Source organism: Peromyscus californicus, unplaced genomic scaffold, assembly GCF_007827085.1.
Source record: "Peromyscus californicus insignis strain IS unplaced genomic scaffold, ASM782708v3 Scaffold_22__1_contigs__length_63687245, whole genome shotgun sequence".
Taxonomy (NCBI): domain Eukaryota; kingdom Metazoa; phylum Chordata; class Mammalia; order Rodentia; family Cricetidae; genus Peromyscus; species Peromyscus californicus.
Window position 1 is genome coordinate 52914951 of NW_026294525.1, and position 144179 is coordinate 53059129.

Below are 144179 nucleotides of genomic sequence, written 5' to 3' on the forward strand. Positions count from 1 at the left end.
GTTAATCCTACTGATTCATGAGCATGGGAGATCTTTTTATCTTCTAATATCTTCTAAGACCAATAACACAATGGACAGCAGATGCTGGCAAGGATGTGAAATAAGGGGAACCTTCATTGATTGCTGGTGGGAGTGCAAACTTGTACTGCCACTTTAGAAATTAGTGTGGTGTTTCCTCAGAAGGTTGGGAATCAATATACCTCAAAGTCCAGCTATACCACACTTGGGAATATACCCAAAGGACACTCCATCCTACTACAAAGACACTTGCTCAATTATGTTTATAGTGTTTATTCATAATTGTCAGAAATGTAAACAACCTAGATGTCCCTCAACTGAAGAATGAATAAAGAAAATATGGTAAATTTACACAATGGAGTATTATTCAGCCTTTTAAAAAGACATCATGAAATTTACAGGCAAATGGATGTAACTAGAAAATACCTTCCTGAGTGAGGTAACTCACACCCAGAAAGATAAATATGGTATGTATTCACTTATATGTGTATATTATCCCTTAAGTAAATGATCACCAATGTATAGTCTGTAGACCCAGAGAGATTAGGTATAGAGGAAGGATCTAAGGTAGATACAGGGATCTTCCTCCAAGGGAAACATAGAAGAGATGTTATGGGTTGGTTGGGGGCATTTGGAGACTCAAACAAGACAATCAGGTGGGGAGTAGAAGGGGAGATATGGTAGAAGGGAGGGATAGTTGGAATGGAGGTGCATTTGAGGGACAATATGGAAACCTAGTGTAGTGGAAACATCCTAAACTATATGAAGGCAATTCTAATGAGGTCTCCTGATAATGAAGGATATACAATCTCAATTGATCATCCTTATTACCAAGCAAGGCATCTGATAGCAGGGCTGGGTTGAGCTCAATTGAGTTGTTGGCCAAGGGGTCACATGAAAATACTCAAACAACCCAGCTGTTACTGAAAAAGAAAATGAGTTACTGTCTACAAACTGAGAGCTGAGTCCCATTGCCAAGGTCCCCACCCACTCAACTCATTAAACATGGAGACATTCTACTGGTGCCTACATAGAGCCTTCACTCCTATGTTCTAGTGTCTTTGTTGTGGGAAAGTACTCTGCAGGCTAACACAAGAGAAGATAAACACCAATCCCACAAATCCTTTGACAATATGTCCTGCCTGCAAGATATACCAGTGCAATGGTAGCACAGAAGTTGTGGGAGCAGCCAACCCAATGTCTGATTTGACGTCAATCCCCCTCCATAAGATAGAACCCACATCTGACACTACCTGGACAACTAAGAACCAGAGACTAGGTAGCCAAGATCTCTAGGGTAAAACCAAACATCATTGGTCTTAAAAAATAGTATCAATAAACATACTTTTAATGATATTCTGCTATACTCATAGATCAGTGCCCTATTCAGTTATCATCAGACATGTTCCCTCTAGCAAAAGATGGAACAGATGCATAGAACCACAGCCAAAAATTACACAGAGTCTTGGGAACACATAGCGCTAAATGGGAAATACATAAAAACCTTCCTCTCAGAGCTCAGGGAACCCAACAGGAAAGGTGGCAGAAAAAGTGTAAGAGCCAGAGGAGATAGCGGACACCAGGAGAACAAGGTCCACTGAATCAATTAAGGAAGGAACATATGAACTCATAGAGCCTTGAGCCTGAATCAGTGTTCACCAGGTCCTCTGTGTATATATTATAGCTTTTGGTTTAGTATTTTGATAGGACTCCTGAGTGTGAGAACAAATGAATCTTTGATTCTTGTGCCTGTACTTAGGATTCTTTTCCTTCTGTGGGTTGCCTCATTTCATTTCAATACGGTGGTTTTTTTATTTATCTTATTATATTTCATTTTGTCATGTTTGTATTTTTATCTCTTAGAAACCTGTTCTTTTCTAATGAGAGACAGAAAGTGTGTAGATCAGAGGAGATGGGAGGTGGGGAGGAACTGGGAGAAGTAGTAGGAAGGAAAACTACAATTAGAATACATTATAAGATAATATACACATTGTAAAAGAATCTATTTTCAATAAGAAAAACAGAGAGAGATAGCCATTGGTTGTTACCATAAACTATCTTGACCCATCTTGCCTGTATGAATGATTCAGCACTAGGCAAGCCTATCAAAGTCTTTTTTTCCAACAGCCTACCTATCAGCCTCTATGAATGTCAACCAGAAAGTAGTTTCCACATCAATTTAAGTTTGCTTCATCTATGTCCAGAACCAAAGTTCATGGTGTCATCAAAAGTAGGGGCTTATCATTGAGTTACTGTGGGCAACCAAGAACAACGGCAAGAGCTGGCACAACTCTGTGTGCCTCTGGGAACTTCATGACCAATAACTTTTAGAGAGGAAACCAGTGTCTGTCTCTGGATAAAGCATTGCTCACTCACATGGGGTATCTATTTTTAAAATCCTTTAAAAAAATTGTATCATTAGTTGGCTTACAACTACTGTGTTTTCATAAGACTTTGTCATACATCTCAGGTTTGGGTTACCCTTCTCACTACTCTCTCCTTTTGCCCATGTCCCTGTATGTGTACCCAGAGAAATAAATTATTTTAAAATATTTCTCTTGAATCATTAAAAGTAGTTAAGCAAAAGAATTATGAAATAGAAACTAAAGATTATGAAAATCATGAACTATCTATTGATTAGAATTACAATTCAAAGAACATTCTAGGTTATGCTGCCCACAATGGAAAGGAAGAGTCAGTCAATCAACTGATACAGAAGAAAAATGCCTTTCTTATTTTCAAATAAAATCTGTCTTTAATTTTAAATTTTTATATGTAAATGCAAATCTTAATTGCTAATAATTACTCTTCAATAAATCTATCAAGCCTGAAAAAAAAACTGTCTGATAAAATCAAAGCTAACACCAAAGAAATAAGACTGTTCTAAAATTTTCACAATTTATCACCCACAATATATAGGTTGCAAATTAATTAATTTTTAATGTAAATTCAGAAGTAATAAAGAAAATGAAAGATATTTAAGAAAAATAAATAATTCAACAAGAATTTATTCAGATATGAATACAACCTTGACCTAGCAAATTAAGTAAATTAGTAAAACAAGGAAAGAACTTTTCACAGTTCCCTCAATTAGATGAAACCAGGAGTATGTGCAGTGATGTGGGTGTATGTGTTAGAACTACTGAGAAAAATGGGAAGTTTAATAAGCAAAAGTAACAAAAAAGAAGTAATCAAGAAAAAACTGAAGCTGGGTGGAGACAACTGTGGAAAGAGACAAATTTGAAAACAGATCAATGAATTTCTTCAGGCTAAAGAGAATTAATGACAGAGAGATATTCATTAACTGACATCATCTTAGTCATGTTTTCATGGTGAATATTGGAGAAATCCCACATGTTTCTTTCATAGGTGGAAATACACAGTGATTATGAAGTCATCCTGAGCATTCATCTCATGATAAAGCAAACTTATGTTGAAAACTAGGTGCCCCAGACCTATTAAAAGTGACAATGACTCAGGAGAGGACAGGGATGAGGACAGAAAGACAGATGTAAAGGGACAGTAACCACATAGCAGATATGATAACAAATTAATTCTAGGATCAATTAAAAACTATCATAACTCACCCAATATTAAAGAGATTTTTAAAGGATTTATTAGTACTAAAAGTTGAAATCATGATAAATATTAATAATATAAAATAGAATTCTGTAATATATAAAATAATTGAACATAATGACTGCTAAGACTTATACTAAGGATGAAAGGCTGGTTTACAACTGGAAAATATACAGTGCTATATGTTGTATCAAACACTAACATTTTCTAATCCCATGTAACTTAAAATTATGAGGACGAAGTTTCTTTATTTTTTTTATATTTTAATACAGAATCTTGCTTTGCAGCCTAGCATAGTCTTTCATTCCTTATACAACACAGGAGTCCATGGCTGTACATTGCTTGTATAACAGTCACAGACTATAATATCTATTGAGAAAATCCTTTTAAATTCCAATATCCTCTCATAACTTATAATCTATCAAGAGGATTAAGAATACTAAGGACTATCCTCAACCAAATATAAACAATAATACTAAGTGAAATACAAAACAAACAAATAAAAAATCAGAATGCTTAACAATCAACACTATGAGGGTAAAAGAATGATTTACACCTGAGTTTTATGCAGAACACAAAGACTTTTGCCATCTTGTCAAAAGTAGTCAACAGAAATTTCTAGCTAGTGCAGGAAAATAAGAAAAAGAAATAATGGACAAATAAATTAAATTGCCCCATGTACAGATAATTACCTATGTAGAAAAATCTCAAAGCATCTACAAAATACCTCCTTATAAAGGTAATTAGTGTTACACAGAGGTTAGGGATTGTATAAGGGAATAGAGGGAGAGGTGGGTTTCCCTGGGAAGGGGAAATAGAATAGGTATTGATGGATAGACAACAGGGATTACAGAACAGGAGGACAAAATGGGGAATGGTAGGAAAGAGGGGAATAAGGGAGGAGATACAGAGGACAGAAAAATCTAAGGGCCATTTGATAGGTCATATGGAAACCTAATACTATAGAAGTTCCCATCAAATTCTTCCCTCCTCAGGACTCAGCAAATCCTGCATAAGAGGAGACAGAGAGAATGAAAGATCCAGAGGGTGTGAGGACACAGAGAAACAAGGCCTTCAACAAAATACATACGAACCCAGAACCAAGGCACATATGAACTCACAAAGACATTGAAAGCATGCCCAGGGCCTCTATGATTCTGCAGCAGATTGGGTCCCACCTCTGAGAGGAAAATCAGACACAAACCCCCAAGCCTAACCCAGAAGCTATCTCCAATCAATAAGCACCTACAAATGAAAAATTAGTTCTATCCAATGAATTCTCACTGGGGATACAAACCACTCTTAAAGGTAAGGCCCCACGACCACCAGTAGATAAATGGCCAACACAAAATGAACTCAGTGGAATCTATGGAGGTTCTTTGTCTCATAACGCTTTGTCAGGGCTTTTTTTTTTCATTTAATTTACAGGTCCTTTGCATGTATATTATGGCTCCCAGTTTTGTGTGTTTATTAGATTCTTCTGCGTACAAACGTGTGTCTCTGCTTCTACATATGTTTTTAATGCTTTTCTTTGGCTCTTTTTCTTCTCTGTTTTGTCCTATTCCAGTTGTTTGCTTTTGTTTTATTTTATTTTTTTACTGTTCTTTAGATATCTATTTGTTTTCTAACCATAAAGATAGAATGAATATATATTCAGATGTTGAAAGAGGTAGAGAAAACCTCAGAGGAGTTGGGGAAGGAGAAACCATAATAAGAATACATTGTATGAAAAAAATCTACTTTCGATGAAAAAAAAATAGAGGATAATTAAATAAATAAGACTTTATCCAAATTTTAAAAGTGATTATTATAACATAACCAAAGACAAATTGTAAAAGTAATTCAGAGTAGGGGAGATGGCTCAGTAACAGTATGTTCTCTGCAAACACAAGGACTTGTTTGAATCTCTAGAACCCAAGTAACAAGAGCTGTGCATGCCTCTGTTCCCAGGATTGAATGGCAGAGATTAGAGACTCCAAGAGTTCCCTAGCTAGCCACCCTAGACAAAATAGCAAGCTTCTGGCACAGTGAGATACTCTGTCTCATGACAATAGAGCAGACAACAGTTGAGGGAGACATCTAATATACTGCTCTGCCTCCTTATGTGTGTATCTGCAGTCTCGTGTGCAAGCAACATTTTCTCTCTCTCTCTCTCTCTCTCTCTCTCTCTCTCTCACACACACACACACACACACACACACACACACACACACACACACACACCATGAACACATATAGAAATAAATAGTTATTAAATAAAAACCTATTTCATTTTTAATATTAGCAATAAGCTTATAAACACAAAACTTCAAAGTACAATACAATCAAAAACAATTAAGTGAAAGGAGTAGATATAAATTGAACAAGCCATGTCAAAGCATTGTCTACTGAGAACTCAATAACTATTGTTGATAGAGATTCTGACCTATCAAATAATATGAGATTCATATTCACTGTTAGGTCCAAAGCTGGTCACAAAAATGTTAGTGCTGGTGACAATGTCCTAAACAAAAGGACTCAGACTGGGTAAGAAGAGGATTGTTATTGGGTAAACAGAAGCCTAAATTCAGCATTCCTCAAATAATCTTGTAAGGTAGTTTTCTGTTTACCTAAAACAAACAAAAAACAAAAAACCCACTACCTCCCTAACCCAACACAGTGGTCAACTGCCATGGCCAAGTATCTAGTTCCTGGTTAATCCACACAGCCTTCGTCAGCACGAAGACACCCACCCTTCTGAGTACCGTATAAAATGGCTCTCTCTCCAAGTGGCTGCAGTCCAGCAGTTTGTCCTCCTAGAAAATGGTCATTTCCCCCCACAGAGCGGTCCAGTCTGATGCTTCCACTGCACCCTCCCTTACATTGACCAACTCTCTTCTACATTCAACTCACTACGTCTGACAACTAAAAATGGTCATTTCTCCCACAGAGCGGTCCAGTCTGATGCTTCCACTGCACCCTCCCTTACATTGACCAACTCTCTTCTACATTCAACTCACTACGTCTGACAATTAAAAATAAATGATAATTTCAGTAAACTCACATTGCATTTTAGTTATTCAACTAGAGGAGAAAATGAACCCAATATACATGGTTGCAGTAACCTTGCAGACACAGAGGAGATAGTAGTACAGGATGCAGGACACCAAGTAGAATTGTGAGCATCAGAAAAGATGTTTAAGAGAACATAACTCCAAGGAGGTTATGAAAACAATTAAGAAAGCAAAGCAAGCCATGTGATGGTGGCACACGACTTCAATCCCAGGACTCGGGAGGCAGAGCCAAGCAGATCTCTGCGAGTTCGAAGCCAGCCTGGTCTACAGAGCGAGATGCAGCACAGGCACCAAAACTACACAGAGCAACCCTGCCTCGAAAAAAAACAGAAACAAAAAAAAAGGAAAGCAAGAAAAAATACAGAAGACCAACTTGAAATTTAAGTCTGTTTTGTTTCTTTAGTTTGTTTGTTTTTGTTTTTGTTTTTTTTAAACCTGACCAGGATCTTTTTTTTTTTTTCAGATTAAATGTAAGATATGGAGATTAAAATGGAAAACCTTATCATCAGTTGTGGGTATATTAATGTTATGTTCAAGAAACCATGATGAAAATGAATTATCAATTTCTTTTAGCAGGAGAGGCCATTGTTCATGATAGAAAGATGACTGTCAAGAATGTAGAAGATGAGCTTGTTTCCAGTGGCTATTTTGATGGCATTTGGAAGAGAAAATGTATGTTGTCTGGGAGCTCTTCAATAGTTATGCCTCGACTGTGCACTCAAATGCCACTAAGCACGGGTCGGCAGACACCACTCTGAAGGGATTCCTCTACACAGGAAGTCAATACACATACCATAAAATTCACCATCTCACTGTAATGCTGCAAAATGCCCTGGATAGCTCCGGCCTCTGAAAAGAGTGGCTTCTGGAAATATATATTTCAGTCCACCCTTATATATTCTGCTGAGGTGAGTAGTGGATAACAATGGTGCCCTATCCATACCAGACCATAGAAAGCCTCACCAGAAAGAAAACTGCAACACCTTTCTAAGTTTATAGCTCATGATAAGCATCAGTGGACACAGCAGTGTTTCCTTTGAGGACTACACACCAAACTTACTGGCTTCTCTGAAATTTGAGTAATTGAAATTTCATCTGTCCTCCTGTTACCCATCTCCCCAGGAACTGCCTCTTGCCCCTTGGGGCAGCCACATGATAAAGCAGCATGGAGCTGACTGTCAGGAAACTCTCTCAGAAGAGCATCCTCATGAAAGCAGTACAGTGTTTCAGCCATGCAGGTCTTCTCTAGATTCTCACAGACTAGTCTTTTTTTTTTTTTTTTTTGAGGCTCATATCTCTTTAGCTGTCATTAGATTATTTAATATTGAATACATGTATATTGTTTAGTGAAGAAAGTTGAGGATGCCAGCTTTATTGCTGATATTTGAAACTAACATCTTTCATTTTCAAAGTTCAGGGAAATCATGTATGTAAGTCAGATTCAAAGGGATTGGACAATAATTTCTTGGGTAACTCAGAATGGGTCTATACCACTGCATCAGCTGGATACTGGGCACAAACAGAGGTGAGAACACCTGGCATCTGGTGATGAATTAGTCAAAAGCCTTGGTAAAGGGTGACTGATTTAAATCAAAACTCATTTGAATAGTTAGTCAACAATGAACAGATAATTTTAAAGGCAGTTAAATTTAACCCCTAAAGCCATAATTTTCAATTAGCAAGTCTTATTTGGAGGAAAGCAAATTATTCCACATGAGTCATTATCTTTATTTTAGTAAGACCTCCCCCCTCAAATCCAATCAAGTCTTCAAGTCTTTAAAAATTACTGCATAAAATATAAAATTGGAGAAGGATTAAACTTTGTGGGTTTTCACTACTATTTTCAATGATAAGCATTTCCTTTATTATATTTAAATTGGTTTTCATTTCTTTAAGGGATTGTTAGCATGCTGAGAGCCCAATCATGAAATCATAAACATCCATGGTGACATTTACTAGATGTTCATGCTGCAAACACTATAAAATTTTCCTGATTCACTCTTGGAAGGAAAGGAAATTACCACAAATTCAGAATAAGCTGATCTAATAACTATTTTAGAAGGGAATACAACAAAAATGTTACTTCTTATGGTACATATTGTGATGATTTAGTATACTGCATCTTTTTTAAAAAATTACTGAAATAAAGTAAATATTCAAACATTATCTATTCATTTAGGGGTCTACCAATATAACTTATAAAGACAAAAGCAAACATAACTAAGACAAAAGACTACAATCAAATATTTAGAAAACTTCATGTAATTTTCAATTCCAAAATAATGTGTAGAATATAAGTTTGTAAAAGTTTCAAGGCCAACACAAAATTGCTTTCTGTCTAAGTTTTTATTTAGACCATGCTGAAATTTTAATTTCATGTACTCTTTTTTTGTTTGTTTGCTTTTTGAGACAGGATTTCTACATGTTGTTTTGATGCCTGTCCTGGATCTTGATCTGTAGACCAGGCTGGCCTCAAACTCATAGAGATCTGCTTGGCTCTGCCTACCGAGTGGTGGGATTAAAGGCATCTGCCACCGCTGCCTGACTTATGTATTTTTAATACTCTCATTAGTTAGGATACACATTGCACAGGAATTGTGTACAACTGACTCAAGAAGTACTTTCACAACTGGCAAATAATACATCTTTTAACTGATCACTGTAAAATCTAGCCTCTGTTCCACAATACTCTCTGCATCTTGAATGTGTTTGAAAAATCTTAGAAAAAAATAAAATTATGGGAAATACATAAACTCAAACAAAATGGAAATAACCCACAAACTTGACTGACTTTATAAACAATGGGTCAACATTTTCAAGGGAAAGATTCCCATAGTTAGCAATATGAATAAAATCAAGAAAAACTTTTTGGCTGATACAAGGAATTGTTTTTTAGTAGCTAATAAATGAAGAATGAATGTGGTAGGGAAATGCTATAAAAACACCGTGTTTGATTTAAAGAGACAAGTCAGTTTTAGCTTTTAGTTTTTAATTCTAAAACTGAAAGTCCATGACAAAACATAGTACTAAAACCAATATTATAGTAGAGTAAATCTTGATATTTAGTAAGAATAGGTCACTGGAATTTTAAACATCCAAAATTTCTATAATAAAGGAGAGGTAAAGATAGTTTTCATGAAGTAGAAGACATAATAGGGATGTCTGGTATGTGTTTATGGAAATAAATACAATGAACTAAGGGAAAATCCTACTGGATGGTGGGGGCATCTCAAATTAATCTGAGACAATGATATAATAGTGAGAAAGGACAACATATACCATATTCCTTGCTTATTTTTTCCATTAGAAAGAAAGGTTCACATATTTTTGCACCAAATTATTAATGCAATAATTTTTATCTTGACAGTTTTCAAAATTAATGTGCTGTACTACCATTTATGCCAACAGAAATTGTCCAATAACTGAGAATTATATAAATTCAGTATGATTAACTATTAGTTTCATTTGGATTAATAGAGTATCTGATCTATTGAGATTTTACTATTGAAATACAATTTGTTGAGATGCAAAGTTGAAAGTCTGCTTTATTCTTTCCTTAAAATATGGAAACGACATACCAATAAGACATTCTTGTTTATGAGCCTAGAGAGGTGGCTTTCTGGACCACTTCTGTGCTTCTGTTAACGTTCCACATTTTTCCTTTCTAGCCATTTACCAGAAGGTTTGGAAAATTCTACCTGTATAGCATAGATGAAAATAATTTTTAGAAGAAAATCTAGTATATATTTATCTCATTTCTAATACACACATATATTTTATATATACATATATACATATGGAAAGAGAGAGAGAGAGAGAGAGAGAGAGAGAGAGAGAGAGAGAGAGATTGATTCATTCTATAAGTTTTGTTACCCTAGAGAACCCTGACTAAAATGTCAAGTGAACAAATGATTTTGGTGGAATGAGGAATGTTCTAGAAATCATCACAGAACACTACCACAGGGTCTCCAAGTCTTGCAATGCTTTTCTCTTCATTTTACAAATGAATAAAATAAATGACTCTGAACTCCTAATCTTTACAATCTACAGAGAGGTTAGGGATAAATATCAATACTAAAACATGAACTGTCTTTCACTTCCAGTTCTCTTCCCTTTCCTCCTTTAAATGACTGAAATTAAATTATGATAATCACATTATTTTATAACATACTTTTCCAGAATTTTCACTGAATGGAATTAAAGAAAAATAGCCTGAGAGTTATTTGATTCAATTGTGTTGTTGTTTTTGATTTTTTGAGGTAGCTAATTAAATCACACTTTTCAAAATATTTTTATTTGTAGAATCATAGTGCTATCTAAGGCTTAAAGAAGTTTCTTGTGTAGTGATTTCAAAAGTAGTTAGTGAGTACCACTTTCCACAAACCCTTTAAGGTAGGGACCTCAACTAACATCAGTAATTCCATCCATCCCTGCTCAGAGTCCTTGCTTGCATCAACCCCTAGCCTAGGAACCTAGACTACTTCCTACCTCCACTTCACCCATACCAACCAGTTCACTTTGCCTCTACTCCACTCCCCTACCCTATACACTGGGTTCATTCTGAGCCTCAGCATTCACTAAGACCATCTACTCCTTCAAGAGACTTGCTTTACTCTATCTCCAAGCAGGCAACCTAGACACCTCCACAACTTCTTTCCAATGACTGACACAACTGCTATTCATACTAGTTCACATGTATGTCCTTCAACCTGATTCAGCCCCAGAGTCTATGAGATCCTCTGCTCCACACATCTTTCTCAGTCCCACATCTAGTGCCTAACCCTAGGCTGGACAGACCCACAAAGTGCCCCTAATGCCAAGGCTTAGACCACAACACATATATTGTAAACACCCATCCATACCATATTCAACCTTTAGGCTCAACTTGGCCAGTATATCCTATGACCTGTCCAAGCCTTCTCTGTCCATATAAGACACAGAACTAACAAAAAAACATCATATACCCTGCTCTCATTTATTAATACAAATGATAAGAAAGATTAATACAGTATCCTCCCCCCACCAAAATATGACACCAGTCCTATAGAAATATTTTCCTATGAGAATTACCTAGATGAACTCCAAAATACAGAATTTAAAAGAACAATAAAAAAACTTCATGAGGAAATTCAAGGAGATTAAAGAAGACACAAAGAGCCACTCAATGAAAATAAAAATAAAAAATGCCTTAGTGATATAAAAGATTACACAAAAATAAGACTGAAGGGAATGACAAAGACACTCCAGGATTTGAAAATGGAATTCAATAAAGATATAGAAATATTTAAAAGAACACAAGCTGAAATGAACATGGAACTGCAAAACTCAATAACTCTACTAGGAAATTCTAGGGAAAGCCTTATAAGCAGAATTCACCAAATAGAAAATAGAATATTAGGACTAGAAGTTAAAGTTAACTAAACTAAACTTTAGTTTAACTAAAGTTAAAGTTGTCTGACTTAGACAACATAAGTAAACAAATATGGAAAAGTTTCAAAACATGTATGGATATTCATGAACTGTGGGACACCATGACTGACCAAATCTTATAATTATAGAAAAAGATGAGAAAAAAATCAAAAAAAAAAAAAATGGAAGAGACCATATTTGCAATAAGATCATTGAATTAGAATTCCTCAAACCAAAGAAAGACATACCTGTACAGATATAAGAAGAACACAAAACACCAGATTGCAAGTCCAGAAAAGAAAACCACCATGGCAAATCATAGTTAAAATATTAAATACACAAAACAAAGGATATCAAAAGCTTTGAGAGAAAATGCACATGTCAGACAGACATGTAAAACCCATCTGAATAATTGCTGATTTCTCAGTAAAAATGTGAAAAGTCTGAAGATCCTTGAGAAATGTACTCTAAAAGACTGTGACTACCAACATAAAATGATTGGCCACAGCTGAAGGGGAAAAAAAACTTCCCAAGATTAAAAAAAGCTAAAAGAACTCATCTCCAGCAGACATACACTAAACAAAATATAGAAAACAGTGCATCAGACTGAAGAGATTAATCTTCAGAGCCAAGAAACCGTAGAAAGGAAACAAATGAAGCTGTAATTAACAGACACAAATGCTGTGGGATGTTCTGTATGTTAAATGTGTTGCTCTGATTGGTTAATAAATAAAATACTGATTCGCCAGTAGCTAAGCAGGAAGTATAGGTGGGACAAGCAGAGAAGAGAATTGTGGGAACAGGAAGGCTGAAGGGGAGACGCTGCCAGCTGCGCCATGAGAAGATGTTAAGATACCAGTAAGCCACAAGCCACATGGCAACTTACAGATTCATAGAAATGGGTTAATTTAAGATATAAGAACAGTTAACAAGAAGCCTGCCACGGCCATACAGTTTATAAGTAATATAAGTCTCTGTGTGTTTACTTGGTTGGGTCTGAGTGACTGTGGGACTGGTGGGTGGGAGAGATTTGCCCTGACCATGGGCCAGGCAGGAAAACTCTAGCTACACACAAAGTATGTATGAAAACACAAACAGCAACATAGCCAAGAAAACAATTTTAATCAATACACTCTTTCCAATAACATCTTCAAATATTTATGGCCTCAATACTGGACAGAGGAAACTGAATGGATAAAAAAAAAAATCTATCTGTTGTATACAAGAAACTCATCATAGCTTTGAAGTTAGGAAACACTTTAAAGTGAAAGGATGGGGGAAAAGTAAACAAATCAAATATGACCAGGAAGCAAGCAAATATTGTGATCCAAATAACTGGCAAAATGGGCTTCAAACTAAAACCAATCAGAAGAGATAAAAGAGTCTTCTAATTAAAATTAATTAGTTAACCAAAAAGACATTACAATCTTAAACATAAATGCACCAAATTCTGGTACATCTAAATTCATAAAAGAATACTACTAGATTTAAAGCTACAGATTAACACCAACTTTTTAATAGTAGACAATGATGATATTTTAAAAAATTTATTTATTTATTATGTATACATGCCAGAATAGGGCACCAAACCTCATTATAGATAGTTGTGAGCCACCATGTGGTTGTTGCGAATTGAACTCAGGACCTCTGGAATAGCAGCCAGTGCGCTTAACCTCTGAGCCATCTCTCCAACCTAATAGTAGATGATTTTAATACTCCAATAGACAAACATCTGGTCAAAATTAAAGATAGAAATATTAAAATTAAGTGAAATCTTATAATAAATGAATGTAAGAGTTATCTGTAGGATATTCTTAACAAATTCAGAACACTTGAAATAACTCCACGTGTCTTCTATTACTATAAAGTAAACAAATCTCTAGTAAGTAGAAAAACTAATGGATATTAAACAGTTCATTACTGAATGATGAATGGGTCAAAGATGAAATAAAATATTCTTGAAACCAAGTGAAAATGAAAACAACACAACAGAACCTCTGGGATATATTAAAACCAGTTTTACAAAGGACCTTTTTATTCCTAAGTGCCTACATTAAAAATACAGAAAGACAACAAAAACAAATCAAGAACTTGGAAAAACAAGGACAAATTGAACTCAAATCCAGCAGATGGCAAAAAATGAAAATCAGAGCAAAAATTAATGAAGTAGAAAAAAAGAAAATAAATTAAGGAGTCTAAGAAAGAGTTTTTTTGAGGATATAAACAAAATTGACATACCTGCTATCCAGCTCATCAAAGAAAGAGAGCACCAAGAAGACAGAATCAGAAGTGAGCACAGAGTAACTACTGCAGACACCAATGAAGTTGCTAACATTGTAAAGGAATAATTAAAAACTGGTACACCATTAAGTTGAAAAATGAAAAAAAAAGAAAAAGCAGTGACTTTCTAGGTTTAGCCCAACCACCAAAGTTATACCAGAAGAGACCAACAACCTAAACAGACCCATGACAAATAAGACTGACGGCAGTAAAAAGCCTCTTAACTGAAAAAACTCCCATGCTTAGATGGCTTCAGAGCAGAATTCTTCTAGGCTTTCAAAGAAGATCTACAGCCAATCCTTCTTAAACTATTTTTAAAATTAGAAAACGAAGGAACACTTTAAACTCCTTTTATAAAGCCCACATTACTATAATACCAAAGCCAGGAAACAACACATAACAATAACAACAGCAAAAGAAAACTTGAGGCCAACATCCCTGCTGGATATATATTCCAAAATACTCAATAGAATGCTTATAAACTGAATATATGTTGCTTGAATTCTAAAGACCCCCTTGAGGGAGCGGGTGAGAAGGCATGACATCAACAACACAGACATCAGGAGTCCATTTAAAGCAAATAATGAACTCATTTATTCAATAACAGGGAAGACCTTATATACCCTCCTCCCAGCACCCAGTCTATGTGGTCATTCTTCATTGGCTGGACACTATCAAGAACTCTGACATCACATCGAATGTTGCTAGGTCCTCAGACAGACTTGGCATGATCAGGAACTCTGACATCTACTAGGAACTCTGACAGTTACTGTTGCTAGGCCCTCAGGCAGATTCCAGGTTGGCTCTTAAGGAGTATGTTATGTGCATGCCTTGGCTTCTGGCCTGAGCCAATTTCCTTGACCCTATGGACCTGTCCTACTACATATCCACCCTTTTATTTTATTACATGGGCACTCAGCAGAAGTCAGAGTTCTTTGCTCTGGCCTTATTGACCCCAGCCTTGGGGGGCTGGGCTCAACAACTGGATTGTGCCTGTATTAGGTTGGCTTACTAAAAAAGCTCTGACCTGTCTTTGACTATCAGTCCTAGAAGAGCATCCATCCCAGGGGATTCACCCCAGGTTGGGGAGTGTCAGACAGTAGCCTTTTGAATTTCAGGAAGCCAGGCATGCATAACCTCCTGTGGAGGGCTATGAGTTGGCTAAGAGCCATTAACACCTATAGAGTCACCTTAGTGGCCGCTTGTTGTTGCTGGCTATGCTGTAGGAAAAACTTAAGAAGGAGAAAGATCAAAAGCACCACACTGCCAATCAAACCATAAGTGAAATTCAGGAGGGATCAAACAGCCTCTTTATATCATGCCAAATCTTTTCAAAAAATAGAATCAAAGACCATAACCTGTGCTCTTCTCTGATTTAATTGGAAAATTTCATATGTTAGCTGTAATGGATAATATAGAAACTTAGCTGACCATTGGCCCTTAATATATTTAGCTAGCTCCCAGCCTGCTAAACTAATGTTCCTCATCTCAAAAGGCATCATACAAAATCAGGAAAAGCAAGGCTCCACAAGTCTTCAGCCTTTAGAGGGTCAATGAGAGCAAGAAAGGGGAGTATATACATCACCCATCCTGGGTGATTTTCTCCTTAGTGCAAGGCTGATCTATGGCCAAGTGCACATCTCTTGCTGGGATCCATATTGGCACAGTGGCACTCAGAGGAAAAACACAAGCATACCCTCTCCCATGGGTTAGCAGGGGGCTGGTGCTGCCATTGGAGGGAGATAGGATCTCTCCCTCTCACCAGGGCAGAGGCATGTTCCTTGGCAAAGACACCCAGTGCTTGTAGGCTGAACTGAGCCCCTTGTCATCAAAACTGAGAAAACTCATATGGAAAAGGACCTCTGTTAAGGCCAGATGAGGATCTCTCCTAGCCTCTGGCAAGGTAATTCTCATCAATAGCTCCCTAAGAGCTCTATTGATCCTCTCAACAATGGCTTGTCCCTGTGAATTGTAGGGGATGCCAGTGGTATAGAATATCTTCTAGGACCCCAGAAAGTCATTAAATTGTTAAGAGGTATGAGCAGGGCCATTGTCAGTCTTAAGTGCCCAAGGTAACCCCATAACTATCATGGCTGACTTAAGGGCTTTGATAACATTGATGGCCTTCTCCTCAAAATGGGCGAGGGCATAAACAAAGGAGGAACAGGTATCTATTATCACATGAACATATTTAAGATTACCAAAGGGAGAATGATGTGTGCCATCCATCTGCCAGATGGCGTTAGGCAACAAGCCCTGGGATTTAACCCCTGCACGTTAAAGTAGTCCTAAGGGGGCAAGGGGAGCACAAGTGGCACATGCCCAGGATAAACGTTTACACTGGGAAACCAGTAATTCTGGAAGAGGTCTATGCAAATTCTGTGGAGACAGATGGAACTGCTGGTGAAGAACCCTGTCTTGCTCTAGGAGATCCACACTGGATGTTAATATGATGGTGTCTGTGACCTAATTATCTTGAGCCAATATTCCAGGTAATTTGGAAGGAGATCTAATATGTGACAGGTACCAGGGCTCAGTCCTCTGAGTCAGGATATCTTATATGAGCAACATGGTGCTGGCAATGGGGGTCAGTGAGTCTTTGACTCAAGAAAAGGCCAGCACATATACAAACTGCCTGTACAACATATTGGCTGTCAGAAAAAAAATATTAACAGGCTCAACCTGGCACTGTACTAGAACTTTGAGGAGGGCCAATAATTCACCCAATTAAACAGAACCAGGTTTAGGGATAACATGGGTAACATCTTTGGAGCCAGGATGCTGGATAAGAACACTATATCTGTTTTTATTGGAATCTGAAAAGGCCAGAATGGTGTGAGGGATGGGAGTGGAAGAGGGGACTACATGGGGCTGTATCTGTTTTAGAAGTGTGGGGAGTTCTGCTAAGATCTGATTTTTTTTTTTGGTAAATGATTGTCAATAGTTCCTGTGAATTCTGCAACCATTTCCTGGAATGAGACAGACTTTGCTCAGAGGGACAGAGTATTCTTTAAAGAAAGGGGAAGACAAGCTTATCTGGCTCTTGTCCATATCTTCTCCATGCTAGCATCTGTGCCTGAAGGCCAACTTGGAAGGACTGGTCAAACTGAGAGGTGACCTTGTTCAGGTGAGAATGTATTTGATGTACCCATAGAAGGCACCCAGATTGCCATAACACTCCTCAGAATCCCTTGGGTGTCCAGAGGACCATTGTCAATAAAAGTCTTTGAGGATCAGGGAATTGCAGCCTGGAGGTGGCTAGAATGACCAAAACCTTTTGTAGCAACTCTTTAGCTTCTTGGGTAAGCCTAATCTTAGTGGAATGACAGGTGAGGCCCTCCAACAATGAAAATAGGTGTCTCATCTCTTGGTCAGGGATGGGTAAGAAAGGTTTAAGCCAATTAATTGTGCCACACAATTATTGCAATTCTGATAGTGAGTACAATTCCTTCATTTCCAAATTAAAGGGAAGGAGGCAGACCTGCTTAGCAATGGGAAATCCTAAAAAGGCAAAGGGGGGTACCATTTGGACATTATCTGAAGCCACCATCAGATATAACAATGCAAGATCTTCTAATACTTCCTTGGCAGTCTTTTGCAGAAAGGCTGCATCTGGGTGTGCCAAGAGGAGATCACCCATATAATGGATCAAAGGAACATCCCTGGGGACATTGACCAAAGCTAGAGAAACATATAACTGGCAAATCGTGGGGCTATTCTTCATTCCTTGGAGCAAACAGTCCACTGATATCTCTTAGCTGGTTTATGCATATTAAGTTCCCACACAGTAAAGGCAAAATGATCTCGATCCTGTGGTGCCAGGGGAATTTGAAAAAGCAATCCTTAATATCTAAAACTAATATATAATAAGATGGAGGAATTGTGATAGGGTGGGGGAGGCCTGGCTGTGTAGACCCCATTTTTCCATTAGATCATTAACTACACAAAGATCCTTCAGGAGGTGGTAGCATCCCGATTTCTTGGGGATAACAATACGGGGGTATTATGTTTACTTGTGGATGATTCAATGTGCCCCACCTTTAACTGTTCTGTAAATAATTCCTTTAGGATTGACAGCTTGGGTTCAATTATAGGCCACTGTTCCACCCATACTTCTTGATCTGAGAACCATGTCAATGGAATGGGGCTAGGAGGCTTGATGGTGGTAGATCTCATGGGGACAATAGCCCTTAGAATTGGGGGTGCAGATCTTGTGCAGGATCACAGACCACAAGACCCACCTTTTCATGGACCTTGATGTCATCAAAAGGCTCTGTCATCTGTAGTTAGGACAATATCCATATCCTCCAAAATATCTCTGCCACACAGGTTCCTAGGTACATTGGAAATGATAGGATGAATGGCTCCCTGATTGCCATCAAGATCTTTCCAATGGACCAGATGAGTGGTCATCTTAGAATCTTGTTGGCCTCCCACACCACTGATGGAGGGGGCTGGGTTTAAACTTCCAATGAGGGAAGTGAAGCACCTCAGTCTTGGTTAAAATGATAGCAACCACACCTGTGTCAACCAAACCTTTGACAGCTTGCCCATCAAGATAGGTAGTTAGCATTGGGGAGTGTGGAAAAATAGGCATTGTCCAATAGATTTTTGGACTACCAGAGCCTCCTTTTATTAGTGGGGCTGAGGAGTGCCTCACCTGGAGTTTAAAGGGGCTAGTGTTTCAGCAAGCTGTGACTTGCAATTCTTTTCCTAATGAAATTCTTTATTTCATCTGGGGCATTGGGTCCTTGGTTTTTTCTGGGGACAGTCACACCACAAATGGCCTGGTTTGCCACATCCCCAGCAAGTTCTATCTACCTGGGGACCCTTGGGGGTGTCATTAGCATGCTGCCTGTCAGTGAGGAGAGCGTCCAGGGAGGCAGTAAGAGCGGCAATGGGGTCATTGTTGGGGTCAAGATCTCTGGTGGCCTGCATTCATTTGTGTATGTCCTCATTCCTCGGGGCTGCAATCCCATTATGGGTTTGGGCATTGAGCCCCTCCCAAGTCAGTTGTTTAATCAGCATATCTCTAGTGGAGCACACATCCACTCTGCACTCTACTGCCTCATTGACATGGGCCAGGAAGTCAGTGAAGAGCTCCCTGGGCTATTGGGTAAGATTGTAAAAGTAAGCCAAGGTTTCCTGGGGAGTATAGGCTCTGAGGACCTTGAGGACCAGGTCTGAGACCTGTTGAAAATAGGCATTCAAGCCAAACTATGCCTGGTTCACAGGATGAACATATTCCCCATGCCCTGTGAGCATATCATAGGTCACCTGGACATTAAGTAAGATGTTCATCCAGGCCTGGGATTCTGCCTGATCCTCATAGGCTGATTTCCAGCTAAGATAGACTGTAGGCTCCAACACAGCGTTAAGCAAATGGTACCAATAAAAATAAGTTTGTAACTGCATGGAACATTGAGCAAGAACTTGCTGAAAGTAGGGGGAATCTGGGCCTGACTCATTGGCTGCCTTCCTGATGATGGAAAGATCAGCTATGGGGGTGGAAATTCAGGCTGGTCTTCAGTGTTTGGGCCCATATTGACTGGGAAGGCTTTTATGGGCCTACAGACTGAGAGCGGTGCAGGCTGTGAGGGTTGTAAGACACCTGGCACCATGGAAGAGTAGCCACCTCCTGAGGCTGGCTGGTATTGGTGTAGATTGCCCCAAGAATACTGCAGCGGGGTGGTATCTGCCAGCAGTGGTGGTGGAGCAGAGTGGGTAGCAGCACATGACTTAATGACAGCTGCCTCCTCTTTGACATATTTGGCAGGATCCAGACTGACAGCTATATTCTCCTTGACAGATTTTGGGGGGCCCAAACTGACAGTTATGTTCTCCTTGACAGATTTCCGAGGGCCCAAACTGGCATATATCTTGGGACCTAAACTGACAGATTTCCCAGGACCCAAACTAACAGTTATGTTCTCCTTGACAGATCTTGTGGGACCTAAACTGACAGATGTCTCGGGACCCAAACTGTCTGTCTCCTCATCATTGGATGTCATAGCGATATCTGACAGGGAACTGGTGGGGGTGATAAATAGATTACCCATCTTTTTAATGGGATGAAAATTTGTATCAGACCCTTATGTCCTGTGCTTAGTGGGGGACTTCTGTGTTTTTTTAGGCCACAACTGTATGCCTACAAGGTATCTCTGGATGAGGGATGGAAATTGGGAGCCAAGCCTTGGTTCCACCTCCTGGAGGGTCAATTCTTATGTGGAGGTGCTAGGCAAACCAAACCAAACACACAAAATATGCCTTCCTACTGGGATGGGCAGACAAACATGACAGACAACACAAAAGAAGAAAAGAAGTGGGGGTCCCAATGCTTACCTGCCAAAGGGACCAAAAGAACACAACATTGAGGGGCCTTCTCACTGAAACACACCATCTTGGGGTTGCTGTTGAGCACCGCAAGTGAAGGGAGGGAGATGATCAGAACCTGTGCTGAGAGAAATAAAGTAACAGAAGCCCCACTTTGGGTGCCAGGTGTTGCTTGAATTCTAATGGCTCCCTCAGGGGATGGGGTGAGAAGGTGTAGCATCAACAACACAGACACTGGGAGTCTGTTGAAAGAAAATAACAAATTCATTTATTCAATAACAGGGAAGGCCTTATGTACCCTCCTCCCAGCACCCAGTCTATGTGGTTGTTGCTCATTGGCTGGGCGCAATCAGGAACTTTGACAGTGACTGTTGCTAGGTCCTCTCCTCCCAGCATCCAGTCTATGCGGTTGTTGCTCATTGGCTGGGCACAATCAGGATCTCTGACAGTGACTGTTGCTAGGTCCTCAGACAGACTTGGCATGATTAGAAACTTTGACAGTGACTGTTATTATGTCCTCAGGCAGACACTGAACAATCAGGAACTCTGATATCTACTAGGAACTCTGAAAGTTCTTGTTGCTAGGCCCTAAGGCAGACTCCAGGTTGACTCTTAAGGAATACATTATGTGCATGCCTTGGCTATTGGTCTAAGCCAATTTCCTTGACTCTATTGGCCTGTCCTCCTACAAATATGCATACATGTCAAGAATGTTATCCATGCATCTTCACACACAGGTCATGGGATATAATAAGTTATACAAATACACTTAAATACAAAAATCACAGGGTTGTCTCAATAGATGTAGAAAAGGCCTTTCACAAACTATAACATGGCTTCATGATAAAGGTCCTAAAGAATAGAACAGAAAGGAGCACACCTGAACATAAAAAAGTCCACCTATGACAAATGCACAGGCAACACAAACCTTAGTGGGCAAAAGCCTGAAACAACCCCATTAAAATCTCACATAAGTCCACAAGGATGACCCCTGGCAATAGCGGAGAGGATGCCTGGACTGGCCTTGTCCTGTAGTTGGATGGGTGAGTGTCCTAATTGTCACCAGAGAGCATTCATCCAGTAACTAATAGAAGTAGATGAAGAAATTCATATCCAAGCAGTGGGCAGAGCTCCGGGAATCCTGTTTAGGAGAGGGAGGAGGGGTTGTACAAGTAAGGAGGGGGTCACTGTTATGATGGGGGAACTCACAGAGACGCTAACCTGAGCTCCCAGGAGCTTACTGACTCTGTACTGACAGCTAGGGAGCCTTCAAGGCACCAACAAAGGCCCTCTGCATGTGTGTGACAGTTGTGTTGCTTGGTCTGTTTGTGGGGCTCCTAGCAGTGGATCAGGACCAGTCCCTGGTGCTTGAGTTGGCTTTGGGGAACCCAGTTCCCATGCTGGGTTCCCTCAGCTAACCTTGAAGCTGGGGAAGGAGTTTGTTCCTGCTTCAATGTGTGACATGCTTTGTTGATTCCCATGGGAGGCCTGCCCCTGTCTGAATGGAGACAGGGGAGGATTGAATAGCTGGTCGGTAGAAGGGAAATGGGGCAGGGGGAGAAAACAGGAGGGGAAGAGGGAGGGGAAACTGTGGTTGGCATGTAAAATTAATGAAAAAAAAAATTAAAACAAATCTTAAATAAGATAAAGTTGTCAACTAACCCTATTCTTTCTCAATATAGTGCTCAAAGCACTAACTAGACCAATAAAGCAGTAGTTGAAATTTAAAGAGAAACCAAGAGAAAAAGAAATTAAATTATCTTTATTAACATATGGTATTATATCATATAAAATAAATTCCAAAAATTCCACCAGAAAATTTCTACAAATGATCAGCAAGTTCAGCAAAGTGGCAGAACAACATCCATTTGAAAAATTCAATAGCTTTTATATACACCATCAAAAAAAATTCTGAGAAAGAGATACCATAGACATGCCATACTTATATTCAATACAATCCCAATCAAAATCCCCATATCATTCTTCACAGTAGAAAAAAACAGATCTTTTCAAAAATTCAGATAGAACCACAAAAGACCCTGAATACCTAAAGTCATAAAGAGTAAACAAACAAATCACAACAACAACAACAAAATGCTGGATTGGTATTTAAATTTCAAGATTTGTTACAGAACTATACTAATGAAAGCAGTTTTTACTGGAGCAAAAGCAGACATGTAGATGAGTGAAACAAAAATGAAATACCTAAACATGGGACCATGTAAACAGATATAACCATGTCATATTTGACTAAATTGCCAAAATATACACTAGAGAAACACAGTATCTTCCACAAGTTGTGTAGGGAAACATCAATCTGCACATGTGGAAGAATGAAATCAGAACTATATTTATCACATTATACATAAATTCAGAAGTAAATATGACACCTAAAATGCTGAAAATACTAGAAGAAAACATAGGCAACACTTCATGAGATATAGGTATAGGAAAGGACTTTCTGAATAGGACTATCTTTGCCCAGTAATGAAGGCCAACAATTAACCAATAGAACCTCATTAAATCAAAAAGATTCTGAATAACTAAAGAAGCAATCAACTGGGTGAAGAGGAACCCCACAGACTGCTTGAGAATCTTTGCCAGCTGTACACTGACAACTTCAAAGCTTAATATCCAGAATGTATAAAGATTTCAAAAGAATAAACAATCAGAAAAACAAAAAGGCCCATTTAAAATTGGGCTATATATCTGAGGTTACCAAAGAAAATAGTAACAAGGGCTAAGAAACATTTCAAATAATGTTCATGTCCTTACTAATTATGGAAATGCAGGTCAAAACAACCTTGAAATTTCTCCTTACTCTAGTCAGAATTGTTAAGTCCAATAAAATGATGCTAGACTGGTGGTAGAGAAAGGGAAATGCTTACTCATTGTTGGTGAAATCTGAAACTTGTCCAACCACTATGGAAATCAGTGGGAGAAACCTGAGAAAAATAAATCTAACACATGACACAGTTATATGTCCACTCCTTAGCATCTGCCTAAAGAACTCGGCATCCTATTCTACAGATATATGCTTTGCTGTGATTAATTCCACTTCATTAACAGTTGCTGGGAAGTGAAAATAACCCAAATGTCCTTTAACTGATGAATGGAAAATGAAAATATGGAATAAATACAGTGTGGAATACTATCCAGCTACAATGAAAAATGGAACCATGAGATTTTTCAGGCAAATGGATGGAACTGGAAAATATTCTACTGACTGAAGAAATATCATGGTAGAGGGGACACAGAAATATGTAAGAGTCAAGGGAACAGAAAATCTAGGCAAGCTTCACCCATGATATTTCAGCAATATGACTGCCTAAACAAGACCTGAGCAAGTACAACAACATGCTAATAAGGAAGGGGGAAATCTTTCATTTCCAAAACACTATACAATTCTGACAGAAGGAGAAATAGCTATCCCAGCTATGAGCTTTCTAATTGGTTACCAAAAACTGATTGGTCAGCCCTGACATTATATACATACAAGAATCACTGGACAGACTGGGCAGAATACATACAAACATATATGTATCTATGTACTTATACAAAATGACAAAGCAAAAGAGGTCATGATTTTGAGTGGGAAAGGGAAACCATGGGAGAGTTGAGAGGGAGGAGAGAGAAAGGGGTGATCTAATTATATTTTAATTTCAAAAACGTTTAAAACATGAAAAAGTAATCTGTGAGAAAATGATAGATGTTTTATGATTCTGTATGTCATGGACTTGTTGTTTAGAAAAATATAATAAAAATCCATATTTTCCTTCCTCCCCAACCAACTGTGAGCCTTAAATAATGAAAACCTTATTAAATCCAGTAAACATTACAAAAGTGAAAAGCATTTAAAGTCAATGGAAATAAGCATAAGAACATAAAGCAAGTAGTTATTTATTAAAGATTAGGTGTTGGGAGTTGGTGACATACATCATCAAGCCTTCATCCAGTAACTGATGGAAGCAGATGCAGAGATCCACAGCCAAGCACCAGGCTGAGCTTTGGAAGTCCAGTAGAAGAGAGAGAAGAGGAATTCTAAGAGCAAGGGGCATCAGAATCATGATGGGGAAACTTACAGATACAACCAAACCAAGGCAGTAGGAATTCAAGAACTTTGGACTTACAGCTGGAGAGCCTGCATGGGACTGGACTGGGCTCTCTGCATGGGCAAGACAGTTGTGTAGCTTGGTCTGTTTGAGCCACCACTGACAGTGGGAATAGGATCTATCCCTGGTCCATGAACTGGCTTTTTGGGGCCCATTGCCTGTGGTTGGACACCTTGCACAGCCTTGATGCAGAGGGAGGGGCTTGGACCTGCCTCAGCTGAATGTGCCAGGCTTTGCTGACTCTCCATGGAGGACTTACCTTTTCAGTGGAGAGGGTGGGGGGTAGGCAGGGAGGAAAGGCTAGGGAGGGGGTGGGAGGAAGGAGGAGGGGGAATCTATGGTTGGTATGTGGAATGAATAAAAAAAATTGGTGACATAGTATCAGAGAGACTTCATCCAGCAGCTGATGGGAGCAGATGCAGAGACCCACAGCCAAATATTAGGTGAGAGAGATCTCCACCAGGTACCTTCCTTCAGAGCGTGGGTATCGCATTGAAAATGGGGAGGAAGAATTGTAGGAGACAGAAGGGTCGAGGACACCAGGAGATCATGGCCCACAAAATCATCTAAGCAGGGCTTATAGGGGCTCAGAGAGACTGAAGCAGCAATCATGGAGCCTGCGTGGGTCTACACTGGGCCCTCTGTAAAATGTAATAGTTGTTACCTTCGTGTTTTTGTGGGACTCCTCACAGTGCACGTGGGAATGCTCTGACTCTATCACTTAGTCTTCTTCCTCCAACTGGGTTCCCTTGTCCAGCCCTGATATGAAGGTTTGTGCCTAGTCTGATTGCCACTTGTTATGCTGTGTTCAGTTGAAATCCCTGGGAGACCTGCTCCTTTCTGAAGGGAAATGAGAGTGGGGGCTGGATCTGGAGGAGAGGGGATGGGGACAGGGTACAAGTGGAGGAGGGGAAACTGAGGTTGAGATATATAGTGTGAGAGAAGAATAAATTTTGAAAGTATCTAAACTGAAAAGAGTAGTTGGCGACATTGAATCTGACAATCTGACCTATGACCTCCTTCCTTCTGCCAGTTCTATGTGACACCTTCCCTCACCACACACAGACCCAATTTTGTACAGCCACCAACTCAGTCTTCCTTCTTCAGATCCTAGTCAGAGCTCTCTCTGGACAAGGAATGTCACAGTGTACTGAACATGGATGACAGGTTGTGTGAAGGTATGGTTGAGTGGTAGGAGTGAGTTGTGTGTGTTTATTTGTTTGTTTGTTTGTTTTGCTTTGCTTTGTGACTGGCTTTCAATACTACAAGAGAGGTTTCTTTAAGTGTAATGTGTAATTTACTCTTTTTCTCCTTGTTTTAGCTCATAGAACACTCACATATCAATGGAGCATATCATTTTCCCCTTCAAAGCACTAATATTATATATATATTGGGTAGAGAAAAGAAGCAAATCCAGCTCTAGGAAACAAAGCTTCACATGTCACGTAAAAAACTGAGCTTCATTTCCTGTAACGTGATGAAGATTGGCCTCGCTGGTCACAGTCAAAGCTGTGCTGTAAGCAAGCTGAAAAGAACGGAAGACTCATTGATGATACAGACTTTCCAGCTATATGTGTGAAAAAAAAAATACTTGAGAAAAAAGAAAAAAGAAACCACACAAAACAACACCAAAATCCCAATATATTCAAAGACTTTATCTAAACTATAGAGGGACCCTTTAAAACACAACAATGACAACCCGGGAGAATTTTAGAAATGAGCAAAACACCTAAACAAGCGCCACAATGGGTAAGAAGTATGGGTGGCAATTAAGCATGTAAACAGTTCGTCAACATTACATGCCATTACAGGAGAGTAGTGAGATACCACAAACACCTACTGGAAAGGCTGACATGCTTCCACGCTGGTGAGAATGTGAAGCAACAGGAACCCCGACACACTGCCTCTGGACCACAGTAGTGTAGCCAGTTCGGGAAGATAGTAGGTCACAGCTGCCACCAGAAAGAAACAAGTATTAGTCTAATTCAGATATAATGCAGGCTGTTCAAATGAATGAAAGCTTTGCAAGTCCAATTATACAATATTGAAGAAAATGCAAGGGTGTGGGAGTGACACATAGATCACTGTTTTCTGTGGTGGAAACTAGGCAAGGAAAGACAAACAGTGGTAGCAGAGAGGATTTCTAGAACACTGAAAGCATTCTGTGTCACACCACATGGTTAAATACCACATTCGTTTATTTAAACTCATAAAATGGACCATCAGGAGTAAAACCACGGCAAGACATGGCCTTTGAATAATCTCTAAGGAATAATGAACTGTTAGTTTAAGTTAATCAGTTCTAGCAACTCTCTCCTGTTTTTGCCATGCTAGGCTGAGTCTATGGGAATGCTCCATGTTTTAGCTAAAATTTTCTGTGAACCTACTACAGCTCTAAACCCCAAAGGTTATTAACTAATAATAAATAGCACTAAAATATCTCTAAACGGTAAGTCAATAGGAACAAATAAAGAGAAATTGAAACTGTGAATAAGAAATAATAAAAATTGGGCTGGAGAGATGGCTCAGAGGTTAAGAGCACTGGCTGTTCTTCCAAAGGTCCTGATTCAATTCCCAGCAACCATATGGTGGCTCACAACCATCTGTAATGAGATCTGGTGCCCTCTTCTGTTCTGCCCTGCAGACATGCAGGCAGAACACTGTATACATAAATAAATAAATCTAAAAAAAAAAGAAATAATAAAAATCTGTGACTAATACTAGCTCTCTTTCTCTTTAACAACTTCTTTAATATACATAAAATATCTAGAGTTAAAATTATGAAAATAGATCATTGGTTATGTAATATTTAATGATTTTATACCAATTGCAATTATACCAAAAGAAATAGGAAGAGAACAAAATTTTAAGGGTAAATGTTTCATATGATAGGGAAGTTGTTAGTAAAATTCTAAAGCAGTTTCTTAGGGATACATCTCAGGTATAGTGAAAAAAATATTAAATAAATACTACTCTGGAAAATATCCACTTAATGAAAAGAAAAGCATTTATGGGAAAATACAGAGAAATTCATGAGGGAAAAAGAACACAAAATATAAAATATACAAACAAAAACAAAGCCCCAACAATTAGAGCAGCAAATAGAGATTGATTAAATAATGCAATTCGAAGGCAGAAACTGTGTCACTGGGTTAAAATACATGACTCAAGTGCATGATATCTATAATAGACATATCTTGGATACAAAGAAAAATGAAGTTTTGCTTGTACACTACTTCAAATGAAAGCCAGGGCCTCATGCGTGCTGCATAAGAGTTCTACTATTCAGTTACAGCCCTAACCTCTTTAAAGATTTAAGTAGATTAAAAGTTTAAAAGGACAAATGGAAACAGAATACATCAACACAAGAGTTGTGACACTATCAGACAAAATACACTTAAATAAAAACATTATGAGAGTTAAAAGTTGTGTTTATAGTGATACAAAAGTCAAATCAGTTGGAGCACACAATGTACTACACAAGGCAAAGTGAAGAGAGGGAAAGCAGAATAGACAACAATGTTGACTCTTGGATAATTTATTTATAGTGCCTAGAACAGGTAGACATAACATCTCTGCAAAGGCTTGAGAACACCATATTGCACCCACAGTAGAATGTATCTTCACAAATACTTAATAAACATTCTCCAGAATAAGCCTTAAACTGCAAAATGAACTTAAGTATGACTATAAATATTGGGATAATATGCAGTATGCTGACCCACACTGAAATAAAAGAAGAGATAAAAGGTGCTTTGGATAAAAGGAAAGAAAATATTTAAAATTCACAAGTATGCAGAAAATAAAACAGCATGTGCTACTGCTGCCAGGGCCTTACTGAGCTGAGAGGCCTTTGCTGCTACCTGAGGCCATGATGACTTCTAGGCCCAAGCTGTAACCGAGGTCAACGTCAGGATCTCTGGTAAGGTGGCTGGTCCTGTCCCTCACAGGCTACCTCAGGAGAGCTGCTCCAGCCCTCTCTCCCCTCTACAAGAGCTGACCCCAATGGTGTGGGTACAAGAGAACTATTCCTCACTTTCGAATACACTCAAAGGGAACTGTGAAGTATAATTTATTGTTTAGGGATATTTACACCATTTAATCAATAAGACAAATTCTCATCTCCTCAGACTGGAATACCTTGTATCAGTCAGATGGAAAGCTTTGTGCCTCATACAATCTGAAAGATTAAAGTGAGCTCTCCTAGAATTCTTTTCCAAAACATTAGAATAGAGTCTCCTATAACTCAGACTAGTCTTGAAATTACCATGTACCTGAAGATGACCTTGAACTTCTGATCCTGAGTGCCAGAATTCCAGGGGTGTGCCACCACATGTGGTTTTCAGTTTGTTGTTTTTTTTTATTAACAATTGTTTTTAAAATTTATAGATTATAAAAAGGGCCAAAGACAGTGAACAGTCTTTAATTTTAAAAGCAATAATGATTGTGTGTGTTTCTTGCAGTTTTTGCTTTTTCATTTTTCATTTACTGTTAAAAATTCTGTATAGGCCATGGTGGCCTTTAATCCCAGCACTTGGGAGGTGGAGCCAGGAGGATCTCTATGAGTTCAAGGCCAGCCTGGTCTACAGAGCAAGATCCAGGACAGGCTCCAAAACAACATGGAGAAACCCTGTCTTGAAAAACAAAAAAACAAAAACAAACAAAAAAAAACCCCCGAAAATTCTGGTTTATTTGGTTTTTCCACTTCCTTGTTTGTTTTCTAAAGAGAGTGAAAAGTGGGAATTGCATGGATGGGGGTTTGAGAGGATCTTGGAAGAGATTGGTCCTGAAACTATGATCGGAAGATAATCTATGAATTTTCAATAAAAATATTGAGACATTTGAGGAAAGAAATAGGTTTTTAGAAAGCTTGCAACAGTACAGAAATATATGATTAATGAAATATCAGTATGGAAAATACGAGTAAAATATCTAAATATTTATGAGTAGAAAAGAGAAAGAAAGAATAAAGGGAGTGAAGAAATGGCTCAGTGGTTTAAAGCCCTTGCCACTCCTTCAGAGGAAGAGAATCTTGTTCCCAGCACCCTTATCAGAAAATTCACTGCTGTCTGTAACTGCAGAATGAGATTAAAATTATAGAAGGATTCACCAACACAAATGCAGTAATGGTTCAGGCAAAAATTATAAAAAGTGCTTATAAAATCTACTAGTGAGAATGTGAAAGGACTAAGAATATCAACCAGAACTGGTTATGATGCACAAGCACTTTAAAAAAAATAACAGTTCTATAGTTCTTGTAAGTGGTTTGCATATTGCAACCAGTCTTTTCAGCCTAGGTCTTACCAAAGTTATGAATCCCATGTTTACATAAAGTTGTACAAAATACATATGACAACATTCAGAGGACCATCATTTGCAATCATCAAAATGAGATAAAATAGGAATACTCCTCACCAGATGAACAGATGTGATCCATCTGTGTAGTAGAATATACTCTGTAGAAGTAGGTGGTAAAAACCATCAATGATATGAGTGAATAACAAATTATAATTAGTAAAAGAAACCTTTCAAATGTACTCTATATGCTGACCATAGCAATATAAACCTGTATTCCCAGTATTTCCGAAGCTGAGACAATATTATCATATGAAGTTCAAGGCCAACAGGAACTAGATGATGAAACTCTATCTTAACAATTATTTTAAAAGAGTGAAATAGAGAAAGAAAGCAATTATAAATAAATGTGTATATGTGTGTGTGTGTGTATGTGTGTGTGTGTGTATGTGTGTGTGTGGTGTGCATACATGAATACATACAAATAAACAATACCCAATACAAATAACACACCCACATATATGAGAAAATTTTAAACATAGACTAAATAGAGGAGAACAGATCACTGGAAACGTGGGATGGAGGAAAAGCAGATGATAAAGGGCACAGGGAACATGGCTAGGGAAGGAAATCTTAATTTTCTCTTAGTTTAGGGTCTCATGGGTATTTATTATGTTAAAATTAATCAAATTTAAGTCTTCATCTTAATTTCTTATACTTCAGTTATAACTCAAAGAAATAAAACATTTCAAAGATATGATTATGCAAAGAATATATTCACAGAAAATCAGTTCTTTAGAAAAATGATCCAAAAGGTTTTTAAAAACTGAAAGTACATTGAAAAGCATTAAATCTTAAATTTACAGATCCTTTGTAATGTATTATTAAATCTGACAATGTGTGACCTCTGAAATTGTGTAACAAGTTAATTTTTTTTTTTTTTTTGAGATAGGGTTTCTCCGTGTAGTTTTGGTGCCTTGAGTTCATAGAGATCCACCTGGCTCTGCCTCGCAAGTGTTGGGATTAAAGGTGTGCCACCACTGGGCCACAAGTTAAAATATTTCTATTAACATTTTTTTCAAGTAGAAAAAGAGCTTGATTCAAATAATTTCAATTTCTTGTTATATTTTAATTGAAATATAAAAAAGACTTCAAATTAGCAAAATGAGATTTTGAGTGGCAGAAGATGAATTAGCTTAACTTTATTAAATACCTTTCTGGTTACTGTGATGAGAAATCATGACCAGAAGCAATTTATAGGAGAAGTGTTTGTTTGGGTTTATAATTCCATAAGATGAGTGCATAATGTCAGGGAAAAAATGACAGCAAGAGACCAAAGCAGAAAGCTGTTTCATCAAATTTCCATCCAGACACAGGAAGCACAGGATTGAATAGCAACCGGGTCAACGCTGTAAATCCCAAAGCATATCCCCCGTGATACACTTGCTCTAGTAAGGCTGCACACCTTAAGGACCCATAACCTTTCAAGGAGTATCATCAGTCAAAGACCAGTGTTTAAATATATGAGTCTATGGGACACTTCATATTCAAATCACTACATTAACTCTAGATAAAGATGTGATACAATCTAGGTTTAAATTTCATCATGCATTCCTATAAAACACATCATGTAATCAAATAATAGAGTGGACATTTCATGTGTTATAATAGTATAACTTAAGCTGTGGTTTAGTTGCTAGAAAGCAAAGTGATTTTTGAAGAACAGAATATTACAACTGTGCTTGTAATTCAGCAGTAGAGCACTTGCCTGGCATGCATGAGACTTAGGCTGAATTCTCAACACCTGAGGAAAAATGAAATAGAATGAAAAATTACCTGAGACAGGGTAAGATTAAGGATTCTTGAAGAAAAAGAGTTGAATGGATGGTGTAGCAAAATTCATGGAACCAGAAAATGGTTATTACATTTGGTGTTTGGTGGCAAAATTAGGACAATTGTGTAAAATAAAATGTGCATATTGAACAAGAGAAGATTTGTGGACTGGAGTACAAAATTATTGAATAACTGGGCAATGATTAAATCCTTACCTTCAACTTTTATCATCTCTGTATGAAGCACATTTAAAATGCTCTTTCTGAGCTGGTCAGAGATGCATTCTTGCTAATAACATCCATGCTGCTAAGTCACAGAGCATGAGCACTCATCACCGTTAACCTGGGCCACCTTGCCAAGTCCCCCCTTTTACTAGTGTTCTGTTTTCAGTACCTTAACTGTCATCATAGAGCTTTTCTCCAGTCACTTATGGAAGTAGATGCAGAGATCCATAGCCAAACACCAGGCATAACTCCAGGAGTTCAGTCGAAGAGAGAGAAGAGGGATTCTATGGGAAACCTGCAGAGATGACCAAACCAAACTAGTGGGAACTCACGAAAGTTGGATCAATGGCTGTGGAGCCTGCATGGGACTGGACTAGGCCCTCTGCATGGCAAGACAGTTGTGTGGCTTGATCAGCTTAGGGGGCCCCCTGGCAGTAGGATCAGAATCCATCCCTGGTGCATGAATGGGCTTTTTGGAGCCCACTACCTATGATGGGACACCTCATGCAGCTTGAGGCAGAGGGACGGGCTTGGAGTTGCCTCTACTGGATGTGCCTCCCCATGAGAGGTCTTGCCTTCTTGTGGTAGGGTGTGGGGGGGTGTTGTGAGGGAGAGGCTGGGGGGGCAGGAGGAGGGAAGAGGGGAATCCTTGACTGGTGTGTAAAATGAATGAAAAAAAATTCTTAATAATAATAGATCAGCTTTCTGATCTTTCAGCAGTCTGAGATACTACTTTGTGTGACTTTCCACCTGTGGTTTATTTCACTTAACACAATAACTTCTGAAGCTAACCATACTATCACAGATGACTGGACTTCATGTTTTTATAACAGAAATGTGTCCCCTTTATGTGTGTGTGTGTGTGTGTGTGTGTGTGTGTGTGTGTGTGTGTGTGTGTATACATGTATGTGTGCAATCATGTTTTTATACATTTGGCCATTGACATTTAGACTAATTACATAATGATGAAATATTAGTAAGTGTTGCTTGAGTTTTCCTGCCTGGCCCACAGTCAGGGCAAATCTCTCTCACCTGCCAGTCCCACAGCCACTCAGACCCGACCAAGTAAACACAGAGACTTATACTGGTTACAAACTGTATGGCCGTGGCAGGCTTCTTGCTAACTGTTCTTACAGCTTAAATTAATCCATTTCCATTAATCTATACCTTGCCTCCTGGCTCGTGGCTCACTGGCATCTTCACATGCTGTTTCTCATCATGGCGGCTGGCCGTGTCTCTCTGACTCAGCCTTCCACTTCCCAGCTTTATTCTCTTCCTTGTCCCACCTATACTTCCTGCCTAGCCAATGGCCAATCAGTGTTTTATTTATTGACCAATCAGAGCAACACATTTGCCATACAGAACATCCCACAGCAAGTAAGTGCAACCTGGTTTTTGACACACTAACTTCCTTTCTTTATGTGCCCAGTACTGGAATTAATAGACATTACATTAGTTCTGTGAGAGGTTGGGCAAGTGGTCTCTCCTGATTAATGCCAGAAGAACTGAAATAGGAAACCAGGGGACACCAGCAGCCAAGCACTTGAGTGCATTTTGCAAGGCAAGGCTCTTTTTACTATATGCACCCCATTGATAAAAGTTACAAGTTTACAGTTCAGCATAGAAGCCTGCTGCATGAGCAGCATATTTAAGGATATATAAAGCACAACCATGTCATTTTTCTTCAGAAAAACGTGTGAGGTACAGAACGTCATTTACCCTAAATTTTCTCTAGAAGCTGAGGAGTTTCACAGGCATTGTTGTGTTTTTGCTCACATTTGTTGGCATTTCAAATTCCTTTCTTGAGAAAAATCAGCATCAATGTTCTGATTTCCATGCCACAAGTTGTTTATATCCTCACATAAGCTTAATTCAAATCCAACAATTCTACTTCCAATTTTTTGAGAAACCTCCATAATAAATATCCTGATTTACTAATTCCATTTAATTGCATGTTCTTCTCTCACAGAAAGTTGATGTATGTTCCATCAGTTTGATAGAATAATACTTAGAAACTTAATTTCTTGTAATTAAAATCCTAAATTACATGCTTATTTTAACAAAACATTGTTAATTCTCAAAAAAGAAAATAATTTGCATATTTTCCTAAAATAATGACAGTAAGTTTAAAATTTACAAAAATTTTAGTAGAATATAAAATACATCAAGTCTATGGAGCTCTGTGGATTGTAACTTTTAAGTAAACTTCAAATGATGCTGACTTTTAATATTATCAATAATGGCATTATTATAACACTACAAAAATGCTAATTATTTCAAATTAATCACACTTTAAATTTTTAATGCTACTTTGTTTCTGGGAAATAGATATATTATGGAAATGCCTTAAAAACTAGATTAATAAAATCGTCAATGTCTAATTTGGAAAATTATTGAATCTTACAACTAATTTAAAGGAAACTATTTTTAGCCTTCCTATGCTTTTAGCATAATGGTAAGCAAAACCTTACTAATTGCTGTTACATATGATATGTCTAGAAACACGCATGCTGTAAGCCATGGCCAATTACAAATCAGTGTTTGTTCAGCCATCATCACTCCAGATCACTGACCTTTCAATAATAACTATGCCCGGGTACAAACAAGAAAAATAATTAGAAAGTGAGCTTATGTTTTTAAAGATCATTTTCATCAGTGTATGAGTGATTATAAAGGTGTTGCTAAATTCTCAGACATTATTACCTCATCCATAATTTCTCTTGTAATTACTGGCTGTTGATTGTATCTAGTTAGACTAAAAAAGAGTAACTGTTGTATGTTAGTAAGTGACATGTAAATATGCCCATAGCCTGAGATATTCCTGGAGGCGATCTAGTTTGTAAATACAGCATCATTACAGTTTAACTCTCTAATGATTCCTAAGCTTCTCTAAAAAGAGTTATTTGGGTGTTGAGTATTTTTAGAATAAAGAATACTTTAGCAAAGTATATATGTGCACATGAATTCTACATTCTTTTTATAAAAATCATTTTGTCTGTGTGGTATCACATGCCTTTAATTCCAGCACTTAGCGGGTAGAAGCATATGGATCTCTGCCATTTGGAGGCCAGTCTCTTCTATCTGGAAAGATCAGCAAGGGTGACTTAGAGAGAACTTACCTCATCCTAAAAAATAATTTTAACAAGATACTTTTATTATGTGCATCTGTCTGTGTGGAGGTGTATGTGTACAGCTTAATGTACTTGCCATGTGCGAGAAGATGGTCTGGAGCTAGAGTTACATGTGGTTGCACTCCACCCAACTTTGATGCTGGGAATCTACATGTATCCTCTGTAAAGGCAATGCAACTCTTAACTGCAGAACCATCTCTGCAGTCTCAGGGTTTTATATCTTTACAGGTTGTTACAGTTACTGTTTTGACTACCCCAGTATTTCTCAAAACTCAAGTCTAAAGTACACTTAAGCTGGAAGGATTTTGGATACTAAAGGCCAATACTTATGCAATTATTTTCTTCTGTACTCAAGAGCACATTCTAGTGCATCAGGCTCTTAATATTTTTTTTATAATCATGATTTCTCTTAAAAGTTTCAGAAAAGTTTTAGCTATAAATTCCAGTTACTTTTAGACATAGCTATATAATTTGTAAGCAATTTAATTTAGCACAAGGAGCAATGACAGTCTGTGTTTCTGGGAACTTAAAATATGTTTCGTTTAGAACAACAAGGCTCTAAATCTGAGTCTGTTCAATTAGTGCTAATGTGACATAATGACAAAATTAGTCCAGAGGATGTTCAAAACTTTAGAAATAAATTACACTAAAAAAAGTTTCAGATGGAGGAATACTAATTTCTTTGCAAGGTTTTACAATAAATGCAAGCAAATGCATACTCTCTGTACCTGCCTGTAATATATATATTACACAATGTGGAATATAATCTTCATTGCTTGCAAGGAGGTTATCTTTTTTTTACAACTGACCATTGCTTTGCAAAGCATTCATAATTGAATTGAGAACACAGGCACTAAATGGCATGCATTCCAAATTTAGAAAAGTACCAACAGAAGTTTCATAAAATCTTAACAACAAGGGTCATAAGTTTATTTGTAGTGTCCAACTTTTCCGTATTAAGAAACAGATTTTTTTTAAAGTGTAGGTTATTTGTTTTTCTGACTCAACAGGCAGTGTGCAGAGTCTTATACTCTCTAAGCCATAATGTCACTGCAAATCTGCTCATATTTGTGGTGGTTTAAAATAAGAAATGTCCTCAGGAGGCTCAGGTATTTAAAAACTTAGTCCCCAGTTGAGGACAGTGCTTGGAAGGATGGTGTAGCCTTGATGGGGAAGTTATTCATTAGGTGTGGCTTTGAGAGTTCCCAGCCTCAGCTCACTTCCAGTTCACTCTCTGGTTTAGGTCTGGTCACCTGATGCCATGATTGTCCTGGCATATCAACTGTCTCTCTGGAACTATAAATCTAAATAAACTCTCCCTTCTGTATGGTGTCTTTTGTCATGGTGTCTTATCAGTGCAGCAGGAGAAATTAATTCAATATTTATCATCTTTTTCCTCATTTAAGACTCTCTTTATTCAGTTATATTATCTTTCATTTTGACCAGCAATAGCTGTCCATCTTGTCATTTTGCCCTCACGTTAGAATTATAAGTGATCAAACTTCTACATAATCCCAACGTTTTCTCTAACTGCTAGAGAAAAATTGGTGACAGAAATGTATACATTGGTTTCATGTTTTGAGTAATTCTTTCCTCTGACTTGAAGTTTTATGTAATGTAGAAAGGTCAGGGGTTTATAAGTCTCAGAAAACTAGTGAAGCTTGCAAGGATCAGAAAGTTCAAGAATCTTACAAGCCACAGTAAATTTACTAAAGTTGTAAGAATCCAGAGACCCCCTTCCTTGAATGCCTATATGTATGCAATATAGAAATGCTGGAGAGAGAAGACTGCCTCAGTAGAGCTGCCTATGAGTTGGGCAAGGAGGCCCCAGCATGCAGCTTTTGTGAGTTTTCACCCACGCTAGGGTAGGCATTTTCCAATGCTGTCTTGGAATATCTTTTCTTTGATCTGTCATTGGTTATTTTTCCAGGGCATAGAGATGTTTGTTCACACCTGCCTCAGAAAGTCTTAACATTACAGTTTTCTAGTCTACATTACAGCTTGACTCAAAACCTTGCCTTCAAATCTCTTTCTCTCTCTTCTCTCTCTCTCTCTCTCTCTCTCTCTCTCTCTCTCTCTCTCTCTCTCTCTCTCTCTCTCTCTCTCTCTCTCTCTTTCCCCTCTGTTTCTTTCTCATCTCTGTCTCTCTCCCTTCTTGCTATTTTGTTTTACCTTCATCTTCTTTCTCTTCTTATTCCACTTTCTCTTCCTTTTCTCAGAGTCTGTATCTTCCTCAAAAATCTGTCCAGTAAATCAAAATTAAAGAGACCCATCTAAATCTATGGGTAAAGGCCTGCAATTCCCCAATTTTAATGACAGATACAGAAGAAAAGGGTTCTAAGCACTTCTGGGATATATAGTGATGCCTGGTTTCAAAAGCCATTTCCTGGAATTACACATAAGAAGGGCAAATTTGGGCTCCATGCACAGAACCTGAAGCTTTCTCCCTAGTAGTATGAGAGGAACTCTCAACTTCCCCCCACTACAAAATAAATTTTAAAATTATATTGAATTTTATGACTTTTTTTTTTACATTTTGTCAAAAATGAGGATAATGTTATCATGCTAGCTCTCTTTATTTTGAAGTGAGTGGAAAAAGTTTAAAGATATATTTAGAAATAAATTTAATAAGTAGAATAAAATAATAAATAATATTGTTATAATGAAGTAGTAATCAGATATGTAATAAAGATATGTGGAAGTCAAAGGTCTGAGCTTTCTATTCTATACAGACATTTGATTCAGATCACTATTTGAGTCAGGCAAACATAGTTCAGGTGAGTTCTTGATCCTCATGAGATCTGAGGCTGTAAATGCAGCAATGTAGTCAGGGAGAAGAGAGAAGTAGGGTGGGAGTCAGTGTGCCAGCTGTAACCTCCTGGGGTCTTTGGTTTGTTAATTAGATGGAATAACTATTACAATTGTAGACTGGTTTATTTTCTGATCATAAGACTAACCAGATATTTTATAACAAAATATAACAAAATAAACATGTGAAAATGCTGAGCAAACAATTTTTAAACCTTCAAATATATAAAATAGTTGGAAAAGTATAGCAGTCTACCTATACTAACAAAGAACAAAGAACAAGATTCCAGGGAAATAAGTCAATTAAATATCAAGTGCTCTTTATCTGCAAGGCTAATGTTGATATAAATCAATTGCTGATGAAGGGACACAAATATACAAAAGGAATAAAATGCTGATGACAAGTGAGCAACAAAATATAAGCTCATATGAACCATAGAATAAAAACAGTATTTTGATACAATATTTTAGGCTCTTTGTTTTCCATAGCAATATGAACTAATAAGGAGTACAGGTAGCATTTACTAGATGACATTTTTTATTTCCCAAAATCTACCTAAAGTACCAAATTGTGATTAGTCCTCCTGTCTCAAGTTCTTCTGGGCTGGGTAGACTTGACGGCTTTCCTTCCTTATGGTCTTGAGAGTTTCATGGAATACTTGTGCAGAAGTTGGCATTTATTTATATTTACTCCATAAGTAGACTAGAGTGCTTTGGAGAGCCCACCGAGAAGCAGGGTCTTTATATCACACAGGATGGAGGGCAAAAATTATGAACCAAGTCATCACTTTACAGGAATGCCATTATTTGTCCTCATAGCATTAATTGCATTTCTCTTGGGGAGAATTACCACATACAGCACCCTTTGGAAGGAAGTCTTACTTGCTCTGCACTGCTCTGGCCTGGGAGGGGTGGCAGTTCTTCACCTCCTACGTGATGGCAAAATTTCTGAACATATCCGGGTTCTTCTGCATTTAGATCTGTCTTTTCTCCTCCATATTTGTACATATATGGACAACAGTATTTAAGTTTCAATAAATAACTAATCACTAAAGCCACACAATATCCTCCTGTCTTGATTATTGAAAAGTACTGCTTTAAACATGTATTGATATGCTGAACTGTATGGGATCATCAATTTGTTAAACAATTCAGAAATAATCTAGAAAATCAACATACTAGTATTATATATAAGGAAAAAGCACTACTCATTGCCCAGACATTTTTCAAAAGTGCTTCAAAGTTGAACAAGTCAAGAAAAAAAATTTTTCCTTAAGAGAATTTTAAGTGGAAGGATTTTTTAAGTTAGAAAGTTTGGCCATCTTTAATACACTCAGAATGAGAATATGTGGGCAGTGATGTTAGAACAAGGAAGGACAAGGGTTGTTGTGCCTAGGCAATTTTCCAGTAAAGTTGTGAGATTCGGGGCTAAGAATTTTTGTCCACACTAGTATTCTCTTGTAGGAAAAAACATAGGTTTCTATTTTTTGTTATATCAATAATGAAACTTATGGTTAGGGTTTATAAATAGTTTGCTCAGCTCATGCAGATGGTGGAAAAAAGCAGATCTGCAATAACCTTTGTTCCATCCACTAGCAGACTGCCTTCTGCAACGTAAGAGTTTCAAGAAAGATACATCATGATTGATTTTTCAAACTTTTTCCTCATCTCTCTACTGTGCCCAGCTATGAAACAAAATGCTAAAGATAATCAAGGAAAAATAAATGTAGAAATCACTGATAAGTCCCATTATTTATGTATGTTAATAATTTATAATAATTTTTATTATATTGACACTTTTTATATTTAATCACTCAAATTAAAGAATGCAATTACCTTGACTATTGCATTTTTTAAAATTCAGTTCCACTATTTCCTCACAAGTCATAATTGATGTTTAAATAATAGTAGTTTTATATCTTCCATTGGTGTGTAGTCAGATCTGGGCCTCCTGTGGATGTGCTGTCATAGAAACATGCTCCTGAAAAATACTTGTGCAGTCATCACGGAAGTGTCAGAATTTGTGATTAACTTTTAAAGTTTGCTAACCTTTTCAGTACAATTGCCATTATTTATTGACCTAATTTATAACACTGGATTGGAACATTTGGTTTAAATTCTTCAGGCAAATGCTGTCTTATTTACTGAGTTAAATTCACCCCAGTGATATTCTAGACAAAGAGGAGGAGGAAATGATCTGGCAAACAATGCCTTTTTCTTCATAAGTTATTTAAAGGTCCAGCTCACAACACGAAGGTGGTGAATCATTTACAGTAACTCAGCCGGTGTCTTCACACCATATAGAAAACAACGAGAGTTATGTGAATATTTTTTGGAGATGAAAAGGAATATGATAGAAATAATAAAAAGGGAGATAAGCTTTAAAGAGGGGAGAAAGAAAGTGTCCACAGTAGCCTTTGATGACAGCATGGGTTGGAATGGAGAATGAGGGCTTTCTCCTTCCCTCTGGTATAATCTCCCTACTTAAAGTTCACTGTGCTTCCTGTGAATAATGCATGTGTGCTGACATTCTTGGGGAGGACGGATAACATAAGACATACTTTAATGAGCCTTAAGTAGCAGTCTTATTACCATCTGTATTAGAAAGGCTCAAGTAGAGTTCATGAAATTTAGATCAATTATTATGCTTTTGGAGATATCAGCACTTAAACTGAGTATAGCTTATCTTTTGCCATTATATTAAATATGAGAAAGATATTCTTTAGATGAACATTTTTGTGTTTTGTGGATGACCAGGATTCTTAACCCAAGAATACATTCATGCAGCAAATCTATCTCGTTTGTAGAAATTTTCTCTCAATAAAACTAATAATTAACAATATGGGGGGTCTGAAATTAAAAATTAAGAAAGTGGCACAAGATCACTTCATGTATCAAATGACTGAAGCAGTAAGGATGGTTAACAGAGGTGCGTTGTGAAAACAACTGAAACATTCTACTTGAGGTAAATTATACTTTCTTTTCTTCTTCTTTTTGATTTTTTTTTTTTTTTGGTTTTTTGAGATAGGGTCTCTCTGTGTAACTTACTTTGTACACCACACTGGCCTCAAATTCACAGGGATCTGTCTGCTTCTTCCTCCAGAGTGCTGCCACCACCCAGATAAATTATATTTTCAACACATGCTATATTGTGTTTTGATACCTGTGTTTTATGTCAAATTGTCCTCTTTTGTTTATGAACCTTGTACATCTTCTGTCTCTTTCTGTATACCCTAGAAAAGTAAAGTAAAATAAAAATTAAAACACATCATTAATATTATGATATATAGCCTAAATATAAATCTGTATTTATTGAAAGGTTTGCAGTTATGAATCTTCCAATACATACTTTTTTAATGTGGGGGAACTTAATAGATTTGTTTTTACTTAAGAATTTTTTTCATTTTACATTCCAACCATAGTTTCCCCTTCTTCCCCTCCTGGTCCCCCTCTCACCTCCTGCCTACCCCACCTCTCTATCCACTGAGAGTAAGGTCTCCTATGGAAAGTCAACAAAATCTGGCATATCAAGTTGAGGCAGGACCAAGTCCCTCCCCACTGCATCAAGACTGAGTATGGTATCCCTTGACAGGGAATGAGCTCCAAAAAGCCAGTTCATTGCACTAGGGACAAAACCTGGTCCCATTGCCAGGGGCCCCACAAATGACTCAAGCCACACAACTGTCACCCACAAGAGGTTCATTCCTGTGCAGGTTCCGCAGCTGTCAGTCTAGAGTCTGTGAACTCTTACTAGCTTTGGTCAGCTGTCTCCATGGGTTTCCCCAAGAACTCAAGAAACTAGACATCAAAATACCAAATAATCCAATTAAAAATGGGGTACAGATCTAAACAGAAAATTCTCAACAGAAGAATCTCAAATGGGTAAAAGACATTTAAGGAATTGCTCAACATCCTTAGCCATCAGGGAAATGCAAATCAAAAGGGCTCTGAGATACCATCTTATACCTATCAGAATGGCTATGATCAAAAACACTGAAGACAGCTTATATTGGAGAGGATGCAGAGCAAGGGGAACACTCCTTCACTGTTGGTGGGAATGCAAACTGGTACAGCCACTTTGGAAATCAGTATGGCAGTTTCTCAGAAAATTGGGTATCAATCTTCCTCAAGACCCAGCAATACTACTCTTAGGCATATACCCAAAAGATACACAATCATACCACAAGGACACTTGCTCAACTATGTTCATAGCAGCATTATTCATAATAGTCAGAACCTAGAAACAACCTAGATCCCCCTCAACTAAAGAATGAATAAAGAAAATGTGGTACATTTACATAATGGAGATTTACTCGGCAGTAAAAAAAAAACAATGACATCATGAAATTTGCAGGCAACTGGACAGAACTAGGAAAAAAACATCCTGAGTTAGGTTACCCAGACTGAGAAAGACAAACACTTAATATCATAAGTAAATATTAGACATAAAGCAAAGGATAACCAGGCTACAATCCAAAACCCCAGAGAATTTAGGTAACAAAGAGGACTCTAACACGGATGTGCATGGATCACCCTAGGAAAGGAAAAGAGATAAAGTCTCTTGGGAAGAGGAAAGAGATAAGATCTCCTGGGTAAATTGGGAGTGGGGGGCATGGAGGGAGAGGATGGGGGATGAGAAAATGAGGGAATGGGATGGTCAACTTGAGGGAGAGACAGAGATAGAGAGCAAAGAAAGAGATATCTTGATAGAGGGGGCTACTGTAGGGTTAGGGAGAAACATGGTGCTAGGGAAATTCCCAGGAATCCACAAGGATGACCCCAGCTAAGACTCCTAGCAATAGTAGAGAGGGTCTCTGAACTTGCCTTCTCCTATAATCAGATTGGTGACTACCCTAATTGTCATCGTAGAAACTTCATCCTGTAACTGATGGAAGCAGATGCAGAGATCCACAGCTAAGCACTGGGCCAAGCTCCTGGAGTCCATTCAAAGAGAGAGGAGGGATTATATGAGCAAGGGGAGCCACGGGCATGATGGAGAAACTTGCAGAAACAGCTGAGCCGAGCTAGTGGGATACTTAACTTACAACCTATATAATTTATCTAGCTAGTTCATGAATTGTAGCGCTAACATTATCTGCTATAAAGACACTATATATGTCTTTTATTGGTCAGTTTTATTGTCATCTTAAAGCTGTCATTTAAAAGATGTCCTTATGGAAACATCACATGAATATTTCAGATATGGGCTTTTGCATTACTACATGCAAGTGTTGATGGTGAGAACTTCTTGCAGTTTACTCTCCATCTGATACAGTTCAAAGCAGTTGAATTCCAGGGATCACATAATTGGAACACACAGGACAAAACCCACTCACATAAAATGATCAGAAACAATCTCAAAAGACATACATATTGAATTTTTTTTATTTCTCTTGTGTGTGTATATTATATACATGTATTATTTTATTATAAAATGAAGTTTATTTTAAATAAACTTGTGTTGTTTCATTGGTTTTTTATTTTTACTAGGTTTTTGCTGCTATTGTTCTTTTGTTTGCTTTTTATTCTTTGTTTTTTGGCTTTTGTTGCTTGGATTTGAGATGGGTTTTTGCCATGCCAGCTGCCTTATCCCCAGGACAAGGATTACAGACATAGCGTTTCCTAGTGTTGACAGTCTCTCTGTATAATGGCTGGCTGTGGGTCTGTGCTACAGCTCTCATTTGCAGCCTTTGTGTTGGGACATGGATTCCTCCCTGGTTGCTGAACACTAAGAGTTCATGTAGTGAAAAGAGTCTAAGCTGAAAGTCTCTGTTGGGACCCTCTCCTTGGAAATCAGGGAAACCTGCAGAAGAGAGGAAGGAAACACTGTAGGAGTCAGAGGGGGTGGAGGACACCATGAGAGCATGGCCCACTGAATCAACTAGCAGGGCTCACACGGTCTCAAAGAGACTGAAACAGCAAGTACAGGGCCTGCATTCGTCTCTTCCAGGCCCTCTGCAGATGTGTTATGGTTGTTAGCTTGGTGTTCTTCTGAGTCTCCTAACAGTAGGACCAGGTGTGTCTTTGAATTTTTTGCCTGTTCTTGAGACTCTTTTCCCCCTATTGGGTTCTCTTGTGCAGCCTCGATAGGAGGGCTTAAGCCTTGTCTTACTGTATCTTGTTGTGTTCTGTTTGGCTGTTGTCTCTTAGAAGTCTGCTGTTTGTTGAAAGGAAACAGAGGGGGAGTGAACCTAGGGGAGGGTGGAGGTAGAAGGAGTAGAGGGAGGGGAAACTGTAGCTGGGATGTATTGTATGGGAGAAGAATCTATTTTCAATTTAAAAATAAATAAATAAACAAATGAAAGCAACACAAAGATTTTGAGAACTTTTCTTGATGGAATAGAACAAAAGCACCAGAGACAGCCATCAACATTTTAGAAATAAACATTGTTTTACAACTTAAATTATCACTTAATGTGGTTTAAATGATATGACCCCAAAATCTTAGGCATTTTATTTACTGCTGCAGCCTCGATAGGAGGGCTTTTGCCTTGCTGGAGGAAGTATGTCACTGGGGGCTAGGCTTTGAGTTTTCAAAAGACTGTTGCCATCCCAGGTCTCTGCCTCCTACATGTGAATCAATATATGACCCTCCAGCTGCTCCTGCCTTCATTCTGCCATTGTAGACTCTGACCTCTGCCACTATAAACCTGAGTAAAGGCTTTCTTTTATAAGTGTTACATTATAGCAATAGAAAAGTAACCAATACGCTTTATAAATATGTTTACAATTTGTAATTATCTTATTGAGAGTAATAAGGAAAGGAAAGAAATAGCCTACTTCCAATATATATGAGATAATATACCCAATATTTATTCTAATAAATTTATAGATATTATATTGTTCACTTTCACAAAAATATCATAGTGGTGGTACTATGAAAATGTGGATGTCTAAAAAATGAGGAAGTACTGCACCCAAGGAGGCCTTGACTGACAGAACTAATCCATGAGATGACTTGTGAAGGCAGAGATTTAGTTAGATGTCAGCTTCATTCAATACAGAAGAAAAGGGGAAATATCACACATGTGTGAACCTTGTACTAGTATACATGGGGAAGTTTAGAACACTTATGCATATACTGTAGTGCCTTCTTGAATTAAACAAGGACGATAATTGTAGCTTTTCAAATTATTTCATGCTTTTAAAAACAATTACACACCATTATTCAAATGATTATTCACATTAATAAAGAGAAATTGACTCCCTTAATAGAAGAAATGAATTTCAAAAAGGAATATATATTGTTAAGAGAGAAGCAGGTAAAAACTGCACTAATGTGTGGTGATATATTGTGTACCCTAACAAAGTTGCCTGGGGATCAGAGGACAGAGCCAGCCACTAGATTAGACATAGAGGCCAGACCCTGGTGGCACATACCCTTAATCCCAGTTCTGGGAAGCACACACGCCTTTAATCCCAGGAAGTGACGGCAGGGCAGAGAAAGGTATATAAGATGTGAGGAAACAGGAACTAAGGCAGTTCAGCTGAGACCCTTTTGGGTGATGATTCAGAGGATTTCAGTCAGAGGATTCATGGAGTTGGTGGTGGCTGTGGTTTGCTCTGTTTCTCTGATCTTTCAGCTTTCACACCAATATCTGGCTCTGGGTTTTCTTATTAAAATACCATCTAAGATTCAAACAACACTAATGTGATTTTTGTGAAGAGACATGAGTAGCGTAAAGGAAGGAGAGAGTAAGCAGAGAACAGGATGGTAGAGCATGAGAGGACATACCCATAGTTGCTGACTGAGTATGGGTAACAGCAAAACACAAGTAACACTTGAGAAACTATCCCAGCCAGCATCAGGAAGTGGAAATGAAAAGCATTATCTGATGCGTTGTGACCTGTAAAATTCTACAATAAAATGTGAGGGTGAAAAGCAAACCAAATCAGTTAAAAAAAAAAAAGAACAAAAATCAGTGTTTAAACATTTTGTGAAACCAGTTTTACCTAGTAGAGTCTATAGAAGCAACATGTCTATTTAATATGTAAATTTATTTAAAATGTAACTGCCACAAAACCACATATCTTGCAAAAATTAAAGAAAATGGAATCAGAGGCCCAGGGGTACTTGAGGAGAAAAGCCACAGCTCAGCAACATGCTTTTTGGCTTGGTCAGACAGAAATCAACCAGCAGCAGCCTGTCACCGCTGACGCCAGGCTGTCGGGCACCATTATGGTGAGTACAGGGCGGGGAATTAGAGAGAGAAGGGGCAGAATGGTTTCTATTCTGGGGAGAGAAGCAGATCTTAGAGAGCAAGGACAGTGAGGAATGGGCCAACATGGATGGCCTTTTGGCTGCTCAGGTCCATGGGCATAGGCTGCTGCCAAGGGCTGTGTAATGGGCCATGGCCCTGACACAGCACTGGGGATCTGTGTTGATGTCTGTGGCTCCTGTTACCTTCGAGGGCCCTGTGGACACCAGAGTCTGGACGGCCACCTTTGAGCATGTTGATGTCAGAACAATATACCCCCACAGGGGCCATGCCAGTCTGGGAGGTCTGCACTTCCACCAAGGACCATGATGATGACCAGGCCTGGAATGCTGCCAAAGGCTAGGTCTGGGTCCATAGCCCTATTGCAGATGTGCTCTGTGTTGATGTCTGTGGTTCCTGTTGACACTGAGGGCCATGCAGAGTCCTGTATGTAGCCTGGACCGACATCATGTTGGTTTTTGAGGGTCAAGCTGCCACAGGGACAATGCAGATCTGGCTGGCCTGTGCTGTCACCTGGGGCCATGGTGTTATACGGACCCTAACTGCAGCCTAGAACCATCTCTGGTACCGTGGCCCTACCACAGCCAGGGGCTGTGTTGATGTCTGTGGTTCCTTTCATCACAGAAGGACAAGTGGATGCCAGGGGTCTAGGCTGCCACCTAGAGACATGTTGTCATTCAGAATGTGGTGGTTTGAATATAATTGATCCCCATATTTCATAAAGAGTGACACTATTAGGAGGTATGGCTTGCCTGGTGTCAGTATGGCCTTGTTTGAGGAAGTGTGTCACTGTTGGGGCAAGTTTTGAGGTTTCCTACACATAGCATACTGCCCAGTGTGTCAGTTGATTTCCTGTTGCCTGAAAGATCCTGGACTCTAGGACTGTCACTGCAGCTACAGCACTACATTCGCCTGCACACCACCATGCTCCCCGCTATGATGATGATGGACTGAACCTCTGAAAGTGTAAGTAAGCTGCCCCAACTAAATGTTTTTCTTACAAGAGTTGCCATGGTCACAGTGTCTCTTCATGGCAATAAAAACCCTAACACAGGGGTCATGCTGCTACTGGGACCATGCTGATCTGGGTGACCTTTGATGCTAGCTAGGGCCACAATGACACCTGGGCCCGGGCTGCCACCAGGGACTATGTCTGGGTCTATGGTCCTTCCACAGCTGGAGTCTGTGTTGGTGTCCATGGCCTGTGTTGCTACCAAAGGCCTCATGGTTGCCTGGGTTCTAGGCCACCTACTCTGGCCATGTTCTTGTCCGAGGTCTGTACCACTGCTGGGTTCAGGCCGATCTGAGTGACCTGCACTGCCAACAGGGGCCATGGTGATACCTGCTGCAAAGGACCATGTCTGGGTCTAAGGTCCAGCTGGAGCTGGGGTCTATGTTGACAGTTATGGCCTGTGTTGCCACCAAGGGCCACACAGAAGTCAAGGGTCTGGGCCACCACTTAGGGTCATGTTAGTGTCCAAGGTCTGTGCCTTTGCTGGGGCCATACAGATCTGAGTGGCCTGCACTACCACATGGGTCCATGGCCTTGCTACAGCCTCAACCTGTGTTGAAGTCCATGGCTCCTGTTGCCCCCCTCACCTATCTAGTGTGGTTAGGGCTGCACAGAGTTGGTCCCACTCCTCAATGGCTGCAGCACTAGGGAGAAATGGCCCTCCACTTCACCAACTGCAGCACTTGGGAGAGTGGGCCTGGCACCTTGCCTGGGCAGCAGCACAGTAGAGCTGACCCTGTTGGCAGAGTTCAGGTGAGTCAGTCCTGAGGGCATGAGAGTTGACACTGTGCCCCTCCTTGGATGCTATGTGGTGGCATGGGTGAGGAAGGATGCCCTCCCCTCTTCCCCTTGCCACCTGCAGCAGGTGGGAGAAATGGCCACAGAGTCATGAGTGTGGGAGAGCTAACTCTGCCCCTTACAAGCTACAGCACAGAGGAAAGCAGGCCAAATACCTCACCTGGTCAGGTAGCTAGAGCTGATCCTGTTGGTGGGAGTGCAGGTAAGCCAGCCCAAGAGGGTGAGAGTTGGAGAACTGGCCCCACTCCTTGCTGTCTGCTGCATTGGGTGAGCTAGCAGGAGCAGTACCGGAGAGCTCGCCTGGGTGGGGATGACAAGAGAAAGCTGGTGGTCTGAGCAATCCATCTACCATCTCATCCCAGAACCAGGGATGTGAGTTAGCCCACCCAACATTGACCTCATCTGTGAACTGCAAGAGCATGTGAAGTGGCCAGACCTACAGATCCAAAACTACGGGATCTCCAGTACACAAGAGAACATCAGGATGTCTGAAAGGAGTCCCAGTGAAGGCCCATTATTGACAGCGCAGCAAAAGCCATAGGCCTCCAACCAGATGAATGACTCATAGCAATGAACGCTTACAAGTAAAGATGTGTAGACTAAAGGGTATACTGTGTAATGCACTAGGCCACACTCTAGCTTCCACACCAAAAATTTTTGTTTGTTTTTCTTGTTCTTGGTTGTTCATTTAAATTTTGTTTTGTTTTGTGGGGGAGGTTGTAAGGGTATAGAGCAGATTCAAGGGGATGGAAAGATGACTGGGATCAGGATGCATAATGTGAAATCCACAAAGAATCAATAAAAAGTTAAAAAAAAAAGAAAATAGAATCATACTTTAAAACCCTTACATTTACATTGAAGGAAACTGGAGTTAAATGAAATGACAATTTTGTTTACACACTAGTTCTTTCTTTTTAAAGTTATGCTATTTATTCTGTATAAGTGGTCATTTTTAGAATCAATTGTAATTCAGGAAAAAATATTTACTGACTTCTAAAAGTTGAACTGTAGTGACCAATAGAAATGATCACTTATTTAAATGCTGAATATATCAAACACAGTGCACTGTATGTAACCTCATGAAAATCAAACAGTACTGTGATCCCTAATGAAACAAGACTGCTAATGTTTCAGCTCTCTCTAACAGACCCAGCTGTCAACGCAATGCTGCTGTGCTTTTCAACTCAAGAGTCTTCTACACCAACAGAGTTACTTTCATCTATACCTCTTGTTTCATGTATTTTAATTACTTGATGAAAGTATTTGTATCATTCATTTTATAAAGTATCCATTAAATACAAATAATATTTGAAATTGGAAAATTGTGCCAGTATTAATTATAACTTACAATATTTTTGTACCAGACATAACTAGTTCTCGGGAGCCCCCCACCCATCTCTGCCCCAGTTGCTGGCCAGCAGGAAAAACTCCTGAGGGCAGGCTCCCCCACCAAAACCCCCCATTGGACCCTGTAATCTACAAGACCCATTCCCTACACCAGTACCCATCCCCCTGAGACTCCAGTGTCTTTCTGAGACATGGAATCTGCCAGCTCTCATTGGACCAAGAAGTGAGTGACTCTTTTCCAACCCAGAGAGTCCTGCCTCTAGGACCTAGTCTCTGGGACATAACTGGTCCCTGCGATCCTTCAATATCTCTGCCCCAGTTGCTGGCCAGCAGGAAAAACTCCTGCAGACAGGTTTCCCCACCAAAACTTCCCATAGGACCCTACAATCTACAAGATCCACACCCTGCCCCAATAACCATCCCCCATAACACCAGTAACTTCCTGAGACATAAAATCCACCAACTCTCATTGGGCCAGGAGTAACTTCCTGAGACATGGAATCTACAAGCTCTGATAAGATCAAGGGCGGCTCCCTGAGCCACAGAATCATCTAGCTTGGATTGGAACAAAAGCAGCTCCCTGAGATACAGAATCTGCCACCTCCAATTAGACCAAGAGCTAAGATTTTACCCAGAGAGGCCCCCTGAGACACAGACACAGCAAGCACAGATGGGACCAATAGCAGCTTGCTCAGTAACAGGCACCTCTTGCACTTATTGGAGGAAGAGATGGGTAAATGCCAGTGCAGAAATACATACAACAACATAAAGAACAATATGGTAATATGGCATCACCAGAACCTAGCCTTCCTACAGCAGCAAGACCTGAACATCACAATGTACAAGAAGCAGAAGAAAGTGACTTTAAAAATAACTTCATGAAGATGCTAGAGTCCTTTAAAGCAGAAATGAAAAATTTCCTTAAAGAAATTGAGGAAAAGACAAACAAAAAATTGGAAGAAATCAATAAAGAAATTGAGGAAAAGACAAACAAAAAGTTGGAAAAAAAATCAATAAGTCCCTTAAATCCAAGAAAACCATGAAAAAGTAATTAAATGCGTGAAGGAAACAGTTCAAGACCTGAAAAGTGAAATAGAAACAATGAGGAAGACACAAACAGGGAATGCTGGAAATAGAAAATCTGAGTAAATGAACAGGAAACACAGATGCAAGCATAACCAATAGAATACAAGAGATAGAAGAGAGAATCTCTGGTACAGAGGATACAATAGAGGAAACAGATTCATTAGTCAAAGAAAACACCAAAACCAAAAAAGTCATAACACAAAATGTCCAGGAAATCTGTGACACCATGAAATGCCAAACCTAAGAATAATAGGGATAGAAGAAGGAGAATACCAACTCAAAGGCACAGAAATTATATTCAACAAAATTATGGAAGAAAACTTTCCCAAATTAAAGAAGGAAATACCCATGAAGATATGAGAAGCATATAGAACACCAAATAGACTAGACCTGCCCCCAAAAAGTCCCCTCATCACATAGTAATTAATCTACTAAACATCAGAATAAAGAAAGAATATTAAGAGCAGCAAAGGAAAAAGGCCAAGTAACTTATAAAGGCAAACCCATTAGAATAGCACCTGACTTCTCAATAAAGATTTTGAAAGCCAGAAAGTCCTGGACAGAGGTATGCAGACACTAAGAGACCATGGATGCCTGCCTAGACTAATATACCCAGCAAAATTTTCAATCACCATAGATTTAGTGAACAAGACTTTCTAAGACAAAACCAGATTTAAACAGTACCTATCTACAAATCCAGCCATACAGAAAGCACTAGAAGGAAAATTCCAACCTAAGGAAGTCAGACACACCCACAAAAACACAGGCAACAGATACCCCCACAGCAGTAAATCCCAATGAATGGGAATACACACACTACCACCAAAAGATAACAGAAATTAAAATCACTGGTCATTAATATTATTTTACATCAATGGACTTAATTCACCTATAAAAAGACACAGGCTAACAGAATGGATACGAAATCAGGACCCATCCTTCTCCTGCATACGAGAAACACACCTCAACTTCAAAGATGGAAGCTACCTTAGAGTAAAAGGCTGGGAAAAGAATTTCCAATCAAATGGACTTAAGAAGCAAGCTGGTGTAGCTATCCTAATATCTAACAAAATAGACTTCAAACTAAAATCAATCAGAAGAGATTGAGAAGGACATTACATATTCATCACAGGAATGATCCACCAAGATGAAGTTTCAATTCTGAACATTATGCCTCAAATACAAGGGCACCCACATGTGTAAAAGAAATATTACTAAAGCTTAAGTCACACATCAAACCCCACACAATAATAGTGGGAGACTTCAACAACCCACTGTCACCACTCGACAGATCTGCCAGATCAAAACGTAACAGAGAAATAAGAGACCTAACAGATGTTATGACTCAAAGGGACTTAATCAATATCTGCAGAACATTCCACCCTAAAAAAAAAGAATATACCTTCTTCTCAGCACCCCATGGAACCTTCTCTAAAAACCAACCACTTACTCGGTCACAAAACAAATCTCAATAGATGCAAAATAATTGGAATAACCTCCTATATTCTATCAGACCACCAAGGTTTAAAGTTAGATTTCAACAACAACAAAAATTACAGAAAGTCTACAATCTCATGGAAACTGAATAATGCTCAAATGAATCACCAGTGGGTCAAGGAAGAAATAAAGAAAGAAATTAAAGACTTCTTAGAATTCAGTGAAAACGAATATACTACATACCCAAACTTATAGGACATTATGAAAGCAGTGCAAAGAGGAAAATTCATAGCACTAAATGCCCACATAAAGAAGTTGGAGAAATCTCACACTAGTGACTTAACAGCACATCTAAAAGTTCTAGAACAAAAAGAAGCAAACTCACCCAGGAGGAATAGACACCAGGGAATAATCAAATTGAGAGCTGAAACGAATAAAATAGAAACAGAGAACAATACAAAGAATTAATGAAACAAAGAGTTGGTTCTTTGAGAAAAACAAGATAGATAAGCCCTTATCCAAACTAACCAAAAGGCAGAAAGAGAGAGCATCCAAATTAACAAAATCAGAAATGAAAAAGGAAACATAACAACAGACAATGAGGAAATTCAGAGAATCATCAGGTCATACTTCAAAAACCTCTACTCCACAAAACTGGAAAATCTAAAAGAAATGGATGATTTTCTGGATAGGTACCACATACCAAAGTTAAATTAAGACCAGATAAACAATTTAAATAGACCAATAACCCCTAAGGAAATAGAAACAGTCACTAAAAGTCTCCCAACCCCCCCCCCCCCAAAAAAAAAATGCCCAGGTCTAGATGGTTTCAACGCAGAATTATACCAGATTTTCAAAGAAGATTAAATAACAATACTGTTCAAATTGTTCCACCAAATAGAAACAGAAGGAACCTTACCAAGCTTCTTTTATGAGGTTACAGTTACTCTGATTCCCAAGCCACACAAAGATGCAACAAAGAAAAAGAATTACAGACCAATCTCCCTCGTAAACATTGGTGCAAAAATACTCAATAAAATATTGGCAAACAGACTCCAAGAGCCAATCAAAAAAATTATCCATCATGATCAAGTAGGCTTCGTCCCAGAGATGCAAGGACGGTTCAACATATGAAAATCTGTCAATGTAATACACGATATAAACAAACTGAAAGAAAAAAAACCACATGTTCATTTCATGAGATACTGAAAAGGTCTTTCACAAAATCTAACACCCCTTCATGATAAAGGTCTTGGAGAGATCAGCAATACAAGGAAAATACCTAAACATAACAAAGGCAATTTACAGCAAGATGACAGGCAACATAAATAAATGGAGAGAAACTCAAAGTGATTCCACTAAAATCAGGAACAAGACAAGGCTGTCTTCTCTCCCCATATTTATTGAATATAGTGCTTGAAGTTCTAGCTAGAGCAATAAGACAACAAAAGGAGTTGAAGGGGATACAAATTTGAATGGAAGAAGTCAAACTTTCACTATCTGCAGATGATATGATAGTATATAAGTGACCCCAAAAATTCTTCCAGTGAACTCCTACAATTGATAAACTCTTTCAGTATTGTGGCAGGATACAAGATTAACTCAAAAAAATCAGCAGCCCTCTTATATACAAATAATAAATGGGCTGAGAAAGAAATCAGAGAAATATCATTCTTAATTATAGCCACAAATAATATAAAATACCTTGGGGTAACTCTAACTAAGGAACTGAAAGACCTGTATCACAAGAACTTTAAGTCTCTGAAGAAAGAAATTGAAGAAGATATCAGAAAATGGAAAGATCTTCCATGCTCATGGATAGGTAGGATTAACATAGTAAAAATGGCAATCTTAGCAAAAGCAATCTACAGATTCAATGCAATCCCCATCAAAATCCCAACACAATTCTTCACAGACCTGGAAAGAACAATACTCAACTCCATTGGGAAAAACAGAAAACCCAGGATAGCTAACAGAGTTCTATACAACAAAGGCATTTCTGGAGGCATCACCATCCCTGACTTCAAGCTCTACTATAGAGCTACAGTAATAAAAACAGCTTGGTATTGGCATAAAATCTGACATGTGAACCAATGGAATCAAATTGAAGACCCTAACATTAATCTGCACATCTATGAACATATGATTTTTGACAAGCCAAAACTGTACAATGGAAAAAAGAAAGCATCTTCAACAAATGGTGCTGGCATAACTGGATGTTAACATGCAGAAGATTGCAAATAGATCCATATCTGTCACCATGCACAAAATTCAAGTCCAAGTGGATCAAAGACCTCAACATAAATCCAGTTACACTGACCTTGGTAGAAGAGAAAGTAGGGAGTATTCTTGAACGCATTGGCACAGGAGATCACTTCCCAAATATAACACCAGTAGCACAGACACTGAAAGCAGCAATTAATCAATGAGACCTCCTGAAACTGAGAAGCTTTTGTAGAGCAAATGACATTGTCAATAAGACAAAACAACAGCCTACAGAATGGGAAAAGGTCTTCACCAACCCCACATCTGACAGAGGGCTGATCTCCAGAATATATAAAGAACTCAAGAAACTAGACATCAAAATACCCAACAGTCCAATTAAAAAATGGGCTATAGAGCTAAACAGAGATTTCTCAACAGAAGAATCTCAAATGGCCTAAAGACATTTAAGGAATTGCTCAACATCCTTAGTCATCAGGGAAATGCAAATCAAAACAACTCTGAAATACCATCTTACACCTGTCAGAATGGCTAAGATCAAAAACACTGGGGCTGGAGAGATGGCTCAGTGGTTAAGAGCACTGGCTGTTCTTCCACAGGACCTGGGTTCAATTACCAGCAGCCACATGACAGCTCCCAACTATCTGTAACTCCAATTTCAAGATACTCAACACTCCCATGCAGGCAAAACACCAAATCACATAAAACAAAACAAAAAAACAAAAAACAAAAAACAAACAAACAAAAACACTGAAGAGAGCTTATATTGGAGAGGATGTGGAGCAAGGGGAACACTCCTCCACTGTTGGTGGGAATGCAAACTTGTACAGCCACTTTGGAAATCAGTATGGCAGTTTCTCAGAAAATTTGGAATTAATCTCCCTCAAGACACAGCTATACCACTCTTAGGCATATACCCAAGGACAATCATACTCAATCATACCACAAGGACACATGTGTAGCAGGAATCTTAAAAGTTCTTATTAATAAAAACAAACTTGGAGCCAGGTATTGGGGTGAATGCTGGAAGATCAGAGAAGTAGAACAAGCCACCACCACCTCACCTTGCCAATTCCTCAGCTGATCCTTTTTCCTCAGACTGGAAGCCTCTGAGTCCTTATCCAAATGAATCTCAGATAAACTGCTTCTAGAAAGCCTGAATGCTTAACCAGTTCCTCCTCCTCATGCCTTAAATACCTTTCTGCCTCCTGCCATTACTTCCTGGGGTTAAAGGCTCACTTTCTGGGATCAAAGGTATGTGTCACCATGCCTGACTGTTTCCAGTGTGGCCTTGAACTCACAGAGATCCAGACGGATTTCTGCCTCTGGAATGCTAGGATTAAAGGCACGAGTGCCACCATTTTCTAGCCTCTGTATCTAGTGGTTGTTCTGTTCACTGATCCCAGATAAGTTTATTAGGGTGCACAATATTTTGGGGAACACAATACCACCACACACATGCTCAACTGTGTTCATAGCAGCATTATTCATAATAGCCAAAATCTGGAAACAATCTAGATGCTCTTCAACTGAAAAATGGATAAAGAAAATGTGGTGCATATACACAATGGAGTACTACTCAGTAGTACAATGACATCATGAGGTTTTCAGGCAAATGGATGGAAGTTATGTGACTACACTTATAATTCATAATAGAGCATATGTAACTAATTTCTGAGTATCTCAATATTTTAGGTTTCATTTGAAAATTGTCCTAATATTTTAGTAGGTGATAATTCAAAAGAATTTGTCTTTTTACATAAAATTATTATTACAATGTAAAGTATCCATGTAAATGCCCTTTCCTGCATCTGTCTTACTATGGCCACATTACTTGATCATTTCATTCACAGTTGAAGCACAGTTGTGAGTACTAACAAAAATCCAGTACATCAGTTTCAGCAAATGTTTATTAATCATTTTAGTCTTTTAATTCCTGCTCACAACCAAAGTACTATTTCATTATATTATAAAACACAAATTTAAAATTTAATAATGAGGCCAGGTGGTGGTGGCAATGCCTTTAAGCCTAGCACTTGAGAGGCAGAGGCAGGGGGATCTCTGTGACTTTGAGGCCATCCTGGTCTACAGAGTGAGTTCCAGGACAGGCTCCAGCTGCAAAGAGAAACCCTGTCTCAAAAAACCAAAATAACAATAACAATATTATAATAATAACAAATAATAATAATAAAGGCAGAGAAATTAAGAACTATAAATCTGAACAACATTGCTAGAAAGTGTTCAAAAATACATCACAAACAAATCAAGTTAATTTAAGTTATTTAGGTAGTTCAGTAAGTATCCTGCCTTCCTCATTTATCAAAAGAACATGGATTTTCTTTGTATTTCAAACCTTGTCATAATTTCTACTAACTTAGATGTTATCTGATAGTAACTTCATAAACTGTACTTTGAAATACTTTGAGTATATTTTCTGTAGTTTGGTTTCTCTTTATTACAAAATTTGACATTTATTCTACTTCATATATTCATATCATTTAGTAGTCTTGGAGATCAATATCAGGACTTTGCAAGTGCTTAAAGTTACCCTGTTTTTCACCTTTGAAATACTTTCTTCTAATAGTTATTAATTTTGGTTTGATACTATGTAACATGCTTAACATTCTCCTTCTTTCCATAATATTTATTGATTTTCTATGATGAATATGTTTCTATCACATATCCTGTCCTTCATGTTAATTCACAACTTTCATAACTTGATTTTATCAATGCCATTATTTTATACTCTTTCTTTTTAATTATAATTTGTTTGGGGGAAAATTTCATAGAAGACTACTGTATTTATATCAGTTCTATAACTCCCTCTTGCTCTGGCTCTCTGTTGTTGCCTCTTTACACTACAAAAAGAAGGTTCTTTGTTGAGAAATGAGAGCCACACTTACCCTTGAGTTCAAGGGTAAGTATTTAGTATGTAGTTAGAAATTATATTGGTGTAGGAAAATTGGCCCCCATAATTCCATAGGGAGTGGCACTGTTAGGAGGTGTGGCTTTGTTCAAAATGATATAACCTTATTAGAGGAAATAAGTCATTGTGGGGGTGGGCTTTGAGGTTTCCTATGCTCAGCATACTGCTGAGTGTCTCAGTCAACTTTCTGTTGCCTGCAAGATATAGGAATCTCCTATACTTCAGCACCAGTTCTGCCTGCATACCACCATGCTCCCCACCATGATGACAATGTGTGGGAACCCACAGAGGTTTCCTATTGAGATCTGAGCTTGCTTTACCCAGCAGGACTGCATAAGAGGATTATTGGACCACGGGCTTGGGTACCAGGTATTTGGAAAGGTCTACACTTGGCTGTATCTAGCAAGGACATGCTCTTTTGCCTCATCCTGTGGCATTGTTAAAAAAAGCCCTTTTGAATAAAGTTTGGGGCTGGAAGATAAGGATGCAGACACCCACACACACACTGAGGTTCTCTTGTGCTTCTATCTGTCTCTCTCCCCTCTATATTTCTATCTAAATCTCTTATCCCTCACTCCTCAAGAGGTGAGGCCTAGCCTCTCACAATAATGGACTGAACTTCTGAAACTGTAAGTGAGCTACCCCAACTGAACATTTTCTTTATAAGAATTGCCATGGTCATGGTGTCTCTTCATAACAGCGAAAACCCTAAGACAGAAGTTGGTACCAGGGACTGGGATATTTCTGTGATAGGCCTGATCGTGGGTGTGTGTGTGTGTGTGTGTGTGTGTGTGTGTGTGTGTGTGTGTGTGTGTGTTTTCAGAGGAATTTGGACTTTGGCACTTTGGGTTATGAAATCAATGGGATACTTAAGCACTGCTTAGTGGGTCATACTAGTAGGAGCATAGAAGACAGAGGTACTAAGAGTTATTTCAACTGTCAGGGGCTCACTCAAGACCTTTAATTTGGAGAAGAAGAATTTTAGTATATTGCCTAGAGATCATTTTTGTAATATTTGGTGAAGAATGTGGCTTCATTTTGCCCCTGTCTGAAGAGTCTGCTAAGAGGCTAACATGAAGAGTTTTGAATTAGTTCCTTTGACAGAAGAAATCTCAAAACAGCCTAATATAGACTGTTATGTGGATATTAGCGGTAAATTTAATGAAGATTTATAATGAAAAAGAGCAAGCTGAGCAAGGAAAATTACAAAAAGTACATTTTGAGGAGAAAAATAGCACCAAGAAGAAGAATAAAGCTAAATCCTCTGTTCAAGAAAATAAATGGATTAAAAAATGGAATGAAGGGAGTAGTGATCTCAGGGCAAAATCTCGCCCAGCTAAGTTTCCAACTTGTGGGTAGAAACTAAGGAAAAGCTAAAAGTCAGATGTGCTGGGGCACACCTTTAATCCCTGCACTGGGAAGGCAGAGGTTGGCAGATCTCTTGAGTTTGAAGCCATCCTGGTCTACAGAGCAAGTTTCAGGACAGTCAAGCTTAGGCAGTAAGAGACAGAAAGCTGGTGAAGATGTAATTGAATGAGAGGGACATGCTCCACTCCCAGCAAACAGCAGAACTTGGCAGCTTCCGCCATGTGGTTTTGGCTCTAGAGTTAAGGATAGAAGAAATGAGTTATGGAATAAAGTTACTGAGGCCAGGCATGTGTCAGTGGTGTCCCTGAATGGAATCCGAGTACAGAGGCCATTGCATGAAGCTGTGAAGTTGAAGTCTGGATTACCTTAAAGAATCCAAGATGTTGGAGATTTCAGAGTCATGGGATACCTGTCTAAGGGAGCTGCTAACAGGGAGTAGAACCAACCCAAGAGAAAGAAGAGTGTTATAGTCAAGAAAGCTAAAAAAAAAAAAAAAAAAAAATGGAGATCTAAAGAGTATTTTGACACCAAACATGAAGATGTAGAGTTTGGAGTTTGCCTAGCTGGTTTTCAGTCTTGCTTTGGTCCAGTATTTCTTCATTATGCTCCCTTCCCTATGTTTTGAAATGGTAATGTATATCCTGTGCCATTATATGTTGGAAGTATGTGATCTGGGTTTTTTTTTATTATTATTTTGATTTTATAGGGGATTATAGTTAAGAGATTGCATGAATCTCAGAAAAGGCTTTGAATTTTGGATTTTTAAACATTATTGAGACTCTGATGGACTATGGGAACTTTTGAAGTTGTACTAAATGCATTTTGAATTATGATATGGTCAGAAGCTTATGGGGACCAGGGGATTAAATGTGGTAGTTTGAATGTAATTAGCCTCCATAATCGCATAGGAAATGGCACTATTAGGAGATCAGCATATTAGACTGACAAATACCATAATTTTTTTTATTTATTTACTCTTTATTGTGATTTACTGAAGAATTGTTAACATAATTTTAGAAATGAAATTAAGGATGCAAAGCCTATTTAATGGAACACTTACAAAAAGAAGATAAATGTAAATCTAAGTTATATCTTTAATATAATAACTCACTTAGAATATATACATTTTTTTACTTATTTTTATTACTTGTATGTTATTATTATTAAAATAATTATAATGACAGTGCCTTTGTGATCTTTCAGAATTAGTGTGAATGAAAAACATGAAGTGAAATATTAAAGCCTCCAAATGTGTTAAATATCATTATAAATAAGACTACATATTCAGGAAAAGAAAAAAATAGGGGAACATTTGGGAAACAGCATGTTTACACACATAGACAGGTTTTGCTTTTAATGTAAAACCTGGTAACCTTGAACTTAATGTCCTCCTGCCTCTGCCTCTTCAGTACTGAGGTTGCAGCTGTGTGACTATCAGCCCAGCCTCAAACCTAAATCACCACAAGCAAATCTCTATCAATACAGATAGTCCCACAGGCAAGCTCTAGATAGGAGTTTGCAGTCTAAATAGAATATTTTCTTTGCATCATTTTATTATTTGTTCCAGACACAATTTTTTAAAGTTCTGTAGGATAATCTGCCAGTATGTTGTTTTTCTAGATAAGTAATGCTAACACTTGCAATTAGCTGTCCACGATTCACTAATCTGGTCAAATGCTTTTGTATTTATAGTTTCTAGCCAATCTTTTATTTATTTGTTAATATAAATGTCATATTCTTCAAATAATGCAGGATCTCTGCTATCAGAGAGAAATTGTTTATAAATTACTGTTTTCTGAAAAGTCTTTATCAAACTTTGCTTTTCCATACTATGGGTATAATAGCTGAGGATAATCATCTTGAAAAAATTATCCAGTTTTTAATTGAAATTGACTGAATAGTTATTTTTTAAACACAAACATGCACATTTTCACTATACCTAATAACATGTTTCTTCATTAATCATCTCCCAGACATGAATGTTTATTTCAAACAGGACTTGGATGACTCTTCATTGTGACATGACATGCCAGTGTGTACAGCAAACCATACCTAACAGATAAAAGGAACTTCCAAGTTGTAGGCCATAAATTTCCATTCAACTTCCACATTTACTTTAATGTTATCTTGAATAGGAATGGTTTGTCTTCTTCACCATTTTATTTTTTTAATTTAATATTCTAACAAAGATTTGGGGTTCAGTCCTCTCACATTCTGGCCTAGAGGTTCAGGTTGGATCTTCCCACGCTACATGGCTTAGGTACTTACTACACAGCCTACTTTCTCAGCCCCCAAAGCATTCTGTCATAAAGGGAAAACCCTAAAGTTCACTGAATTCAAAAGTATAGAAGAGACCCGGCAGTCTTGAACATTTTACCAAAAGTCACCAATCTATAGCTCCCCTTAATTCTTGTTGTGAGCTTGAACCAAAATTCAAAATGTCCCTACAACAATTTCCTGTTAAAATCTTTTGAAACATGAACTTTTCCTTCAGACCATGTCTCTGAAGACAGAATTCAAGTATAACCACATTTTAATCTCTGAATATTTGGTTTACCTGACGTGTGTGCTCTCTCAGGGCGACTTCTGTTGTTTATAGTAAGTATTGCCTGTAATCACTTTACTTTCATTTTAGAGCACTTTAACCAGAAGGATATGCCATTTATGCTTGTGAACGTTCACAGTGAATTAGTTCTCAAGAATTGCTCTTAAGTCACTGAGCTATAATAATCAATCTTCCAACAGAATAAACTAGATTGACAATGAAAATCACTTAATAAGGACAGGAAATACGAAATCTTCTAAGGGCTGAGACTAAATATGGTCACCTGAAAAATATGTTTTAAAATATTGAAACTGAAGGTATTTTGTGCAAATGTTTTGGACAACCTTGTAAAATGTTAATTATAAGCTCAATTTTGTTGAGAAAAATGTTTAAAAATTAAACATATCAACCTATACATAAAACATATCAAACTTTTCAACTTGTGTTAAAAAATATTAAAGTGGGAGAGCTGATACCACCCCTCACCAGCTGGAACACTCAGGAGAATGGGTCCTGCACCTAGCCCGGGGGAGCATAGTACAGCTGGTCATGTTGACTGAGGTGCCGGTGGTCTAGTAGCAAATGCTCATGGGAGATCTGGCCCTCCCCTTCATCTGTCTTAAGGTGGAATGGGTGAAGGACAGATGACCTCCCCCATCTCCTGAACCTCACCACCTGTGGTGGGTGGGAGAGCAGGTCCTGAGGTCTCAAGAGTGGGAGAACTGACACTGTCCCCCACAGGAAGCAGCAATGGAGATAGCAGGCCCTGCACTTCACCAAGGCAGCATGATAGAGCTGACCCCGTTCTCGGGGGCACATGTGAGTGGGCCTGGAGGCATGAGAGCAGGATGACTGACCCTGTCCCTCCATCTGCCATGTAGTGGCGTGGGTGAGGGGAAAAATGCCCTCCCCCCACCCTTGACACCTGTGGCAGGTGAGAGAGTTGGCCTCAGGGCCATGAGAGTAGAACTGTCCCTGCTCCTCACCAGCTGCAGCACACAGGAGAGTGGACACAGCACCTCACCCGGGCATCACACTAGAGCTGACCGTGTTGGTGGGGCATAGATGAGCTGGGCCTGGGGGTGTTTAGAGCAGGAGACCTGCCCCCCACCCCCTCCCTTGTGTGGCATGGGGTGGCAAGGGTAAAGGAAATATGCCTCCCCCCTTCCCTCTTGCCACCTGTGACAGGAGGGGGAGCTCACCTCAGGGGCATAAGAATCGGAAGAGCTAGGCTTGCCCCTCACCAAGTGCAGCAATTTAGAGAGCGGGCCCTGCACCTCTCCTGGTCAAAACAGCAGAGCTGGTCCTGGTGGTGTGAGTGCAAGTGAGCTGGACCTGAGTGTGTGAGAACAGGACTGGCCCTGCTCTTTGCTGTCTGCCACATTGGGTGAGCTAGCAGGGGCAGTGCTGGAGAGCTCACATTGGTGGTGATGAGGAGGAAAAGCTGTTGGGCAGACCAACCCAGCTACCACTCAGGCCCAGAACCAGGACTGTGAGTTGGCCCACCCCAACACCCATGTCATCTATGAACTGCTGGAGCATGTGAAGAGGCAGGACCTGCAGATCAAACACTACAGGATCTCATGACACAAGGCAACAATAGGCTATACAAGAGGAGTCCCAGTGAGGGTCCAGTATTAAGGGTGTAGCAGAACCTACAGGCCTCAAACCTATTGCAGTGAACACTTACAAGTGAAGGTGTATGTCCTAAATGGTATACTGTGCCTGCCACACTACAGCTTCAACGGCAAGTTATTTTTGTTGCTGTTTTTTCTTTTCTTTGTTTTTGTTGTTGTTTTCTTTTTAGTTTTTACTTTTAAATTTTGTTTGTGGCAAGGTTACAAGGGCAGAGTGCAGAAGCAAGGGGACAGGGAGATGAGTGAGGTCAGGATATATGATGGGAAATCCACAAAAATCCATAAAAACTTAAAAAAAAAAGTTTTCATGTTTAAAAGACAGAACAGAAAAAGGAGCCTGCTTTATTCAGAACATCTGACAATTTATACTCTGAAGGTTAAGAAGAGTCACCTGAGTAGAGTGTACAATCACAAGAACAAGCTGCACATAGCAAAGTATGTTTTTCCATAGAGATACATAAATAACAACAGCTGAAATAAACTTACCCCTACTCTATTTGTTACACCTGGGAGGATCATGAAAACACATTCAAAGAACAGTTCTTTGTTTTGAAGAAACTGAGGTCACAAGACACTTGTCTTGTTTTCTTGGAGTTTTCTCACAAGCACTCAGAATTCCCTCGCACTACTCTATTCTTAGACCGTGTTCCAACATTAGGTGACATTTAAATCTGTCAAATACTATACAGTAGAATATGTTTTTCTTCATTTGTTTTTTTTAACTCTAATTTCTTTTTAAGATAAGAGTCCCAACTAAGAGTCTTGGATATTTGTGTTTTGTTTTGTTTTGTTTTTGTTTTCACTTCTATGACAATCCTTCCTCAGGTCCAGTTAGCTATGTCTACCCCTCTAAAAACCCAATAGTCAGTTTACACCACCCTATCACAGTAAAGGATTATACACTCACTAATGTGTGGCCTTTCCCATAACATTTTTTTGTAATACTGATATTTGATTCTCTCTCGTCTAGGTCAGCACCTAATATTTGGTAAATGTTTAAATATCTTTTTGTTGATAAAGAAAATATGAAACTTTTGTGAGACTCTTCATTAGGTACTGACACAGTTCACATTTATAAAATAGTTACAAAATTGAAAAGTTAATTTGATTTTTGGAGGTAAAGCAGAGGGAGAATTAATCTGGTTTGAAGCATAAACATGAAATATAATTTCAGAATGGTGACTATGGAAATTGTAAACTAACTAGATTTGGAACAGAAAGTTCAAAATATTCATATTTTTACTCCTACGTAACAAAGGAAATAATCAACAGAGGAAGCTTACAACCCAAAGAATGGAAGAAAACACTTGCTAACTACATATTTGATCTGAAATTAATTTCCCAAAATGCATCAGAAACACAAGATCCCTGTAGTCAAAACACAATAATGAAGATCAGTATAACCAAATTTCTAAGAAGTATACAAATTTCTTTCTAATATACACATAAGCATCATCATTATTAGTGTCCATCTATGTTCATTAAGTAGTAGATACTTAGAGTCTGGCTAATTAGGTGAATGTTTTTATTTTTATTATTATTATTTTCCAGGCGTTTTTATAGTAAAGTTTACTAAACATGCTAATAAAAACAACATTCAAATGTCACCACTCTAACAATTATAGTTAATATCAGAAGGAATAAGGAAAACAAGTTCCAACAAGACAAGGAAAGGGGAACTGAAAGTCATGTACAATTTTGCTGTTACTGGTAGGAGTGTAAATGAATAAAACCATTGTAGAAAACAGTTTCTAAAATTTTAAAACACTTGTAAAAGTTCCACTATGTAACCCAGCAATCCCACCCAGTATGCATCTAAAGGAGATGAAATGAATATGTTGAGATGACATTGTAATCACATATTATTTACACTCCCACTTGAAAAAACAAGAAATGGAAATAACCTAAGTGTCCACAAACTAACATCAAAGATTTGTTACATATATAAAACAGAGTATTACCATTAAGATAAAAGAACACTGGTCAGTCATTTGTGTCACATGGATGGAATTGTAAATCATGATAAGTGAATTCAGGAACAAACAAAATATCACCACATTTTCACACTAATGTATGAATCTTAAGTCATTGATCACATAGAAGTTGAGAGGAAGACGGTGGTTACCAGAGGCTAGGGTGTGTTCAGAGGCAGAATGGAAAAGACAGAAGAAATTGGTTAAGGTGTACCAAGATACATGTAGATAGGAGTAAAGGTTAAGGTAAATTACTGCACAGTTGGGTGAGTACAGATAATGTACCATCTGTTTTATTTTTTAAAGATGCATTTTTATTATTTTAAAATTTATATATATATATATATATATATATATATATATATATATATATATACATATATGCATGTGTGTGTGGTGTGTGTGTCTGTATGGGTATGTGCCCATGAGTGTAGGTTCACATGGAGGCCAGAGGAAAGCCCTGGAATTATAAGAGGTATGAAACACACAACATGGATGCTGAAACTGAACTGGGCTCCCCTGGAAAAGCTGCATGTGATCTTAAGCACTGAGCCATTTTTCCAGTGTCATACAACAATGTAACTAAAAGAGAGAGAAAAAAATGAAAAAAGAACCTGGAAGGATTGTTTTGTTGTTGGTTTGTTTTTTGTTTTTGTTTTTGTTTTTGCTTTGGTTTCTCTATGTAGACCAGGCTGGCCTAAAACTCAGAGATCCACCTACTTCTGCCTCTAGAGTGTTGGGACTAAAAGCGTACACTACCACTACTCAGCAAGACCTAGAAGGATTTTAAAGGTCGCCAACATAACAAATAAATGCTTGAGTAGATAAATATTTAACCTGTTTCACAAATTAACAACTATATGTCAATATCAAAGTATCAACCTATAACCTACAAATATATACAATTTTGTTGTATTATACATATGTATCAGTTAAAATATGTTACATGAATATGAATAATAAACGTAATTAAACAATAAATTTAAAGATCCCAAGTTAGCGTTTTTGATTTTACAATATTGGGAAACACATCAAGAAGGTAATGTGTATGAATAATAAAATTTCAACACATATGAAATCTGTTGGCAGCTTGAACTTGTACATCTCACCTTCCAGAACTGTTAGAAATACTTGTGATTTAAAGTCATTGTACAGACACACACACAACATACAAGTTTTAGAGACAGAGATTGAGTAGAAATGTTCTTCACTGGCCACTGTCAAAGCAGCCAAAACACAAAAGAAAGACAGCATTTGGAGGAGAGTAACTGAAGAAGTCTGGGTATTAGGCAGGAAGTTTTGGGATACCTTGGCAGCATGGGCAAAAAGAAAAGCAGAGCATAGCAAGGAACAAATACACTGTGTAATTTTAGTCTGGAGGAGAGAGGGTGACAGGAATTCCACATGTCTGGGAAAAGGCAAGGCAACCTCCATTTTGGCATCAGAATGGCAGTCCTAACTAATGAATCCCATGACTGGAGAACTCCAGCTGGTTGGAAGCTTGGTTGAGTTTGGACTGCTCCTCTGCTCCTAGTGAACTCACAATGGACACTTTCACTTTTACTCTATCTTGCTTTTAGTAAGCTGTAGTCAAATGTTGAATCTGCTAGACCCTTGGTGGTTTGCAAAGCTCACAAGACAGAAGAAATGTCCCTTAGTGTTCAGTGTTATGTTCAGATTGCAGGAACCTCCAAAAGACCACCACAGAGACTGAATCCAGCATGCAAAAGCAAAGAGCCTGTATTTTCAAGCTCAGAGCTTAGACTCTCTGTCCAATGCAGTAGTGAGAGCAGAGATCCCAAAGCCCAGGCAGTGTGGGGTTTTTTAATCATAGCAGAGGTTAGGGTGAGGGAATTTCCAGGGTTCAAGACCCTGATTGTCTGACATTTGTCTAGGGGTATAGGGAATGTTTGGAATGTCAGGTATTTCCCCTTAGATACAGGACCCACAGGGTGGGGTCAACTTATGGCTTTTTCTGGGTCCAGGTGTTGCCTGCCAGAAGCTGTGTTTAGGCCTCTAAACCTTTCATGGCAGCTGTGTGGTCAAGTGGTTTTCCCCCCTCCCCCCACATTCAGAGCTACTAGGACTGTACTACTAGTGCCTAATACTAGCCACACATGCTCCACAGAACCTAAAGAGAGTCTACTCCAGCCCTTGGCTTCAGGTCTACAACCTCTAGTTACCAAAATACTGACATCATTTACATTTGTCGCTGGAGACATGGGAAAGTTCCCTTCAGTCTTAGTTGGGGTTTCTACTGCTGCAATGAAACACATGACCAAAATCAAGTTGGTTGGGGAAGGTTTATTTGGCTTATACTTCCACATTGTAGTCCTCTATTGTAGGAAGCCAGAACAAAAACTCTTAACAGGACAGGCAGGCTCTGGTACAGAGGCCATGGAGGGGTGTTGCTTTGTTCCTCATGGATTGTTCAACATGCTTTTGATAGACCCCAGACTCAGGGTACTACCTTCTTGGGTGGGTGCCCCAAGAACCCAGACTCCAGTCCAGTCGATGCAAGCAGCAAGAGGGTTTATTCAGGCATTTGTACAAATGGGCATCTCCCCTCCACCAAGGAAGAGAAGCCCTGAGCTGCAGTCACACACACTTTTTAAAGGCAAAAACCACAAGATTACAGCTTTCATACATTTTCATTTTGATTGGTTCATGTCTAGGGGCTTTCCACATAATCATGACTTAATCATAGGGTGGGTGCCCATCACCAATTCTCATTGGCTGCCCTTAGGTGGGGACACACTGTGATCAAACAATCACCATGGAGACTAGGGTTAGGACATTCTATAGTCAAACAGTCACCATCACCTGATGTCTTGTGACATTCGGTGGTCAAGCAGTCTTTATTTCCTGGAATCTAGACCAGCTAGTTCCAGTAATCCAGTAGCCCAGGAGCTGTAATTAGTTCCAGTAACTCAGGAGCCCGGGTCTAAGTATGGAGGAACTCAAGTCTCCTTTTTCTAAGTGAAGGCATTTGTAGTTCTACAGACAACATATACTCATCTTTTAGGCTATATTAGAGGCAGTCTTTTTTTTTTTCAATTAAATTCTATTTCTTAAATGATTACAATAAAATTACCTTAAGCTCAGTTGAGGCTTTTCCGAGAACTTCTACAGGGTTTTCACATCGAGGCATGGGCAAAGGTTGCTGTTGAACAGCCTGTCTCAACAGTCATCTTGACTGTGGTTTAGCAATTCTATTCTTTAGTTCCTTGGTCCTATGGGGGTTAGGCCTAAAGGCTCAGGGTCTTTCACTTTCTTGTAGAACATACAAAGACAAGTACAGTGTTAGCCCTACATTCCATATTCTAGGCCCTCTGGGAGAAACCACAAATTAAGAAAATGCCCATAGGCTTGACCATAGCCCTATCTATGGAGACATTTTCTTCTTTGAGGTTCCCTCCTCTCAAATGACTTTAGCTTGTGTCAAGTCGACACAAAAATATCCAACATACCTTCTGTGAAGGCAGTACAGACTCCATCTTAAGGTTGGGCCACCATCTTAGACCACCTGCTGTACTTAGTTCCAGGAAGAACCTCAAGAATGTGCCATGACAACTCAAACAGATAAAGGACAGTAGGTTACTGCAGACAATCTGTCTGCGGTTTATGGTCCTTGAAGATATTTAGATAATCCTGCTGAGCAGTCCAGATAATCCTGTTCAGCGGGTTGTGGTTCCCCACCAAAAGTCTAACGCAGTGGTTTCAAATGTGGTTTTGCACCCAAAGTCTAGACCAATAGTTTCAAAATATCACCTTGCCCCATATCCCTTCTACCCAATCCAAAATTGCCAAATGCTGTGACCCGCATGGCCTGGGACCGAGAACTGGCTGGCGAGGGACGTCGAGGTTAAGCAGCACTCAGGACACACCATGATTCATCATTCAAAGAGAGCCCCTTTATTGACTATCCATCAGCCTCATATACCCTGCTACTTCCTACTCTCCATATTACAGTCAACCTAATGAAAGGAGAGAACAAAAGGAGACATGTAAAAATATCACAGAAGAAATGAAGTGGCCAATAAAGCAGGTCCTTTAGAGCTGGAGAGATTAATCCACAGAAAGTTGATGAGGAAACAAAAATGGGATAATATATTTACATTCTGGAAAGAAAACCAAACCAAACTAAACAAACAAACACCAAACACCCATCTGACATCCAGGAACAAAGTTTTCCTTCAGCAATCAAGCAGAAATTGATCTTACTCAAAGTGTCCTAAGAAAAGGAACTCAATTCCACCAGACCAGCTTCACAGGAAGTGCTCAAGGGAGTACCACACTAGAAAGGAAAACTAGTAACTACTGTCACAGTGTAGAAATCCACAACACTCACCACTAGACCAGATGAACAGAAAAGAACAAAAGAGAATCATATCAAAGAAAAGCCAAATGAGAGACAAAAGAGAGGAGAGAGAGAATAAAAATCTGTATAACAATCATAAAACAATCATTTGAGTCATCATTTTTAGAAATTAATGACACAATCCAAAGTATATGAACTGGTTCAGTTAGATTTTTTTAAAGTGAAAAGCTTATGTAATGTATAAGAAAGTCACATTACTGGCGCAGCTACATACCACTGAAAATAAAAAGGTTAAAAAGATGCACCATGTAAATAAAATTAAAAAATTGAGCAGAAATCATAATACAAATAAACAGACCGAATAAAGGAACAAAATAAGGAGAAATGGAATTCATATAGACAGAAAAAAAACAGAATAAATTCGTGGAGATAACAGAACAGTTTTAAGTAAACATGCCTCTAAAATTAGAATAATCAAGATGATAAAGCAAATAATATTGAATCTACTAGCACTTGTGAATCTAGTAAATAATTGGACTTTGACAGTGCACTTTAATCAAGGAAAATACATCTAAGCTGCAAATCAGCAGTAATGTAATGGGCCGAACATATAATTATGGAATATTTCACCCAACAGCTGTAAAATATAGTTTTCTCATCATTGCATGGAGCACTCTTCTGAATAAGTAATACACAAGACATAAATAAAGTCTGAGTAAATTTCAAAGAATTGAAATAATAATAAGTATTTTCTCAGAAAACAGAAGAATTAAATTAGAAATCAAGAAAAACAGAACACGCAAACAGAGATTTCAACAACATACTTCTGCATGATCAGCCTGGAATTAACTATAGTTCAAAGAAATAATTATTTTACTAGAAACATATGAAAGTGAAAATATAGCATATTAAAATATGTAGAATATAGGGAATATAGTATTAATAGTTCAATTTACAGGATTCAGTGCATGGATAAGAAATATAGAAACTTTAAAATCCTTTCCATGTACTTCAAAGAGTTAGATTAGCATCCTAAATAAAAACTCAAAAGGAAAAAGTTTATCACTTCCCTTATTTTGAGTGACTATAACACAAATAAATCATTTCCACATCCTTTTCCTCTCTCACAATCCACCCATGTATCCCTCCATAGTCTTGTTCAAATTCATAGCATCATAGCATATTTTTTTAAATTAATTGTTAATTTGGGTGTGTTTTTTATTTATCTTTTTTTTTTTTTTTTTGGTTTTTCGAGACAGGGTTTCTCTGTGTAGCTTTGCGCCTTTCCTGGAACTCACTTGGTAGCCCAGGCTGGCCTCGAACTCACAGAGATCCGCCTGGCTCTGCCTCCCGAGTGCTGGGATTAAAGGCGTGCACCACCACCGCCCGGCGTTTTTTTTTTTTTGTTTCTTTTTATTTTTGGGTGTGTTTTTTAAAATATGCTTTTCTTATTTATTTTTTCCTTTTATTGAAATAGACTTTTCTTCACATAATATATTCTGACTACAATTTCCCTTCTTCAACTCTTCCCAGCTTCTTCCCATCTCCCCTTCTATCCATATCTGCCATTGTATCTCTCATTAGAAAACAAACAGGCTTCTAAAAGATAATAATAAAATAAAATACAATAAGTTTAAAAAAACTAATATATCAGAAAAGGACAAAACTGTTATTGTTGGTTTTTCACTCTCTTTTTTGGGAGGGGTCTGGGGTCCACCACCCAGCTTCCAAGTAAATCGCTCATGGAAGCTTGTTCTTACTTATAAATGCCTGACCTTAGCTTGGGTTATTTTCTAGCCAGCTTTCCTTAACTTGTCCTGTTTATGTTTTGCCTCTGGGCTTTTCCAGTTCTCTTACTTCTGTAACTCTTACTCTTACTCCATGGCTTGTTGTGTAGTTGGGTTGCTGGCCCCTGGAGTCCTCTTCCTCTGGCTGCTAGCTCAATCCTTGTTCTCCCAGATTTCTCCCTCTATCTATTCTCTCTGCCTGCCAAAACTGCCTATCCTTTCTCCTGTCTTGCTATTGTCCAGTTCTTTATTAAACCATCAGGTGTTTTACACAGGTACAGTAACACAGTGCTGTGGGATAGTCTGTATGGCAAATGTGCTGCTGATTAGTCAATAAATAAAACACTGATTGGCCATTGGCTAGGCAGGAAGTGTAGGCAGGACAAGGAGGAGAATAAAGCTGGGAAGTGGAAGGCTGAGTCAGAGAGACACTGCCAGCCGCCACGATGACAAACAGCAGGTGAAGATGCCGGTAAGCCACGAGCCACATGGCAAGGTATAGATTAATGGAAATGGATTAATTTAAGCCGTAAGAACAGTTAGCAAGAAGCCTGCCATGGCCATACAGTTTTTAAGCAATATAAGTCTCTGTGTTTACTTGGTCGGGTCTGAGCGGCTGTGGGACTGGCAGGTGAGAGAGATTTGTCCTGACTGTGGGCCAGGCAGGAAAACTCAAGCTACAACACCGTTTCAAAGAATTAAACAAATGCAACATAAACAAAAGTACCACATATTAAAATATTCTACTACATTTCCCCCTTTTTGTCTAAATAAAAATAAAGATTTTAACTTCGACATAGTATAAATGCATACAACAAAAACAGTTCTCAAGTAAGAATTAATTTACTGTATTTAATCCATTTGCAGTTAGCCTATTCAGAGAAAATAATGCAATATCTATCTTATCTTAGTGAATCTAAAGTTTTATTTCTAATTTACTATCTATCATAACTAATAAAAACTGCAACTATAACTATTTAGTCTTCAACTCCATCAAAGACCCAGAAGGATGTAATATTATCAAACAACAGAGACATTTGGCTGCCTAGATAATCATCCAAAGTTCCTCTATAATGTTGGGGCATCTCTCTTCAGCCTATAGGCCTAGAGTATCTGGCAGACTTTTCTATGAAGCAAGAATTTTGGACTGTCCTGCCTTGTTTTGGCAAAGTATGTCAGTCACTTTCCTCTGTGTCCTGCAGAATATCTGGCAGATTCTCTGTGAAGCAGGAATTTTGAAGGACTGTCTTGCCTTGTTTTGGCAACGTTCAACAGTCTTTTTCCTGTGTGTCCTGCATGTTTAGTCTACACAGCACACTGTCAACAGTCAAAGGCAAGAACAGTTTCTTTGTCTAGTGTCTAACCTTGCCACAATGAAAGACAACTCCATAAGGAATTTCTTCAGTGCCCATCATCTCTGAAGTAAATTGGTGCTGCCAGGAGCAGATGTGTGCTGTAGCTAAAGTTTTCCTGCCTGGCCCACGGTCAGGACAAATCTCTGTCACCCGCCAGCCCCACAGCAGCTCAAACCCGACCAAGTAAACACAGAGACTTATATTGGTTACAAACTGTATGGCCGTGGCAGGCTTCTTGCTAACTGTTCTTACAGCTTAAATTAATCTATTTTTATTAATCTAATCTGTACCTTGCCACGTGGCTTGTGGCTTACCGGTACTTTACATCTTCCTTGTCCTGATGGCGGCTGGCAGTGTCTCCCTCACTCAGCCTTCCACTTCCCAGCTCTATTCTCCTCCTTGTCCCGCCTATACTTTCTGCCTGGCCACGGGCCAATCAGTGATTTATTTATTGACCAATCAGTAACACATTTGACATACAGACCATCCCACAGCACTTCCCCTTTTTTTTTCTTAAAAAGGAAGGTTTTAACCTTTACACATCTCCAAAGTCAGCTTGGTATATTTGGGAATTTGGGCGTAGCTTTTTTTACTACTTCCTGTTGGAGGGGGGCGCTGTATCTTATGGGGACACAAAGAACATTTTAGGATTATGGAGTAGTCTATGAGGGTGTATCATCTGAGCCAGTTGCCTTGAAATGGTTCTGGATGTTGGATCATCTGGGCCATGGTGTCATCGGAGACCTTTCAGGGGGTCTTGGTTGGTCAAACCTGATGTATCTTAATCTGGAACAAATCTATAGCCTCTGGCTTTTTGTGGGAACAAAAGAGACTCTTTTCCAAAGCAACATATCCTTACATCTAAATTTTGAAGTCAAGGTACCTTTAAAATATACATTTTGGCATAACTTAACAGTTTTTGTAATCAAATGTTTTTTTTTAGTTACGAATATCAAAGAGAACATAATCCAGATTCTCTGTGTGGTAGCCATCTTTACGTGGCTTATTTTTTTATATTAGCTTGAGCCTATTGCTTTAAACTGCAGCCTTCTAAGCCTGAAACAGCGCTGGCACTGTGGCTGCTGGCTCCGCCCACTTCAGCTTCTCAACATGGCGGTGATATGATTTCCGCCAGCTCTGGGAGCCATCAACTCTCAGAAATAGTGGGTCTATGCTTCTATCAAAGCAGCGTGTAGCCCAAAAACCTCTTTATTTTTTTTGTTTTGTACTAGCAAAGGCTAAATTCACCACATAGCTTAATGTGTCACTTGCAGAGGCCTCATTCCCGCCATACGGCGTCAGGTCGGGCATGCACGCACGCTAGGAACCCGCCAGTAGATCAAACCGGCAGGCTGCCGCTAACTTGAAAGAGACAACTAGGAACTGTTTTTAGCTCCGTTTTAGAATCTTTTTTCTCAGTTTTTAGGTGGAAACTCTTGCCCCACGTTGGGCGCCATTTGTAGCTAAAGTTTTCCTGCCTGGCCCACGGTCAGGACAAATCTCTGTCACCTGCCAGCCCCACAGCAGCTCAAACCCGACCAAGTAAACACAGAGACTTATATTGGTTACAAACTGTATGGCCGTGGCAGGCTTCTTGTTAACTGTTCTTACAGCTTAAATTAATCTATTTTTATTAATCTATACCTTGCCACGTGGCTTGTGGCTTACCGGTACTTTACATCTTCCTTGTCCTGATGGCGGCTGGCAGTGTCTCCCTCACTCAGCCTTCCACTTCCCAGCTCTATTCTCCTCCTTGTCCCGCCTATACTTCCTGCCTGGCCACGGGCCAATCAGTGATTTATTTATTGACCAATCAGCAACACATTTGACATACAGACCATCCCACAGCAATGTGCCCATGAAAAACCCTAAGTTAACAAAACATTTTAAATGCCATATTCTATAGATCTGATCAAACCTGATCCATATCAACCTTGAAGGAATCTACAGCCTATCATCTCCTGTGGGAACAAAACTCCAAAGCATTTTTGACTTCCATGTGAAAAATATATTTTTTTCTTTTTTTCTTTTTTTTTTTTTTTTTGGTTTTTCGAGACAGGGTTTCTCTGTGTAGCTTTGCGCCTCTCCTGGAACTCACTTGGTAGCCCAGGCTGGCCTCGAACTCACAGAGATCCGCCTGGCTCTGCCTCCCGAGTGCTGGGATTAAAGGCGTGCGCCACCACTAAGGCATTCCTAAATTATATAGTCTGACTTATTCCATCATTTCCTCTTTCAATCTGATGTCTCTTAGCAGCTGTTGTTTGCTTATGACCATTCAAAAAATTCAAAATCCATGCAACATACAGGATCCAAACTCCCTGTGTATTTCCCATTTCTACCTGGCTTATTTTTTATTATTGTACTTCTCTCTTTAAAGACTATTTTTAAACTATTTCTTTCTATGACTGTACATACACTTTTTTTTTCTTTCTTTCTTAAGCCTACATACATTATAAAACACACTGGAACCTATTTAGAGGTTTTTCTATCTGGATCTCTTTTACTGCATGTCTTTTAGCCTTTTTTGATTGCATGAGCAAACTTTTAAATTGATAAGGTACAGCTGGATTCTCCACATGAGCAGCTCTCAGCTGGCTCTGCCTGCTTCTCGGGTCATCAAACCAAGCGTAAATCTCACGGCCTTTTGGAGGTTTGTCTGACCAGGAACTGCATTCAATCTTCCTAGAGCTCTAGAATGCCAATGCTTACACTACAGCAGGCATTTTTATTTAGTTTGTGTTTCTACTTAATATACTAGCTGCTCAATGGCTCACTGACTGGCCAAAACTCTTAAAGGAGCTGTATCTCCCCTGCCCCCATTGTTTTTAAACTCAGCTTTCTTAAGCCCTGCATGGAAATAAGGACCCACATTGGAACACCATTATGTTGTTTTTGGATTTTTACTCTTTTTTGAGGGGAGGTCCACCATCCAGATCTCAAGTAAATTACTCACAGAAGCTTATTCTTACTTATGAATGCCTGGTCTTAGCTTGGCTTAGTTTCTAGTCAGCTTTCCTTAACTTATCCCATCTACCTTTTGCCTCTGTGCTTTTCTGATTCTCTTACTTCTGTAAATCTTACTCTTACTCCATGGCTTGCTGTGTACCTGAGTGGCAGACCCCCCAAAAAAAGAGAAAAAACAACTAACAACACAAAACAAATAAACAGAAGGAAAAGAGGCCAAGAAAATGTGGAGAGAGAGAGAGAGAGAGAGAGAGAGAGAGAGAGAGAGAGAGAACAAAGGAACAACAACAACAAAAAAAAAAAACAATGCAGTTATAGACACATAGGCTCAGTAATTCCCAAACTCAGGAATCCCATAAAAACACTAAATTGGCAGTCATATATATACACAAAGGACTCTAGGGTAGAAAGAGAGAATATATATAAAGATGTCATTGAGTTTGCTTTCTGTTGGCCATCTACTGGTGGTCATGCAGCTTACCCTTAAAAAACTTAGTATCCCTCATGAGACTCCCTTAGGGAAAACTAAGTTTTCATTTGCAAATGATTATCAATTGGAGATGCTACTCGGTTAGGGATGGGTGCCTGTATCTACTTCTCTTTTCTACTCTAGTAACCTATCTGTTGCAGACATGCACAGAGCCTGTGCATGCTGTCTCATGGAGTTTATATGTTTGTTGATCCTTGTGATTTAGATGGCTTTGTTTTCTTGGTGTCCTCCATCCCCTCCTGCTCTTACACTTTCTTTCTTCTCTTTAGCAGGGTTCCCTGAGCCCTTAGGGGTGGTATTTTATGGAGACATCTCACTTAGGGTTGAATGTTCCAAGGTCTCTCCCTCTCTGAACAGAGTCTGGTTGTAGTTCTCTGTATTTGTTCCCATATTTTGTAGAAGGAAAATTCTCTGATAACAGATGAACAAGGCACTAATCTATGAATATAACACACTGTCATTAAAAGTCATTTTATTGCTCCTTTTTTCTTTCCTTTTCTTCTTATTTATTTATTTTTTAAGAACATTAGTGTTTGGTGTTACCCTAGGTCCCTGACCGATCTTGTCTCAGGTTCTTGATCACCCAAGCAGTGTCCAGTATGGTTCCATCTCATGAAGTGGGCCTTCTGTCATATTAGATATTGTTTAGATCCTCCCATATTGAACTAGCATAACTTGCGGGCAGGGCATCATTGTAGGTGAAAGGTTTTGTGACTGGTTTGGTGTTTACATGTCTCCTTTGATAGTGGGACAAGTACCTTCCTGTACCAAAGACACTAGGATATAGGGGCTAAGGGTCTTTATGGGCACTAGCTCTAGTTCTCCATGTTTGTTCAATGAGTTGTGTAGGCTTTGTCTTCAGCAATGGGACCCTGCTGTCAATTTGTGGAGAGCAACCTATAGGCATGGCAACATCTTGGGATGTTTGGGAATCCCCAAGGGACCCCCTTTGAAAACTATTCAATTAGATGTAATGCTGTCCCAGCACTGGAAGCTTCATTGGATGACAAGAAAAGTTCATTTGGGGCTTTGTCTCCCCTGTGATTTTTCACTTTCATTCACATCACCTTCATATATGTGTATATTTTATGAAGCTTCTACTGTAATAGGTTTTTACTCTACCCTTCAAAGGGCACTTGCTTTTGCTGTCCCTCCCCATATTTGTTCCCTCACCTCCCTCTTCTCTTCCCGTCCCCATTGGATCATCACATTCAAGCCCCACTCCCATCCATTAATAAATATCTATTCAATTTACCTTTCCTGGGGAGAACTAAATGCCCCACCCCATCCCTTACTACATACCTAAGCTCCATGATTCTCCAAATTGTAGCTTGATTACTACTGATAAAACAGCTAATACACATACAAATGAATTCATACCATATTTTTTTGGACTGGATTACCTCACTCAATACAATTTTTTTAGTACTATCCATTTACCTGTGAATTTTATGGTTTCATTTTTTTTACTGCCTAAATAATACTTCATTGTTTAAATGTACCACATTTTCTTCATGCATTCTTCTGTTGAGGAACATCTAGTTTGTTTCCAATTTCTGACTATTATAAATAGAGTAGCAGTCAACATGATTGAGTAAGTGTCTCTGTGGTCAGATAAAGCCACATTTGGGTATATGCTCAAGAGTGGTATAGCTGGACCTTGAGATAGCATGATTCCCATCTTCCTGGGGAATCTCCACAATGATTCCCATAGTGGATATGCAAATTTACACACCTTCCCACAGTGGACGAATGCTCTCCTTACTCCACATACTTGACAGCATGAGCTGTCATTTGTTTTATTGATCTTGGCTATTCTAACTGGTATAATATAAAATTTCTACATAGTTTTGATTTTGCATTTCACTGATGGCAAAGAATGTTGAACATTTCTCTAAGTATTTCTCATCTACTTGAATTTCCCATTTTGATAAATCTCGGTTTATATTTGTACCCCACTTTTAATTGGGTTATTTGGTTTTTTGATATCTAAGGGTTTTTTTAGTTCTTTATATATTTTGAATATTAGCCCTCTATTGAATACATAGTTGAAAAAACTTTTTCCCATTCTATATGCTGCTCCTTTGTCTTGATAACAGTGTTCTTTGTATTGTAGAAGCTTAAGTTTTTAAAAGAAAAAAGTTCTTTAACATTATTTTTTCCCCAGTGGAGTTTTAGGGTCACTTATGTATACTGTCATATCACCTGAAAACAAAGATAATTTGATTTCTTCCTTTCCAACTTGTATCCCCTCAATCTCTTTCAGTCTTATTGTTTTAGCTAATATTTCAAGTACTATATTGAATAGTAGGTAGATAGTGAACAACATTATCTTGTTTTTTTGTTTTAGTGGAATTGATTTGAGTTTCTTTCCATTTAGATTGATGGTGGCTATGGCCTTGCTGTAAACTGTCTTTATTTATGTTGGTTATGTCCCTGGTATAACCAATATCTTCAGGGCTTTCATCAAGAAGTAAGTTGGATTTTGTCAAAGAAATTTTCTGCATATAATGAGATGACTATGTGGTTATTGTCTTTCAGTTTGTTGACATGGTATATTAATTTGTCAATTTACATGTGTGGAACCATTTCTGTATCTCTAGGATATAGTCTAGAGATATAGCCTACATGTTATGCTGGATCTGTTTGATATGTTCTGAGATTTGGTGTGAAAGCATTTTATTGAGAATTATACATGCATTTTCATAAGGGAAATTGCTTTGTAATTCTCATTTTTTGTTGTGTCTTTATGTGTTTTGGGTGTCATGGCAACAGTGACTTCACAAAATGTATTGGGCAATGTTCCTTACGTTTCTCTTTTGTGGAATAATTTGAAAAGAAATGACAATAACTCTTCTTCGAATGTCTGGTAGAATCCTATACAAAAACCATCTGTCCGTCCCTGGGCTTTTTTTTTTTTTTTTGATTGGGAGACTTTTAATTATTCTTTCTATTTATACTAGGGGTTATAAACATGTTTAAATTGCTTGTCTGATACTGATTTAACTTTTGCAAATGGTGTGCATGGAGAATTGTCTATTTCTTTTAGATTTCCCTATTTGTTCAAAAACAGTTTCTTAAAATATGTCCTTATAATACTTTGGATTTCTTTCCTATCCATTGTTATGTCCCCTATTCATCTATAATTTTGTTAATTTGGATATTATTTCCATATTTTAGTTAACTTAGATAAGACTTTGTCATTCTTATTAATTTCCTCAAAGAACCAGTTCTTCATTTCATTAATTATTTGCATTGTTCATTTATTTCTATTATATTGATTTCAGCCCTGAGTTTGATTACTTCTTGCCATCTACTCCAGTTGGGTGTGATTTCTTCTTTTTGTTCTAGAGCTTTCAGGTGTGTCATTACATTAGTAGTGTGAGATCTCTTCAAATATTTTCATGTAGGCCCTTAGTGCTAGAAACTCTCCTCTTAGAATCACCTTCATTTTGTCTCAAAAGCTTTCAGATGCTGTATTAATTTTCATTCAACTCTAGAAAGTCATTAATTTTTTATTTCTGTCATTACCTATTCTTCATTCAGTAGTGACTTGTTTAGTGCCTATGAATTTGTAGGCGTTCCCTTGTTTCTACTGTTGATATCAAGTTTTAATTGGTGGTGATCAAATAGGATTTGGGGAGTTATTTCAATTTTCTTCTGTCTATTGAGACTTGCTTTATGTTCAAGTATGTGGTCAGTTTGGGAGAAAATTCCATGTAGTGTTGAGAAGAAAGTATATTCTTCTGTTTCTTGTTAAATTGTCCCTTGTTGGCCAGGTAGTGGTGGTGCATGCCTTTAATCCCAGCACTTGGGAGGCAGGCAGATCTCTGTGAGTTCAAGGCCAGCCTGATCTACAGAGCGAGATCCAGGAAAGGCTCTAAAACTACACAGAGAAACCCTGTCTCAAAAAAAAACAAAATAGCCGGGCGGTGGTGGCGCATGCCTTTAATCTCAGCACTCGGGAGGCAGAGCCAGGCGGATCTTTGTGAGTTCGAGGCCAGCCTGGTCTACACAGCGAGATCCAGGAAAGGCGCAATGCTACACAGAGAAACCCTGTCTCGAAAAACCAAAAAAAAAAAAAAAAAAAAAAAACAAAAAACAAAAAAAAAAACAAAATAAAAAAAAGTCCCTTGTTACATGTGTAATGGCATCATAGTGTTTCCATAATACATCCTCAAAAACAGATTAAATTCTCTCCAGATTACTTATTAAATATGAAACATATACTTACTATATAAATGGCTATTGGGGAATACATCTTAGAAAATAATAATAAAATAAAAGTCTATTTGTTTGTGTTTTTGTGGACATTTTGAACCATAGTTGGTTGTATTTTTGAATGTGAAATACACAGGTATGAGGCTCACATGTGTTCAGATGACAATGTCCTACAGAGAATATTCTTCAGTTAATTACAGTGAATTACGAGTGAGGGAAAATTTGTAACTTATCTGTTTGAAAGTTATTTAAAACCTGTGAAAAAAGAAACATAAATATATCTACATGGTAAGTACAAAAATATAGACATTTACATGATAAACATAGATATAAATTTATGTAAGGTACATTTCATTTATACTTTTAGAACTTTTAAGACGAGACAAAAAAAGCAAAGTAGTTGAAGAAAGTATGTGGGACAAGAAGGACAGACAGGAGCCAAAGGTCTTCTGATTCTTTGCCGTCTCGGCAGCAAGAGCCCATGAGAAGCTAGAGAGGGCCTGGATTGCTGGGCTGGAGATGACCAGGGTCATAAGGGGTCACTGACCAGCCTGCACATTAGAAAAGTAAACTTTCTGTTATGCTTATGATAGTAGGTAATTTTACAACCTGAAGTAAAGGTTTAGCAGGTCTCAGGTTTACTCTTCCCTCCAAGCTGGTAAACAGGACTTTATCTTTATTCATGATTACATTTCAAAGATATAGTTTGCAGGGTGTTGAAAGGGATGTTTTGGGCTGTAAAACTGACAAAAGGCTGTTAAAAAGATTTACATCTCAAAGAAGCAGAGAAAAGATTTACAAATACAAGTTATTTAAAATAGATGGCCCAGAGAAAGGAGTACCCTTTTGAAAGAGACCATGAAACGTTTCATCAGGGAGGTTACTACTAGTTACTGGTTACTAGTAACAAACTCAGAAAAGGAAACCCATCAGGACACAGGATGCAAACAAAATAAGAGGCTTTAAAAAGAAAACTACAACCACTTAGTAAATAAATTCTTGATAATTTTCATTAAGAGATATTTAAAACTAACTGAATGAAAACATGACAATTTCAGCAAAGCTAAAAATAAACCGCAAAGATCAATTTATAATTAAAAGTAGCAGCTGGGAGAGACATACCAAGAAACAAAGAGGCGAGAAGCCGGTGCTGTCAGCGTAGGTGGTCAGAAGAGCCGAAGCTGGAAGAGACTGGCGGGAAATGAGGTGCGGCCCTCACTCAGCCCTAACCAGGCTGTCTTCATCAAGCCCCTTCCCTCAAGGCTCAGGGCCCTATGCCAGGGAGGAGGCAGAAATAGGGTAAGAGCCAGCTGTGCAGGTGACGTTGAGGAAGCAGCGTCTTCCAGACACACAGGGCTGAGGCACGTGTGAACTCACAGAGACTGTGACAACACACAGGAGATCCGCACGTGTTCAAATCAGAGGAGAGCTAGTACCGAGAAGTGCCAGTGAACACGAGATCCCACCCCTAGCCTGACGCCATTTCCAAATCATACCTAACGAAAAGAGAAAATCAGGTTTTTTTCAATGAAGTGTCACTTGGATATGTCAAACATACTCTAAGGCGGGCCCTGTCCCCAGTACTAGGCCAACAAAAACAAACTTCATTTTCTTCTTTTTGTTTCTTGATTGTGTGGAAGTTTTTTATTTGATATTTTAAAGTTTTCCTTCATTTCTCTTTTATTTTTGAAATTATATTACAATTATATCTTTTTCCCCTTCCATTTATTCCCTCCAAAATTTAACATATAAACATCCTTTCTCTTTATCAAGTTTATGGACTCTCTGTTTTTGTTATTATTAAGGCGTACATAGGCCTAAATATATCCTGCTCAATCTGGATAATGTCACCCTATGTATGTATGTTTCCAGGGCTGACTTTTGGGTTTTTTTTTTTTTCATTTATTATTTTATTTTTTATCTGGGAGTGGGTGATGCTTTGAATGAGAATGGTTCCCATGGGCATATATATTTTAATGTTTGGTTCCCAGTAGGTGGATTGATTAGGAATGATTAGGAGGTCTAGCTTTGTAGGAGGTGTATTACAGGGGTTGGGTTTTAGAGTCCCAAAAGCGCATGCTAGGCTCAAACTCTCACATTCTGCCTCCGCCTTAAGAATCAAATGTTGGGTCTCAGCTATTGTTCCTGTGCCATGCCTGGCTGCCTACTGCCCTCCTTCCCTCCATGATGGTCATTAATTTATGATCTGAACACATCTGTAAGCAGGCCTCAATTAAATACTTGCTTTTGTATGAGCCTTGGACATGGTGTTTTTTCATAGCAATAGAACAATAATTAAGATTGCGGTTGGCTCTAGGGAATGGCACATTGCTGTAACAGGCCTAACCATACTGTTTGTAGAAATAATGTGGACTTTGGGACTATACTGGTTGGCTTTATATCAGCTTGACACATGCTAGTGTCATCAGTGAGGAAGGAGCTTCGGTTGAGAAAAATGCCTCCACAGGATTCAAATGAAAGTCATTTTCTTAATTAGTCATCAATGGGGGAGGGCTCAGCTCATGATGGTTGGTGCCATCTTTGGGCTTGTGGTCCTTGATTCTATGAAAAGGCAGAGTGAGCAAGCCATGTGAAGCAAGGCATGAGGAGCAAGCCAGTAAACAGCAGCTTCATCAGCTCCTGCCTCCAGGTTCCTGCCCTGTTTGAATTCCTGTCCTGATTTCCTTGGATAAGGGACAAAGACACAGAAGTACAAGCAGAATAAATACTTTCCTCTGCAACTTGCTGTTTGGTCATAGTGTTTCATTGCAGCATTAAGAAGCCTGACTTAGACAGGGACTCTGGATTAGGAAAGCTGTTGAGTGAAGTAAGTGGGGTTTAATGGACTTATTTAGCAGGAGCTTGCAAAACAGTGCTAAGGGCAATGTGGACTACTGAGAACCAGCTCAAGAGCTTTCAAAGGGAAACAATATCAGCCACTGGGCTACAGACCATTTTTGTGATATTTTAGCAAGGAATGTAGCTGCTTTTTGCCCTTCTCTTATGCATTGGCCAGAAGCTAAATTGAAGAGTTTTGTGTTAATTTTATTAGCGGAAGTAATTTAACAACAACCTAATGTTGATTGTTACATTGATGTTAGTGATTACTATTATGACATTCTACAATAAAAAAGGGTGAGTGATGCAAAAAGAAATACAAATGAACAGTTTGAGTAGAAAAAGAGCTCCAGAAAATGTAACGTTAGAGCCAAATCCTGTGTTCAGGAGGTGAGAATTTTGAAGAAAAGCCTGACGCTAAACGGAGTAAAGAGAATGATGCCTTCAAGGCTAGACACCAGCAAGTCAATCAAGCAATCTGTGAAAGGACAAGAGGCCTGGAGGATTTCCTCATCCCAAAAGGCATCAAGGAGTCAAAGCTTATGCAAATGTAATTCAAGGAGTAGGGCCAGTTTAAGCCCCAGCTGGCAGCAGAATTTGGCAGGTTTGGACAGTCAGTTCTGGCTTTAAGAAGGATACAGGAGTTAAAGCTTCCTCCATGGTTAAGGAAAACATCTGAGGCTATACAAGTGGCAGAGGAGTCCCTGCATAGAGTCCTAGAGAGCGTATTGTATGAAGTTGTTAAAGTGATACCTGGAATTCATTGATGACTCCATGATGTTGGAGATGGCAGAGCCATGGGATGTCAGCCTAGAAGAGCTGCACACAGGAAATAGAACCAGCCCAAGGAAGAGAAGTATCTTGCTGTTTTAAAAAGTGAGTGATCTTAAGAACCATCTAGCCCCTTTGACATGAGACACAGAATTACTAGATTTGGAGTTTGCCCTGGTGGGTTTCAACTTTGCTTTGGTCCAGTATTTCCTTACTATGCCTCCTTTCATCACTTTTGGAATGATATTTATATTTTGTGCTATTGTATGCTGGAAATATATAATTTGATTTTTGAGTCTCAGAAGAGACTAGACTTTTAGACAATGTTGAGACTGGGAAGGACTATGAGAACTTTTCAAATTAAATTAAATGCATTTTGCCTTGTGATGTGTTTATAAACCCATGGGGCCAGGAAGTAGAATGTGGTAGCTTGAAAGATAATGGTCCCCATAGAAACATATATTTGAATGTTTGGTTACTATTTGGCAGACTGTTTAAGAAGGATTAGAATGTGTGCTCTTGTTGGATGACAGTATGTCACAGTGGATGGTCTTTGAAGTTTCAAAAGCTTAAGCCAGTATCAGTTTCTCACTCTTTGCCTCCAACTTGAGGGTCAGATGTGAAGTCTCAGCTACTGCTCCAATGCCATGCCTGCCTGGCTGCTGCCATGCTTCCTACCATGATGTTCAGGGAATCAACCTCTGATGCTGTAATAAGGCCTCAATTAAATGCTTTCTTATTAAGTTGACTTGGGTATGGTGTCTTCACACTAATAGAAGAGCACCTAAGACAGGAGGGGTAGAAACAATATGAAGTTGGGTTGGGAGAATTAGGGAGGAGTTGGAGGAAGGGAAACATAATCAAAATATATTGTATGCAAAAAAAATTAGTACAGAACAAGAGAGTGGCTCCGGCTTGTAATCTCAGCATTTAGGAGGCATAGGCAAGAGGGTTGGTGTGAATTCCAGGCTAGCCTGGGATTTCTATTGTCGCCAGTTCCAGTCCAGTTTGAGTTAGAGAATGAAACCATGTCTCAATGGGCAAAAATATCAGGGGACAGAAGAAATGAATGTAAAAGCAGATGGGTTACTGAAGAGCCAGGTCACTGTGGGTGGCATAAGGAGAGACCAGAGAGTGTCATAGTTCTTATTAACTCAAGCATCTTCACAGGTAAATGACCGTAAATGGGCACAGTAAAGAAACCAGAATAGCCACTCTGTGGATGAATAGGGAAAAGTTTATCCCAAATTGTCAAGGCTGTCTCCTGGGAAAGCAAGGAGAATTGACAGGGTAAATGGGAGTAGTAGGAAGGAGGCTTATGAGCTGAGGTGGGGCTCCAGAGCAGGCACTGAGGGAGCCTAGAGGCTAGCATTGACCTTGGCAAGTAAATAGGTACCAGGACATATGTTAATAGAAGAGCCACTTGTCCCTTTTGCCAGGTAAGGAGAATGACTCCCTTTTGTTTTTAGCAAGTAGAAACTTTCTTCAAGCCCTTGAGGGAATGGTGGATTTTGTCTCAATGAGACCCCGGGAAAAGGAATTTCTTGGGGGACTAGAACCATAACCCCCAAACTTTCAACTTAACTGTTTTCACATTTTGAGATCTGAAAAATTTTAAACTATGAGTCAACCACTATGTTTTAGGATAGTGAGTCATGCAGAGATAATTTGGTGTCTGAGCAAATGAGTCACAATATTTATGATTTTGCTTGAAAATTTCTTAAGATATTTGAGAAATTTCATTTATATACAACACATTGTTTTTTCGTTTCTAACAATACTGGTAATTACAACTGTTTTGAATGGGTATTTTATTTTTTGAAGTATTTGGAAATAATTTTACGAAAATTGGTATAATTTACTTTTAATTCCTCAACCTTGTACCCCTCTATAATACACACTAGTGTGAATTTTGAATCATCTCCATTTCTCCACTTTTTTGGGGGGTCTGTTTTGTTAATTTCTTTTCTGTCTTATTAATGGGTTGTTTTGTTTGTTTGTTTTTGTTTAGTTTTGGAGACAGGGTCTCAGTTCTAGTCCAGGTTGGCTAGAATAAACAGTGATCAACCTGCTGTGTGAATTATAGAAATGTGTTTTCAATCAGGTTCCTCTAATTTATTTAATTTTTTAAACTTTATTATAAAAAAGTTTTAAATAATAATTACTAATTGTAATTAAATTGTCTTTTTTATCTTTTATAAGATGCATTTTAAATATATATATATATATATATATATATTCATTGATAATTTATTACCTCTATGCAGCTAGTAACTTTCAAAAAGATGAAAATCAAGGAAAATTTTACTATTTATATTGTTTATGAAATCAGTGCCAAAAATCTAGCCTACATTGATTATATAAGCAACATTTTTAAATTTACTCATAGTGATGTGATATTTACTTTTCATATGTTTTTAACTTCTATTTCTCTGTCTCTCTGTGTGTATATCTAACTCATCTCTCTCTCTCTCTCTCTCTCTCTCTCTCTCTCTCTCTCTCTCTCTCTATCTCTCTCTATCTCTCTCATTCCTTGGGAACAAAGTTAAGGCCTTAACACATGCTATGGATGTGCTGTGGCATAGACCTAAATTCTGATCTCTGTCATGACCATTTACATGGCTTCTCACTAGTGTGGAGCAGCATGCTAACCACTGCCCATTGCCATGCTAATGAGTTACATAATTTCCCCTTGTGCTGTCTTCCCATTGGCGGTCCCTTATCCCAGTTCCAAGCCCCACCATACCAACTGGTTGCTTCATGTTTACTTTTGCGTTTTCCAGGTGCTGTGGAAAATAATTAAATTGCATGTCCCTTTTGAGGATTGAGCTTCTTTAGCTTAGGAAGATGTATTTAAAATTTAATCACAGCTACACCATTAAATTTGTATTATAAGTAATGATTGCTGGGGGTATCCTATCACATAAACTACCCAAGCATACTAAGTGTTGAATAACATTTTAGTTTGAAGGAGGAAAACAATACCTGTCTGTGATGGTTTTAAAAGGAATGGCCCCATAGACTCATGTTTGAATTCCTGGCCCATAGTGACTGACACTATTAGGAGGTGTGACCTTATTGGAGGAAGTGTGTCATTGTGGAGGCAGGCTTTGAGGTCCTCTGTGCTCAAGCTAGGCCTAGGTTCACAGTCTCCTTCTGCTGCCTGTGGAACAAGATGGAGAACTCTCAGTTCCTTCTCTAGCACCATGTCTGGCTGCGTGCTACCATGTCCCCCCATGATGACAATGGACTGAACCTCTGAAACTGTAAGCCATCCCAATTAAATGTTTTCCTTTATGAAAATTGCTGCGGTCATGGTGTCTCTTCACAGCAGTAGAACCCCTAACTAAGACATTGTGCTGACTCCATTCTGCCTCTATCAGGCCATGTTTTCTAATTTCCTTTTCCCTTTGGGTCACTCTGCACTCACCTTGGACTCCAGGAATAGGAGTGATTAATAAACATTTCTGTGAAAATACCTTATTCTGTGGAATGCCCTTATCCACTGTGTCCTAAGCAATAACAAACATATCCCTATAAAATGAGGACAATTATCTACCATAGTGAAGCTATATCCTGAAGCAGAAATAATTACCTCATGAGGACTGGATTTTCCCCCCTCAAGTAAAGACTTTTTCAATCATCCTCAAAAAAACAAAATGAGATAATGATAAGCCTGGTCACACCTTTACCAGGAATGCTTAATTTGGCAAACCTTTGCTCCTCACTCCCAATTTTTTTTTCTTTTTTTATGATAGTAACACAAACACAAAATTTGGATCACTGGGTCCACTTTAGCTGTTCTCCATGTACTTTGATGAAATCTTCTTTTTTTTTCCCATAAATCATCTCTGTAGCGATAATGCCCGTGCTACCACCCATTTACCATGTCAGAGCGAGGGGCTGTGGGTTGAAAAACAGAGAAAAAGACAGCGGGTCACTCGCCTCAGCAGAATGCCATTTATTGAAAGAGGGAGGAAACCTTAAATACAGGCTTATGGCACAATAGGAGAACCCCAGAGGGCAGAAGTTTGCTACTCATGTTTACAATCTTGCATCTAAGCTGTTAACGCCCATAACGCCCAATATGCAGGATGCACAAACAAGGAACTTCCCTTAAGCATTCAGGAGGGTGGAAACCGGCAGGGAATTAGCATAGGGAGGACATCTGGTCAAGGTCAGCAAGCAGGCAACAGCAACCCAAATTGGGGGGCCAGGGCCCTACACATCTCCTTAGTTGGAATATTGGGACAGGTATCCAAGCCTACTTACTCATTTGGAACTCTGGCAGCTGAGGGTTTTGCTCTAAAACTATGGTTACATATATGATCCAGCTGTGGTAAAGATTCACGAATTGTGTTTGAACTTTGATTTATCAATTGTTTACTTGTCTTCTCTTTTGTTATATACTGTCTGATGGAGTACTGCGAGGTCTTTGGAAGTTAAAACACAGTTAACATCTTTGTGTTAAAGATGAAGCTCAGTTGCTTAATCATTTCTTCCATATCTTTGGATTTGTTAATATTTCATCAGAGATTTACGAAACTATGTTCATGATAGCTACTGCTCTACATTTTTTTTAGTAGTGATAGTCTTAAAATGGATTTGATTTTGGAATCTGATAATACTGTCCCCATAAAAATCTTTCAGAATTTGTTTCCTGTGTTTCTACACATAGAAGACATTTCATAATATATCTGTCTTAAATATTGTTAGAATCCACCATAGAATCCTAGGACTAGTACTTTCTATGATGGAAGAGTATTATTTCTTGAGGTGATTTCTTAATATATTTGGTCTGTTCAGAATGTATACTTCTTCTAGTTTGACTTGTAGAAAGTTGTGCTTTTCAAGGAATTTGCACAGGTCATATATTTATCAAACTTACATGTAGTAGTAGTACCTTGTCTTTGGGACCACCAGCCTGCAAATAATGACACAGAGACTTATTATTAACTATAAAATCTTGGCTTTAACTTAGGCTGTTCCTAACTAATTCTTATAGCATAAATTAACCCTTAGTTTTTAATCTACACTCTTCCATGAGGAAGAATCTCTGTACTGCCCATCCTGCTTCTTCTGTGTCTGGCTGGCAATTCCTTTCTTTTATCCAGAGTTCTCTTTCTGCCCAGCAGTCCCACCTATCCTCTCCTGACTAGCTATTGGCCATTCAGCTCTTTATTAAACCAATCAGAAGGCAACTTAGGCAGAGACACTTACAGTGTATATAAATATTCTACAACACTTACAAGTGCAAACTTGTTTGAGGTGCTTTTACTAACCTTTCATAGCATGTCTGGAGCAATGCCCCATTGTTACTTCAGGTACTAACAAATTGAATTACCCTCTTGCCTCTCACTCCCCTAACTAACATATTATCAAGCTTATTAATTTTTTACAAAAATGAAACATATTTGGATACTGTTGGATTCCATAATTAATATGAAATTGGTTAACTGATTTTTTAGTAAATGCTTTATTTATTAAATGTTTACTGTATTTATTAAATATTTCCAGGTTGTGGTGATATTTTATTTGGGCTGAAATGTGGTGATATTTTATTTGTATGTTAATAAATAAAGCATACCTGGAGGTCAAGGGGGAAAAGGCCAGCCATTTTTAAGTAAACATAGAAGTCAGGCACTAGTAGCACACGCCCTTAATCTGATCACTTGGCCAGCAGGGTCTCTGTTTGTTCAAGAACACACAAGGGAACAGCCAAGCATGGTGACATATGCCTTTAATCCCAGTACCAACCATAGAGACCTGGAGGTCTGTACAGACAGGCAGTGACAAGAAAGTGAGGTTGCGAGGCTAAGAGCCAATGAGAGGGCAGAAGAGCAAGGCAATAAAGGCACAGGTTAGACAGGAAGTAGCTCTTTTTGGTAGCTGCAGAGCTGGAGAGGTAAGGTTGGTGGCTATCACTATTTTCCTGATATCTAAGGCTTTCACCCCCTATATTTGGCTCTGTGTTTCTTATTTAATAAGACCATTTAGAAATTTGTCTACACCAGGTTCCATTTCTTATTCTTCATATAACTTAATCTCATTTATACCACAGATCTAAGAAATCTCACTATCCACTTTCACAGCTAAACCATAGAAGAGCTAAACCATATGGAACCAACTTCCTTACTGTAAGCTACAAAGTAAAAGGGGTCTGAGTTAAGCTCTGAGCTCAAGACTTTACTCAGACATTGACCAATCAGAGATTCTTCACAGCAAAACTATAAAGAGTTTGAAGCATATGAAGGATAATAAGTGATATATCTAAACAAATTCATATATTTGCTCTTGGACACCATCAGGGAGTCTAAGATTTATTGTGTCAGTTTCCATGAGAGACTGTGAGAAGACAGACGACGAGGAACTCTGCAGGCTTTTGTTCGGTTTTCCTTGTTTGAGGGAGTGTTTCTTTGTAGACCAGGACAACCTAGGTCTCATCCCTTCTTCCCTCAGCCTCCTGAAGGCTGGGCATATGTGTGTCATCATGTTTGACTAAGGTCCACCACTCTTAATAACGAGCAGTTTGGCTGTTGAAGTTTTGGGGTTCCTCATTCTTTCGGATGTCAATTATTTATTAAATATATAACCTACATTTTTATAATTGTTTAAGTTCCTTTATCTCCCTTTCGATTGCTTCCTTTGCTAAGCAGAGGTTTTTCATTTTATGGAGTCCATCGTGAAGCCCTATACACACAAACAAGAAATGAAAAAAACACAAATCCACAACCTAGCATGGTACGTGGGCTCCTCAAAAGGCAATCCAATCATAAAAGGGATGAAAATGCTGTTTGCAACAATGTGGCTAGAACTGGAGATTGTCATTTTAAGCTAAATATGTCAAGTTCTAAATAACAAGTACCACACAGTCTCACATTTATGTAAAAGCTAAGAGGTTGATGTCAGAGAAATTTAAAGAATGACTGGGACAGGCTGGAGAAAGTTGGGGGAGAAAAGAGGCGAGAGATACTGGCCAATATGTAGTAAGTTATGGTTTAAAAGGCAGAAGCTCTGGGCTGCTACTGCACACTAGGGTGACTCTGGATAAATTTCCAGGTTTGAAAAGAAGGGATTTTGAATATTTTCAGTACAATAAATGATAAATGTTTGAAGAGTGTATGTGTAGCCTGGCATAACACTATGTGATGTACACATGAAGTTGAACAATATATTTCCCCAACATTCTATCATTTTTAATTTTTTTTTTGTCTCTCAGTTAACACATTGAAACAATATCTTAATTTGAAAAGAATTCTATTTTGGAAAACATTTTATCAACTACATACTCCAGGGCATATAATTTTATGACAAACCTCAAATATACAAAATATTTTATTAAAACATGTTTAAATATACTACACTGTGAATATATATATATATCTTTATGTGATTATATGCATTTGCAATATGAAACAAGCTCTGAAGTCAATGACATTAAATTTACAATATTATTTTAATGTGAAGAATGGCACCATCCTGTTTAATCCATTCATCATGCTTGGTACCCCTGCCTAAAGATTTCAATCTTCCTGCTTTTCTCTTTATGTGAATTACTATGATGCTTTTGGAGACGCTGGGAGCTATCAATTTACATGGTGCTGCTGCGCTGCTTTCAGCATAAATGCAAATGCAGGTCCTGAGGTAGCATGCTTGTCTACGTCTGTGAGGTTTTATTATAATTGGGCCGTAATGGGCTTATATATTCTCTTATCATAAAATAAAAGCCTGAAACTAAATCATTGCTAGAGAAAACTCTTAGTGGTTGAACACTAGCAAAATACATGTTCTTCTATTGAAGTTCTTGGCATAATTGTAAATAATATTATATGTCTTATTTGTTTAAGTTTAGACTGTTGAAAACAGTATATAATTTCTATGAATCTAACACTGTAACCAGTGTCTGCTCTACTTCCAAAGACTGGGATATTTTCAGACGTCATGTTCAATAAAGACATTTCAATTATTATATGCATCCTATTTTCTTTTAAGAATTTCCAAGAGTATCTAATGTTTGCCAGATCATAATGTCATCTATATTTTATTGTCAGGGTCTCCTCACTTAAGTATCTTGCAGTAATAAATATATACATTCAGGGGCAGATAGTGCCAATGTGAATTGGTACCCAGCTTAATAGTTGAGACATACATGGTATTAATTAAATATTTTAAGGTTAATATATTGTATGAAGAAATGCATATTAAAATTCTGTTTTCCTGTTACTTAGATAAGTATCTCATTTTAACAATATCTGCCTTAGAGTTCACTTTATTCTATAGTTGGTAAACTTCATCCTTAGTTCTGCATTTTATACTTTAATAGATTTAAAATATTTGATATAATCTGTGATAAAAGAATGTACTGATATCATACATGCATACATACATACATGCATGCATACATACATACATACATTCAAACATACATATATACATTTTCTTTTGAGATGTAAAATTCAATCCAAGGAAAGATTGACAACAACTTGTGAAACTAAAGAAAGAAAAATGTAGATAATCATACAAGTGAGAACTTGGTGAACTTTGCTAGAAATTTTACATCCATGTGCTTGAGTTGGAATTCCTGTAGAAGCCAGGAAACCAGAAAGGGACCCCTGTTGTTTGCAAAGATCTTACGTGATGGGGAAGGCAGAACAGGGTGATATGAAAGGGAAAAGGGGATGACAGGAGGGAGGATTAATTGGGGAGAGGATGGGAGTGTAGGGTTTGGGGGCATACATAACAATTACACAAAGGACATCAGAAAAGAAATATGGAAACTTAGTCTTGTATAAGCTTCATATGTGCCCACCCACATGTGCATTCCCCCCAACACATATAAGTAGATGTGAATGACTTTAATTGAAATTGCTCTACACAGGGGACAACAGTATTGCCGGAAGCCATTCAACGTCAAGTAAAACTTCCAGTGTGGTATACCTTCTCTTGAGTTGTGCATCAAGGCAATCCCATAGACCTGCAAAACAGTACAGGCTATTTCTGTCACTCTTTCTTTGCCAACCACAGCTTAATTGTAAGATACTACTGCTGAAAATGCTATAGTGCACAAATTTTGTAATGGGACATGGAAAAATCAAGATGATGCTGACCAAGGAGTTTGTCCAGCTTTCATAATACTGGAAGGTGGCAGATAGTTTGCTTGCTGGAGGAGAAAAGTAATCAAGAGTTTAGTCAACTCTGAACACTTAGAACTCTAATAATGACCAGATTGACAAGATACACCCATGGGTATAATTATACACGAATGTTCTTAGAGGTACCAACCACTTTCTGATTGAATAAGACTGCTCTGCAGATTGGAATTTGTGCCTAGTATTGCAAGCTTGGCCAGGAGCCAATGACTGCAGGTCTCCTAGGCCCTAGGAGAAAACTTATGACTATTATATTGCTAAATGGACATAGTACCAAATTGCCCTCTAATATGTACCTCTATGCTTATAGGTTAGCTCAGCACTCTATTTTCATCAGAAGAAACTTTTTGAAGTGAAAAGCAGTCAGTACAGAAATGTGTAACTATTCAAAATGCAGAGGTCTTTGGAGTGCTCAGTCATAAACAGAACACCTATATCACACCCATTTCTACTTAGGCTCAGGGAAAGTCGAGGTGGAGAGGTTTTAAGAGTCAGAGGTCAGGAAGGACTGGGATAAACAAACAGGATCTTCTGAACACAGCAGGACCAATGCACAGCTAACCCACACATGTCTTAATAACTTTAAAGACTGAATCCACTGTGAAAATGGGTATGTTATTGTCTTTACTCCAATTCTAGTATAAAAAGTTATATTTATGCAAAAAATTATTTAAATATACACTTAAAACTTTCAATATTTATTTGTCAATTAACCCAAAAAGGTTAAAAAACAAAACTACAGCAATAAACCTGTCTATAAAAATCATACAGTGTTATAGAATGGCTCAAGGAAATAAGTTGCTCAAAATATAAAATCACACCGTGAGAACATGGACCAATTACAACAGTAATATATTTATACACTTCATACTGAAATGTAAATTGGCACAATCATGAATAGGTATTACTATTCCTTTCAAAATGTATCAAGTGTTGAAAAGAACCCTAACACTCATCGGTAATCTATAGGGAGGGAAATCAACCATGTTTATAAACACAGCTCAACAATAAAAAGTTACAGATTAAGGCAACATTATCATGAAGCTCAGAAACGTGTGAATCCCATATGCCAAACAGTGCCTGAGCTTTATGAAAGGTAAAGCTATTCTCTGCCTAGTTTTCCTGTGGAGTGGGGACTTATTCTAGAAATCTGACAGCAGGAAGGCATGTGGTTTTGTTCTCTGTCCAGTTTGTTGTGCAAATTCCAAAGATTTACATAATTTTAAACTTCAATAAACCTAACATCTAAAATCATTCTTTTTTATTTTATATAAATTATATTTCAGAAATAAAGAAATATAAGGAAAACCTCATATGTGATTGTATATTAAATTCTCATTATCTTTTGAAGGGGAGCATGAATTTCCCTACTGCAGCAGACATAGAAGCACAAACATTTTCAGACCCTCCCTTTTTCTCTGGGGTTCACCCAAGTTCTGAGAAATTGAAAAGTCCATCTTAGAGCCCCTTTACACAACCCCCTTTGTGACTGTTGTGCACAACAACTATTTTTTCATGTCATACTAGGTTTTGAAAATCTCTGTGAAGTAAAGACCTGTTTCCTAACTAGGCCACAAAACTATTTCTTCCCTCTAAGCCTGCTAGCTCTTCTAGGCCCTTAACAGATAATTGAGACTATTGTCTCAAGTAACACCTTGGAGCAATGCATCCAGTCTGGCAGCTCCTTGGATAATAGAGCATGAAGGCAGCTGCTTGCTTTCTTCCTTGGCAGCCACCGCTTCCCCAATTACACACACTTGTGAAGGCACACACACAGTCACAGGCAGATGCATCCACAAAGCCTCCATTTGTATGAGTGTTCTAAGCACTCCATGTCTACGAAATTCTCACTTTCTTGAGAGCTTCATTGTGGTGTACACTCTACGCCACTTCATTTTTTCACTGATAGTTTGTTAAATGATAACTGACAATATACATATTTTAAAAAAAACTTTAAAATTTACTTTCACTTATTTATGTTTGCATGTGTCACCATGCAGGTGCCAGAGGAGTGCACATGTGAAAATCAGAGGACAGTTAGCAGGAGTCTGTTCTCTCCTTCCATCAAGTGGGTTCCAATAATAAAAACCAGGTCTTAGGTTTGGTAGCATCCTCTGTTACTTGTGGAGCCATCTTACCAGCCCAGTGTGCACCTTCCGTTAAAATTTTCCTAATGTTGACCGACAACTAGATTATACCTGGAATCTGGCTCTCTTCTTTGCAGAAACTTTTCTTCATCTACAGTCACAGAAAGTTCCTGGTGGGTGAGAAGACATGGAGATACCTCTTTATTCTTTATGTTTAGCCTAAAACTGTTCTGCCTACAATGAGATTTTCCAATTTTGCCTGGAAATTATAGATCAAATCTAAAAAAACGTCAGCAAGTGACTTGTCTTTACGTTTGATTTGGCTGTCATAGCTATCCCAGAAATGCAGCTCTGCCTGCTCAAAGATAAAACGTTAAAAGGAGGAGTGTCAACCTGGTCCTTTGCCACTTTCATGTATCCTTATTTCTCTACAATACTTATTTATTTTCAAATTCACTTTAAGTTCATTTTCACTGTTTATATACTATCTCATTAATTGTATAATTTTCAATATTAAAAATATCCCTTACAGACAAGCGTCATGTCACAGGTCCATAATCTCAACAGCTGAAGAATAAGGCTGGGGCATGCCTTGCATCCTAGACTACATAACACATTTCCCACTTGCCATGCCTCTCTCATCCACTCTTTGTTGTGGAAAATTGGTTACAGATGTGTTACATTGTTTATACTGTGGAACATTTGCTTAATAATGCAAAGATGTTTTGCATTCTTTTATGTTGCATTTGTTTAACTCTGTAAAGCTGCGTCACTTTGCCTGTCTAAAGCATTTGATGGTCTAATAAAGAGCTGAGTGGCCAATAGCTAACAGGAGAGAGAAATAGGCAGGGCTGGTGGGCTGAGAGAGTAAATAGGGGAAGATACAGGAGGGAGAAAGGAGAAGGAGAAGAGGACAAAAGGAGCTGACCACCTAGCCACTCAGCCACACAGGCAGCCATGGAGTGAGAAGGAAAGAAAAATATATAGAATAAATAAAGGTAAAAAGCTCAGAGGCAAAATGTAGTTAAAGAGAAACAGGATAATTTAAGTTAGAAAACCTGGCTAGAAACAAGCCAATCAAAAGCAGGGCATTTATAAGTAAGAATAAGTCTCTCTGTATTTATTTGGGGGATAGGTAGCAGACCAACAAAGAGTAATAAAAAATCCAACTACACCCCTTTCTCACCCGCTCCTCACCCTCCCTCTCCCCCTTTCCCCTCCTCCTTCCCTCTCCTTTGGATTCACAAAAATAGGATAGATAACAGAATATATTCTCTGAATTTGTCAAATGCAAATGGACTAGACATTATTAATGTATTTATTGCCTGTATATATTGTATATAGTTATTATACTTATTGTATATAGTTTTTCTTATATTAGTTATATTTTTTTTTTACTTTAGACAGAAAAAGGGAAAATGTAGTGATATTTTATTTGTTTAACCCAATAAAGCTTGCATGGAGATCAGAGGAAAAAGCCAGCCACTATATTAAACATAGAAGTCAGGCAATGGTAGCACATGCGTTTAATCCTAGCATTCAGGAGGCAGAGATTCATCTGGATCTCTATGAGTTCAAGGCCACACTGGAAACAGAGCTAGGTATGGTGACACACACCTTTAATCCAAGTGGTAGTTAACCATAGAAGACTGGAGTCTACACAGACAGACAAGAAGTGACAGAGCTGGGCGGAGAGAGGAAGTAAGTGATGTAGCTGGGCGGAGAGAGGAAGTGAGATGCCAGGGCACAGAAAGGATGTAGGCATGAGTATACAGGAAGTAGCTCTCTCTTTGGCTGAGGATTTCCTAGCAGTGAGAACATGGTTAGCTTCTGTCTGCTTCTCTGATCTCTCAGTTTTCTCCCCAATATCTGGCTCCGGGTTTTTTGTTTTTTATTTTTTGTTTTTTTTGTTTTTTTTTTATTAATAAGACCATTTAGCAACTAGTCTTAGTTCTCTCTCTATCCCTTGCTCCTTCTCTTTTATTCTTTCACTCTCTTCCTTGTTCTCTCACTCTTGGTCTCTCTCTCTATCTATCTCTCTATCTCTATCTATCTATTTATCTATCTATCTATCTATCTATCTATATGTGTGTGTGTGTGTGTATATGTATATGTAATACGGTGTTGTTACAAAATTGGAGTAAGCTATACTTTCAGTACATTTATAAAATATGACACCAAATGCTAAGAAGGGACATGACAATGGTGTCCACTGTTATTAAGAGACACTTGGTGTAGCACATCTTGCACCTAACAATACAGTGTACATGTCAAATGAATTTCCCAAATGTTATGGTCTGAGTGTTCCTTATATTATAAACTAGCCATCATAATAATATACTAATGTCTTTTGCATTACATTCACATTTAGTTCAGGCTAGATACTACATGCCTTTACTGCTGGGTTAAATTTTAGTGTGAATTAAATAAACTACCAAACAGCATTTCACATAGAGTTCTGTTATTTATAAGATAATTGCATTATTTTTTTATAAAATAATCAGGGAACTTCCTATAAATGTGCCCCTAAGGAAAAAAAATAGTTTTATTTTAATGAAAAACTTGCATGACTTAATTTTGCCTTTGGTTTTGTGGCCTAGGCAAACATTTCATTTTGCACATTTACCATGTGACTGATAGACGAACAGATGGGCCTACTAGCCCACTGGGTGTCCTATCAGCTGTGTACTGTTCTCTGAATGATGGAAGATACTAAAGAAGATAATAGGAGTGAAAATGCTTTGGGGACATGGCAGCACTGAGGCTTGTGAGCAGCCACATCAACAACACGGTTCCATCTCTTTCAAAGTTAATTCTGATAACTCCTACTGCACATTCTTATGAGCTTGGTGCATTTGTAAATGTTCCTTTGCAACTTCTTTGCAACTACTCATGTATAAGACAAAGATCATAAGCATAACTTAAATGTCACATTAGTGTCTGCCAGCTCCTGTTTTCAATAGTTTCAAATGCCTTCTTAGAAGGTTGACATTGAATGACTTAATTATCTTAATTATTGATTTGAATCTTTTAAATATCACAGCAATCAGCAATAAGAAACTGAGACTACTTACTGCTCTTAATCTATTCACCTGTTATTAAGATGTTGATTAGGCAAAAGGAGTTGTCAGCAGAAATATGCTGAACTTTCGTCAGACCCAGAACTCATAGCCTGTCAACTCTATTGACATTAATCCTCTCTTGCTAATGCCAGGGTCAGCCTTAGTTTTGAAATTCAAGTTGTTGATACTGAATATAAAAAAATGTCTTCAGTAACAATATTTGTATGTTGTAGAATGCACAGAAGGTGGTTTTATGTCAAATGACAAAGTATTTAACATATTTCCAGTTTTCTATCATGTCTATAATTATTTACTATCATTTATTACTTATAATTGAATGAATGATGACTAAAACATGCTTGCAAATATATTATCTGATTGTATAATCTTGTGTCTATTAGAGGTCAAACACATTTTAAAATGATGCAATCATAGTCTTCCAGAAAGTCAAGATAGAACAGGTTATGGCTTGGGGTCATGTAGACCTATATTCTACATCAGGCAACAGAGTTTCCACAAGTTATTTTACATTACTGCATGACTCATCAATACATGCATAATAATATCTATTTATTGTCTTTGAGAAATTTCAAACAGAACTCAAAAGATCAAGAGAGCAACAGGGAATCAATGAATAGTACAAGATTTTCTTGTTATAGTGAAGTTAAATAGTTAAATTATTTTGAGAAATTAAATCTAAAATATATTTCAAACAAAAGGAGAGAGTGATGATGGAAAATTTGATTCCTTTCAGCTAACTGTATTTCTTTAATTGAAAGAATGAATAATTGCAGTCAGAAGTATAGGAACCAAGAGCCCCGGAAGTGATGCACAGTGAACAAGCTCCTTTTCAGAAGAAGGAAGTTTCAGAAATATTTGAAAACTTCCTGGCCAGTGTCTTTATCCAACTAAGAAGTAATTCTAAGAATCCAGGCAGGCAAGGCGTCTTATCTGCTGTGACAACTGTCAGTCCATGCTCATGTGTGCCAGCACTTCACACTTGTAATGTGGTTTCCCATGTCAATGACTTCTGAGAGTGAAGGCAACCATTTCTACACACAGCATTGTAAGTATTGTTTTTCTGACAGCAACAATTATGTTTTTGTTTCTCAGTATATTTTTCAAAATATTTCTAGTGAAGCTACATCTATTGGGTGGGTGGAGAGATTCAATTCAGTGGGGGAGAGCACCTGCTGTACAATCACATGGACCTGTGTTTGGATTCCAGGTTCCATGGAGAATTTAAAAAGAAGTGTGGCCACATACACTTTTAACTCTGGAATTCTGGCTGGTAGAGACAAGAGTACTGCTGGGTCTTTCTGGCTGCCAACATAATCAAAAATTCAGTGAGAGACTCTGTCTTAAAGAATAAGATGGAGAATGTTAGAGCAAGAGTCCCAAATTTCTCCTCAAACCTCTGTGTGCATTCAGAGGCATATATACTCACATACATATGAGCATATATGACACACACACACACACACACACACACACACACACACACACACACACACCCCCAGAAAGTTATAGCTAATAATACAATATAGACAAAAATAAGATTCTTGACATTGTTGTTGGCTATAGGTAAATGAGTAATATTCTGTTTGTAACAATGATGCCCTACTCACTCATTTTTGTTTAGATAATGAATGAAGCCTGAGGCTATGGCATCCATACTTTTCAGATCTCATGATGTTTCTGTCTCAATAATATCCTTCCTTCACAGTGAATTATAACACTTATAATCAAATAGCTAAAAATAAATTATTGCTCAAGCAAGTAGACATATCTTTCCTGTGCTATATGTTTCTCACTCAACCTGAGAGGGTGTGTTCATTTCTCAATATTCTGATTGTTATTTCTTAAGTTGGAACAGATGAATGGCTACTGTATGCTAAGAAACTGCCTTGCTTTCATCCTTCATGCAGTCCTTTCTGAGACTGTCCCTCATAAAGTTCACTCTTGTATGCTAGGAAGTCTGATGTTTCACACATCTGTTAAGAGTTCTTCCATAGGCCAGGCGGTGGTGGCACACACCTTTAATCCCAGCACTCGGGAGGCAGAGCCAGGCAGATCTCTGTGAGATCAAGGCCAGCCTGGTCTACAGAGTGAGGTCCAGGACATGCACCAAAACTACATAGAGAAACCCCATCTCGAAAAACCAAAACAAAACAAAACAAAAAAAGAGTTCTTCCATACATTTCAGTTTTTACTGTTGTCACTGTCACCTAGGTCAAAACTTCTTCATAGGAAGAGTTGTTTCTATCACTGTGCAGGAATTTGTCACTCCTTGTTCATTTGGGAGGATCACTCTATATAAGACAGATCATTGACACTAAGTGAGCATATATATTAGAGTGCTTATTCTGCTCTATCCAGACGTATTGGGGAGGGAGAGGGAGAAGAAGGAGAGGAAGAATGTGGGAGGGAGGGTGTTGTGGAATATTAGTTGAAAATGCATTACATTTGTTTATGCTGTGGAACATTAATTAATGATGCAAAGATGTGTTGCATTCTTTTATGTTGCATTTGTTTAACTCTGTGAAGCTGTGTTCCTTTGCCTGTCTAAAACAACTAATTGGTCTAATAAAGAGTAGAACGGCTAATAGCTAGTGAGGAGAAATGATAAGTGGGGCTGGCAAGCAGAGAGAATAAATAGAAGGAGAAATCTGGGAAGAGAAGATCAGAGAGCAAGAACAGGAGAAGGAGGAAAGAGGACATCAGAGGCCGGCCACCAAGCTATACAGCCAGCCACACAGAAAGTAAGGTAAAGAAAGGTACATAGAGTAGAGAAAGATAAAAGCCCAGATGAAAAAGGTAGACTGAATGATTTAATTTAAGAAAAGCTGGCTATAACCGGGGGGGTGGTGGCGCACGCCTTTAATCCCAGCACTCAGGAGGCAGAGCCAGGCAGATCTCTGTGAGTTCCAGGCCAGCCTGGGCTACCAAGTGAGCTCCAGGAAAGGCGCAAAGCTACACAGAGAGACCCTGTCTCGAAAAAAAAAAAAAAAGAAAGAAAGAAAAGAAAAGCTGGCTAGAAATAAGCCAACTAAGGCCAGGCATTGATAAGTAAGAATATGTCTCCATGTATTTATTTGGGCTGGGAGGTGAGCTCCCCCCACAAAAAAAGCCAAAAAATAAAAATAAACCAACATAAAATGGAAGAGAAAGAATTTATTTGGACTAGCTAAATATCCTTTAAGGAAATGTCTCTGGAAACTGTGAACATGAGCAGGTATGAGTGGAAAAGTGAGTACAAACTAAGAAGTCTGGCATTTATCATGGAAACAGACAATTCAGATGAAGATTTTAAATATTACTATATTTATTAGGCTATTATCTTGTGTTAACTCCAGAAGCAGCAAGGACAATTGATTAGTAAGAAAGATAGAAATACACAGGCTATGACGATGATGCCAAACCAAAAGACTGTCAGAGTTAGTACTCTAACTTAACTGACAGAAGGAACAATGAGAGGAAAATAATGTTGAGAACTTTTTTCATCATTTCCAGTTTGTATCTATAATCAGAGGAAGGACTGACACACTGTTAGTGCAGTAAGGACTCAGATAAGATGTGGTTAAGCTCCAGGGCGTCTTATGTATGGGTGGCCTAGCAATCTAATGTTTGCTTTATGGTCCCTGTGATGAATTAAGCTTTGTGGATTTGTTTATTCTTCACTGTTTATTGCAGTACACAAAAGAGTACTTTTGAAATTTTCAAGTTAGGTGGAAAAGGACAACTGTATAGGCATGTATTCTGACCACAGCCCTCAAAGTTTGTCTTATTGTTCATATACAGACTATTTTGTAGAAAGCACTCACTGTGATTGGTTCTTTTTGAACCATGTATATTCAGATCAACATCTGAATATTTATTCAGCTACAACCTCTACATTTTCTAACAAATATACCAAATACACTTCCTACTAGCTCTTCAAAACTCTATTCTCTCTAAATGTTATCTTTGGTTCTAACTGCTCATGTCCTCTTCAGCTAGGCTATTTACTATCTCATGGTTCTATTGTGTGTGTGTACGTGTGTGTGTGTGTGTGTGTGTGTGTGTGTGTGTGTGTGTGTGTTTGTTTTGAGTGTGTATAGGTGTGGATGTATGCTTCCCTAAGACAAGAACAATTTACACAGTGTCTCTAAAAGGTCAGGAGGTTAACACTGATGTTATAACACTAATTACTTGTTTTATCTACTTTTATTCTCTCATGTATGTACAATGGAGTTTTCTACAGAATATACAGCATATTTGTTACTCTTTGTAAATTGACAAATTGACAAATCAGATTATCTATGTTAAATAAAATATCATATTCATCATATAGATGAAGAGACAAAATGAATATGTATCATTCTTTATTAGTTGAATACAGTCCTATTTTAAATCTCTAATATAGTGCCAATTTTTCTTTTCAGTTTTGAAAATATGTGTATTCTTAGAAATTTTGCAACTTCTAATAGAATTTTATAGTAGTTTTAAATCACTTTGCATGCAAGTTTTGAAATTTGCTTGTTTTACTTTATAAAAGAATCAATACTCACATGATAGTTAATGCTCACTCAATAGATAATGACACTAAATGTTCCCTCAGGCAACAAGGTGAGAGGAGTAGCCTGGAGGACACTGGGATCTCAGAGCCTTGTGGACACTGATATCACAGGAGATCATTATGAAGCATTCTAGTTCATAAGAACACACTAGAACAAAGCAGAAGACAACCCAAACATTTCCCTAACAGCAGCTATTCTAATCAGACGGGCTTAAGTTACTTCAGGTGCTGACACACTAATTCATGCAGAGCTCATCATAGCAGTGTCGAATCACTTAGAGGGCACGTCTCTCTAGGCTTTTGAAATCCGATAAATCCTTAAATGCTGCTTCATATTACTAGTCTTTGACAATTAGGAATTTCATGCTGAAGTGGTGCCACCTTAGACATGAAATGTGGACTTGATTAAGAAAAACAGCAAACAAATCCTTAAGATAAATCTAGCAGGATCATATCAAAGTCACACATCAGAAGTGGATGTGTACCTGACCTGAAAAGAAAATCTAGGTCAAGTACACACTAAGATCTTCATAACAGCGCTGCTGTTTTTTGCCATTCATTGACTTGCTGTTACTGTTTGGCTGAGTATCATAAACATCAATTCATCACGCTGCAGTCTCAATTCCAAGACCCTATCATCAGAGACCTTGCCTTTTGCCTCACTTTGCACAAGTCAGTGTTTTCATTATCATTGTCTGGGCTCCTGTGATTACATTTTACTGGACCATCTCAGAAAGATAGTTTTAATGATTCTAATGAGGGAACGAATATTACATTATGAAAGCAATTACAATAAAATGAATGACTATGCTAAGTCCTTTTGAGAGTCTCCATATCCTCCAGGACACGTTGACATAATGCCTTCTAATTGCAGTCTATCACCTGTTCATACTCCTGATCCTATTATCTTGTTCTGGATCCATTCTTAGATAGCTGTAATATGTTTCTCCCACACAGTAACAAGCTGAAAGCAGTGTTTTTTTCTTAATGTATTCTAAAGTGTATTATTATTGACACAGGTATGGAAAGTGTAGCTCATCAGCATGGCAATGTCCCATAGCTAATAAGGTAAAATGAGTCATTCATTCATTGCACTGTATATAATATGGTTGTGCATTTACAGCTATTCCTGATAACCGTTCTCTGTGTCCATCTTTTGGTTTTCTCTTTCTGTCTCTCTGTCTCTGTGCATGTCTCTCTCTCTCCCTTCCCCTTTTTACTGACTCTGTTCTTTCACTCTCCCCCTCCCTTCACTACTTCTCCTTCTTTCCCTCCTCCCCATCCTTAAACCAGAATTAATGCCTTCTCTGCTCAACTTCAGGTGTGTGTATGATATCTGGGCCATTCTAAACGATGTATCATCACAATAATTTTAAATTTGATAATTTAAACTTGACTTAAAAGAATTCATAATTAATTCACTTAAATTTGTGGTTTTCAAATTCCAAAGTACTTATGTGGGCAAACTTGCAGCTTCTCATTCCTAAATGATATAACCAGGGTTTCAGGTACCACAGGGCCATGGAACTTGAGCAGATGGTACTTTGCAATTAATATGAAATTTAAAGGCCGAATGCTGTGTGCATAATGGCATTTGCTTTGCCTATTATTAGATATTGAATTTTACTCGTGTACTGCTTTAAAAAATTGCTCTACATTCTGCCACCTTCGACCTTACAGAAGATCAGGAAATTGGGAAGTTATTGAGTGAGGAGATCCAACAAAATTACAATTACAGGAATCTCCGAATGCTGTGTGTAATTGAATTTATCCACAAGCCAAAAAATCAATGCAGTCATCCAGAAACATACCAAATGTGACATTCAGTTTTTTATGGTTTATCAAACCTAATTGATGCTGGAGGAAATAAATGAGAGAAGTAGGCAATCATATAGTATGAGTCTCTAAGGATATATCAAATAGCCATTCACAAGGGCTGAGGGTAATTCATACTTCTGAATGCCTATTGATGGCAGCAATTCTACTAACTCTTTTTCCCTCTTCAGTTCCAGCCCTAACAATTTCTCCCTATATTCCTGTGAGGAGTGATAATAAGAAAAAAAATCTACTTAGTGGTTAGATAGTGACATGATACTTTCTAAAGACCTATATTGGAACTAAAATATCAAAAGTATCACTGTTAGAAGGCTAACAAAATCAGGACTGTAGTAGATGCTCTCAATTAAAGTATATACTCTGAGGTTTGATAGCTTCCTCAACTCTTTTTTTTTATTGCTGTTTATACAATACACTGCTTATGTAACCTATGCCAATCTTATCTCTCCCTTTACACAGATGTCTACATATAAAGATACCCCATATCCAGATGTGACAAACACTCCAGGGCCCAGTTCCCTCCACTCTATGAGGTGAATGCAGATTTTGTGGTTATTTGTTTGTTTGTTTTTGTTTTGGGCTTTCTATCAACTTCAGAAACTTTAGCATTCCTATACTGTAATCTTAGTCTTTAATCCATAAAACCACAAATAGTTTCTTCCAAAATATATTGCCTGTAAATATGCCATGGTGTGACTATAGTAAGGGTATTTACAAATGGCATGGCTGGCCCTTTTTATTTGAGATGTGACCATAAGTATGTGATCTACCTTAGCCTCTTTGCACTAATGTAACAAACTGCATAGACTGGATAACTTGGAAACAACATAAATGTGTTTATCAACATTTTGGAATGTGAAAAATCCAAATAGACACAACATTAGACTCAATCATCTGATGAAGGAATGCTTTCTGTTTTGTAGATGATACTTCTTGGCTTTCATCACTGGTCAGTAATGGGCAAGGCAGGTCTCCTAAGCATCTTTTAGTAAGGGTACTAATCTCACTCATGAGGTCTCTGCCCTTATGACCCAATCACCTGCCATAGGCCTTGTTTATCATACTCTCAGACTGGTGATTAGATTTCGACATGTGAATTTTGAAGAGACACAAACGTTCGACTCAATGACAGCCCTATACGTAGGACCCATATCCAAGTGAAAAGCTGAAGAACAAAACAGTGAAGTCATTATTTTCCCTACTATGCAAAAGAAAAGGCCAGGTGAGGACACAGCCAGAGGTAGAAGTCTGAAAGCTAGAGGGTTCATCCAGAAACTGTATCTGTTGAGAGACACCTTGATCATTTGCTTCCGTTATCCGCGGTTGTGGAAAGATGAATCTGCTGTTTATCTCCTGAGGCATGGTACTTTGCTAAGGTTATTTTAGGTCCCGTTAACTTGACAATCCATACTAACCATGGGGCACACCACGTCACATCCTCCATGTAGACACAAACTCCTTACAGCACAACTACTTGCTGCTTTTACTGTTGTTAACATCTTGGGATTGAGCTGAGTCTAGTTTTCATTATATACTGAGTAACTACTTAGGTAGTTATACATCCATTAAAATTAATTTGGTAAACCTCATTGCTATTTAGGTCTGAATGGAGTAGTAGTTCATTATTTGAAATATGCTCTCTTTTCTACTAATAGCTTATAAAATTTTTCATTTTTATGGAAGTGAAGATTAAACCAACTTAAGTAAATGCTTTGTTTTATCACTGAACAGCATTTTGAGTTCCTGCCCCCTTTAAAAATAAAATTGTGAGACAGAGTTCAGCTAAACTTCCCAGGGTAGCTTTGGACAAACTAGAAAGTTTATGCTGGCCTTGAACTCGTGAACTTCTGTCTTAGCCTCTCTAGTATCTGGGATTATAGTCCTGTGCCATCAACTTTAGTTTTATTTTATATTTTATTGCTGTGGGATGGTCTGTATGGCAAATGTGTTGCTGATTAGTCAATAAATAAAACACTGATTGGCCATTGGCTAGGCAGGAAGTATAGGCGGGACAAGGAGGAGAATAAAGCTGGGAAGTGGAAGGCTGAGTCAGAGAGACACTGCCAGCCGCCATGATGACAAACAGCATGTGAAGATGCCGGTAAGCCATGAACCATGTGGCAAGGTATAGATTAATGGAAATGGATTAATTTAAGCTGTAAGAATAGTTAGCAAGAAGCCTGCCACGGCCATACAGTTTGTAACCAATATAAGTCTCTGAGTTTACTTGGTGGGGTGTAGATGTAACCAACGGTCTTATAAAATAAGAAACACAGAGTCAATTCAGAGAAGAAAGCCAAGAGGTCAGAGCTAAGAGCCTCACCCTTCCTGATTCAGGGATCCTCTCCAGCCAAGAGAGCTCTCCGAAAAGGACCTACTTCCTGTGTGTCTGTCCTTAAAGTCTTCCTGTTCTGCCTTGTCATTGGTTGTAAACCCAAACATGTGACTGCCTCGTCACTGCCTGAATGTACCGCCCTCCAGGTCCTTAAAGGCATGCGCCACCGACACCATGCACTTGCTATGACTCTAATAGCTCTGACCCCCAGACAACTTTATTTATTAACATACAATTAAAATCACATTTCAGTACAAGTAAAATACCACCACATTTCCCCTTTTCTATTTTAATAAAAAGGAAAAAAAAGAAAAAGGTTATAACTAACAAAAGAAAAACTATATACAAAAGTACAATGACTATATACAATATATACAAGTAATAAATGTCTAAACAATGTCTAGTCCATTTGTATTTGACAAATTCAGAGAAAATAATTTCATTATCTATCCTATTTTGTTAAGTCCAAAATGTATCTAATTCACTTTCTATCCTAATTAATCTTCAACTATAACTAACTAACCTTCAACTATAACTAACTAATCTTCAACTCCCTCAGAGACCCAAGAAGGAAATAATATTAGCTAACAAAAATAAAAACAGAAAGTGCATGCAAGCAACTTCCAAAAAATTTGTGAGTTGACAGAAACAGCCAGCTGCCTGGACAGTCACCTGAGGTTTCTCCGAAATGCTGGGGCATCATCTTCAGCCTATAGGCTTAGCATATCTGACAGACTCATTTGTGAAGTAGGATGTACACAAGGTCGACAGTTCAACCTCACATTGGGTGAGAGCAGTCCATGTACCAGAAACACCTGAATTCCACTAGTGTCATGTCATGATTCAGGATTTTAAATTCTGGAAATTGTTGTTGATTTTTTAATTCAGCTGTCCATTCTTGGCTGTGTATATATGGCTTCATCTTAGCATCCCGTTCTTCTCCACATCCCTCTGTCAAATGCCAGTTTACTATTGCGAGGCGTGAGCTTAGTTACTCTTCAAGAATAACTGTTTCAGCTGCTGTTCCATTGCACATCAGAAGCCATCGGCCCACTGCCTATTCAGATGCCTTCGAAGAAAAGGGCACTGTACCTTTTCCAAATTGCGAAGGCCACTTCAGGGATGGTGCCATATTGTCCTGGCCTCAGAAGATGCCTTTTGATAAAGCCATAACCACACTCGTTTTGGCAAGAATCAGTAGTCCTTTGTTTCATGTCCTGTCTGTCCATTTTGTCAGCAGTTGATTCAAGGATACTTTGTTGTCCAGTGGCTAACTTTTGCCACAATGAAAGTTAACTCCATATACAGTTTCTTCAATGCCCATATTTTCTCTGAAGTAGATTGGTACTGCCAGGAGCCGACATGTCTCATAATCATAACAAAAAAGAAAAATTTTCTAAGTTATTAAAACATTTTAAATGCCATATTCTGTAGATCTCCGAAGGGTTTGAAGATGACCTGTCTAAAATATATCTGCTAAATTTTTAAAACATATCTAATATGACTACAACTTCTATTGTAATGTCTAACTACTAACTTTCATTTCTTTATATCCTAATAGTTGGTAATAATAACATTCAAGGATCAGAAAATTGCATTGTTAAATGAACGGTATAAGTACAATTAGAAATATACATATAGCATTTTCTAACAATATCAATTTCAATATATATAATTTGTATACAATATAAAACAATCCAATCCAATGTAAAGTATTTAAAACTAGTAATTGTCTTTTCTTCTTTCTTTCTCTTTTTTTTTTAAACAAGAACCTTAAATCTAATCTCCTTTGCTTAGCCTTTTTCCTAACCCTTGACAACAACTTGTAACCAACTCCCCTAAACAATGAAAATTATCCCAGACCCAAAACCCATTAAAAAGACCAAAAAACCACCCACCCCACACCACCTCTTTGGGAATGTGGGCGTCGTATTCTTAAAATTGCTTCCTGCTGGGTATGGGCGAAGTTATCTTTATCCTGAAAGAAAAATTTTAGGTTAATTGTCAAATTCTAGGAAAGGTAACCATATCCTTCATTATCCAGTCTGTGTATAATGCCAAAGTTCAGGGTTTATCTCAAGTCTTTATTCAAGTAGTCTTTGAGACTGGATCATCTCAGCTAGTCATCTCAAAATTGCTCTGAGCACCTTGTAGTTCAAAGCTGATCTGTAGATGATGTTTGTCAGCTTAATGATGTTATTATTGTCCACGTGGAATTGTTGTTGTTGTGGGGCCCCAACTTCTTCCTGGAGACTTCAGTTGATGTTAGGCCTGGCCGTGATTTCCTGCAGAAAACTGATAAGAGACTCGAACACAAAGACATATATATGCAGCTAATTGAAGTCTTTTTTCTAGAATTAATTAATACTCTATATGACCATTCATATCTTAACAAAGGTTAAAATGTATATATATCTATATATCTATATATTAATCTTGTAAATTTTGATATAAAATTTATACTTTAAGAAAAGTTTTAAAGAATCAGAATAGAATCAAAGAGTTGAGATTAGTAATAGAATAGTCCCTTACTTAATTTGGCTTTTCTCCTGTCCCATAGCAGAAGATGGCTCTTTTATTCTGGCATGATACAGGGGGTTTGCATTTTCCTTTTAACAACATGCTTGAGTTTAAAGAAGGAGAGAGCCATTCTCCAACTCTAAAGTCAGCTTTAAATTTTAATTGAACTGGGACTATTAGAAGACCAGTAGTGTTAAATTTTTAGAGAAAAGCAGAAACAAACATTTAGGAAGACATAAAAAATTTTTAGATAATATATACCCATACGCCATTTCACTCTGTTTCCTGGGATAGATGATTTGTCCCTTTTCTCAGTTGTCTCATTTGTCCAGTGTTCTTCAGATTCCTTAACCTTCATTCTCCTAAAAGACAAAAACAAAAACCTTTCCCCAAGACTAATTTTGGGGATGTTCCTTTTTGGCAAGTTATTATCTGATTAAATGAAAAGACATGTGTTACTGGTATAAGTTAGTTTAAATTGGATGTTCATGCTGGTTGAAGAACTATCACCTCCTCTAATTAAGAGGTTTCTCTTGTTCAAATCGAACCTTTATCAATTTTGATGGTACCCACAACTTATCTTCTCCTGTAGAAACAAAAGCAAAACCTCGTCCCCAACGTAACACATACCCTGGTTTCCATTCTGAGGTCAGCACATCCTTAAAGTATATAGGCTGATTTAATTCTGTAGTTTTTTCTATTATCCAATGTCTCTCTGCAGCTGTTGTTCCTTTCTCATTGGCATTAAGAAAATTCAAAGTTAATAGAGCATTATTCAGTCTGTTTCTGGGGGTTTTTGTTACCCCTTTTTGTTTATTTAGCATATCCTTTAGAGTTCTGTTTGATCTTTCTACAATTGCTTGACCTGTAGGATTATGTGGTATGCCTGTAATATGGTTTATATTGTAATAAGCAAAAAACTGTTTCATTTTAATAGAGACATATGATGGAGCATTATCAGTTTTGATTTGTGCAGGTATACCCATGATGGCCATAACTTCGAGCAAATGAGTGATTACAGAATCAGCTTTTTCAGAACTCAAAGCAGTTGCCCACTGAAATCCTGAATAAGTATCGATAGTGTGATGTACATATTTCAGTTTTCCAAATTCTGCAAAGTGAAACACGTCCATCTGCCAGATTTCATTCCTTTGAGTACCTTTTGGGTTACATCCAGCTGGTAATGGCGTTTGATTGTAGAAGGAACAAGTAGGACATTTCTTTACTATTTCTTTGGCTTGTTGCCAGGTTATGGAAAAATCCTTTTTTAAACCTTTACTATTGACATGATGTTTTTTATGAAATTCTGAGGCCTCCAGCACATTTCCTATCAATAATTTATCAATCTCATCATTGCCTTGTGCTAGAGGGCCTGGCAGACCAGTATGGGATCGAATGTGAGTTATATATAAAGGATGACTCCTTTTCCTGATTGTATCTTGTAATTGAATAAATAGTGAAGTTAATTCTGAAGCATCAGGGATAAATTCTGCAGTTTCAATATGTAATACTACTCTTTCAACATACTGAGAGTCAGTTACTATGTTGAGAGCTTCTGAAAAATCCATTAATACCAACAGAATAGCATACAATTCTGATTTTTGAACTGAATTATAAGGACTTTGAACCACTTTACTTAAATTTTCTGATTTGTAACCTGCCTTTCCTTGTTTGTTGGCATCTGTATAAAATGTACGAACTCCAGATATGGGCTTTTCCCGTACAATTCGAGGCAAGATCCAATCAGCTCTCTTTATAAGATCAATTCTATCGCTTTTGGGATATTTGCTGTTAATTTCTCCCAAAAAATTACTGCAAGCTCTTTGCCAAGGTTCACTTTCTGTCCATAATTTTTCAATATCCTCCTTAGTTAAAGGTACGACAATTTCTGCTGGGTCTATTCCTGCTAATTGACGAAGTCTCAATTTTCCTTTCCAAATCAAGTCAGAGATTTTTTCCACATAAGTTTTTAATTTTTTATTTGGTTTATTTGGTAAAAATATCCATTCTAATATAATATCTTCCCTCTGCATTAATATTCCTGTAGGAGAATGTCTAGAAGGTAAAATAACCAAAATGCAATCCAGCTTTGGATCAATACGATCCACGTGTCCTTCATGTACTTTCTTTTCTACCAAGGCCAATTCTTTCTCAGCTTCAGGTGATAATTCTCTTGGACTATTTAAGTCCTTGTCACCTTCTAAGGTTTTGAACAAATTATGCAGTTCATCATTTTTTACCCCAACAATAGTTCTTAGATGAGAAATATCTCCAAATAATCTTTGAAAGTCATTAAGAGTCTGTAGTCGATCTCTCCTAATTTGCACCTTTTGGGGTCTAATTTTTTGTAGCTCTATTTTATATCCTAAGTAATTAATAGAATCTCCTCTTTGTATCTTTTCAGGAGCAATTTGTAATCCCCAGCAAGGCAAAATTTTCTTTACTTCTTCAAACATTCTTTCTAAAGTATCTGCATTTGAGTCAGCTAGTAAAATATCATCCATATAATGATAAATTATAGATTTAGGAAATTTTTTACGTATCACTTCCAATGGCTGTTGTACAAAATATTGGCACAGAGTTGGGCTATTCAACATTCCTTGTGGGAGGACTCTCCATTGAAATCTTTTAACCGGTTGAGAATTATTGTAAGTAGGCACTGTGAAAGCAAATCTTTCTCTGTCTTTTTCTTGTAAGGGTATTGAAAAGAAACAGTCTTTTAAATCAATAACTATGAGAGGCCATCCTTTTGGTAACAGAGTAGGCAAAGGAATTCCAGATTGTAGAGAGCCCATTGGCTGAATTACTTTGTTAATTGCTCTAAGGTCTGTTACCATTCTCCATTTACCAGATTTCTTCTTAATAACAAATACAGGAGAATTCCAAGGGCTGGTTGATTCTTCAATATGCTGAGCATTTAACTGTTCTTCTACCAGCTCTTCTAAAGCCTGGAGTTTCTCTGTTGTTAAAGGCCATTGCTGGACCCATACAGGCTTGTCTGTTAACCATTTTAAAGGTAGAGCTGTTGATGTCTTTGGAAGATCATCAGTTGTTGTGCCCTGTTCTTGTATAATATGGATGGCTGGTGACCACTCAGAATAATGCCTTCTAATATTTCTCTCAGAAACATGTGTTAGTTTATGATTTGTTTCTGAGATTGGAGGGATGTTAATCTGAGTATTCCATTGTTGTAACAAGTCTCGACCCCACAGGTTCATAGCTATGTTAGCCACATATGGTTTTAATTTTGCTCTCTGTCCTTCTGGACCTATACATTCGAGCCATCTTGCACTCTGTTTCACCTGAGATAATGTCCCAATTCCTAACAGTTGAATGTTTACCTCCTGAAGAGGCCAAGTTGGATGCCAAAATTCTGGTGCAATTATGGTAACGTCCGCACCTGTGTCTACCAGACCAGACAACAAAACACCATTTATTTTTATGGATAATTTTGGTCTTTGTTCATTAATAGAAGTTTGCCAAAAAATTTTCTTTATGTTTTCTCCTGAATTTTCTATTCTCTCTGTTTCATCATCCTGACCAGCATGACTTATTCCAATAGGCATTTGGTTATTTAATTGTTCTGAGTAGGGGTTTCCTCTAAAACTGCAGGAAAGGTTTGAACTGGATTTGCTATTGGGGCCTGCATGAGGCCCCTCTGGGAGTTTCCCGAAGACTGAGGCAAAGGATTACCCTGTCTGTCCCTTGTTGATCTACACTCGTTGGTCCAGTGTTTTCCCTTACCACACCTTCTGCATACTCCAGAAGGAAGGGGCAGTCTGTTGCCATTGTTCCTTGAAGAAACATTGTTTCTAGGAATGACCTGTTTACAGTCCCTTTTCAAATGTCCTTGCTTTCCACATCCAAAACATCTAACATTCCTCAAACCTCTTGAAATTGCTTCTCCTACCCACGTATCATCATGCTCATGAGCTTCAACATTAACCGTGTCTCTAATCCAATCTTCCAAAGGTGCAGATCTTGCCTTTAATGGCCTGATTATTGTTTTGCATGCTGCATTCGCATTCTCAAAGGCCAAAGTTTCAATTATTATCTTACTAGCTTCTGAATCCGGGACCATTCTCTTTACTGCTGAAGCCAGTCTTTGTAAAAAATCTGTGAAAGATTCTTTTGGGCCTTGTACAACCTTTGTAAATGACTCAGTTTTTTTTCCTGGTTCCTCAACTCTGTCCCATGCATTCAAGGCTGCTGTTCGACATAAAATTAGGGTTTGGATATCATATAAACATTGTGCTTGTGCTGAAGCATATTGACCTTCTCCAATAAGCTGATCCTGGCAGACTTGTATTCCTTTATCCCTCCACTGTTTTTCTATGTTTTTAGCTTCATCCTTGAACCAAGTTAGCCACTGAAGCCTTTGACTGGGTTCAAGAACAGCTTGTGCCAGCTCCCGCCAATCCTGTGGTACAATCCTATTATATGTTGACCAAGAGTTTAACATTTGCTTTACATATGGGGAATGCATGCCATAAGATACTATTGCCTCCTTAAACCTTCGTAAATCTAACATTTCAATTGGAGCCCAAATATTTTGTGTAGTCATTTGATCAGGCAACTGCTGTATGGTTACTGGACAAACTAAGGGTGACTGTGTGAACACAGGCTTTCTTTCTGTAACCCTATGATCCAATCTTGAAGCAACTTCACTGTTAGTTTCTTCTGTCTGAGTTTTTACAGGTTTATCAAGTTTTTCTAAAGCTGTCATCCTGGCACTTAAATTGATTATCTTTTTAAATTGTAAAATGAGAATAAGCATAGTAATAAAAAGCATAATTCGGTCAACAGTAATCTTCTCATATAGCTGTTCCATTGTCAGACTGTCTAAAATTGCAAACAAAGCCCAATTTTCTTCCAATGAACACAGAAAACCCATTTTTTTTAAATGTGGAAAAAATTTCTCTTTTAAATAGTTTCCTTTAAAATATTCGATATGTTAAGTGACTTACCGAGTCCTCGTAGAACAGTACCAATCCAAGGGAATTTCAAAACAGCCTCCTAGTGTCCGAGGTGTGAATCCAGAGAGAGAGAGAGAGAGAGAGAGAGAGAGAGAGAGAGAGAGAGAGAGAACACGCAAGAACCGTAGCCACAAGTTCTGCCTAAGAACTTGAATCCAGCCACGTGTTCCCGCTTGAGCCTAGTCAAGCCTTGGCTCTGGCTACCTTAAGCTCCAACCACGTGCGTTGGCTTTACAGGCAGGGGCCCTGTTCGGCAGGGCAGGCCTGAATTGTCTGTAGCACCGGCTTTAAGCAAGTAGCTCAAAGTTAGTCTGGCCTGAGGCCAAGCCGACCTGGGCCCGGGCTAGGGAGCCGGCCGCCCTGGCGGGAAACGGGACCTGCCTGCCGCCCTGGCGGGAGACCGGACCTGCCGCCAAGCCAAGTTAAGTGGTTTTTAATGGATTCTTGTCACGTTGGGCGCCAAATGTAGATGTAACCAACGGTCTTATAAAATAAGAAACACAGAGCCAATTCAGAGAAGAAAGCCAAGAGGTCAGAGCTAAGAGCCTCACCCTTCCTGATTCAGGGATCCTCTCCAGCCAAGAGAGCTCTCCGAAAAGGACCTACTTCCTGTGTGTCTGTCCTTAAAGTCTTCCTGTTCTGCCTTGTCATTGGTTGTAAACCCAAACATGTGACTGCCTCGTCACTGCCTGAATGTACCGCCCTCCAGGTCCTTAAAGGCGTGCGCCACCGACACCATGCACTTGCTATGACTCTAATAGCTCTGACCCCCAGACAACTTTATTTATTAACATACAATTAAAATCACATTTCAGTACAAGTAAAATACCACCACAGTGGGGTTTGAGCGGCTGTGGGACTGGCAGGTGAGAGAGATTTGTCCTGACTGTGGGCCAGTCAGGAAAACTCTAGCTACATTTTATTACAAGTAATTTTAATTACTACTTTCTGAGCTATATTGCTATTAAAATTACATTTTTCAAATCTCTGTACTCATATATTTAAAGCGTATATTTTACTTTTAAAAAGGCACAATATAAGACCAACAAATACTGTATATTAATAAACTGAATTGCTACTCTAAATTAAAATTAAATAAGCATGTTTTTGTGAGCTTGAACTCCATAAACTGCAAATTTTGACATCAAAGAAGCAAACAACATTGTCAAAAAAAGAATAGGAAAATGATTTTATTTTTCATATAAATGTATTTGTGTTATGAGACAATTTGAACTACTCATTTATTTACCCACATTTAAAAGAGAATACCAAGGCAGTGTTGAAGTAATTGAAAGCTGCAAAAAGATATTTAGAAAGAATGTATTTCCCAGTTTGGTTACAAAGTGTGTTGGTATTCAAGTATGGCTGTCAGTAATCTCTACAGCTTCCCTGATGGAAAATTTCTATACAAGATACATCTGTGTTGCTATAATTAAGTCATCTTTTGTGGTCATCTTACCTCAGATGAGTACCACTAACCACAAGTCTTCCAGCCAGCTTCCTAGCTGGAATCAATGCTGTACAATTTATCAAACTGAACATCATTGACAAGTAAAGGGCTTAGAGCAAATCTCTTCTCCTTCCTGTCTTCCCAGTCTTACCAAACAGACTATTGATTCCATCTGTGCATTGTGGCCAAAGGCAGAGGGTAGTACTGATTTCTTTTCTCCCCTTATTTCCATGTACCAAATGCTCATCCAGACAACTCAATCTGAACAATATGTCCATTTGAATCCACCAGGTTTTCCTGTTCATGACAATTACTAACAACCACAGAAAGTTTGTCTAGCAGGCATTCATGCACTTATCATCCTAAATTGACTTCGTTTTTACATTTGTCTCTTAGCACCCATTTTATATAAAAAAGGAGCCCATAGTTTTTTTCAGTGTATAAAAAGATATTTTCAGTGCTATAATTAAAATTCTTCAATGAACTCTAGTTAGAGATAGTATAGTATCCAGAGTGCTTTCAATGATTTCTAAGTCAAATATCAGGTTCCTGGATATTACTATCCCTCATATGATCTCTAACTCTTTATTGTATGTACCCATTTATTGATTATCCTTCAGCCATAAACATCATGTCAGGATCAATTCTGTAATAACCTTATTTCTATTTGTTACCAATAATGGTAACATTAACATGGGCTAGCAGCTTCTCCAGTGACCCCCAGTGACCCTGACCTCTCATATTTACATCCTTTTTAAACCACTCATTGTGTGTCGTTGATCTAATGGCTCATTTCTATGAACAGAATGTGACAAAAGGGATGTGCTGACCTCAACATGATTAGGTTTCCCTGACACTTCCTTTGCCTTTAGCTTGTACATTGTCTCTTATTCTCAGAAGCTACATCTTAGTCTAAAGGAAACAGGTGTCATGTGCCTTTCATGTTCTGGAATGACTTTAGTAATAACTATTTCCAGGGAATGTCTAGCTAGAAAGTGATTCTTTCTTCTTTCTTCTAGGGATTTTAGTAGTCCTTTCTCTTTGCCCCACAAGATTCTTGCCAGTACAAATTTTCGTTCCATGCTTCTGTTTAGTTCTTCTATGATTTTTTCTAAATTGAGATTTACTTCAGTTATTTTCTATAGAGAAACAGCTGTACATTATAATAAGGGAGAAAACTCATTAATGATCGATTATGAATAAGTACTGATTTTCCTATAGTGAGCTCAGACAAAGTAAAATGATAAAGAGATGGAGGAGGAGGAGATAGAGTTCAGAGTGAAACACTTAAAATAACACAGAACAGTCTATCCTGGTGACTCTTACAGCCTCATGGCACACTGCAACAGCTACTATACCAAGCCTCTGTGGTCCCGACTATAAATTTCAGTGTCTTTTCAAGATATATGGGCAAATATAACCATATATATCACTACCGAATACAGTGGGAGTCCTCTCAATTGCAACTAAGAGAATACTGGGAAAATGAAGGCTTAAACTAAAGATACAATTTTTATGAACACAGATGCAGAAATAGGCAACCTGAACACTTTAACAAGAAATGATTTTGAGAAACATCTAGGCATTTTCTGGTTTCGTAAGCTACCATTTTCAAACTATGGCTTTTTGCTCTTATTTCTTTTTTTTTTTTTTTTTTTTTTTTTGGTTTTGCGAGACAGGCTTTTTGCTCTTATATGAAAGCTTTAGGCATCATAACTTTGCAAAGAAAATGTCTTGAAATGTTAGCAACAAGGACCCCTAATTGCATTAATAGTCCATATTTAAGCAATATGCACCTTTATTTTTTAGAAGCCATTAAACATGATATTTTCCTCTTCCCTTTGCAAGAATTTTTACAAAAATTCTTACCAAACTGAAGATTGAGTGTGTGGCTCAGGTGGCATGTGTGGGAACCTGGGTTCCATTCTTTGCAAAAATATCAATAAAAATAATCAAAATAAATTGAGATTCAAGTGAGCAAGTGCTGTGGGATGTGTTGCTCTGATTGTTTGGTAAATAAATCACTGTTTGGCCCGTGGCCAGGCAGGAAGTATAGGCGGGACAAGGAGGAGAATAAAGCTGGGAAGTGGAAGGCTGAGTCAGAGAGACACTGCCGGCCGCCACGATGACAAACAGCATGTGAAGATGCCGGTAAGCCATGAGCCATGTGGCAAGGTATAGATTAATGGAAACGGATTAATTTAAACTGTAAGAACAGTTAGCAAGAAGCCTGCCACGGCCATACAGTTTGTAAGCAATACAAGACTCTGTGTTTACTTGGTTGGGTCTGAGCAGCTGTGGGACTGGCAGGTGAGAGAGATTTGTCCTGACTGTGGGCCAGGCAGGAAAACTCTAGCTACAAGCAAGGGCAATGGGGAAAATTCTACTCCATGAAATTAGGACTAGGTTCCTAAGATCACAAGTGGGAGAGACATTCCTTCAATGCTCCAGATCAGGGAACTTTACTAACAGCAGATCACATGTTTCAGATGATTAATGAGAGAGCAATGAGGAGAAAAATAATGCAGATTAAAAAAGTAACTATTGTAGAAAATATTATTATTAGCATCAATGTTTACTTTTAATATTTTGTAAAATTGTGTATATTTCTACTTCAAATGATAGTGACCTATACATACTATTTGACTAATGTTTATTGAGTTTAAAACTAGAAAAGTCCTAGCATAGCTTGTAACAAAATAACATAGTCAAGATATTTAAGGTATGTGATTAGTATACCTACCACATTAGAATAAAAAATTGTGAAGGATTCAGTCTCCCATGCATTAAATATGAGAGGAAATGATAACTCAGATTCCAGGGATCACAAGAGAAATCAGACCCATTTCCTTTTTCAGAGGAATAATTATCAGAAAATTTGTGGCTCAGACTTAATATTATTATTTATAAGTTCCATTTCTTAGATTTAGTTACAATTTTTGCAAGAATCACAATAAAATTGCTCTCTAATATTTCCTGTTATGTCATTGATTCCAAAATCCATTTTGTATGCAAATGATCCATTTTACCTAAATTTCTTATCAACCAACAAAGACCTCTTGAATTTTTGCTTTAGCAATATTATACAATTGGTAGGGATATGAGAGTTGTACATAATAACTAGGAATGTCTTATAATAACTAATATTTACTTTTATGTCTGATAAAAATATTGTCTTCAGCAATATTTTGTTGATATTTACTTCATTTGAATTCTATACTATAATATTAGTAATAATATTTATTTAAACTATTATCTCTAAATACTTCATTCATACTATATTCCCCATTTTTTAAACCAGAATCATTTAATTATTTTACATCTCTGTAGCACTTAAAATTTTCTTAAGATATAAGTGGCAAATTATAAAAAGACAAGTAGATATGGCATCTAAAATCAGCACACAAAAGGAGATTTTTCTTAATTTGTTTTAAATTTTCTTTCTTTTCTTTAACAGGAATCTGATGTCAGAAAGTGAGATACAAGTAGTGACAGTATGTGCTGAAAACTCTAAAATATTGTGTGTAGAAGAAGCATCAGTACTATCTGCAGGTTATGACTGACAAATATTTAATGTCCTTAGTTCAAGTTTCATGTTAAATATTAATATAAGTATTTTTAACCCACATTCATATAGTTAAGAGTATTGGTTTAATTTTGAAAATCCCTGAAGGTAATATTCAACTCTTCCACTGATATTATTAACCAAAATGTGACAGAGTTGAAGTATGTTGAAATAGAATCCTTCCAGGCCTGTTCCTTCAGTTCCAACAACCCACTGGTAATTATTTTATTCTTAGCCATTTCACTAATTCCTATGTAACTTATATGATAATCGCTTGCATGTTAGTGTTCTCACTAGAATTTTATAAAATTTATCATTACAAAAGCAAAGGTTATTAGATTGCTATAATTGGCCTTTGGGCATATAACATACACACAATATTGAAAAATATAAATATAATCAGTAAAAGATCTTTCACTACATTTGGTGAGGTAGAAAACTGTAATTGGAAGCAATAAATTATAGACACATAGTATATTTCAAGGTAATTTTGCCTTCCATATCATTTTTAAATCAATCTATTAGCATTTATATTTTTATAACATAAAATAACCTAGAAGCCAAAATTTTAAGCTTATTTCTCCTTTATCTCAAGGACATAATCTATTCAGTGTTTAGACAAAAATGGAATAGCCAACCAGTAATTAAGTTTTAAAATATATTTTATTGCTCCCAAATCTCATTTATTATACATTTTACTCAATGATTGTAAACCCGAGTTGTAGGTACATTATAAGAAACTGTGAACACACATTTGGGTTATACAAGTATACACATATACAAATGTTTTTGGATTCTCTATATATTGAATTGCCCACAAGAACTGACTTGCTTTTTATTTTCCCTTTATTTTCAGTGAACAAAGAGATTCTCCATAGTCAGAAAGAGTTGCTGATTCCTAGCTTTATTCCTGAGACTAGTTTATCATGGTCATCACATAGTAGGAAATTCATCTTGTCCCTACTAACAGCAACAGTCCTGCATTTTAGGGGGAAAAAGTAATCCAAGGAGCACCAATAGTGGAAAGATAAATTTTGTATAATTTACTCTTAATGACTTTTTCATTTTTATTATTATAAATTGCTGTACTTTAAATCAATGAAAAAGGAGAATACAATATGTAAAAATCTCAAAGCCCATTTTTAAAACATTTTTTTAATTACTTCACCTCTGTACTTTTCATTCATTGTTATTCTTTAGAAGGAATAAAGGTAATTCCACATAAGAGAAAGTAATAGCTCTTATAAAATTTTTAAAAGAATAGAAAGAGAATGAAAAAAAATACTGCAAGGGGCCATTTAAAAAAATAATGAACACTAATTACTAAGAAGATTTTAAACTCAAGAAACTAGGAAGGCATCAAGAAGTATCTACTGAATTCAAAACAGTGATGGTGAGCATTACAAAGAGAAAGGTTGCCATGTGAAAGATTTTGGTATAAATGAAAATGCTTTGTAAATACAGATAACAAAACACACTTCTTGAAATTAAAGCTAGTAAGTGACATACAGAAATGGCCATTCAAAAACATTTCAATGAGTAATGAATTTGAAGCATAACTGAAAAAAGTCTAAAGATATATAAAGGGATTTTAGGAATGTTTTGAATTCTGTTTTCAAAGAATAATTCCACTAGAGAAAACACCAATTCAAATGAGGTACTCTGGAGTGCATTTTTTCCTAGTCCTTCATAGTATTCTTATATAAAACTTAAAGTACAAAACAAAGTTATATATTAATTTTGTATTTTCTTTCAAAATGTTCCAAATTGCTTTAATAAAATGTAAGAACAGTATTTCATAAAACATGCACAATTGTTGACAGGAAATTGAGGAGCTGTGAAGGGAAAATCTGGGATATTGTTTTTTATCTTCTCCATTATATATTTGAATAGAGATGTAAGAGAGGAAAATTTGTAACTTCAAGACAAAATGCCTGCATATTGATGCTATTTATTGCATTCAAAGTCTCAGTTTCTTAATTTAAAGAGCAAAATGTTCACAGGTTCTTTTGCAAAGAATACATAATGAGAAACTTCAATATTGAGAAGTATGTATCTGAGACAAATCAGCTACAATTGCAAAGGAAGATGATGAAGGAACTCAAATGCTTTTTTATAGAAGCTGTCATATTGTTCTTCTCCCTGTGCAAGCTGATAGACCTTTAAAGATATATAGCATCCTACCAAGAACATAGACACAGAGAACACACTCACCAATTTGTATTGAGAACACATACATTTTCATAATGCAACAATATCTTCCAAAGACATTATCCAAATCCAAACCCTGGACTTGTGAGGTATGTTATTTGGGAAAACAGCTCTTTAAAGATATGATTAAATGAAAGACCACAAGTTAAGATCATGCCAGATTTAAGGTGGGCCCTAAATTAAAAATTTGATGTTATTTTAAGAAAAACAGAAAAAAGTACTACATATACACATGTGGCCATATGAAGATAGGGAGAGACTGAAGTCCAGAGTTGGGACTTAAGAAGGAACAGAAACTCAGAGAAGACAGGAACCAGAATTTCTGAGACCGTTTGGAAGGGGATTATCCCTGCGGATAATTCAATTTGGACTTTTGAGTTCCATAACTACATGAGAAAAAATTTTATCATTATTTCATAATGTATTTAGGCAAGCTAAGAAACTAACACATGATGCCATTCTGTAAACAAACCAAGTGTGAGGAAGCAGTGTCATCTATTGTTAACCATAATTAGAAAACTCATTCTTACTGTGCAACAAAAGATGATTATTTGCACAATCTAATCCACTGATAACTAAAAAGCAAAAATACGCAACTAAAATTAAATAGTATCTTCTTAAATAAGAACATTAATGTTTCTTAAAATGAATTTATGTTTGTGAATAAATGGATTAATAGTTAAATTATATTTGTAAAATATTTCATACATAGGAATGAGGTCCATATTAATCAACACCTTTAATTTTACTGAATTCAGTTTTTTTCAGCTACTTCTTTATTTTTTGTTTTATCTTTCTATGAAACTTATTTTACTTCTTTATTGTCACTCAAGTTGCAACCAGTTAGTTTCATTTGCACATATTTTTCCTAAATGAGGTTAAAAGTGTCAAGAAACATTTTTTATGTACCATGCTTGTCTTCATGACATTTGGTTTTCTTGCAATACAAATCATTAAAGTTCTAACTGAAACTGAATCTCAAACATAAAATTTATGACCAATGGCTTTCCTTCTGTAAATTCTATTACTTTCTATAATGTTTGTTACTTTTTACTGGATGCAGATAGAGTGTTTGGTCTCTTATTTGACTCATTTTATTCCATTGCATTATTTTGGCCAATGTACTGCATCCTTATGGACATTTACATTTTTTTAATTTAAAAATTTTAGACATAGCATTAATGTAGAACCCTTCAGGAATAGGTAATGTATGAAAATAATTTAATCGAGGATACTTTAACCATGTGTTTACCCATGGAGTATACATTATAAGATCCTACATAATACCAACAACTAAAAATACTTTCCTTTATTCTACATATATCCAAGTATAATAAAGCTTAATTTGTAAAGTAGACACTGTAATTCAACACTACTTAAAATGTAACAGTGTTAAAGGGATCCCACCAGATACGGCCACACAGACACAATTTAGAGCCAATTGAAACCATTTATTCCAGCTTGCTTGGATTACACTGGACTTGGACTACACTCCAAATATAAATTATTCTGATTAGTTCTTTAACTTTAACCTCTGTCCCTAGTCAGTATCTATCTTGTTAGAGTTCCACTCAGCTAGAAGACACCATACAGAAATTAGCAGCAGACTACAAACTACTCCAAAGGTAATCTATACCACACCAGTCCCAGGTAGTCCTACAAAACAGGAAAGCCCTGGACTTCCTGAAAGCATATGTAAATCAGTTCAGTTGTAGCTAGAGTTTTTCTGGTCCTGCCTGGCCCATGGTCAGGACAAATTTCTCTCACCCACCAGTCCCACAGCCGCTCACACCCAACCAAATAAACACACAGAGACTTGTATTGCTTACAAACTGTATGGCCGTGGCAGACTTCTTGTTATCTAGTTCCTCTATCTTAAATTAACCCATTTCTATTAGTCTATACTTTGCCATATGGCTTGTGGCTTACTGATACCTTACGTCTTGCTTGTCATGGCAGTGGCTGGCAGCGTCTCCCTGCCTCAGCCTTCCACTTCCCAGAATTCTCTTCTCTGTTTGTCCCGCCTACACTTCCTGCCTGGCTACCAGCCAATCAGCATTTTATTTATACAGAGCGATATCCACAGTACTTTTCCTTTTCTTTTTTTTTTTTCCAAAAAGGAAGGTTTTAACTTTCACATACTAAAATTACATATAACAAAACAATTATCAAGCAAGAATTACAGTTACAATATCTAGTCTATCTAGTCTTTTTGTATTTGGCAAAATTAAAGAAGATATCCTATCTTATATTTGTGAGTCTAAGGTTTCAAATCTAACTTATCTTTTATCATAACTAAAGAAAAATATAAGTATCTAGTCTTCAACTACATCAAAGAAGGATATACTATTACCTGAGAAACGGGAGAAGGACACAAGCAACTTTCAGGAGTCTTCCAGGGTAGCCAGAGACAGCTGGCAGCCTGGACAGTCATCCAAAGTTCTTTTGTAAAGTTGGGGCATCTGTCTTCAGCCCACAGGCCTAGAGTCTCCCAGTCATTTTTCTCTGTGTCCTGTAGAATGTCTGGCAGTCTCCTCTGCGAAGCAGGAACCTGAAAGATCATTTTGTCAAGTAAAGTTCAGTGGTCACCTTCCTATGGGTCCTGCATGTCCAGTCAATCAAGCAGTCCAGGCAAGAACAGTTTCTTGCCCAAATGGCTATTTTTGCCAAGAAGAAGGTAAACTCCATATGGAGTGTCTTCGATGCCCATCCTCCTCTCTGAAGTAAATCAGTGCTGCCAGGAGCAGACATGTCTCATTGTCTAGAAATTCTAAAATTTTAAAACATTTTAAATGCCATATTCTGTAGGTCTTTGAAATGTTTGAAGATTACCTATCTATCTGAATTTTATCTATGTATACCTAGAAAACTTAGCATGACTATAAGTTTGAATATCATAGAAGACTAATTATTAGTCTGTATTTCTTAATTATCCATTACAATATAAATGAGTTACAAAAACATAATACCTCAAATGAGAGTAGAAATATATATACAGCATAACAAAATTAAGTTTAAACTTATATCAATAAACTAAAATCCATAACAATGTAAAATATTTTAAACAAGTTGCTCTTTAAAAGTAGATTCAATAATCTACCCTTTCATCCTACCATATCTATATCATATCCCCTTTTCTTTTTTAGAAAGAGATCATATTTATAATCAACCTGATTTAAATAAAAATATTGGTTTTTCTCTGTCCCACACCAGAGGGCTCTTCTGATATGGGACAAAAGAATCTCTTAACCTTTTTTTTTTTTGGCAATATGTTTGAGTTTAGAGAGGGAGTGAGCCAATTCCATCTCCAAAGCCAGCTTGGTGTATTTGGGAATTTGGGTGTAGCTTCTCTTACTACTTCCTGCTGGAGGCGGGTGCTGTATCTTATGGGGACACAAAGAAAATTTTAGGATTAGGGAGTAGTCTGTGTGGCTATATTGACTGAGCCAGTTGCCTTGAATTTGTTCTGGATGTTGGATCATCTGGGCCATGGTGTCATCAGAGACCTTTCAGGGGGTCTTGGCTGGTCAAACCTGATATATCTTAATCTGGAACAAATCCATAGCCTCTGGATTTCTGTGGAAACAAAAGCAGAGCCTCCTTTCCAAAGCAACATATCCTTAGATCTAAATTTTGAAGTCAAGGTTATCTTTAAAATATACGTATTGGCTTAATTCAACAGCTTTTATGATCAAATGTTTTTCTGCAGTTAAAAATCTCAAAGACAACACAATCCAGAGTCTCTGTGTAATATCCATCTTTATGTGGCTTATTTTTTATATTACCTTTACTGTCTCTTTACAGACTTTATTTTTTAAAACTATCTATTTGTTTATATAACTGTGTATATATATATAGTTATGTATATATAACTATATACATATATATATAAATATATATATATATATATATGTTTTTCTCTTTTAAGCCTACGTACATTTTTACACACAATGTAAAGCATTTAAAGTCTCGTTCTATCTGAATCTGTCTTATTGTGAATCTATTGCTTTAAACTGAAGCATTTGTAAGACCAAAATGGCACCTGTGGCTGGTGGCTTGTGGCTCTGCCCACCTCAGCTTCCTAACATGGTGGTGGTATGTTTGTCGCCAGCTCTGGGAGCCATCAATTCTCAGAAATAGTGGGTCTATGCTTCTACCAAAGCAGCATGTAGCCCAGAAACCTCTAACCTATTTTTTTGTACTAGCAAAGACTACAGCACACAGCAGTGTAATGTGCCACTTTTAGATGCCTCATTCCCGCCATACTGCATGTCAAACACACACGTCATAGTAGCTCAAACCCACAGGCTGTCGTTAACTTGAGAGAGACAATTAGAAAGCTGTTTTTAGCTCCATTTTAGAATCTTTTTTCTTAGGTTTTAGGTGAAAACTCTTGCCAACCTGTTGGGCGCCATTTGTAGCTAGAGTTTTTCTGGTCCTGCCTGGCCCATGGTCAGGACAAATCTCTCTCACCCACCAGTCCCACAGCTGCTCAGACCCAACCAAGTAAACACACAGAGACTTGTATTGCTTACAAACTGTATGGTCGTGGCAGGCTTCAGAGAGGAGGAGACACCAACCTGCCGTCCAGGGAGCATCATGTAAAGGCAGCAGGTAAAGCCACAGAACACATGATGACATATAGATTAAAAGAAATGGGCTGAGTGTAAGAGTAAGAGCTAGACAATGGTAGGCCTGAGCTAATTGCCGAGCAGTTTAAATAATATAAGCGTCTATATGTTTATTTTATAAGTGGGCTACGGGACTGCCAGGGCTTGGTGGGACCCAGAGAGAAAAACTCTAGCTACATTCAGTTAAATTGATTGTTCCATGCATCTCTTCAGCTGAGCCAGAAAAGCAGATGAGTCTGGTCAATCCCCCACTGCCCAAACTGCCTCCTTGCCTTTGGCTAATACTCAAACCTTCCTGGGCCTTGATTAAAGCCTCCCTAATTTCAACAGGAAGTAGTTACAGAGAAGAATACATTGCCCCTTGTCCTCAACAAAAGGTTAGAATATTAGGCCCAAGGAAACTCCCTGACAAAGGGAGAAAAAATGGCTACCTATTGGGATACCAAGATTACATAGCCTCAAAATATTTGTTCTACTGATGCTAACCAAACAGGTATTGTTTACAAATGAATAATGAATCTTTTGATGCTTTTTGGTTTTCCACAAATATAGAATGCTAAGACCCTACCAAAGACTTGACTGACACATAAGATAAGGGTTTGAGAAGGAACAACCAACCTACCTCCATCTTGGGCCTAAAGGCCATCTATTAGTAAAGACAAATTAGGTTCATTCATGTTAATGATTAAATCTCTGTTTTTCATGTATTAGGCTATGTTTCACCTGTAACATGAACTATAAATGCTTCTGTACTTCCTCTTACACAAATGAAAATCATATCTTTGTTTCAAAAAGTTGTTTATGACCCTCTTACAACCCTACCTTTGTTTCAAAAAACTATATGACCTCCTATGACTACCTTGTTATGACTACCTACTGGGTTCTGCTCCTGTAACTCCACCTCTTTTCCTCAATTTCTAAGTGACCTATTATTGAGCTATAAAATCCTTCTATTACATCTGATACTGACCTCTTGAACCCCACCTTAGGAAGAGGCAGTCCATGTACATACATAAAAAAGCTGGCTTTAATTAATTACTTGCTTTAGTTAATTTGATCATTGATGATTTGGGTTGGTGGTCTTTTTACTCTCATCTTTGGGATTACCAGTTTTTTCATGGCATTTTGTTGCAGTTAGAAGACAAGCAACTAATATACCATGCCAAAGTTTTTGCGTAGGGTTTTATACAATTTCTGGTGCAAAACATTGTCATTCTATCTTCTCTTCTCACCTTCCACCTCATAAATGTAATGCCTTTTTCATCTTAAGTGAGTGCTAACTGTGCACTGTGGCTGTACCTTTGGTAGTTTGAGTGCTAGTAAGCATTTCTTTTTATTCCATTTTTTATAGTAAGAAATTTTGTTTTTATGCAAATTCTTAATGACTTCAACATATATTTTTCCTCCTTTCTTTACTTCAATAATTTTCACTTAAAGAGTGTATTTTAGGCTTCTCCTTGGTACATTCAAGTTGACAGAGTCAAAAGTCTTGTGTTTGGAAGCCATTATAAAATAGGAGTTACTTGAGCTCTGCACTGTCAGTATGTAATAGGTGATTTGCTAATGAAGACAGCTACTAAATATCTTCACATTTTAGGAGACATGATATTTAAATACATTGTTTATTTCTGGAATATTCTACAGAATATTTTCTGGTTGCAGTGGAACACGGTTAGCTAAAACTTCAGAATGCAAAACTGCAAATGGAGAGGAAGGCTCTACTGTATGAGGGTTGTACATCCCAAATGCAAAGGAAGACAAGGAATTCAAGAGCTATTTGTGTCAGGACGCAGGAGATGACCCAAGGAGCAGAGCAAATGTTAGGAAGACATTAGAGAGGAAAAAAACTGCAAGAGAGAGTACATTAGTATGCACTTCATAGCCCTGGCATTCAACTTATTCCAGGAACTCAAGAAGAAAGGAAGAAATGCTCCAGTTTCCCTTTCTGTCTCTCTGCCTGTCTCCACTCCCTCCCTAAAGCCCCCTTTATTTTCCATATACTACTTTCCACTGACCTGAACCTGTAGTTGGGAGTTTTTCTCTGTCCTAGCTGACCCCTTGGTCCTGCAGCCCACTTATAAAGTACTCACCCAGAGCCTTAATATTATTTACAAACTTATGGCCATAGCCTATGGCTCAAGCTTCTTGCTAGTTCTTATATCTTAAATTAACCCATTTCTATTAATCTATGTTTTGCCACATGTTCTGTGGCTTTGCTGGTCTGCTGGCATGTTGTTCCTTGGGCAGCAGGCTGGTGTCTCTTCTACCTCTGCCTTTCTTCTTTCTGTCTCTTTTGGATTTACTGCCTGCCTATAAGCTGCCTTGCCATAGGACAAATCAGCTTATTTATTAACCAATGGGAGCAACATATAGTCATAGCCTATAGAAAAACACCACCTAGCATTCCTCTTTTCTAACTAATCAAAAAGGAAAGTTTTAGCTTTAATATAGTAAAATTGTATATAACAAACAGTTATCAAGCAAGAATTATAGTTACAATATCTAGTCTATTTGTATTTGGCAAAATTAAAGAAAATATTTTATCATCTATTCTATATTTGTGAGTCTCAAGTTTAATCTACCCATTTATCCTACCATATCTATATTCCCTTCCCTTCTTTAGAAAGAGATTGCATTTACATTCAACCCCCTTTAAATAAAAATAAACATGTATAAACTTTTTTTTTTGGAAATTTGGTCATAGCTTCTCATACTAATTCCTGATGGTTGAGGGCACTGGCAATCTTATGGGGATCCTAAGAAAATTAAGAATTATGGTCAAGTCCTTATTGGAATAGTCTGTGAGGCTGCATTGCCTGAGCCAGTTGCCTTGAAGCTGTTCTTAGATGTTGGATCATCTGGGCCATGGTGTCTTTGGAGACTTTTCAGGGGGTCTTGGATGATTAAACCATATTACTGCATGGTTTGGAGATGCCTCTGTGTACTATGGTGGGAATCTGCCATGCTGCAGGTCAAGCCCACATGCCACAAATTTGCCATACTGTAGCTCAAGCCTACAGACTGCAGCTTACCTGAGAGACACAACCAGGAAAATGTTTTTAGCTCTGTTTTAGAATCTCTTATTAAGTTCTCTCGGGTTTTAGATAGAAATTCTTGCCCCATGTTGGGTGCCAAATTTAGTCAAAAGGTTTCTCCAGTACTGCATGGCTACATGGTCCCTCATGTGTTTATTTTGCCACATGTTCCATGGCTTACCAGTCTGCTGGCATGTTGTTACTTCCATGGTGACAGGTGTCTCTCTGCCTCCCCTTTCTCTTCCTATCTATCTGCTTGGATTTCTGCCTGCCTGTAAGCTGCCTTGCCATAGGCTAATGCAGTTTTATTTACCAACCAATCAGAGCAACACATATTCACAGCATATAGAAAGGCATCCCACAAAATGAACCCAGTTGGTGTACTTAACAAAACAATTATTCATGACAAATTCTGTTGAGATGAAACCAGAGAAGTAACAGGAATATAATAGGTCTGGAGTTGATATATGACCATTGAATTTTTTTTTTCCAGGAGGCACTTGAGACTCAAAAAATAAAGGAAAGGTCACAAGTCTATAAGAACAGAAACTGCCTTTATTATGTTTAGGTATGTTCCTTGTATTCCTGATCTCTCTAAGACCTTTATCATGAAGGGGTATTGGATTTTGTCAAAGGCTTTTTCAGCATCTAATGAGATGATCATGCAGTTTTTTTTTTTCTTTCAGTTTGTTTATATGGTGTACTACATTGACAGATTTTCATATGTTGAAACATCCTTGCATTCTTTGGATGAAACTTACTTGGTCATGGTGGATATTTTTTTTTATGTGTTCTTGGATTTGGTTTGCCAATATTTTGTTGAGTATTTTTGTATCAACTTTCATGAAGGAGATTGGTCTGTAATTCTCTTTCTTTGTTGCATCTTTGTGTGGTTTGGGTATCAGGATTACTGTAGCTTCATAAAAAGAATTTGGTAATGTTCCTTCTGTTTCTATTGTGTGGAACAATTCAAAGAGTATTGGAATTAGCTCTTCTTTGAAAATCTGCTAGAATTCTGCACTGAAACCATCTGGTCCTGGGCTTTTTTTGTTTGGGAGACTTTTAATGATTGTATTTCTTTAGGGGTTATTGGTATATTTAAATAGTTTATGTAGTCTTGATTTAACTTTGGTATGTGGTATCTATCCAGAAAGTTGTCCATTTCTTTCAGGTTTTCCAATTTTGTGGAGTACAGGTTTTTGAAATATGACCTGAGGATTCTCTGAATTTCCTGGTTGTCTATTGTTATGTCTCCCTTTTTGTTTCTGATTTTGTTAATTTGGGTGCTCTCTCTTTGCCTTTTGGTTAATTTGGCTAGGGGTTTGTCCATCTTGTTGATTTTTTTCAAAGAACCAACTCTTTGTTCCATTGATTCTTTGTATTGTTCTCTTTGTTTCTATTTCATTGATTTCAGCCCTCGATTTGATTATTTCTTGGAGTCTATTCCTCCTGGGTGAGTTTGTTTCTTTTTGAAGACACTGACATTAATCCACATACATATGAACACCTGATTTTTGACAAAGAAGCCAAAGCTATACAATGTAAAAAAATGTATCTTCAACAAATGGTGTTGGCATGACTGGATGTTAACATGTAAAAGATTACAAATAGATCCATATCTGTCACCATGCACAAAACTCAAGTCCAAGTGGATCAAAGACCTCAACATAAATCCAGTTACACTGAACTTGATAGAAGAGAAAGTAGGAAGTACTCTTGAATGCATTGGCACAGGAGACCACTTCCTAAATATAACACCAGTAGCACAGACACTGAGAGCAACAATTAATAAATGGGACCTCTTGAAATTGAGAAGCTTTTGTAGGGCAAAAGACATGGTCAATAAGACAAAAAGACAGCCTACAGAATGGGAAAAGATCTTCACCAACTCCACATCTGACAGAGGACTGATCTCCAAAGTATATAAAGAACTCAAGAAACTAGACATCAAAATACTGAACAATCCAATTAAAAAATGGGCTACAGAGCTAAGCAGAATTCTCAAGAGAAGAAGCTCAAATGGCTGAAAGACATTTAAGGAATTGCTCAACATCCTTAATCATCAGAGAAATGTAAATCCAAACGACTCAGATACCACCTTACACATGTCAGAATGGCTATGATCAAAAACACTAACGAAAGTCTATGTTGGAGAGTATGCAGAGCAATGTGAACAGGCCTCCACTGTTGGTAAGAATGCAAACTTGTAAAAACACTGTGGAAATCAGTATGGTGGTTTCTCAGAAAATTGGGAATCGATCTACTGCAAGACCCTAGCCATACCACTCTTGGGCATATACCCAAGGAATTCTCAATCATACCCCAAAGTTACATGCTCAACTATGTTCATAGCAGCATTATTTTTAATAACCAGAACCTAGAAACAACCTAGATGCCCGTCAACTGAAGAATGGATTAAGAAAATGTGGTACATATACACAATGGAGTACTACTCAGCAGAAAAAAACAATGACAGCATGAAATTTGCAGGCAAATGGAATTAACTAAAAAATATCATATTGGGTGAGGTAACCCAGACCCAGAAGGACAAACATGGTATGTACTCACTCATAAGTGGATACTAGATATAAAGCAAAGAACAATCAGACTGCAACCCACAGACCCAGGGAGGCTACATAGCAGGGGGGACCCTAGGATGACTGTGGCTTATAATAAATTTTGGTTTTACTCAATCACTGGGCAAGCATCAATGAAATATTTCACTATTAAGGTAAGAATTTGTACTGTATCAAGCTGATGACAGAAAATAATATAAAATAAAATAAAAAAAACCAGAAACTTAGAGGATTTTCTAGTACCCCTTGCAGCAGTATAAAAGGACAGACAATTGCTGGGGAGGGTAGTCTGGCCAGCCAGCAAGCAGAGAAGAGACTCTGGGATTTCGGTTATTTCTCAAATCTAGTCAGAGAGTACTAGGGATAAAGCTTTCATGAGGTGTCACCCATGTGGGAGTGGGATTTCCCTTGATGCAGCTGCTTTTTTGAGTAATCCCTGATCTTTTAAGTTACTCCTGACCCACACTGCTGTTAGGAAGCCCAATTAAACTCATTGGTCACCAACTTGGACATTGGTTCAATTGTTACTTTGATCTGTATGCGTTTCCTTTTTGCAGTACTGTGTGTGTGTGTGTGTGTGTGTGTGTGTGTGTGTGTGTGTGTGTGTGTGCGTGTGTGTGTGTGTGTGTTGTGCATCTCTCCAGGGAAAGTCTGCCACACACAGAAGTATAGCAGGAAATAAACAGAGTCCAGTGGAGTAACAAAAGTAAAATAGGGGCTAAAAAAATAATTCAAGAAATAATTGATGTGCAAACTTTGGAATCCAGAAAAGTTATATGATAATTCAAAATGAAAAGTCTCTCCAATTTTATGTGGTATCAACACAGCAGCATAAAATCAGGAAATCACCTAGTTTCTGTTTCTGTCTATCTATGGAATTCTGTTCAAGAACCAGCCTGTCTCCATCTTATGCTTGAAAGTCATCTTACAGTAAAGACAAACAAGGTTCATTCCTGTTTATGATTAAACCTTTGTTTCTTAAGGATTGAGCTATGCCCCACCTATAACTCTAACTACAAGTGGTTCTGTTCTGCCTGTTCCAGGAATGGCAATCATATATTTGTTTCAGGAGGTTACTATGACTAACTTTGCTATGTTTATGTCCTGCTCCTGCAACCCTGTTTATTTTGCCCACCAAAACCTCCACTTGGAAACCCTCTGCCCCTGAACTATATAAATAAAAAAAAAAAACCCTTGTCTTCTTCATATCAGGGGCTGCTCTCTAAAATCCAATCTTAGAATGAGAGCTGGCTGACCAACCCTGGGTACAACTCTAAGATAAAGCTTGCTTTAATTAGACAATCACAGATTTGGTCTTTCTCCTTGCAATGCTCAGGTTTCACACTGTCCTTCTTTCTTTACTTCTGTGATGGGGATTTAACTCAAGTCTGTGGTAAGCAAGCATTCACTCGCCGAGGTATAATTACAACGTATTTTCATTTCGTTCTCAAAATAAATTATCTGAGAAATCAATGGGCTATTAAATCACAGCAACCTCAAAGTACTATATAAAATAAATTTGTGCCACGCAGTTGTGGTGCACACCTTTAATCCCAGCACTCAGGAGGCAGAGCCAAGCGGATCTCTGTGAGTTCGAGGCCAGCCTGGTCTACAGAGCAAGATCCAGGACTGGCACCAAAGCAACACAGAGAAACCCTGTCTCAAAAATACCAAAAATAAATAGATAGATAAATTTGTAAAGATATTTTGAAAAAAATAAAGATTTATTCCTGACCACTTTTAAACATTTGACAGGAAAAATAGAGAAATCAAAATTTGATATAAAATTACAAAAATCACATATGAGCTCCCTAGGAATCACTATGAATAGAAAAAAGAAATTAATTTTGTCTAGAATTTTATTAGGAATGACTCTTCACACTGTATGTCACCGGTTGATGAATTATTGTTGGTCATCATGACACCACTAGCATGTCTTTCTATCTGTTTGTGTGTATTTAATCTTCTGTTTCCAGTCAGTTCACTCATATAATTAATTTACATGGGAGAAAAACTAACTAGTTTAAAAAAAACAATCTGTCAGTGTATGTTAAAGAAAATCAGAAGTTTTGGCAGGTATTGATTATTATTTATTATTATTATTTATTTATTTAAGGAATTTTTTACTCATTTTACATATCAACCACAGATCCCCCTTTCATCCCTCCTCCTTCTCCCTCTAGCCTTTCCCCCCCTACCCACCCCCCATCCCCTCCTCCAAACGGGTAAGGCCTCCCAGGGGAGTCAGCAAAGCCTGGTACATTCAGCTGAGGCAGGACCAAACCCCTCCATATTATAGATCTTAACAAAAATTAGGATACATACTCATTATTTCTGATTATGCTTCAACTGTGTGTGGTATAACAAAAGTCATTTACATATGAGAAAACCTTTATCTAAATTGCAATAATACCTGTACTTAGTTTTACAATTGAACATGCAGTATACTTCCTATCCTTCAGTAGTTTTAAAAGAATTTTATTCTGTACTTGATCAGCAAACATGTATCTGTTTATCATTCTGAAAAATTGTGGTTTGCTACTACGAAATTTACTGTTTTCTAATAAATTTTCTGATGTGAATACTGTCAGTTACTTCAATTTCATGTGTTTCTTGAATAGCAAATCTCAGTGCTGCTTTCATTATTAATATCTGCCTGAAAAACATGAAGAAATTACAATTTCTTATTGTTAATAAAATAATAACATAGTATCTTCAGGAGGTAGAACTGAGACTACATAGAGAGAGCCAGTAGTCTTCCTTAAGTACATTAATCTGTCTCCACTGAATATGGAAGCTTCACTGAAATATATTTTAAAATAAATCTGAATTTTCTAGATTATGATGCAATTATTTTCACAACTCAAGATAGAAAAGAAAGAAGTTTGTAAATACTATTCTTGTACTATTCTGAAAAGTAGAAAATGCAAAATTCTATCTTTTAAATGCATTTAATTTCACAACTATGAGTCTGCTGGAGACACCTAAGTATTAACAATGAAAACATACCATAAGTTGTGAGTCCAAGTATCTGTTGATTATTCCAAACTATCTGACATATTTGTTACAATTAGGGATGACAGTATCAATGACTAAACTTTTAGGTTTACACATTTAGAAGAAGAAACTGACAGATGGTAGACTCTGGCTAAAGTCTTTAACCATTGTTCCAATAGGTAACCTGGTAAATGTATGCAAAATATCACATATTTTCATATTTTCTCCATTGATGGAATTATTACTATAAATGAAAATGTAAATTGAACATTGCTGTATAAGAACAGTGACAATTGATAACAGTAAACAAAAAACAATTTTGAGTCATCCTCATGCAGCCCAGGTGTTTCATGCAAGTCTGTCATGGTCCAAGTCCATGCTGCTGTCTATTGTTTCATCTACTTCCAGCCAAGATGCCTATAGAGGAAGATCAACTTTGCCTCTCTCTAAGAATTTTTGAAACTCATATCTCTCATCATGGATAATTTCTATTCTAACATATAAAATTTCCTTTGGGAGTTGATCTCTAATGTTTCTGATTCTTTAGTCAATATCCACTATGAGAGCAAAACAGAGATGTCCAAATTGGACAGTGGCAAAAGCTGAATTCTAATACCACTTCCAACCCTTAAGAGCATACCCTTTGATGGACATGGGTACTGTTATACTAAAGGTGACCTCATAACTAATTGAGGAACCATTGTCAAATCTGCCACTAAATCAAGCCTGGAGCCCCCTAAGTTGGAAGAGACCTCATCATAATTTGAGAGTATTGTGCGATTTTATTTCTCCTTTCTGGTGGTAGAGAAAGTGATTATGATTACAAACATGATGATGATGAGCAATACTCCTGACAGTATTATACAGTATTATACTAGTTGACTTTTCAATATACTTGAAGACCAGAGTGGGCCCACTAGATAGAATATCAGAGTAATCTTGCCCTCTGCCTCAAAAAAGACCAGATAGACTTTGTAGAGGAGGGTCAAGGAAGTAGAAATGAATCACACACAGTTTATGTTTTCTCCTTGGAGAAGAAACAAGAAGGAACAAAGTAGAGGAAGAGAATCATGAGAAAGAAGAGTAAGTAAACATAATAAAGAAAAGTCTGAGAATAAAGATGTGGAATATCACGTGTATTACATGATATGGTTAACTCTGAAGATCTGTCCCTAAAAATTTCCAGAAAATTAAATGCTCCAGGAAAGTAGGATTTTGGAAGTCATCCACAAAAACATTGTAAAGAAGTACCTTGAGTTCCTCTCTCTGCTGGCATTAGACAAAAAGAACTGATAAAATTCTATGAGCCATTCTCTGATTCACAATCCAGTGAAGCGTCTGTGAACTGCTATGCAGCCACACCTCTCAGTCTGGAGAGGAGATGATTTCCTTGCCAGAGTATGTGTCTGAAGTAAAGGAGACTTGTACTACATTATGAAGGAGTCCATGTACTATATCAGTAGTGAGAGCCAAGGACAGGTGCTCCACTAATTTTGTAGAGTGTATGCAGGAGCAGCGCTTTCAGATGGTTTATATGACTGAGCCTACTGGAAATTACAGCAGTTAGCAGCTTAAGAACTTTAATGATAAAAAGTCTGGTTCCAAGACAAATAAGGGCAAGAGATATTAAAGGGTGAGGAAGACAAGAAAATGGAGGGAGAACAAGGCAGAGTTCAAGAAGGTATGGGAACTCATGAAGAAAATCTTGCATAAGACAGTTGGGAATTTGATAATCTCTAATCCTAATTGGTTGTGTCTTTATTCTGCTGAATTTTGATAAGCACATAAAGCTAGACAGTAAACTAGGTAGGTCATGAAGAGCAAGGCACTTCTAGACAACTCTGCTACAGACTACACAGTGACCCAAAACATCTGGAGACAAACCAACAGAAAGAAAAGAGTTCCAAGAGCAGGCACAAGAATCAGAGACCTGCTCATTCACACACTCAGTTGAAATAGATAATGTATGCAGAGGATCTGGTGTAGACCCAGACAGGCGCTGTGCTTGCTGCTTCAGTCTGTGTGTCCATATGAGCCTTGGTTAGTTGATTCACTGGGACTTGTACTCCTGGTATCTTCCATCCCCACTGGCTCTTACACTTTTTCTGCCTCCCCTTCCATGGTGTTCCCTGAACTCTCCAGGGAGGAATTTAATGGAGACATCCCATTTAGAGCTATGTGTTCAAAGGACTCTCTTCAAGTAATGTCTGGCTGTGAGTCTCTGCATCTGTTCCCATCTGCTGCAGGAGGAAGTTTCTCTCATGACAACTAGATAAGGCCCTGATCTATGATTATAGCAGATTCATTAGAAGTCATTTTATTGATACTTTTTTTTTTTTTTAAAGTTGGGTTATATACTAGGTCTCTGGGCTATCTAGTTTCTGGTTCTTAATCATCCAAGCAGAGTGGGGTATGGGTTCCATCTCACGGATTGGTCCTTAAGTCAAATCAGATGTTTGTTGGATACTTCAGAACTTGTGTGCCATGATTCCACTAGTATATCTTTAATGTAGGATAAATTGTAAGTCAAAGTTTTGTGGCTGGGATGGTGTTTTCAAAATACGCTTATACATTTAAGAAATCTAATATTGATTTTTATCAGTACAGCTTATATTAAACTGAAGGTGTTTTGGCAAACATTTTTCTGGATTATTGCTTTCTGGATATTAAAATTTGTAAGCGGATAATTCAAAACAAAGTATCATAAAATTTGTATTTTAAAATTTGTATAATTACCTATTCATTAAAATTAATGTTTGTTTATTTGCCAGTCTATGCATCTTCTTAATTCAGTCAACTCAATAAACTAGTTAGCATAATAAAACTCAACCACTCTTTACAGTACAAGTATTTCCTTATTTTGCAAGATAAATGAAAGAAAGCTGTTCACCCCCACTACCATTGATTCTGAAAGTACAATAACAATTTGATCTCCAAGACTTCTGTAACATTTCATAAGGGCAGAAAACTTCTTTATTTCAAATAGCATATGCAAGTTAAAATGAAAATTTTATTTCACCTTAATTATTTTCCATCCCTATAATTAGAAGCTAATCTCATCCACATATTGCTGCAGGCTGAGAACCAGTAAATGCTTGACAGTGGAAGTGATTGGAGAACTTTACTTTCTGATAATTATAAGATATAATTACTTTGGAGCTTTCAAAGACCTTTCAGTGATTAGGGAAGCTTCTCTAATTCAGTCATAACATTTGTATTACTAATAAACTAAGAAGTCCTAAACTCTAATAGCTGACAAATGTGATAGAAACACCATTTTACAAAATGGTATTGCAGGCTTCAGGGAAAATCATTTAAGTATTTAAAAGCATTACATTTTATGAAATCTAACTTCGTATGTTTTCTCTATAAATATTTGGTAAATTAGGAGGTTGTTGCATTAATGTTATTAGCATTTATTTGGAATGGCATAACTGGGAAACAAAGAATAATTAATATGAAAACTTTCAAAACTTTTTTAGCAGCACTTGGTGGCCTAATCCAATTCCAAGAGGGGAGTCAGGGCACCACTGACAGGGTGATTCATAAAAGATTCTGTCACTAAGGACTTCTGTACTTTAAGAAAGTAGGAGCAATTTTTATTTTTTGCCTGGCAGTGAATATGACAGAAAAAAATGTTCCTGAATTGTAATCTGAATATAAGAAAAAAAAATAGAAAAGGGAAACTCATTCTTGAAAATTCAGGAAAGTTAATTTACTGAAGTTATTACAAGTCTACTTTCCATAGAAAGTAGCTTTTTTTGTGTCTTCTTTTTAAAGTTTTCACTGTCAGTGTCATCATGAGTTATGACTAAAATGTGGTATTCCAATGCTAACAGAACAGGCTGCAAAGTAAGGAAGATAGATTCTCTTTGAGAAAGCAGAATATATCTCTGTGCTTCTCCAGCAGAGGACTGCAGTAAGTATTGACATGTGTGTTGATCACTCAATGTGTGTATCAGTGTGAACACTTCAGTTCAACATTAATGGGCAGGCAAAAATACTTGAGATGAAATAACAGAACATATGCAAAGAGGTGAAGGAATGCTCCTGATACCCTCAGTCAGGCCTGTTTTCAGGCATCTTGATATTAACTTATTTGTGTTTGGCTTTGCGTTTTGATGAATCCAAGCCTATTTTTATAAGTTCACAATAACATCCATTATAAAAGGAAATTTACTTTGAGAAACAGATACAGTCAAAGGTGCTTTGTGAAACAATTGCATTTGGATTTTGAGTCCCTGGGTCCTGGTTATCTAGGAGTTGCATGAATATGTCATCACTCATATATGTCTATTGCATGTCACATGTGCATCTCCATGACAGCTGATCAAAAGACATTGTCCACTTTATTAGTAATGAAGTTGAGAAAGCCTAAGTAAACTATTTAAAATCACAAATTTAGCATTTTTAAGAGCAAGATTCAAACCTAGAATTCGCTAATTCCAAAGGCCAGTTCATTAAAACAGCCTATTCTGCACCCTTCGATATCCTTTTAGTCTCTTTGGAGACTAAATTTCTTTGTATGCATAAGACAGTAAGCCATTCCATATACATTTTATTCAGCTAGTAGATTAATAAAAATAATTGCAAAGTTGAATATTTTTTGTTTCATTTTATGTGAATGGGTGATTTGCTTGCTTCTATGGTCTTTGCAGGACAGATGTATAGTGCAGAGACGAGAGATGGTATCAGATCCCCTGGAACTGTAGTTTGGGTGGTTGTAAGTCACCATCTGGGTACTGGGAATCAAACCCAGGTCCTCCTTAAGAACATCAAATGTTCTTAAGTGCTGAGCAATCTCACCAGCCCATGAATGCATCAGGGTATAGAATTAGTATCACAAAATTTATATTCTAAGTTATCTTAAGTATAAATGGTAGTAGATTACAACATTGGTGTTCTAGGTTGCTGTCTGTTGCTGTAAGAAACATCATGAACAAAGGTCACTTGGAGATAAAAAGGGTTCATTTCAATTTACTGACCAGCATGAAAGGAAGTGGGGACGGGAATTCAAGGCAGGATCCAAGAATCAGGAGCTGAAACAGAGGCTGTGAATGAATCTTGCTTACTGGATTGCTTCAGAGGCTCACTCTCAGGATTTCTTACACCTCCCAGAGGGCATTATTTATTATATGATGCACTTTGAGCACATCCCTCCCATATTCCCTGACTCTGTCCAATACTCTTCACTTTTTCATTAACCAACTTGGTCTCAAGGCCATTTTGTTTCCATATTCATGTCATCTGTTCTTATGGATTATGAATCTATAAAACATAGAACTAATAAATTCAAGATGAACTTAATTAAATTAATAAAGTTGTATCAAATTACATCCATTGACTATTGTGAAAAATCTTACTGTGCTGTTGGTTTTGGTTTGCTAAAATTCAATCTTTGCTCACTACTGACACTGGTTATATCTTTCTTTCTTCTTTCTTTATTTTTTTTTTTTGTTGTTGTTGCTGTTTTCTACTTTGAATTTGTAGCAACACCATCCTGGCTTCACAGGACTTCAGAAGAATTCATTTCTCTCAAATCTTTGGAGAAAGAAGATAGAGACAATCAACAAACTGCCTCATGGCAGCCTAAGTGGCTCACTTTACAGTTTTCTTTCTGAAAGGCAAAATTATCTCAGCACTTGATTACAAGGTTAAGGTCTGGACTTAATTCTTAGAGTAACTCCAGACTTCCTGGAGTTGCAGAGTGGAGTACAAGGGTAACATATTTCTTCCTGTCTTTTACAAACTATCTTTTATCATAATTATACTGACGCCACACACTGTCATCTTTCTTCAGCTTTTATGAAGTTAGTTTAATGCTGTGTGGACTGCTAGTAAATGAGTGTTTCTATGGGAATTACTGGTGGAGCATCTGATTCCATTACTACCTTTCTCTGCTCCTGGAGTTTATAAACTTATTTGTTTAATTTCATGTGTTAAATTTTGATGGGTTTTGTTAAAGAAATATATGTTTCAACACTTGAAAATTATTCTTTCCTCAAAATATATTTTTTAAAAGGAGTTTAATTTATGTTTCCACTTAACTTCAAATTTTTGATATGCATAGGCAGTATTGACAAGTTATATTTCACTGTATTTATGAACAAAAGCTTTCATTGTAAAGTCAATTTAAATGACTGGGAATGATTAAAAAATGTTTCATAAAATACTTTCCTGTTAGTATATGATAATTCAAATACTGAAATATGAAAACATTTATTATTAGTGGAAATAGTTAAATGCTTTTTTAAACTATAAGCTAGACTCCATGACATCCTGGAAAGATGGGACAAGAACATGACAAATGCATGGGATGATTGGATCTATGGCCTGCACAGTGATTGGAAAGGCAGCATAGGCAACTTAGACTGTATCAAAACAAACAGAGTGTGGAGGATGTGGTATGTGTGTGGAGTCACTGCCTAACAAGTATGACCCAAGGGTTAAATCAGCAGCCCTGCAAAAATATAAAGCCACAAACTCAATCCCCAAAAATTATCTTATAGCTTAATTTGAAGCCAAAACCGATCAGAAACATAGGAACACAATTCCTATTACCTGATTTAAGACATAAAAGCTTATTATATTAGCTAGAACTTCATTCCTTGTTAACACAAAGTACCATATTTTATGATTGTTGATAGATAAAGGAACCCAATAGCAGTGGAAATTTTTTCTGTGTGTCTCACCACTTTTCAAAATGAAGATGTAATAGACCTAAGAGACAGAAATATTCTTATAGTTAGCTCTTGCAGACTTACAGATTAGAATTATGAAACACCAATGCTTTGTATGCCTACATAAATACATAAACAATAGCTATCAAATAAGATCATAGTAATGGATCATATTTGCATATGACACTTTATGCAAAATAAATATAGGTTAATAAAACATGAATTTTTATGTCATCTATGATTCTTTGCTTTATCTCAGCTCTAGGAAACCAATTATTCACAGTATTCTTTACTTATTTTCCCTCCTTTTCAGAATTGCTTTTCTTGGCAGACATTTCAGTAAGTTTTATTCATGAAGCAACTGAGTGTGTTTGAAAATGATAAAGGTTGTGAAGAGCTATACACTAGCTACACAGTACTTCTGTAAATATATTTTAATGCAAATCTTATCAACCAAATGTCAGAATTGCTCTAGTGATATTCACACTTCTGCAACACTCTCACTGTGAAAAAGAGCAAAAGATTTGGATATAAAACAGAGATAGAAAAATATATTTATTCTATGTATTTTCAGATAAAGCAACTTTCTTGTATTTTATTTGTTTAAAACAAGGTGGATGGTACACACTTGATAACAGTTTTGCTAAGATAAAAGGAGGAAATAGTTACTGTATTTTTATTTCTCAAGAAAAAAAAATGTTCTGTATAAAGGTTTATAAATAAATCTCTTATCTGTCTCTTTTGAGAGTCCACTTTTCTTTTTGTGACACAAACTTAAAATAAAGTAACTTAAGGACACCCAGTGTGCATGCACACATGCGTGTGTGTACATTTCTTTTGAGTTCTGAACATTAATAATCAGAATTTTTGCCTTTTGTTTGTCTTGGTAGCTTGCATTTTCATTATATTAATAAAGGAGCTATTTGCATTTTATTTTATAAAGATAAAGTTTTTATCATTAAACACATGATGTATTGCTATATGTCAATGATACTGGAAAAGGGTATTTAGTATTATTAGGATACATCATTCAAAATGCAGCTGTGGAATCCTACAGAAGATATGAAATCATCATGTAGTTACACTGTCTATGTACATTCCAGATGATCTGTTGTGTCTGTTTTCTAGTGGCTTTGGACATGTTATTTGAAGTATAAGATAGGCCTTATATCCTCATTAGTACTTATCCTTTTTAGTACTAAAGTTATCTCCTTTAGTAATAAAATCAACAGGTTGGCTGGTGACCTGGGTCCTCTTATTGCATGTCTTTGTTTCTGTCTCTGTTTCAGTTTTGTTCATTCATTGGTTTTTAACCTCTATGAATTATTTTGATTCGTATATACCTGATATCTAATACTCAGATTTGTGTGTGCCAAATTGAAAATAATTAGTTTGTAAATTAATCAAGGTCATCACAAAATGACATATTTCGCCATCTTTCTGCCATTTCTTGACATAACTTTGCTGAATACAGTATGTTTTCTTCTCAAAAGACATCTGCTGACTACTAATACATTTCCTTGATAAATTCTTTCCAAGGTTGGGATGCAAAAGACAAAGTCATTCAACAGTTCCACCCATTATTAATATAGAGTTTTTATACTTATTACAACAAACTGGCATAATAACTCACATATATTGTACATACACTTAAGATCATTTAAATGTGTATATATTGATACTTTATAAAATATTCTTGATTAATGTTTGTAACAATATATATAGAACTAGCAAATAATCATTTTGGATATAATGCAGTATATCATTTGGATATACTGCATCTATATCTATTCTTATATTATTAGTTACAGTCTGTCTTCTAGTTTTACTTTTTTGCTATAGATGCTATATATTTATGACCTAAACCATTAAACTTTCTATGCTTAAATAGAGAGATATTTTGACAAAAAAATAATAAAGTTGAAGAAAATAATATTTTTAAATAGTTTTATGGCTTCAAAAAGCTGGAGAACCAGGACCCTCAAGAGCTCATTCCTTTAAGGAAACAAGTCAGTTAACTACTTAATATCAAAATCCCTTCACTATAGCCAAATAATACAGATGAGAGACACAGAACATTACAGTACAGAGTAATGACAAAAAGGTTGGCAAATACAGGGAGGATATGTTCACACTGGCCATTCTGTCTGACCCTGGGAAACATATTAGAGGAAAATATAATATCTACCTAGGTGAAAGAAAAGGAATTAATCTCTCCATTCCACATGGATCACTATATCCAAACCAGGTAGGACTCCATGGCTGCAGAGTCCCTACAGACTGCTACCAAAGGTCGAAATCCCTTGGTCCTTCATCTTTTCAACCCATAGCCATGGGCTTCAGAATTGCCCTAGTATAAGGCTGACCATCATAGTACTAGTTTGGAGATGAACTAGTACTAGTCAAGTCTCCATGTTGGAAAAAGTCCAAAATTCATTTGCATACAAAAAATACAATCTTGTGTAAATTATGCATAAAACTCCACCAGCAACACAACTAAAACTAATATATGTTTAGAAATACTGTAGTATTCCAATACCACTAATATTTCAATATACTAAAATATGCTATCAAATATTCAAGATAACACCATATTAGAGACAAAGTAATTGTGAATAATTAGGTCAGTTACACTGAAAAAATATAAAAACTTATAAAAAGGAAATAGAGGCATATACAAACAAAATGAAATTATCCTTGTTCATGACCACAAAAATTAAACTTTGGAGATTTTATTTTTAAGATTCATTTCTTTATTTTACCTGTATAGGTGTTTGGTCTGCATACTGGAAGAGGGCAGATCCTGTGGGACTGCAGCTGCGCATGGTTAGGAACTTCAATGTGGGTGCTATGAATTGAACTCAAATCCTCTGAAAGAATAGCCAGTGCTCTTAACAACTGAGCCATCTCTCCATTACCAAACTATGGAAATTTTTAAGAGTTCCAAACTATATACATATTCAATGTAATTTCTATCACAATTCAAATGACATTTTCCACAGAAATAGAAAAAATATGATCTTAATTTCACATAAAATAAGAAGATACTCCAAGTAGCCACAATAAACTTGAGTAAACAAACAAAAACAAACAAACAAAAATTTGTCATTATATTACC